Source organism: Pipra filicauda, unplaced genomic scaffold (assembly GCF_003945595.2).
Source record: "Pipra filicauda isolate LSUMZ 115617 unplaced genomic scaffold, ASM394559v2 scaffold28_size6257848_pilon, whole genome shotgun sequence".
Classification (NCBI taxonomy): domain Eukaryota; kingdom Metazoa; phylum Chordata; class Aves; order Passeriformes; family Pipridae; genus Pipra; species Pipra filicauda.
In genome coordinates, this window is record NW_024104409.1 from 1,394,205 (window position 1) to 1,513,119 (window position 118,915).

The window sequence follows — 118,915 nt, forward strand, 5'->3', positions numbered from 1 at the left end:
TCATGGGTTGGACTCAATGATCTCAGAGGTCTTTTTCAACCTAATTGAATCTGTGATTCTGAGGAGGGAAGTGGTGTCTCCCTCGACACTGTACTCGCTCTGACCATGTCTTCCTAAAGCAGACATGTCATCACAAGGCCTTGGGAGTTCTGCTCTCCCCTGCAGCATTCCCAAGCAGACAGCCGGTCTGTCTGCCGCGGGGACAAAAGCCCTTCCCCCGCCGGGCTCGCAGGACAGAAGCTGCCGCTTTCCAGGCTCCTGCTGCAGTGGGTGGATCCCTGGGAGGTGCCAAACCCCTTCCCTTCCTCTTCCCCTTCTCCCCCCGCCTTCGTGGTGAGGAGGTGCCTGAGCGTGGCAGCATCTTCCCTTGGCTCATTGGAGTGGGGAGGAGGGGCCGTCGCCGCCTGCGGGGAAGGAAGGTAAGCTGCGGCGGACGGCGGGGAGGGAAGGGGAGGGAAGGGGGTTGGCTCCCCCCCTTCGCTGTGTTTCGATTCTCCGTGCGGCCGTCGGTGGGGAGCGGGGCAGGGGGAGGGCGCTGCCTGTGCTGGGCCGGGGTGGTGCTGCGCTCCTCGGGGCTGCGTCTCCCAGGCACCGGGTTTGGAAATGGCCGATAACGGGGAAGGCGGGGGCTGTGTGTCTGTGCGTGTGTTCCACTTCTGACAGGAGTTACGTTTGTGTGGTTGGGGGTGCCTGATGCCCGCAGGTGCACAGGAGTGTGATGGTGGCGACACCTTAGACAAGCTGAGCTTGGTGACCATTTGTGGTTTTAAGGAAAAGAGAGAATACTTTGGAAACCAGGGACCGTTAGATTGAACCGTGTTTCCTTGTGGAGGTGAAATTTCTGATATCGGTGGATTCCTAATATCGCGCACAGTTAGTAAAAAGATTTTACTCCCAGTTATGAACATAGTAAGGTCTGTAGGAAGTCATGCTTGTGCAGCAGCAGAAACCATTTGGGCTGAACTGATGGTCCTTTCAGTACTGAAGGGAACTGACAAAAGATGGGGCAAGACTGTTAACAAGAGAATGTAGTGACAGCACAAGGGGGAATGGGCTCAAATTGAAAGAGAGTAGGTTTAGATTAGATATTAGGAAGAAATTCTTTACTGTAAGAGTGGCGAAGCACTGGAACAGGTCACCTAGAGAAGTTGTGGATGCCCCATCCCTGGAAGTGTTCAAGACCAGGCTGGATGGGGCTCTGATGGGGCAACCTGGTCTAGTGGAAGGTGTCCCTGCCCATGGCAGGGAGGTTAGAACTAGATGATCTTTAAGGTCCCTTCCAAGCCAAACCATTCTATGATTCTGTGATTCTGTGTTGGAGGATATGAATGCAAGCATGGGGTAAAGGAAATGTGGAGAATCAATCGCCCTGCTGAATGTGGGTAGGAGAGGTAATGCTGTCCAGATATGAGAAATAAATGTGTCAGAATGATGTGAGATGTGAATGATGTGATGGACCATAAAGTAGCAGGAAGAGATTGTGTGGATAAAAAAAGAGTCAAGCATATGTATCATTGCTTTGAGAAAATAAAATTATAAGAGCTTTTGATTATGTCTGCCATACACTGCAGGAGTTGGATTTGGATAAGAATATCACTTACTGGGAGATGCTATCAGAAATTATGTCACAGATGGATTTTTTTCTTAGATCATAGAATCACAGAGTGGTTTAGGTTCAAAGGGACCTTAAAGGTCATCTAGTTCCAACCCCCTGCCATGGATACCACTCACTAAACCAGGTTGCCCAGGGCCACATCAAGCCTGGCCTGGCACACTCCCAGGGATGGGGCACCCACAACTTTTCTTGGCAATCTGCTTGTGCCCTCACCACCCTCTGAGTAAAGAATTTCTTCCTAACATCTAGTCTAATTCTGTTGTCTTGTAGTTTAAAGCCATTCTGCCTTGTCCTGTCACTTTCTGCCTTTGTGAAAAGTTGCTCTCCCTCATTTTTTAAAAGGCCTCTTTAGGTACTGAGAGGGCACAGTGAGATCTCCCTGGAGCCCCATCTTTTCCAGGCTGAACAACCAATAGATGCAGATAACGGCATCATTTGGGCATATAGTGATCCAGTTGATCTTACATACAACTACTGTAAGCTTACCAAATGAGCACTGAATTGTTTTAGACTTGCTCTCAGTAAGCAGTGTGGAAAATTCCAGGAAGAGCTGGTTTATTAATTTGTGATCTTGTATCTTGGACATTTTTAAATAAATAGAAGTAAAATAGGTGACTAAACAGAGACAGGTTTGAAATTCTCAATTTCAGATAGGCAAACATAGAAAAATCAGAAGGATTAATTAGTGATGTTGTTTGTACAGGAATCCTGAGGGCCCTAGAAGAAGTAAAGAGGGTACAAAGCAAATTCTACCTTGTGCCGAAGGTAGAATCTATTTGGAATTTATATCCAAAAAAAGAGAAAAGATCTAATGAAAACAACTTCTGCCCATCTCAAAAAGGATTTTAGGAATAAAAAGTAGAAAAAGGATAGTTAAGTAAAATAAAAATTAAGAGATAAAGTGCAGTTCTACAGTGAGAATTGACATCAGTAATTCTCAGTTAGTTATAGACAATTGTTTTTTAAAGCTTCTTTAATCATGTAAGTAAAATAGATAGAAATAAGATAAAAGCAATAACAGAAGTAAGACCACTGAGTGATAAAGTTGAGATAAAATGACCTTGGCATCATGATGCATGTGATCTGTTGCAGTTTGGAGGAGACTACTCCAGTGGTAGAAATAATATTAGAAGCCTACACTTATACCACGAAGAATAACATTTTGTCTCTTAATTATTTTTAAGAGTTGGGAAACCTCTATGTATTATATCTGATACAATGCTCTTGCCACTTAAAGTTCAGCAGTTCCACTATCAGAAGACTGTTAAATACAGAAATGGACAGATACAGAGTCATTTACTGGTAGAGGAAGTGGGCTTCATATACACATTCTATTTATAGAATTTATGTACGGAGATTGTATCTCTTTTCTAACATACAGTATCTTTGTGTGCAGACAGCTATAACTATAAAAATATTTAAACTATCAGAATTCTTAGCTCTGGGTATGTAATACCTGTGATGTGTGTGTATTTGTGTGTGTATACATATATATGATTCATTTTTTTTAGATATGCACGTGTGTGTGTGTTTGATGTATATACCTCTATATATGTGTGTTTCAGGTGTATACCAACGTAAATTCTGACTTTGTGTAGGGGAACGATTTCGCCATCCTCCCACTCACCCAGGCATTGCATGCTGGGTTCATGGGAAGTGCTCTGGCAAGTGCCTAATGTTACAGAGATGCTACAGCCAGATTTGTGCTGGAGCTGTGCTAGACATCATCTTGAAAAAGATCTTGGTGACTCAATATGTAGCCTTCTTAGGTGTAGGCAGGAGACTGTCACGGACCACGGCTCCAATGTGCAGATTGTGCTAAACTGAAGTAAACAAGGAATGTAGGAAAGAAAGCCAGGTGTGGTTTAGTAATGTTTATGTTTTTTGTTGAGGTTTAGAATGTTTAAGAAGATATATTTTATAAATCAGAGCACTTAGTCTAAGGATAGAATGACCTTCTGTGGACATCTAAGGAGGGGCTTAAAAGTTAGAACTGTAGAAACTATCAACATTTCTTCTTTAACAGCTAGAACAGACTGTGAGGTCAAAGGACAGCTAGACCTGATGTATGGCTCAGCATTTGGCTGGTTCAGGTAACTGTAGGCTGCAAACAATTTAGGCTAGGTCAGATCTACTTAGAGACAGCATAACAAAATGTGTGCATTTACATGCTGTTTTTCTGCTAATGCAGTATAGTATCTATGATTGCATAGTAACAGAAGGGATCTTTCCAGGCATGCAGTTCCTATGGCATGGAACTGATATTCAGTCAGGCTTCCATGTGCAGGTACAATGGCACCTGACATCTGAAGTTTATATGTGGTTTATCCTGAACAACTGCATGACCTGTTAGTGTTTCTTAAGTTCCTAAAGCTTTAATAGTTTCCGCACTACAATTCTTTAACTTTGTTAAAAAAATAATAGCTGTTTCTTTCACATATTTACTGCATTATTTTGAATTGTTTTGTTCTGTTACATGGTCAATGTTTTTAATAAAATTCTTTTAAAATCAAGTCTTTGAAATAATTTTTTTCCTCTAAAGCCAGCTCCTTGAACTTTCATATTGGAAAGTCAAAATGAAGAATAAGTTTTCAATTCTACCAAATCAGTTGTATGGTAAATAACATTTTATGTAGCATTTCAAATAGGCAAGAACCAATGGTTGCATCAGTTGTATTTTATTATGTTTGGTGTATGTATAGATTGCAGGAACTGAAGTGTATTTATAGTTTGGCTAACAATTCAGCAAAGAGAAAGAACTTTTCAAGTTAGTTTTCTGAAAATCTTGGATCAGTTACATAAAAATTGCGGACAAATGTTTTTCATTAGTATCTCAGGTTATATTTCAGTTAAATTAGACTACATTAGGTTAGATTTAGACACAGGAATGACATCCTGTTGTCAAGAGACCGTCTGACAGAATGTTTGATTATTTAACAAGATTATTTTTTTCTTCTGTTGTAAAGATTTTCCTTCTTGTAGGTGATGATGACTTTTTTTAAGTTGCTTCCATTTTTGTTGCTGGCTGGTAAACAATCCACCATTCTACATCAATGATGGTGATAAACAATTCTAAAGTGGAAAAAGTAATTGGAATAGTAATGAGAAAAATAAAGAAACTTAATATGAGCACTTGTCTTACCATCATATAGGACTTTTAATAGTCCTAGGTGACTTTCTAAAAATCAAATTAGACAAATTGTCTTGCTAGCCCAAAATCCCAAGGTTAAATTTTTTGGAGGTGAGTGGAAGGTGTCCCCAGGAATCTATATAAGATTTTTCAAAGCCATTTTGTCACTTAGGGCAGAAATTTCACACCAGACCCTAACACTTATTTTTAAACCATTGGAAAGTTGAAAAATCATGCCCTCTGTTTTCTATCCTATTTCCTCACTTCTTTCAAAATGTTTTCCGCTGATGTATTTGCTCTTCGTTGCAGGCGTATGGAACCTCTGTCGAAGGATGTTGCTAAGTGTGGGTAACAGGACAGTGTTCCCACTGTCTTCCTTGCTTTTCATGTGCCCATGTTTCTTTCATGTGTTGCTTACATCTTATCCTTCACTGCTTGTATTCATGGCAACCAATTTTTGTTTGGGGGTGATGATGATACTGGAAAGAAGGGCTTTGCAAATAGGCTTCAATCATGTAGCTCCAATACAGCATACTGCACGTAGGTGAACCTCTGAAAACTTCAGTAGGGTCATGCTGGAGGTGCATCCCTGGAGCCGACAGGTGGAACTGGATGTCATGCCAAAAGAGAGGTGGTGTCTGACAACATGTTTCTGACTAAAGTTTTGCCTCTGGAGATTGAGACAATAAAGCTGTTTTATCTCAAATAATTTTAATTACATATTTCTCTAGCAGTTGCCTACCTTGCAAGGTCAAGGATGTCGGTCTCTTAGACTAAATATTCCTGGCTTTAAGAGTTTCTTGGATCTAGCTTCTAAACTGCACGTAGATTTTCTCGTGCAATTAGTAGGCAGACAGTGGAACTTGCATCCGGAGCCAAGAATTCACAGTCTGATGTCATGAAGCAAGAAGGGAAGAAGAGAAGATCATGCTTTAGTTGGAGTCAGCAGTTTTTCAAACAACCAGTTGCTGTTTGTCAAGGTCTGCAATTTCTTGGTTATGGAAAATGCTGCATCAGTGGAGGAATGAATGACAAGCTGAGTTCTGTCAATTTATTGTGAGCCCTAGGTGAAGTAGTGACATTTCACAGAATCAGAGAATCACAGAATATGCTGAGTTGGAAGGGACCCACAAGGATTATCAAGTCCAACCCTTAGCCCTGCCCAGCACCATCCCAAAGACTCACATTATGTACATGAAAAAGGAAGATAATTTTGAAAATATTCTTCCTAGAAAGGAATCTCACCCGTTCAATCAGAGCACATGTTGGCAATATTTCTGGTCTTATCTCTCCTGCAAAATTGCTTGGACAAGGTGGCATCATGTCATGACTACTTCAGTAGGAAACTGCTGAGAAATCAGGAACAGAGAAAGTTAGGTTCCTTTCCTAAAAGTCTCATCAAGTTGCATTTTTTTCTGTGACTTTTTCCTTTTCCTAGGCCTGTGGTTAGAGTTCTTGGGGTAGAAGCTGCAGGCAGACCTTTGATTTGGCAGATGAGACTCATAAATGCTGAAGTTAAGTGGGAGGAAATACTAAGTGGAGTTCTGAAAATTTTTGTTTGCTTGCCAAGTTCCTAGAGAGAGAATCTACAAGAATGTTTACATTCTAATGAGTCAGTGAACCAGTTTAAATATTTAGGGTTAAATGGTCTTAGACTGCTTATAGAGCTTGGCTGTTAGAATTAGTACTTTTATGTTCCTTAACTCAGTCTTATCTGGACTGCAGAAGCATGTGTGATTTACCCAAAGATCTGTTATGGTTGGACTGAAACGAGGGTCAGAACTATCAGATTCCAAGACCTAAACTCAGACTGCCAGAGTATGCTGTACAGATTCTTAATTTTTCTTGGATTCCAGATAAGAAAATTGTGAAATTTTAATATAAATATTTTTGTATCAAAATGCTGTGCACTTCCTCAAGAAGTGGATGTTTACAATAATGATGTTTTTTCCTTTAGATCTGCACTTTAGAATTTTTTTTGCGGGAATGCAGCTAGTGAAAATTATATAGAGTTTTAATACATGGGAAATATTTTTTGCTTGCCCTTTTACTTTCTAAACTAAGCATTGTAATTTTTTTTTTTTTTAGATGTAGGGGCTAGCTATTTTAAAGTAAGGCTTTTTAGCAATTCTGTGAATATTGTAAGATTTAGTAGATGAATGAACCCAATAACTTGTCTGAGATAGCTAGGATATGTTTTTCTTCTGTACCTGATTTACTCAAATATACAGGGGTTTTCTCTTCATTTTGATGAAAATACTGTTTTTTCCATGCTTCCCTCTGCCTATACAATGGTTATTTTTCTGGAGGGAGAATTCTTACAAGTAGGCAAATATGAATCATCACTAGTATTTTAAAGGTATACAGATAAGAATAATACTTAAACAGGAGTAATATTATTTTTTTTGTCTGTCTTTATTTTGGGGATCCCAGGGTGAATATGTACTCTTAAATCAATTACAGGTTTTTAGAAAGAACACCTTTGCTTATGCAGACATGTGGCAATCAGTACATACTTGTATTAGAATACATGAATTCGAATAAAAGAAACTGGTATAATTTGAGTCACCCTGCGTACTCCTATGGTGTTGCTCAGAAATATGGTGTCTGTGTTTGCAGAGCAAACTGAAAATGGAGTTGCAGGGTAATTTTCTCTTAGTTATAGAGAAGATAAAACATAACTTTTGAGTTGCAAGGACATGTAATTGATCTTTATTCTTGAGAAGTCAGGGCAGAACTGTCAACATCTTCGTGGGGACGGAAAAGTAGTGAACTGGAGCACCTTTTATTAAGTAACTGAGATGATTAGACCCTAATGTACCTTTCTTTATACTAACAAATAAACTGCTTTTAAAGTCAAACCATGCTTTTGTCTGAACAGATGCAATTGAAGGGAAATATTAGAAATGGCAAAATCACGGATATCAGTTATGTCTCAAATGGCCTGAGGAAGAAAATGTGGAATTCTACATTTATTTAAATTAGAAAATTAATGGTTAATAATTATTTCTTTGGGGGCTGAGCGTAGGCTAAGGATGGTCAAGAAGTGGGTACCATATCAGCATTGCTAGGCAGTGCTGTAAATTGATACTGCAAAATATTGGATAGCCTTGATAATCAGTTTTGCGGTAGGACTACTCACATACTTGAAATTAAATGTTTCAGAACTTCAGTTCAGTGGTACAGTCCTGCTCAGGCTGTGGTCATGCCAAAGGCCTTGATTAGATGAGTTGTTTCTAGTTTAAGTAGAGAAGATGTACACAAATTCTTGCGCAAGTAAGTTGTTGGAGAAAATAAGAAAATAACAAATTGCTTAACTGCAAGAGCTCAACAGGTTACTCTGTTTCCATGAAGTTGCAAAGCGTGGTAAATGGCTGTCTGTGTTTATTTAGGGCTCTGCTCAGTTGCACCTGTGTAACTGCCTGGTGCCATTTAATTCTTAGCTGCTGTTCCAGCTTGACGCAGATAGCTTATTGGTCATGTATCGTATCTGCCAGCACTGTTTGGTGCTGGGATCCCCAAGGTTATCTCAAAAAGCAATAGGTGTTAACCTGTAGGCAACTGTATCAGCCCTTTAGTTTCTCTAGTTGAAAGGGAATATAACTTAGCTTCAAGTTATTTCAGTTTGGTTGCGTGTCTGAGCCTTAAGCTCAAAGTCAACATGGACAAGAGAGTAGCTGGACTTTCACACGAGCTGAATTTATCATTTCATGTTCAAACTAAGTGTATGAAGTACACTGTGTGTATGTAGATTTGTGAGTTTTGTTAAAGAGTAAGCTTAACAGTGTGCATATTCAGTATAGCTGAGCTGCAGCAATTATTTGGGGTTTTATTCATTTTAAGTAGATAATTTTTTTTGTTTATTCAGTAAATTAAATTATATTTGTTAAATCATTAACATTTATAATACTTAAATCATATGAATTTCACGTATTTTATGCCCTTGGCTTAGGTCTTATGGCATGAAGTCTTACATAAGAAACATGTTGAGCAGTAAGTTAGGTCATTTTATGTAGCTGCATTTGATACTCCTTTTAGCATGGTATTCCTCTGAAAAGTAACTCAGTAAGTTGGTAGCTGGTTTATTGGATGTTATTTTGCCTGTAGTCAGAATTTTACAGACATGTAATTTTAAGTCATTATTTTCTGGCAATATTTTCTGAAGTAGAATGAATATGTTAAGAACTCTCAGTAAACCTGAACAGACCCAAATATTTTTCTAACATTGGTTTTCAGAACGTAACTGGAATAAAAGCATTTGAAGGCTTAGGCCAGAAATTAATACTCTGGCCAGTGTGCTTTTTCTTTACATAAAGAAATGTCTTGAAGAATTATGTCAGCAAGGTTCTCAATACTGCAATAAAAATACATTGGAGTATTGTGTTCATAAAACATCTTTCTTTCCAATCACAGAATGATTAGTTCTACTACTTGTTTTAGAAAACCCGTTTTGTCCAAGAATTAATATTTTATGAAAGAATACAGAAGTGCAGAGTCTGTCTAACTGGTAATTGTACAGTTGAATATAAGAGCAGAACTGAGTGAGCTTTGTATTACTTGTTTTCTCATTCCACAGAATCAAATAGCTCTGGCTTAATATTGAGCCAGTGTGTATAGTTTCATAATGTAGTTTTGCAGCAATATGATATGGTGATTTTAACCACAGTTCTCTCTCTGCAGGGGGACACAAGCAGAAATCCATATGGAGGATGAACCTCCTCCTCAAGGAGTCAGTGCCAAGGTCAGAGTGTGAATTTGTATTGAGACTTCTGTACTGCTCTGCTCAAAAGGGAGAAGCTTGGTTCCATTTAGCAGTAGCTTAGTAAATGCTAGTAGCTTTCAAGACAGACACAAAACAAAAGCTATAGGTAGAAGAAAGGATATTGGCAAAAGAAGTCTTGCTTAAGTGATCCACAAAATATTAGAAGAACAATATATTCACATGATTCAGGTCTGTGTCCTAAGATTCAGATCTAGCTCTGCCTTTCATGACTTCATGCAATATAATGAGGGAACTGATCACTTATGGGATATAAATATTGGCAGGCTGATAGTTCAAGCTGTTTTTCATTTTCTTGAAACAAAATATAATGGAGAAGTGTGTAAGGGGAGAAAGTATTGAAAGGTGAAAGAGTAACTCTTACTGAGTTGAATGTAACTAATAATTCCAGAGACATGATTTAGATTATGCATATTTTTTGTCTGATAAAGTTTTTGTTATTTCTTTTGTTAAAAAAATATCAGTATCATAAGTATGTCCTTGACTGCTTATTATAAGATTAGTTAGGGATTTTTCTTTCAGTGTATTATTTTAGTGTTAAGAAATGCTACAGTTTGGGGTTTTTCTTAACCTACTAATTATAAGGGTAGGACTTGAGTGCTTTCTAGAAGGAAGTTACAGAAAAAAACTTTTCTATTTAAAATGAATGGGTTCTGACCCACTGAGCATTTGGAATTTAGAGCCCACATTGTAAAGAAATCAATATGTTATTCTAGTAAAGGAATCTGTACAAATGAAGGACACCCTGACTGTCCTTCTGAACCTCAGGCTTCATCAGTCTTGAGCAAAAGTGGGATGCAGCTTTGGTGATGCAATTGGAAGAGTAGTCTGTGATGCTTTCAGTATCCATTATCATATTTTAAGAGGGCTGTAGAATTAATGCTAACCTCTTGACATAAAACAAATTATTCTGCAAACAGCAGATGAATGAAGACTGATTCCATATGGATTCTGGTCCTTCATCTCTGATAAGCCTACTATGCGTCATGGAGGACAGCATTTGCTCGGATTAGCTTGGACCTACTTGCTCGCTGACTTATTTAATAACATAATGTCTGTTTGTCCAGCTGACTGCTGCCAAATGGATTGTGTCAGCAGAATCTTACTTCCCTTTCACTTGCAAATTTGGCTGAAATTGGTCAGTTATTTGCTGTGAGGAGATGGAGAAAGAACTGGTGTGATCAAAACCACAACTTTTTTTTTTGTGAAGACGATCAGTCTTCCTTTCCTCTTCTCAGAAGTATATAATAAAGAAATGTGTCATTAGGTGATATTTGTTCTTTAAAATTAAAAATTTCCTTTTAATTCAGGATTAATTTAGGGTTTATATTTTGACTTTCAAATGTTATCTCTATTTCTGTGTATTTTTTCATAGTAAGTGATATTGTTATGACTGACATAATGTGCTTCAGACTCCAAATTAGAATTTATTCACATCTTTGTTTCAGTCAGAGGTAGAAAAAAATAAGTAGTGTAATAGATCATTTTATAAGCCTGCTTGAAATAAACTAATGGTGCAGTCCTCACTGTTATGTGGTAAAATACATCATACCTGTGATAGGTAAAATCTATTCTTGCTTATCTTCTGATTTGGCAAGTAAAGTTTTTTTCCCTCACATGGAGAGCCTGTTTCAATTTCAGTGAAGAAAATTTGATGCACACACCATGCAGAATTTGTTATTAAATGTTGATACTGCAGCATTTTTCTGCTTTATGCTATACCAAAGCAGTAGAAATGTTGCACGAGATTCAGACATTAGCTTGACTAGTTTTAATGTTGGGACAGATCTGTTACTCCTTTCCTTTAACTGTAGACTTATAATCTGTCCTTGGATAAGCTGGGAAATGTTCAATTGTCTTTTTTATTTTATTAAAAGTCTACTTACTTAAAATGTAAATATTCTTAGGAAGTTCCCAAAGACTCAATACTTGTTGAAACACAGAAGTAAATTTCAGAGGTAAAGGCAAAAACTTGAGAAACTTTTTCATTTCTCAAGTTTCCATTTTCAGTGCATAAAAACAAATGTGCATATTTTTCAAAGATAAGTATATTCTTGGGCAGACTTTTTTTCTGGTTTCTTCTTTTAACAGTAATTTTAGCCCCAGAGGAAAATACACCAATTTCAAGTTCTGAATATATACTTTATAGTTTATATTAGAATACTGTACATTGAGTTCTATAAGCTAGCAGTCATGTTGTATGAATATAATGAAACGATGACCTCTCCATTTAACTTCTTATATGGTACTTTTCTCTATGAATATAGATCCCTTCTTTCTACATCGTGATATATTTTGTTTATTTTAATGTCTTCCTTTCACATACTGTTCTAGAATTAAAATACTGATTTGTGGCTGAAAAAGGAGGTAGTGGTGTTTCTCTAATTTTTTGCTGTGCAAAAGCATCTATTTCCCTCTGTCTAGGTATTTGATAGCGTTTTTTATAATACCAGGTCTTGGAGGCAACATTATTGTCAGCCCTGAAGATGCTGGATGTTGGGAAATGGCCAATTTTTTCTCTCTGTTCCCAAGAGGAGCTCAAGTTAATTCGTCAAGCCTGTGTATTTGGCAGTGCTGGTAATGAAGTGTTGTATGCAACTGAAAATGATGAGGTAATTGTCCAAGAGTGTGTATGAACATGGCATGTTTAATCACTTATGTATCAAGTTATTCTGCAAGCCAGTACTATGATAGTATACCTAGAGAAAGTTTCATGCAAAATTGTCTGATTATTTTGTTTGCTACTAAAACATTTTGAGTTTAAATTAATGGTTTCCTATCACAATCAGAGGATAAGGAGAAGATGGAGTTTGACATTTCTTGCAAGTGCATAGTGACAGAATGAGACATAAACTGGCAGATGGGAAATTCTGATTCAGTACTAGAAAATAAAAATTACCATAAGAGGGGTTAAATCCTGGAGGGGTTGTGGAATTTTTTTTCTTGGAGATGTTCAAGAATTGACTGGACACGGCCTTGAGTCAACTGATCTGTTTAGGTCTTTGTTGAACATGGTGGGTGGACTAAGTGACCTTTGGAGGAGGCTCCATTCCAACCTAAATTATAAGTCTGTGATTCTTTTATAACAGGTTTTTGTGCTTGGCATGAACTGCAGTGGGTGTTTGGGAACAGGAGACATGCAGAGTACTATTGAGCCAAAGAGGTTAGATTCCCTATGTGGCAAAAAGATAGCCTGTCTGAGTTATGGAAGTGGCCCTCATGTTGTTCTTGCTACAGAAGGTAAAGTATTATCTGAATATTGCTTTTTCTGATAGTCCACTTTAATTCATTCAGCAGGTGTGAAAGTCTGTACTGGTAACATAGGGAGAGAATTGTGAAAGGTATTCTGAGCTGTTAAGTCCAACATATTTTCATTGGTGAATATGACATGTCAGCTAGCTTTGTTCGTAGCTTGTTATCTTCAAAAGTTTTTCAAGCTCTACTTTGATCTTGTAACTACTTGAGGATGGGGTTTCTTTCACTTTTCAGTTAAGTTTGGAACTTCCGATTGCTTTTGGAATGCATTAGTGGCAATATTATGCCCATATGTTCTTGTGCCAACACTGTTGTTTAGCTAAAATTCATCTTTTCTCTCCAGTACCTACTTTTGGATGTGCTTTTAAGACCTGTTATATTGCCTCCCAGCATTTTGTTTCCTGCATTGACACTCTATTATCCACATCGTGGTAGTGGCTCCTCTGTTCATAATTAAGTACATTTTTGTCAAAGACAAATTATTAATATTGTGTTCCCAGTGAGGTTCTGCTAGAGCCTGCCTGATGATATTCACATTTGTCTCTCTTTCTACATTAATAGAAGTGTTTTTGAGTAGTCTAGATTAGATGACTAAAAGTAGGTGAGGGGAATGATGCTGTTAATGTATTCTTTATATTCAATTATGTTTCACTATTTTCTCTAGTCCTCATGGCAGATCATTTTGCATCCTTTTTTATATATGTGTCTGTATTATTCTGAGCTCTGTTGCTAGCAGTTCTCACTGATACACTCATACTTCTTGCCCAGATGATGAAGTATTGCAAAAGAGCAGGTTCAGAACTGATCCCTGATCATTTTTACCCATAACTCCATTCACATGAATCACTTCTATTCAACATAGCCTTTTTTAACCTACATTTCAGAGAACCATTATGTGTTTCACAATTATTGTGTTAATTATTGTCGTTTCCAGTATGTTTCTGTGTGGCTGTTTCACTGAAATTTGTATTCACATGGTCAAACAAAGAAAATGTTGTTGACTTTTTACAGGATAAAGTGATTAGATTTAGCCAGTTATTATAGAGAAATACAGGACATGAATAGTATGTTTAAATAATAAGTAAATAATATAATTTTTATTAATAAATAGTAATAGGTTTTTCTTACAAGCATCCTCATGCATATTGTAAGCTTGCTATTTGAATTTTCCAAAGTGGGAAACAGTGCCAGGGCATAGACAAGAAACTTTGATTGTCAGTAACAAAGAAATTGAAATGGGAACTTTTATTTTCTGTATTGCACCATCCCTTTTCTTGTAGCAGTGTTTTCCTTTACTATGATTATGGTGATACTATCCTTTTGCATTTGTGTTTGACGCTGTGTGAAGGTAGCACTGATATGTCCATGGGCTGAAGAGCCCCAAAGGCCATATATATATTTATACACTTAAATATGTATATTGTTATTGACTTTGACTTTTCAGTTTGTAGTTTTACATTGTGTACTTACTGGAAAAATAGAGATTTTTAAACCAGCTCTTTGCATTTTTGTTGTAGAAGGAGAAGTGTATACATGGGGCCACAATGCTTATAGTCAGCTGGGCAATGGTACAACAAATCACGGTTTCGTTCCCTGTCAAGTCTCTACTAACTTGGTGAACAAGAAAGTTATTGAAGTTGCCTGTGGCTCTCATCATTCTATGGTGTTAACATCTGATGGAGAGGTGAGAATAGCGGGAGTAAATACCTATTTTCTCGTAATGAAACTCACATATTTGAGAAACAGGAAAACATTCTGCACCTAGAGCATTAAAGCTTGCTTTTTGCTGTCTTCACTGTGCTGATGCAACACAAATGTTTGATAAAAATTGATTTAAAGTGCACGGGGAATATTGGGTTTTGTGCCACATCTTCTTGTAATACCAAATTATGATTTCTTTTTAGAAGGAAGCCAGTTCCTTCCTATGTTGCATTCTACTGTAAATGCTTAATGGCATTAAAGCTGACATTAATGTAAATTACGTTCATATAAGGAATTCTACTTGCCAAAGTAAAAAGTTTCCTGTCATGTACTCTGAGGTGCTGTTTGTGCCAGTTAGATGGAGAGGTGAGAATAGTTCTGGAAAACCTAATCGTAATGAAACTCACATATTTGAGAAACAGGAAAACATTCTGCACCTAGAGCATTAAAGCTTGCTTTTTGCTGTCTTCACTGTGCTGATGCAACACAAATGTTTGATAAAAATTGATTTAAAGTGCACGGGGAATATTGGGTTTTGTGCCACATCTTCTTGTAATACCAAATTATGATTTCTTTGTAGAAGGAAGCCAGTTCCTTTTATGTTGCATTCTACTGTAAATGCTTAATGGCATTAAAGCTGACATTAATGTAAATTACGTTCATATAAGGAATTCTACTTGCCAAAGTAAAAAGTTTCCTGTCATGTACTCTGAGGTGCTGTTTGTGCCAGTTAGCCATTCTGCTTTGGGTTCTGGAAAACTAGAAATGGATTGTTCCAGCATTAATGCAGCTGTCATGTTGCCTCTTACCTTTGAGTGGAGGAACATAAAAGAATGGGATATATAAATATTTAGATTGGCGTATTTTTGTTAGAAACTATTGAATTGTAAAGCTAGGTATCTTCCTAGTAATTTCCTAGTACTAGAACACATCCACTTGACCTTAAAATACCGGTTTTTATGCATATCGCTTTTATCTCTCTTGAATATGTACTTTGAACTGTACATTATATAGCTGTCTTTTATGACAATTGTCTTGCAACAGGTATACACGTGGGGTTATAATAACTCAGGCCAGGTTGGATCTGGTTCAACAGCTAATCAACCAATTCCTCGAAGAGTTACTAGCTGCCTACAAAATAAAATAGTTGTTAATATAGCTTGTGGACAGATGTGTTCCATGGCTGTGGTGGAAAATGGAGAGGTAAGAAATTTGAAGTGAATTTTTGGGCTGAATTTTATTTTATGTTATAATTTGGCATGTAGATAACTTTGAACTTGGTAGTAATGAGCTACTTCTCAGAAAAGTATACCTTTCCAGACTCCCTCAAGTCTACCTGCTTGTACTTCTCCTAAAAATCTTTGTCATGAATTGTCCTGCACATTCCAACATACTTAAACACATCTTCCTATCCATGCTGATTGTGGTTTCTTCTTTAGAGAGGAGGTAGAGTGAAACAGGTAAAATTGTTCACTAACATTTGGTTTAAGGCTTTTCAGTTTCTGTACTTTCTCATAAAATTTAGAAGCTGTTATTTTATATCAACTATTGAAGTTGGCTTTGAGCTGTAGGAGATCAAGTATCAGATTTCAAGTTTAATTAAAAATACAGTTCTAAAGTAAAAATAGCATTGTGAAGGTCAGATTTTTATACATTCTGGGATTAAATCCTATTGAATATATATGTGTGTATACTTAGCATTTCATGCCAGCTGCATTTTCTTATATGCAAAAGTAACTAAGTTTATATCACTGATTTACTGATTTTTAGAGCCGATATTATATTCTAGTAAAAATTAAGGTGCTGATTAATACATTTATCCTACTGTTGTCTTTAGCATTTGTAGACAAATTATTGTCTATACTAGAATCTTAAGTATGGAGTGTGATAATAATTAGTGAATGGTATTTTACTTTTCAGTGCTCATATACACACACCTTATTTCAAGAGAAAACAAAGAAAATAAAAGTATATTGGGTATATTTGTTGTACTGCAGTACCCCTTGTGTCTCTGTCATACTTTTTTATTCTCCTTGCAAAGATACAAAGAGGCTGTAGAGTTATTGTTTTTTCAGTTCATGTGAGCTGAAGATTTTGGACAGTCTACATCCTCTCTAGCTCCATTTCTCCAAGCATTTCAGTTTAAAACTAAGTAGCTAGTGATTGTTTGCAGTAGAACATATGTCACTGAAATTATCAGAGCTCAGTATTTTCCCTTTTTTTTATGTTCAGGGTAAAGCTGCCTACTCAAACAGTTGTGCAAGCTTCCAGTTTATACTTGTTTTCATGTGTTTTCTTTTCTGTTAGAGGATTTTGGAATGAGAAATTAGGTCTGTGAAAAAGGGAAGTATTATGCTGAATTTGCTCTGTGCTAGCAGTCAGGCATATGAATCACTTGTTTTCTGTTCTTCTTATTAGAATATTGTAGTCTTACGTAATCTAACTCTTAAAGAGCAAAGTGAATGTGGAAGTTGAGAATTCTACGTGAGTTGGTATTTTAAAGAGAAATGGCATCCAAAATTTGCAGTGCAGAAAAACATGTATATGTGTATATATGTGTGCTTATATAGGTATGTATATGTGTGTATGTCTGTGTATCTACATGTAAAGTACAGATTCTGAAATGTGGGGAGAGAAATATTGAAGAAAATTATTGTTATTCAGACTCTGAAATAAGTTATATTGCTTTCAAAAGAAGGAGATAGTAGCAAACAGGTAAAAATCCCTGTCTCTCTTCTGAGGTCTATGTCTGGGGTTACAATGGGAATGGCCAGCTTGGACTGGGCAGCAGTGGCAACCAGCCAACACCGTGCCGAATCGCAGCTTTGCAAGGCATTCGTGTGCAGCGGGTACGTGTGTGATGCTCCATGGCAAACCCTTTATGAACCACTGAAAGTATCCTAAAGGCATATGCTACATTTTAAGTACATAGTCCTCTCTCTCTCTGTTTGAAGTGCCATTTATCAGAATAAAAAAACATGTATCCTAAGAGTCTTTCTAGGATATCCCATTCTTCTTTAACTCCTGCCTTCATTTCTGGAAAATTGCTGCAGTTTAGCATTTTGTTTGTCTTGCAGACTGAATTTCAGTTTTAGAAATGCAGTCCAGCCACAGTGACTAACTGGTGTTTGGAGTGAACAAATTGTCTCGAACTGCTTTTGGTCAATAGTTGGCATGATTTCATGGTTAGTCTTGGTCTTTGGAGGTTATTACACTGTACCAAATAGCTGGGCTGCCATCAGTGTAACTAGCAAACTGGTAACTTCTTTTAACTGATAAGAAATATTTAAAGTATCTACAGAATTGGTACTGAAAGTTTTTAATTGATTTAAGCAAAATAGAGGATACTGTTTGTTAGAAAACAGTGGTTTTGAAGATAGCGAAAATTTGCAAGTGTTTTGAACTTTGGATCATATTTATTGCTTTTGCTCAGGGAAATTAGGGATTTTTTAGATGCAAGTAATGTAATAAAGTGAGTATTATGTTCCCCTGTATTTATTCTCCTATTTAGAGAGTGAGTGCTCCAGTAAGTTTGGCTTAGATCCTATTTCCATCCACTTCATTTGCTTGATATTGATTAGTACCATGTTGAAGACCTCCAATCAGTAAATAAATCAAGGATTTACTTCATTTAAAGCACATCACATGCTCCATGTGTGTCAGTGGACTAAATGTACTTGCAGTATATATGCTTTGCAGATTATATAAAGATACCTGGGCTAGTTTTGAACAATGTAAATTGGTTCTTGATAGCCATCTAGCTTTACTAAGTTACATTAACTCAATCAGAGCAAGACTGTTGCTGCTAATGTTGCCACTGTGTATCTGTTTGTATGTGGGGCATGTGCTGCATATGTAGATTGTAAAGTGGATATTTGAGCAGCCTTATGTGAGGTACCTGAGAGGGCAGCTCAGCAGGACGGCGTGGGTTTCTACAAGAGGTTATGAGCTCACACAGTTGTGTGCTGCCATCAAGATGGAGAGTTTTATGTCCTCCCTCTCTTTCCTGGCTGATTGCTCTGGTTGCTTACCTTGTGTGGGCACCAGTGGTCCTCAGACCCTACTGTGAGAGGTTTTTTTCCAGTAATGTAAGTTCATAGGATCACAGAATGGTTTGGGCCATAAGGGACCTTAAAAGTCATCTAGTTCCAACCCCCCTGCTATGGACAGGTACACCTTCCACTGGACAGGTTGCTCAGGGCCCCATCCAACCTGGCCTTGAACACTTTTAGGGTTGGGGTATTATCTCAGCAGAGGGTCCAGTGAGCATTAGAGCGGGCACAGGGAGGGGGTAGTTTTGTGTGGCTGGAAGTCAGGGATGAGAGGACCAGACAGGGAGACCTCAGCTGTTTTTACAGTGGTAAGCTATTCACACTGGAGCAGTTGCCCATAAAGCAAGGTCAGTGCAAGACAGACAGTGTTTATTTTTCTGCATATTTTTTGTATTTGTCACATAGCTTTCCTTATTTCTCAATTTCCAGCTTTTTTTTTTTTCTTTTGCTCTGCTCTTGAGATTATCTATCAGGATGTCTCATTGGTGTATTTTTTCCTCAAAGTGACCTGATCTACTTTCCTTTCCTTTTAAATAAACTTATCTCTATTTGTAATTTTTACACTGGTATAGTATCGATAGCATTAACCTATAGCATAACATATATCTGTCTGTATTAACTTACTGTTACATAAAAATGAGATTTTTTTTTTCTCTTTATTATTCCTTGTAGGTTGCCTGTGGCCATGCACATACATTAGTGCTAACAGATGAAGGTCAGATATATGCCTGGGGATCCAATTCATATGGCCAGTTAGGTACTGGGAATAAAAGTAACCAGTCTTACCCTACAACAGTTGTTGTGGATAAGGACAGGTAATACTTATAGTCCTGCAGTCAGACATTAGTTGACATACTCTCAGAAGAGCTACAGAAAATTGTGGTATTTTTAATCTATTTTTGGAAGAAGTAGCCTGTAATTTTTTTGCAATGGTTCATCTGCTCAATGTGAACAGAATTTTCACTGAAAGTTCTTGAATCTGCCCCATAACCATCCTTGTGAAAGAAAAACTGGATATTCTGAGTCTGAATATGCTATTTTCTGCTCTGGCTCACACTGTACTTAATAGGCCCTAATTGCAGTTTCCCTTCAGTGGTGTAGTTTCATGGTTTGAAGTCAATGATAAAAGTTTTATTGTCTCTGAATGTAAATTGTGTTTTAATATGCTACTTTGAAAAGTGCGCAGAAAAAATGAAGAGTGGACATCTGCAATTGTTATGTGTTGTTACTGCTATTATATCTGGCTCATTATCCAGGAGAGAGAGAAAGGGAGGAGTGCTTAGATTTTTGCAAGCTAAATATTTTCCTTTAAGTCCTTGACAAGTAGCAGGGCAGTTATTTCTATTGCTGTTGTAAAACCTTGTATGTATATGGCCAGAAATCTTAGTCTGTTCTAGACTGAGGTCTTGATTTTGGCCTCCTGTTGTGAATAATAAGACAAGTGAGATGTCCCTCCTAACATTGTGTCTGTGTGCGTTATTGTAAGGAAGTGGCATCTCCACTCTGGTGATGAGACATGGCCTGATCTTGAACATTGCTATTTCTTTGTGTGTGTTTATGTTTTTGCTTAAAATGTAACTGATTTTTTTTTTCCAGACACTTTGTCAGCAATTAAAATGTTACAATAATTTAGTACAAGTTTTAGTGCTGTATGCTGCCTTTCTCTTTTGTTGGCCAGAATATGCATTCTTAGTGTCAGTGAGAATATTGCCTCACTAAAGCCTGCAAGATTTGTGCATGCAGCTTTAAACAAGTTGTTTCCCAGCCATTTTCCCCAGGCAGCTGGGAAAACAAGTAAACAAGCAATAGTTCAGACTGCAGAACAGTGGATTGTGTAATGTTGTCCACAGTGGGAGTTTTGAAGTCCTAAATCAACCTTAGGATTAGAGAGATAGCCCAGCTAAAAGACACTCAGAAACAGCTGGTAAGTGCTGTTTGGTTCTAATTTTTAATTTTCAAAATGAAAATCCATTAAACATAAGTAATAATAATTATATGAGTAACGACACTTCAGTATTAAAAATTAAAAATTAAAAGAAGTATATTTAAATTGTTAGTTTATAACTGTTGCCAATAAGCAAGGCAGAAAAAAAGGTTTTCATTAACTTTCAATTATAAGCCAAAATGCAAATTTTTTTATTTTTTTTCTTTAAATGCCTCCTCGTTTCCTTCTTAATCTTCTCCAAGTATTTGTTCTCTACAGCTTAATGCAGGCACTCACCTCACTGCCCAGCACCACTGAGGACATTCAGAGACCTGAAACTCATCGTAGCTTTGCCTGAGGGAGCCAAGGGGGTCAGCAGAGCATATCCTGCAGCAGATACACAGCTCTGCTGCAACAGTGTCTGCTCGCTCCCAAGTTGCTTTTCCACAGAGACACTGAGTGCACGCTATTTGAAGAAACATTAATAGCCCTTTTAATTTTGCTGTGTCTGATCAGAAAATGTTCTTGCTTACATGCATGCTTAAAAATACATTTTGCACCAGAGAAAGAGAGGAGAAAGTAGTGTATTTACTGCATTTTGTTCTTAAGAGAGTGACTTGCTCTAATTTCTTTGTTTGCTTGTAAATTCAGAGTTATAGAGATTGCAGCCTGCCACTCTGCTAACACATCAGCTGCCAAGACCCAGAGTGGCCAGGTGTACATGTGGGGCCAGTGCCGAGGGCAGTCCGTGACCTTCCCCCACCTCACTCACTTTGCCTGCACTGACGATGTGTTTGCTTGCTTTGCTACCCCTGCTGTTATGTGGCGTCTGCTGTCAGTAGGTGAGCTTAAATATTTTTTGTTCTGACATCTTCTAAATAAAATCATTAGTTCATAAAACAATTGCATGTAATTGAAGCCTAAACTTAGTTTCTTGCAAAAATTTATACTGGAAAGCATAATCATAATCACAGATTACATATGTGTAAATGGAATTGTAAAAAATTGCTTAAGCCTGATGGCAGAGCTAAATAACTGTCTGTTTTATTGATGTGGTTCATTTCTAAGGGGAAATGCCTTAGGTTTGAGGAGGGGTGGGTGTATAACCTCTATGTGTTACTGTCCAATGGTGTGGGTGGAGAAGCCGAGTTTGAATTTGGAGATTTGAGGAAGCCATGCAGAACTCTGAGGAATGCTGAAGCTTTCTTTGATGCCTGTAAGTAGACTACTAAGAGGTACTACTAATGGGACCCAAATTCCCATTTTCAGAATTAACCACAGGCACTTAGAGTCTCATCACAAGTAATCATGACCTGGGCTTCTGAAGAGACCAGTTGCTGGATCGCAGATATTTGATTAACATTAAGGTCTGTCTTGCTGGCCTTGACTAGAAAGAGTTAAGTATATACCACTGTCTAACAGAAAGCTCATTCTTCAGCTACAGTTCAATCTTGTAATGGTTGCTAATAAAGTTTTGCTGACCTAATCAAAGATTAGGTTGTCTATGGGTGTCATCTGGGAGCTTAAGCTAAAAGCTAGAATGCAGCAATTTTTTAATTTGTAATTTGAACTGTACTGAGTCCATCATGCTTCATCCCATTTCTGTAATGCCTTCATTATTGCTCTTGTGTTGCTGTATGGCACCTTGGGAGTAATTTTTTACTGTAGCAGCTGCCCATTTTTTGGGGAGTTTTTTTGACCTTGATGTCTTGGTCACTTTGAAAATAACACTAAAACACTGTAATAACATTCTGCCAAAGCATAAGGTGAAATCTTACAGGAGGAAAAGGTTACTTTACTTTTAAACAAAACTAGTTTCAGATGCACTTTTAAATTTGTGGCACACATTCTCATATGTGCCAAATGGTCTGTCCAGCATCCCGGCACTAAAATGTGTATTCAGGTGATCTGAGGGTTCCTTGTGATGACACAGGATAAAGGATGCTGGCTATCAGGCCCTTTTCATGTCTCCTGAATTCCTTTTAGTTAGTGACTCTTTGCTGGTTTTGGATGTGCCTTTTTGCATGCTCTGGGAGCTGAGAGTGACTAACCTCTTCATCCGGTCCCCCCTTGGCAAGTTGTCAGGACTGACTCACTGTTGTTTGTCATCTGATCTATGCGTGGTGAGAATCCTCAGGCAGCTGCATCCTAGGATCTTAAATTTGCTGAACTAGGTGCCATGGACATCTGCCATGCTTACAGCCCGTCTGTGTCTGTTTTATTCTGGTGCTTCCACACCCAGGCATTCCCATCCACCCCCTGTTTGTGGCAGTTCTAACATTTCTAATGCAGTTCTTAGCACTGACTGTTTTCTTGGCTTTGTGCCTTGTCAGTGTGAACGGCCTCTTCGTTTCCTTCCTCTGGCTCCCCCTTAGCTGCTGTAACAAATAAAAGCATCTGTTTTCCCTCTAAGAATTTCAAAGCTGAAAATCTTACTCAGTTTTCCTCTGCTGGCTGTAGAAGTCATCTGGAGATGTGTGTCGGTGGACATCCGGATTGCCACTTAACTTTGAAGGAGAGCTTCAGCTTTGCATTAGTGCTTAAAATGATTACTTGTTTGGATAGCAGAGGTCTGAATAAATAAACCACATGTTGTACAAAATAAGAACTAACAAAGCATTTTACAGTATCACTGTTTCAGAAGGATATTTTATTTTATCACTACACTGGATTTCTCTCCCCCACCTGCTCCAATCATTTTACCTGTAAGCCACCGCAGTTCGATAATATTGCCCTAATTGGGTATAGCTGAACATAAGTGACATCCTCTAAATTAAATGAAAAATGATTGTGCTAAACAAAGTGTAACCGTATCAAAGTGTGTGTGTGTATGTGCTAAGTTTTTTCTAGAGCTTGTGGAGAAGGTCTTTCCATTTCCAGCAGAATACTATTTTGATTTCTAGTTTGGTAGGTTAGAGGACCTAGCATTTATGTAATTTTCTGTAGAGAACAACTAATTACTGACTCACAAGATCTGTATAAACCCATAATATGTATTTATATGGTAAGAAGACAAAATGTTTTCAGGATTAAGAATGAGGTTTGGGGGATGGGTTGTTGATTTTTTTTTTCAGTAGTATTAAAGAGGATAGTTCTCTGATACTGCCAAATATGATGGAGATCTGGATCAGTTCAGGAGGTAAAAGTTTGTATGCAGACAGTGGATGATTTTTCAAAGCTGTCACATGCTGAGTGGGATATACATACAAATATACATAAGACACACAGGAGTATGCAGACGTTCACACAGAGTGCTTCTAGCACTATTAAATCTAGGGAAAACTACTCTTTTTGAATAGGCTTGGTTGGTCTAAATACCAACTTAGTGTTGGGATTTACTTTTAGGGATATTGTACTGGGCAGTTTCACTGCAATCCATGTGTTGTGTATGCAATAGATTTATTTTTGCTATAAGATAATGTCTCCTTGTGGGAGCATTTTAGAAAACTGTATTGTGATTATTTTATTGACCTTTTGGGTATTTTATAATAAGTAACAATTTTAATTTGGAATAATTTACTCAGTAATGGCTGATAACATTTTTCTATCAAATGCAGCAGTAAACTCCTGGGACTGTTAACTTTTTTTTCTGGCATTATATAGATGAGTTAGAGGAATGGAACTTACAGGTTTTTAAATAGAGATGTTTACTTGGATTAGGAAACTAGTAGGGACTGAAGAAAGCTGCCCTTTCTTTGCTTTTCTGGAACTCATAGAGAACACATCATCTGATGGGGTTTTTTACTAGCCTTAAGGAGATGTCATATTTATTAAAAGTGTTAATTGCTGACAGATACCCATGATGTTGTAATGGGAGATACGTGTAGTGATTACTACTTACTATTAAGTCCCCTTTTTATTCTAGAGCCTGATGACCACCTAACAGTAGCCCAGTCACTAAAAAAGGAATTTGACAACCCTGAAACTGCAGACCTGAAGTTTCTAGTGGATGGAAAATACATTCATGTTCATAAAGTTCTTCTCAAAATTAGGTAAGGCACAAACTGTATAAACTATATAAACCAAACTGTGTAGCGTAGTCCACTGTGCTGAGTAATTACTGCAAAAAATTCTTGACTTATTTTTACAAACTCTCTTTTCTCTCAGCCATGGGATTCACCTGCTATCCTTCACTGTTAGTCTTTTTTCCTCATTTCATCGCTCCTTTTGATTATCAAACATGCTGCTTTACTACTAGTTTTTTCATCACTTCTCTCCATCTGACATTTATCCTCTGTGCTACCTAAATAGCCTTGACCTTGATTTCCAATAACCTTTTTCTACTGAGGAAAAGGCTCACTTCCTTCTGCTGTCTTTTCAGGAGTTTGAATCAGTTTTTCCTCCTTTATATGCTTGGCTTCCTCCAGTGAAACGACTTGAGGGTTTTGTGTTTATACTTGCCTTTCTTTCCTTCCACAGGACCCTTCAGTTGTTTCAACAATTTCTGTAGGTGCTGTTCAGATTATCTTTTTTTTCCCCCTTTTTTATCAAATTTCTCATTCTGCTTTTTTCAAACAGTCTGACTTTTAAAATGGCTTCTCTTTTGGTTTTTCAGCTTTACAGTGAGACAACATACACAGATCTACAGAGTAATCATGTTGTTATAAACATGCAGAGATTAGTTTGCTACTGCTGAAACAGTTTCTGCTGGGATATTCTAGAGACACTGCTTTAGATCTCTTCTGCCTTGCTAATTACTTCTGCTTCATCCTCCTCATTGTTACAATATTTTTTTCTCTTTGCTATCTTCTTTCTCAAAGTGCTTGGCTATCTCATCCTGCTTATCACCAGTTTTACCTTCCTACTTTTGCTCCTGAGTCCTCTTAGTGATTTCTTGTATATTACTGCGTAAAATTAAAATTCCCTGTCAATTCTTGCCTGTCCTTTTTTTGGTCTTTTCTGCTCTCCTCTTACTACTCCAATTACCTGTATTACTATTTTCTTCCCTTTACTGGATTCACTGCTTGTACATTACATTCGTGCCTATAGTCCACCCTCTTTGTTTGGAATGCCATGTGTCCTCCATCAGGTACCTCGGCAAATCTCATGTATCCTCGAAATGTTCCTGAGGTTCTTTTTTGTGATAATCTGACTATATGTAACTTTCCCTTATTTCCTTTTTCTTGCTCTACTTTTCTCAGACTATATGGCATTCTGTGAAGGAAATGTGTCTAATTCTAAAATGAATTTAAATATATGGGATTATCAAAATAATATGGAGGAATAATAAAGCATCAGGCACAGTCTGTAAAATTAATATTTTCTTTAAGTCTCAGATGCAACTGGATCAGAGGATAATGTATTTAAAATGGTATTTTGCAATATTTGGCCTGTTCAGAGCATTGTCATGAATGCAGTGCTGGTAAAGTTCCTCTTCATTATCCAGTCATTTCTGTACTACTTTAGAGGAATTTTTTCCATCTTGTTCTATTCCTGTTCTTGAACTAGATCCAACTGTTGGTGGTTCTTGGCTTGCAGTGGAGGAGAAATGTCAGGGAATGTCCCACTCAGTGAGAGGCAGCCCAAGCCACAGAAACAGATACATTATGAGCATGTGGGTGGGATTCATCAGCTCTGCATTTAGCCAGCCAAAATTTGGTGTCTGGTCTGTCTCCACTGAGAGATAGTGAGAGGGAGACAGACACTCCAAAGGATGAGTCACTCCAAGATACTTTGCAGACCAGAGGATGTGTACTAACCAATTTTTATTTATTTACTTATTAATCTTTAAGGGAGCAATGTGCACCACCTTCTCTCTGACTTCCATGTGGTGCCATTGGAGCAACAGACTATTCCCAAGGCCTGTTCCACGCTGGATGGATAGCATGGTCACCACTACTTAACATGAGGCCCTGGGAAGCAAAACAGTGGGGTTTGGTCTGCCTCTCCCAATGCCAGAATGTGGTAAAAGACATGCCAGAAGCTAGATAATGACTTCTTATTTCTTTATGATTTTGACTTGAGGTTCCTTTTATTTTATTAGAAGTCCCAAAATACTAAGAAAATAATTTCTTTCAATAACCAGTAAAATCAAATGTGAAGAAGTTAAGTGATAAGTTAAATAATTATTGTTCATTTGTATTTAAGTGATACTGTATTTGTTGTAGTTTTGTCCCAGGGACACTAAAAGAAAACCATCCTACCTTTTATAGAAAAGTTTTAGTAAAAGAAGAGAAAATTCAGATGTGGGAGAGTTCTAAATTAGTGTAGTATAAAAAAGTCTGATTAAATTGTGGTTGTTATAGGAAAGGTTATCAGAGGTGGTGATGTTCATTTACCTCAACAAAAAATTTTGAAAACAATGCATGTATTAGGATGTTTTTTAAGGAACAGTAAGTTACAGTACATTGTAAATTACTGTGAACTGTATGTTGCAGATTACAGCTATCAAAGGTAGTGCTTTGTCCTTGTTTGTATCTGTCACAAAGTATTCAGACTTAGAAGAAAAAGGTGATGAAAGATCTGAGTGAGAGTGTCTCCAAATAATTTAATCCTTGAACATAATGTTTAATGCTAAATTGTGTATGGACTCTGGAATAAATGATATCTAAAATTGTTAATAATTTCCCTCTTCATTAGCTCATGTTGGAGAAATCGGGGTCAAATCTCAGAATTGTGTAAATTAATCTGTTATCTGTTATGAGCCAGGTAATAAAATTCATAGTTAATGTATAATGTGTTTAAGAAAATGGCATAAAAACACATGGGTCATCCTTGTAGATATTATAAGTAGAAATAGGGCCTACCATGAAATATTAATAACAGAATTAAAAATCTGAATTGTGTATATCAGGCTTATTAGCCTTATAAGGCTTAAAGAAATTAACATGTTCAAACCAAGAAATCATGTAGCTAGAGTTTATGCTTGTGTATTTTGTCTGTTATGACTGATTTTTTTACCAACTTCTTGCCTTTTTTTTGCCGACTTCTTTACCAACTTCTTTACTAACATCTTTCAAGCTTAACTCTTTACAGTATGCAATCTCTGATTGTGTTTTGTAGGTGTGAACATTTTCGCTCCACACTGAATAGTGATGATGAAATTATAGAAATGAGTGAATTTTCTTATCCTGTTTACCGAGCCTTCCTGGAGTACCTGTACACAGACAACATTAGGCTCCCTCCCGAAGATGCAATAGGTATTTGGCATAAATGGAAATAACTCTAGGTTACTGTTTCTGAAAAGTTCAAGCTCTGTATCCTTATAGGGTGAGGAAAGCAGGGCTTGTTAATTTTAATTTTATTAGCACTTAAATCTCGACTTTGGCACGTGCCAGGAAGAAGGGATGCAATAGCAGAAAACATGCCCAAGGAGAATGAGCAGTGGGGATGCAATAAGATCAGAGATGCAAAATATTCACTAAGGACTCATTGTTTCTCCTATTAAGAACTGGTTTTTTCCCTTAAAAAGGCACAAATTCCATCTTAAAACTCTTCTGTTTGAGTATCTGTGGTGATTTGATCATGAATGAAAAGGGAGCTGTTCCCCAGATGAATTTAAGAGGATGTAAGTCAGTAATTGATGCCTAGAATGAGATGCAATACAGTGAACAGGAAAACAAGAAAACAGAACACTTGCATAGTAATAAAATGGTTCCTTTTTTGATATGTCTATAGAGGACCTTAAAAAATGCATCTAGGGAAAAAAATATAACAGGTTTTTGATTATTTCAGTCTAAAATAATATGGTAATTGATTAACTTAATGAATTTTCCACAGGGCTACTAGATTTGGCAACACTGTATAGAGAAAACAGATTGAAAAAGCTTTGCCAGCAAACGATCAAACAAGGCATTTGTGAAGAGAATGCCATTGCTCTTCTTTCTGCTGCTGTCAAATACGAAGCTCAGGTAAGAATTTCTCTTCAGGCAAGCAGTTGTTTTCTGAGAAATGAAGCTGCTTAATATAAACATAGCTGCATTTCATTGATGAGTCATGATTACTGTAATTTCCCTTTCTGCCTTCCCAGATGTTTGTTTTCTCCTTTTTAAACTATAAAAAACCCAAAAAAGCCTCCCAAGAAAACAAAAAAACAGCAACAAAAAAACCAACCAACCAACCAGGTACTAGTGTTTTCTTTCTGGCCTCCTGACTTGCACCTGTGAGTCAGGGTTCTTAATCTGCTTCCTGGTATGTCAGGGCATGGCATGCAAATTTCTCACTGCCTTTGGATTTTGCACTGCCTTTCACTCCTCAAGTTCTACAGCTGATCGTTCTGTCTGCCAGTGTCTGGTACAGTCATTGTGGTACTGCCTTTTACAGGCACTGAGAGTATTTACCTGTAAAGTCCCTCCTTATTTAAACTTGTGCTTAAATAAAGTGCTTTTGCAGTACTGTTTACAGTGAATTGTGCTGACATACAACAAATTACCTATTGTTGTTACTCTCCCCATATCCTGTCATCTGGTCTGCCCTTGGCTCTGGAATGTGTCACTAGCACTCAACTTGTTATCAGTGCACTGCAAGCACTTTTTGTTGTAAACAAAAGCTTTCAAAGATGTATTCCTTTTCTCAACTTTTTAGTGCTATGCTGATTGTGGAAATAATGATGTGGTGGGTTTTATTATTCAAAAGGTCTGCTTATGTATTTTAGACTTAGGAGACATTGTTATGAATGAACGTGTTGTTTGAGAAGTCCTCATCTTTCTTTTAAGGGCTCATTCTGCTTTACAGGAATAAAATTGATATAGCCAAACAGAAGATTGGCTATTAGAAGAGTCAGAATATGTAGCTGGTTACAATGTTTTTATTTTAAAAAATACTTGGGTTTTTGCCTTTGCCTGGCTGTGAAATGTAGGATGAAGTTTTAAAAGAGGAGAGGCTAGAAGCATAACATGGTGGATCAATATACCTATACCTTCCAGGTATAGGAAACAAATAGAAAGAAGAAACTGAAACAAAAACTGAGTTAAGAATGTTCCAGTAGTCAGTGCTGTATGGTGACTAGAGGAGGTGAATTTGTGTAGGAGTTGCAAAGAGGAGGCCAGAAGTCAGTGAGTTCTGTAAATTGAAAGAGGGGATAACAACAGGTTAGGAGATAATAAGATTGTCAGTTGCATTTGTAACCAAGGTATCAGTAACAGAGAGCATGAGCAACTGAGGCAAAGAGTTGTACTTTCAGAGTACTGTGCTGGTACAAGCCCAGCATATCAGGGAAGACTGTACAGGAAGGCATGACCCAATGATGTGGTTCTCTTAACAGCAGACTTGTCATTAAAACTTTACCCTGGAGTTTCTCCTGTTATAAGCTTTTCAACAGTTTCAAACATCTTTGAAGCAGAAATATTTTCAGTTGTCCTGTATCAGCTGAAGTAGTTAAGGAGTAGTTAAAGACATATTTAGGTGTATTGTGAAGTAGTAAAACTAGCCTGGACAGAATTCTAGAGTTTATAACAGCTGAAACACAAGAAAAGGGATTGGCTAGATAACTAAATATATGTTATCCTCCTCTTCCTTCTATGGTTCAGTGTTTTACTCTTTCAAAACATGTAATATTTTACACGATTGTCAGATGATGAATTAGTTCCCCTGCTCTGGCTGCAGCATGGGCCAAACTCAGAAGTGCGTTGTTGCCCTCCTCCCTCCAGCCACAACTCAGAAAGGGCTGTGGTAGAACTGCTTTGGGGAAGTGCAGCAAAGATTCTCTTATCAAAGACATGGAATAGCCTCTACCTAAGGAATCATGGACAAAGCCAGGATTTTTTACTGTACTACATTAGTAATAGTAACTCCTGGTTTGAGAACCATGTGCAGTGTATCAAGACTTCAGTAGAAAACTGTCAAAAGAAGAATTATGAAAGAGGCCTAATATCTTAGAGGTTTGAAAATACAGAATTCAATTTTTTGTCAAAAATGTGAACACTGCAAGTGAAAGATTATAGCGCTGTGTCACATGCCTTTAACATAGCAAATTAAATGAAGACTGACTTAAAATTTAAGATGAATGAAAATACTTTGTTCTATCATCAGAAAATACAAAGAGTTGCTGCTACAAGTTATTTTAAAGCATATTTCTAATATACTCTGCAGCAAATTTTAATTATTCATTTTCTATACAACAGAATAAAGATACAGTATTTCTTGAAACTGCAAAAGTAGTGACCAGAATTTTTTATCATCTATGGTCCTCTTCATATCAGCACCAGAAAAGGCAGCTGCTGTTCATTTCAGTTAGCATAAAAGTTCACACACTGACTGTAAAGCAACTGAGGTTCTGGCAGTACCATTCAGGTCTGCTGGCATTGCCTTTGATCTTCTACATTTTTTGTTACCTCTGTGGTTTTTTGCTGCTTCTTCTGCTCTCATTCCTTTTCTTACTTTTCCAGTACTTGTTGGTGAGAGATCCAATTGACTTCCTGTGCATACTTGTTATACCTTATTTCTTGAAGGATATTTTGTGCTTCTGTTAAACCTTTAGTTACATCTTGACAGGGGAAATAGACTTGAAACATGGAATCTAAGGAAAAGGTTTCAAAGGGAAAATGCACAAGTATTCTGCTGAGTATCTTTGTACTATTAATCTCCAGGGGCTGCAATGTTAGTGTAGTTAACATAGAATCAAATTGGCATAGGTTAAAATACCTCTTTTTGCTGTAACCCTTGAGGAGTTCATAGCTTATGGATCATACTGCCAATTTAGATTTGCCTTGCTGCTGGCTCCAGCTCTGCTTCCTGCAGAAGGTAATTCATTTTGCTTCACAGCAAGTTGTTGCATAGGAACCAACTAAAGGAGGCTGATCCAGTGCATGGAGAGAAGGATTGCCACTGTCGTGAGGAGTTTGAGTGGGCAAAGTTCGCTGCATGAAATCATGGTTGTATGGCTTAATGGCTTGTACCTAACCTGTGCTGAACATCTGAGCATCCTGTTTCAGCCTGACCAGGACAAGCCAGAACCTTTTTTGCTGTCTAGGAATCCCAGTGGATGGGGGATACAATTCCTAGGTTTGCCACAAAAGACGTGTATCCTAATATCCAGTTTGTGTTCAGTGAGCATCATCAAATATTGCATCATATTTTGCTTTTATTTGCAGCAAGACTAGAATATCTGCTATTTTTTAAAGGACCACTACTGAATTCAGGGCAGGAAGGAAAAGAAAGGAGTTATTGATGGTCTAGTAGTTCTATGTGGGAAAAACTGATGGTTTCACTTACTGGTAACTTTTCTAATGACCTCAGTAAATGTGATGGAGTTCTTGATTTTATTTAGGTGGCTATTCTTGTTTTCTCAAAGGGGGTTTGTTGAATAATTTCTCTGAACAAATTTCATCCTATCATTTGTGATTTCATCAAACAGATTAGAAAAGGGGTTGGTATGAACAGTCTGGTATGTTCTCTGCTAATTAAATGACAGTTTTTGAAACAAATAATAATAATAATAATATTTTTTTATCAGTCATTCATATTACAAATTATCTCAATTTGTTCCTAGGACTTGGAAGAATTTTGCTTCAGATTTTGCATAAACCATTTAACTGTTGTTACACAAACTCAAGGCTTTGCAGAAATGGACCACGACCTCCTGAAAAACTTCATTAGCAAAGCAAGCAGAGTGGGAGCATTCCGAAATTGAGGTCTGACTACCACCAAGCTGAAGAGTGTGTTCTCTTCCCTCCTGGAAACACTTCTTTGGAGAACTTCTCCATGGTCAGAATGTGCAGTGGTTTGGAAAGAAAGTCTCAGTGTCCATCAGCTTAAGAAATGTGTAAAAGTCCACTAACATGCAGGTTTTGTAAAGATGGCTACAGCATAGATGTGTGGTAACTGTTCATTGCCAACAGCCATGAGATTTTAACCCAAAAATCTAATGCAGAAACTACTCTTTCCCACTCAAAGTCAAGCAAACGAATCTATCGTTATCTGCTCTGTCTGGTTTGATTTAATTATTTTTTTTTAAACAATGTGCATTTTGATTTTATGGGACAGTAACCTGTTTGCTGCTAAAACTTTCATAGTGTACTTTTAAAAGTAAGTTAATGTGTCATAGTGGGCTTCTTTTTGTCTGGTTTATCATCCAGTGAAGATCCAAACTTGTTTTTCTGAACATATGATAAAGTAATATAAATACTTTAGCATGAGAGGCTTTCTGACTGGCAGGAGGATATATCTCAGTTGCTGTTTATTTGGAGTTTATTTATGAGGAGCTTCAGCAGGATATTACAGCTTTGAGTTTCCAGCATTTATGTCCACTGTTTAGGCAGAATGAAAAGAATCTCCCTTTCCATTACACTGAACACAGTTCTTGGCACTCTAGTAGGCCAGGAAGGGGCCAGGAAGCATTCACTATATTTGTCTGGATGTGAATTCTCGTGCTATGAGTTTTACTACCAAGAAAATAATTTAGTTGCAAACCCAAACAAAATTTCAAGAAAAGGAGTTCTGCTTGAGGTTTATTTACACGTGTCTTGCTATCTGTCCTGAGATAGGCCTTCTTCAGAAAAACTGAGGAAAAGGTGGTTTTGAAGTGGTAACATGGGCCTTACAATCAAATCCTAAGAGTGAAACTCACAGTAGTTTCCACATGGCAATAAAGACACCTTGTCCAAATACATTGTTTCAAATTCTCCTTTGGTCAGTGCTGTGAGGTGACCATACCACTTAGCTAACAGGTCTGTTTAGGAGAGAGGAGTTGCCCTCTGGACATGCCTCTCTCCCATCACTGATGAGCAGTGGCTGAGGTAGAGTAGATGCTTATTTTCTAACTGACTGAAGTGAGTTAAGATGAAAACCCCACTCAGTGCTGCACAGAGGAAGGTTTGCCCCATTACAAAAGATGTGAAGCTTATGGAGCATTTTCTTTAATGTTCCAAGAGGTAACTCTGAATTAACCCTGAGCATTTATTTCTCTTAAAATTTTGACTGAGTGAAGTGACTTCAAGTGCCTTTTGCAGTATTTTACAAATGGAGAAGACAAGAAGCTGGATGACTAGGCTCAGTACACTAATACAGTCATGTGACCTTCCTGCAGATCACTGCTGTTCCACTGAATCCTTCAATGACTTTTTATAATCCTCAGATGTGGTTTCTAAGAAACTAATTCTCTTAAATGATCACATCCTCATTTCTAAAGTAGAAATAACTGTTCTTTACTGTATTGGAGGCTCATTTCTCAAACAATCCTGTTCTTTGAGGAGCAGTAGGAAAAGGAGCAGCACATACTCCAGAAGAAAAGATGAGAAGTAATGAGTATTGCCCCTCTTCACATCAGACCTTGTGGGTGTTGAGTTGGAAGGGTGAAGCATGCAGACAGCAGGATTTACTTATGAAGAGGGCGATGATCAAATATTTTTGAAAATGTTGTGGTAAATATTTACTTGTGTTTGAGACATTTGCCTCAGACTTTCACTAGAAATATATTGGATCACCTACAGCTAACAAGCAAATTCTGCCACCCCCTCTGTGACTAGTACAACTCCCTCCAGCAGGGTAAGTCCATACTTCAGCAGTTGTGTCTGTATTTTGTATTCAAACAGAAGTGCTCAAAACCTTTCCAGTACATCCTTTGCAGTTTCATCAAAACCACAACTTTGCTGGGGGAAGAGATCAGTTTTGCTAAGTTTGTGTTGAAAAGCACTTGATGCCAGTACACAAATAGAGGCTAATGCAGACAGTAAAACAGTATCATGGTAGGGCACAACTTTACTGCAAACCTTGTGTGCTATAGCCCAGCACTGATCATACCAAAGTATACACACAAGGGATCCTGTGTAAGCCAAGGCTGTATATCCCTGGTTAAGCCTGGGACAGCTGAAGTTTCCCCTTTTCAGTTCTGGGCATATGAACTGCCAGACTCACCTCCTAGCACTTCCTTAGCTGTAGCAGCACACAGAATGAGGGTGTACTACCACAGCCCAGCCTTCGGGCAGCAGCTTGTACCAGACCCTGTTCCATACAGATGGCATTATGATAAAACACAGCCAGTCTACTGGGAACTGGAACCAGCTGGGCAACCATGCCTCTGGTAATGGCCTTTCTGTGGTCACTCCAGCCTTCCTAAGACATGTACTATAAAAGGTCTCTGCAGATGTTTCTGTTGCTTTACTTAAAGAAACAAACCAAAACTGTAAATATGAAATTATGGGGTTTTTGACTCAACATCAAATAAAAAACATTCTCTGGCTCCCTGGAGATACTACTCCATGGAATGATAGTGCTGGAGAGGGATACCACCCTCCTGCATTGACTCAAGTTCATAACACAGTAGTTGAACACTTACGGCAATCAAAATGACATGCTACTTGAAACAAGGCATTTTTAGCTTAATATAAACAATAGTGCCATTTTTTCCAATTTATTTTCCTTCCTGCTCCTAATTTCCAAACGACTGTACACATTAAAGCCCAGATGCAATTTCAAAGTAATTGACAAAGTCTGTAATCTTGAGAAAAAGCATCTCTGGACTGAATGAGGGTGAAAGATTCAATGTGTCAGTGTTGCCGTTTATACATAACATCTGTATCATGTGACCTGAATGTGATAGTGTTACATCCCTAGAGACAGTTATTTATTTAATTTTTTAACTTTTGTTGCATGCACTTTCTTGGGCACTTAAAGCTCAATGTTTAAAAAAACATACTGGCTTAGGTGGTTAAATGTGGATGGAGGTATGTAAATATGTGCTTGAAACCTAACCATGGGACATTTCGGAAGAAAGTAAGGATGCATTTTACCATTGTGAGATAGTCTGCAACAAACTTGTGTTTGTGGATCTTGCTGGGTAAATTACGTAATACAATTAAGTATTGTTCTGTTTTAGGACGCCACAGACAAAAGGTATTTATTAAAGAGTGAAAATATGGTCAAGCATAAACTGTGTCTGGGATTTAAATAAAGAGCAGTGTTCCACTTAGCAGAAAGGGAGTCAAATGGAATTTGAAAGAATAAGAAATTACAGAGGGAGGGTCATTTAAAGGGTCTCCTAAGTTACTGAAGCTACAAGCCAGCACTGCATTGTCATATAGTAGTAGCCAGCTGTAGAGTTTTGTTACAATGCCTGATAACTATGTAAACTGCTGTTTTTATGTGATCTGAACAATTTCCATGGGCTTTCCTTGTAAAACAAAGCATTTACTTACCCCATAGAGGCAGGACTCATTGTCCAAAGGAGAGCAATGGAGATGGTGAAGGGCCTTGAGGGGAAGCTGTATGAGGAGCGGCTGAGGCCACTTGGTCTGTTCAGCCTGGAGGAGACTGAGGGGAGACCTCATTGCAGTTACAACTTCCTCATGAGAGGAAGAGGAGGGGCAGGCACTGATCTCTTCTCTGTGGTGACCAGTGACAGAACCTGAGGGAATGGTCTGAAGTTGTGTCAGGGGAGGTTTAGGTTGGATATTAGAAAAACATTCCTCACCCAGAGGGTGGCTGGGCACTGGAACAGGCTCCCCAGGGAAGTGGTCACAGCACCAAGCCTGACAGAGTTCAAGAAGCATTTGGACAATACTCCTGGGCCCATGGTGTGACTCTTGGAGATGGTCCAGTGCAGGGCCAGGAGTTGGACTCGATCCTTTGGGTCCCTTCCAACTCAGCATATTCTGTGATTCTGTAATGATGTAGAAAGTTTACAGCCTGAATCTAAATATATGGTTTGAATTTTTGTTTCTTTATAAACTTACCTGGTTTAATAGATCATTAATAAAAATGCCATAATATTTAAAAGAGTATGAGTGGGATTTTTTCTATTCTTTTCAGTAGAAATGAAGAAAGTTTGATGCTTGTAGACTAAGTTGACTACGTAGTTAATTAAACCAGATAAGATTTCACAGAGGTACCTTAAAGGCTATTTGTGTTCTTCAGGAAATCATTATCACGAGATAACACATTTGTAAACTGGATAATTTATGCAAGTGTATTCCACCTTCCAAAGAAATTAATGCCCTAGTGACTTAATGATTAATAAAATGGTCCTCAGAACACTAATCATTGTTTCTTAAGCAAATGCACATTATGACTAGCTTGTTACAATTTAAAATATTTCAGCTGGTACTTTGTACTGGTATCACACCACCATCACCTTCTCCAGCCACTCCTGTACTTGAAAATGTGCAGTTTTACACATTCCCATGGCTATTCCTGCACCTGTGAGGAACTTGCTCTTTACTACAGCCTTTCTGGACTAGCACTGCCTAAGCACAAAATTCTTCACTTGCAAGTCAAATGCAGTGAGGAAAAAATAAGTTCCTGTGACACATAAGAAAAAACAGCATTCATTTGGAAACAGTGGACAACAGGAAGAGATGAAGGTATAGAACAGCAAATGAAGAGGCTGGGAATCAGCTCATCAGTCTTCAGATGACTACACAGCCAAGCCAATAGATTAAACTCCTTTAAGCATCAATGGACAGAAACAAGCCTTTCCAAGATTCAATTCACCTGATCTCATCTTACATGTAAGTTTTAGGCAGGGACATATTTTCTCCAGAAATTTATGTTTCTCCACAGCGATTATCATTCAACCAGTGGTGCAACACTTACCGTTAGGCACCTAAAATGCCCATCACATTTTTTGTCCAACTCTTCTGCTGTGAATCCTAATTTTCTTTTTTCCTAGAACACAGTTGCAATATTCCAAGCCATTTTTAGTACAAGGTCTTGCTCTGAGAAAAGTGCTGTCAAATGGTAAGATTTCCATATATCTGATAAAAAGCCATTAGTTTCAACATATGCTTATTTGCATACATATCTGTTTAAAAAAAGACTGAAAATGCTTTTTTTTGAGAGGGCAGGAACTGGCAAGCTAGCCAGTGCACTTTGTGCCCTAAGCATTGTCCTGAACTCTGATGCTATAAACAGCCCTGCAGGCTCAGCAGTGTCATGAGTCACAAGCACCTCTGGACTCTAAAAAGGCAGGGACAGGGAGCCTGCGAGGCTGATGTGCCCACAGCCAGACACCAAAGCCACGGTGGTTGACACTGGAGCTTGGTACCCTGGCTATTTCCAGCAGTTTTGAGAACAAAGGAATTGCTTATGAAAAGCAGGGTGGTGAAATCATAGAATATGCTGAGTGGGAAGGGACCCATTATGATCATTGAGTCCAACTCCAGGAACTGCATAGGACACCCCAAGAGTCACACCATGTGCCAGAAAGTGTTATCCAAATGCTTCTTGGACTCTGGCAGGCTTGGTGCCATGACCAATTCCCTGGGGAGCCTGTTCCAGTGCCCAGCCGCTTTCTGGGTGAAGAATCTTTTCCTGCTATCCAACCTAAACCCTCCTCAACTCATGATGGGAACGCTTCTAGATGCAGACATCAACCTCCTGAAGGACCACGCAAGGGCCATGACAATGACCCAGATGCTACAGGCCTGCATCTGCCAGCATTACCAACAGTGACCCTGCTACAAGGTCTGGTGAGACTATTTCCAGAACATCCCATGGAAGCCTCTGAAGGTAACCACAAGCCCAAACATGCAACTCTTTGGACCTCTGCACCCAAACATAATCACTGGAGATGGAGTGACCTCTGCTTGTCTCAGCTGCAGAGTCATGGTGGGATACAGGAGGACATCATCACCATATGAAGTCACCTTCCCATCTAGTAAAAGAAAACTACTGACTATAAATCTTTTAAAAGCTATTTTATTTATCTTGAAAGGAGAGAAACTGATTAGTTGTATAAAATATTATCATACTTTTCATGTAAAGCCTTCAGTCTGTTTGAACAAAAAAATACATTGTCACAGTAAAGAAATAATGAATCTGTTTAGGTACTGGACTCTGTATTCTTCCCCTCACCAAAGGAAGAACCCTGACTACTGTAACAGAGCTTAAGTCAGTGTACCCCAATGCTAAGATACATTCTTTCTGTAAAACTCTGCAAAAAGTGAGAAAATAAACATAAGGTACTCTTAAAACTTCTGTACATTTTTCAGGAAGAACGCTGAAGCTGTACTGAGTCTAAAAAACCCCTCGATATTATTTTAAAATTCATTTACACATCAGTGTGCTGCTCGTAGAATTTTTAGTAGCTCTAGGATTAGCTTCGAATAGATCTTTAAAAAAATCCTACTGTAAGTACTCTAAGGTCAGCTAAACAACCTGTAAATAAGCTACTTGGAGAAGATGTTGGTTTAGAACGTTTGTGTCATGAACACCATGCTTTTCTACTGTAACTGTTTAATTTAAGTAGCTGCAAAAGCTAAATTCCATAAAAATCGGTCATTTTAAAGCAAGACATTTGCTTATATTTAAATCTACTGGAAGTAAAAAATGTGCTTTTGTTATGTGTATTTTACAAAGCTTAGTCATTGAAAGAAAAATTCCAGTATCTGAATCAGAAACTTACAAATACAAAAGATGACAAAAAGTTGAGTTGAGTTTTTTTTTTTTTTTTTGCTAATTGCAACCATTCACAAATTGCCCAATTAACTGCCTTTTCATTAAAATAGGGCAGATTGATTTTCCCAACATGGGTTCACCACATTCAGCTTTTGTGCAGGCTGCAGTAAGGCCAACAGGAGATGTCCTGTGCTTTTAGAGTTCAGGCTACTCTCACCTGGAACCCAAATGAAGTCACTCAGCCTTCAGCTGCTTTTCAAGCTGTTTTGCTTGGCTACAGTTAGGTAAAAATTTGAGAAAAATCAAGAAAATTCTACATTATTAGAATTTTGAATTCTTATGTGTACCAGGTGAGGTTTAGGTTTGTTTGTTTGTTTTTTCTTTTGAGATTTTCCAAGATAAGAAAGTGCACATCAATTACTCTGCATATGGGAAGAGGCTTCAGCTTCTGGGAAGATTCTCTGTAGGATTCTGGGATGAATCTCTGTGGGAATCATATTTTGTGAACTTCAAACTGATGGAGAGTCTAACTGCCCTCTGAAATTACACTGGAAAACTGCAAAATGCCAAGGACTGGTTTCAGTACTGCGTAATGATTTCACTTTGAACTCAGGCTGTACTTCTGAGGCGAGGCCCACACTCCGCAAGGCCTACGACTGCTGTCCAGTTTAAGTTAACGGGAACTTGATGCGCTAGTTACGTACAGAGACAGAAATCTTTGCAGTATCTGGCCCCTCATTTTAAAAATTTGCAAGTAATGAAAATCTAAAAATCAAATCTAAGAAACAAAATTAGTGCACTTCATATCATACGAGCTAACATTTCATCTTTAGGCAGAAAGAATTCAATCCAAGGAGACTGAATTGGCTTATATCAGTAACTCTGCAACAGGAAATTCAGAAACCTTGCAACTCTGTTTTTAAAACCCTCAAAAATATATATAAATTAAATTCAGTGGCTTATATTGTATATATGCTACATCATAAGGTAAAGGTATCATGAAAAACATTTAACAATTTAAGAAGTACAAATGCTTTCAAACTAGCAGTTTGGAATAAAAAGCAACTAAAAATGCAACTCTATTAATGAAGGCTGTAAGACAAAAACAATCTAAGAGGGCCAGCAGTGCAGTCCCTGGTCCTGAGAAGAATCTCACTTTTCTTCGTTGGCTAAGGTATCATTTCCATCATTCAGCTTCTGCTTTTGCATTCTTGTTCGAGTAGATGCTAGAAAAAAAACCCAAAACCAAAAAGAATGAAATGAAATAATTTTCTTCATAATTACTTTGGACTGATTATTGTAAAAATTTGTAATGACAGATGGAATAGAAGTACACTAATCTGAATTCTAAATAAACCAAATCCCTCATTATAAAATAAGCACCTAATTCTGCATTGCTTTGGCAATTCTTGCTAAATCTTACACATCTTAGAAAATTTCTTCCACCTGTTTACTCAAGTTCTCATTGTTTCTGTACCCTCACTGTGTCCATTTGCATCCTTGAGGTGGGCAGATGGTCTGTATCACACAGGGAATCTTGCTTTGTTGCCAGGCAGATGCTGTGGGCTGAGCAGTGCCCACATCCCAAAGCCAGCTGGCCAGGAAATGCCTTTTCCCCTCAGTGACACACACTAACACCACTGGACATGAGACAGAACTCTCCTTAACCTCTGACACAAGTAAACACTGAAATATTTCCCCTACCTTAAAATAAAGGAGAGGTGCCCAGATTCACACTCATACCTATCTTGATGAGCAAGGTAAGAGTTTTTAATGGGCAAATCCTGCTCAGCTGCAGAGCTCAGATTCCACTAGACAGTGAGAATGCCTGGCCAGACCAAGTGTGCTCCTTCTCGGGAGCAGAAAATACATGTGGGGATGGGGTTGATTTGCTTTCCCTGAGCTAGATCTGAGTTTCATTTGAAAAAACAGAAAACTGATCCCATAAAATCTGAAAGAAATGCTAATCCACAGTAGAAGAAAAAGCAGTCGGACATTTTAGTATAAAAGACAGCAAAGCAACAAACAAAACTACATGAAGCATTTTCCTGTGTACGTAAATTTCCATTTTGTAATCTGCATTTTTAAAAAACCCAAGCAAGTTACCCAAATGACATCAGTGTTGAACAACATTTTCATCTGAGTGGGCCCAAACTGTTCTATCCAAGGCACTCACTGCTGTGCAGTTTATGAGGAAAATAATACTTACTCATTTCTGCAAGCTTTTGTTGGAACTTGGACTCCTGGGGTAGGTGTTTGCTGCAGACAGAAACCACGATTAAGTCAATAAAAATACCTCTTTATCCTTGTAACCTAAACTTTAAATTAAGGTTAGTTCATTTCAGTGTTATTGCCTTCTCTTACACACGCTGAATAAATCCTTCACTTCTGACATCAAAGCGTCTAATTGAGAAGCATGATGCTACCATCTCATTTAATACAGTTCCTGAAGTTCATAAATTAACACAAGTCAGGATATCGGGAAGGAGTTAGGATGGAAGGCCCCAAGAACTAAATATATGTAAGATTACTGAAAAGCCAAGGACAGTCTCACCTTCCATCTGCCTCGTCTTGCCCCTCTATATCAAAGCGCAGCCTCTTCAGTGGCTTCGGAGCAGCACTTACTTCTGCGCTGCGCTTCAGCTGGCCGTCACTGTTGCACAACATCTGGTTTATTTTTTGAAACTTTTCAGAAGTCTGAAGTGACAAGAAAATGAGAGAAATAATTGTCAATGAATCCTGAAATGATTCCAACTTTCCAGATTATCCACTAAAAAAATTAGGAGTTCTAAAGCTCTGTGGAGTTTTAAGAACCCTGGCTTCTGCCACAGCAACTTAAAATAAACTGCAACACATTTTAAAAGTGTATCTGGATACTTGGAAGGAGTTAAAAGAACTTTCCTGTAATTACTACATTTAATTAGACACACTCACTGGCCAGTTCCAGAGATGTGAGCAGGTTGTCTCATTCCTCCAAAAGTTACACGCATTTAAGACCAGACATTAAACATGTTAAAACTCACCCCAAACGATTCTCCAATTGACACCAAAATTCTGCCAAATGAAGAAGAGAAGATTAAGCTACATTTAACAATCACAGAAGCATCCACTAATTTGCAGAGCTTAGCACGAAGCATTAACACGGTTCCTTCTCTCTCTGCATTAACAGTGCAAACTCATACTGTGCTTAACTGCAGTGAGATATTTTTCTCTGGGCCAGTGAATGCTGAATCACCAGATCAACTGTATCACACAGACAGAAATGAAACTGTGGCTTAAAAGAACCAGAGAACCCCGTAGTCTGTCCCTTATCACCAGGAAGACCCTTCTGTGCTGGGTACCCAGACAATCATTCTTTCATCTTTACCTTTAAGTGTTTGCTAATCAAAACCATGCAGGACTTCAACCTGAAATACACAGTAACATTTAAACTTTGGTACACAGTGGGCCAGATGCACTGGGACTCACTTGATCCTAGTTTGAAAAGCCACTGGAAAACTGGCACATTTGCTGTCATCCTCACCCACTAAGAACTACTGACCAACACTTTGAAATGTTCTGTTCAGCCAACTAAATAAACATTTTGTTCCAAAAAAGTATTTTCCCTTTGAACAAGCTTACAAAGCTCATCTGTTTTTCAGGAGTGTGATCCAGAGTCAAAGCCAACAACATTTAAGCAACTAGGTCAGGAAATTCCTCTCTGGGGGCGTAAAAAAAAAAGGGAAAAAACAATCAACAAAAACCTCCTTGAGCACAACAGAAAAGCACTCAAAAATGAATAAAGGTTTCAAATAGGGGACACAAACTTTTAACCAGAAAAGATATAACAGCCACAGACTACTGAGAAAACAGACTGCAGTTTTCTGATTTGCTTCCACTAAAATTCCCCGAGTACCTTTAATTTAGTCAAAGAAATGCTTGTCAACAACCTACCTTGACCTTGGAGTCATCTTTGTGGGTGACTGAAATCCATCAGAGAATTTGTATGGGCTCTTCAAAGGTGAGATGTAGATGTTATTGCCAGCAGGGACACGCCGAGGAGAGTTGGAAAACTGGTAAGGGCTGCGAGGAATGTGTGGGATGGGTGACAGAGTAGGAGGCTATAAGAGAAATAAAATAATCATAAGATTTTATTGTCCATATATTTCTAGTCCATTGAATAATGAACAGAGTTAATAGCTTACCCTGTTGGAAGCATACTGCAAAATGTTTGTTTTCAGCTTCTGCATAAACACTAAGTTGTAAAAGACTATAATGGAGTCATATTGTTCTTCCCGGATAAGAACACGTTTAAAAGTCTACATAGGGTGAGAAAATCATACACAAGTTAAAAAAAAAAAGGAATGAAAATTTTACATTTGACAAACTTATAAAACCATTCATAAAGTCTGTGTTAGATAATAGCTAGGATGGCATGTGGACTGTGTGCAAGCCATTGTACCTACTATTCAGAACTGTTCTAAACTGTTAGGGTTTTTTTCCAAACATGTATGAACACCAGTAGAAGCATCTACTTCATTAGCTGGCACAGTCCCTTAGTGCGAACACAGTTCTAACATTTTCCAAATTTAAGCTCCTTTTGCTTTCACGCACACATGTGTCAAAACGTCTAGACTACTGTGCATGCTGTGGAAGGCTAAAAAAACTCATTACTGACCTGATGTGGATAAAATAGTTCTATAGGCTTGGAGACAAAGTCTGGAGTTTAGCCAAGATCCACAAATACACTATGAGAAACTCTGCTACTCAAAGGATGCCTACAGTTCCTTTAACTGGTGAGGATTTTTCTATTGATTTAATTATTGTGTTGTGCAAAAATTTCAGTACATGAAAGCTCCTATGAAGAAAGAAACTTCTTAATGTTAGAATTAAGCCTGCAACTTTAATTCATTCTCAGTTGTTTGATATATAAGCATACATCTCTATTTCATATCAAACCGTATTTCTATTGAAAGCTTCTGTAGAAAGTTATCTGCTTCTCTTCCCTTAATGCTCCATGGGAAGTTAGATAACTCCTAAAGGAACTTGTGTTATTTTTGAAAATCCTATTAGCTCTACACATAAATCTTTCATCTAGTCTCCAAATAAAATCATAAACCATTATTTAGTATCTTTAAAAAAATGGAATGAAGTTTAATTTATGCAATAAATCTCTAAAAAATCTTTAAAAAAGATATTTAGTATTAGAGTCCATTTTCTCCTCCACAAAATGGAGATGCAGTGAAGCAGAAGTTTCTTTTGTATGTTCAAGTGTAGTTTGTTTTATTTTGATTTCAGAGAGAAAGAATTAGTTTATAACATTTTTATGGAGGAGTAACTTTTAAGAACTTCCATACCTCTTGATTTGTGTTGCAAAGCTCCTTGTATGCAGAAACTATTATTTTAAATCGAAGATCTATATTCTTTACTTTGCATATGCCATACATGGAACACATCATGATCTATTAAAGAAACAAGACAAGACAACTGAAAATGCAGAAAATGAAATCAGCTTCGTCATTTCAAGTTAAGAAATAAGCTTCCTGTTACTGTTAGTGTTCTGTAAACTAGCCTGCAATTCAACTTCATAAGAACTCCCAGAACGTAAGTCAACTACTGTTACCTCTATTTCTGTATGACAATCAACTAACTAGAGCTGATAGTATCTTCTAAAACTCATTTCACACATCGTAATTTTAGAGTAGAATAACAAAACATTTATCAGCCACCCATGTGGTCTTCCCAAAGAAAATCATTACTTTTTTATGCAAATTATTAGAAATTGTGGTGTGTCTTCATTATTTTGAAAATAGATGAAAATGGTATTTGACAATGCCATAGTGAGTAACTGCCAGTGCTTAAAAAACTGAGATGAGAGACTTCAGTCTAAACTAAGTTCTCCTCTCAGTGATCAACAGAAAAATAAAAACTCAAGAGTACAATTTCTGATGGCTAAAGAATGTCTAAGAAACATTTTGTTCAGGAGAGTTTTTTAAGCTTTTCGAAACTTTTTTGTTCATGTTACCTGGTCCAAGTGCCTGTCTCTCATTAGCTCATACTCATTTTGCAGTGTGTACTGGAAGAGGGTCCAGATCAAGGGTTCCAGGTCAGGATGTTCGGAGAGAAGCTGAAGGAACAGCGTATGTAGCCGACGATAAGCCAGAAGATACACTTTAGAAACAGAGAGGACAAATAAACTGGAATTGTAATAACAGGGGCATACAAAAGAAGAATGCAATGGAGGATCGACAGCAATTGAATGTTTGCTGTCTCCAACTACAAAAACTATGAGACATCAAATGAAGGTAGTAAAAGCCAGTTTTAAAATAAATGGAAAAGATTCTTCATACAAGAGACAGCGGACATATGGAAGGCCACACCAAACAATGCTGCACATGCATGTCTATGTCAATTCAAAAAGAGCCTGAACAAGCATTTGGAACATGAATCTGCTGAGAGTTACTAATCCGACACAATGCAAAAGGTTCAGAAAAAGACCCGAGCTGGACAAAGTCAAAGCTTGGGAAAGCATTCAGGGGAAGCACCGTCCATGCTTGCCCAGTTCTTTAGCTTCCCAGGATACCTATTTACGGTCACTGCTGGGAAAAGAAGAACCCTCCATCTGAGCCCATACAGACATTCTTACAGTCAGTAGGTAAGTTTTCAGTTCAAACTCCCAGCGTGCAGAGCGCACCCATTAACCTGCTGGCAGCATTTTACAGTTTCCTCTAGAGGGTCTGCACACTGTTCACTACAGATTCTACAATAATCTTTTAAGAAATCTTGAGCACCAAAATGGATAAATAACATGAGATAACTGCAAATGTCAGCACATACAGAAGTAACAAACCTTTTTTGTAGAACAGAGAGAGGGAGGTAGATTTTTGTGGTTTCTGTGTTTGCGGAGTCGCACCAGATTGAGCATCTGGAGTGGAATTAGCACTTGGAGGAGGTCCAGATGCTTTCTTCTTAGGAGATCTTACAGGAGAAAGGTAGCTGGAGATTCAACATATATTAAGCACTTAATATTACAGGATAAAAGAACAATTTTATACGAATAATACTTGCAGGAACTCTTCCTTAAGAAATTAATTGCTATTGCAACCTGTTATCCTCAATACCTGATAGAGGGACTTATTTATTCCTAGGCAAACGAGATAACAGTTTGCAGTTACAGGTTTGATGGATCTTAGAAAAACAGATTTCAGCATTTGATTTAAATTTATACGAGTAATTAACATCTGCAAATACGACAGTTTAACAAAACCTAAGTACCAAGCCTAACAAGTAGGAAAACAGAATAGAGGTGAATTTTAAGAGTGATGTTAACTTCACATTTTCCTAGACTTCAGGCATGCATGTCACTTACAGGTCTGCAGCAGTGTGATTATGTTGCGAAGGTGTACTGGGAGTAGAAGTGGTCTCAGGCTGATCAGTTTGGCCTTCTCGTTCTTTTGACTGCTTGATAAGATCAAACAGAGGCGACCCCTAGAAAAATTACAGGAAGATTACATTGTACTAAGAATAGACAACCACTTTAAATGGATTTTGTTCCCTCTTCTCCAAAAAAATCCACCAAAATATGATCCTCAATAGAAGATTAAAGTGTTGAAGTACTTCAGAACACTCATATTTTGCCAGATGACTTTTAACTATTAAATACACCAAGCACATTTTTTCTTGTTTCATCAGCAGTCCATTAGATATAGGCTAACTGCAGATTTGAGACACAGTTGTATTCTAGAATCCCTTACTACTTCCTATTAAATAGCCATTCCTGAAAAGAAGACCAAACAATACAAGAAAGTACATAAAATGTCGCATTTCAAAAATAACAAAAAAACCCCAACACAAAAAAAAACCAAACCAACCAACCAAACAGAAAACAATCAAAGGAAATCGCAACCCATTGGTGACTGAAAGTTATTGCTGTACCTGCTGTCAATCTATTTCTGCTACAACATCTACCCAATATTTTGCATATGATAATATACAAACCATGGTCATAACTCATTTAACTGCACTGGAGACTTTAGTCTCTGCTGTATCATGTTGCAGAGCCACCTCTGGCAAGAGTTTAAGTGATTCTGGATTCATTAAGTCTCTGCCCTCATGGTCAAAAACAAAAAACATTTTGACTTGAGGTTAATTATCAATACTTTAGGCAAGGCAGTTGGAATACATTGGAAACTAAGAGCTTGAAGTAGAAAGTGACGCAGAGAGAATGTAAGAGGAATGGAAAGGTTCTGGGTAAAGCAACATCAGCACTTCTGCTGACGTTAGTAATAAACAGCAGTCTTGCAGAAACAAAATCTCAGGCTGCTTGTGTGTCATGCACAGAGTAGAATTATGCTGAGACAAGAAGACTGCATGGGAAAATATTTTGGGACCGGATTTATAATTAATTTTGAAAACACAGGGTTGCTGGCTTCTAGGTTGTTTTGTTTTCTTCAAACAGAAGACTCATCCTTGAGCACAATGTTGCCTCTCAAAAGTGCAGTATCAGAACTCCTGAAGCAACAGAGGAACATTTGATTAGCAAATATCTGCCTTCTTGCGGGGGAAGCAGTGTCCATAGTACCAACTGAGGACGAAGTGGGCAAAACCAAACATTCAGCATTTTCCTGAAATGATCTCCCCAAAAGACAGTAGTAAAATCAGTCAGCTCATTGCTTTGTACACAACACATCATGAGATGGTCTATGTATGGTCTGTTTGAACCTACAAATGCACATTATTAATACTAAAATGTGATGGCACAGATGATAAATCTGTAGCTACAAACAAGAGCACAGCACGCATCTAAAGTATGCAGCACCACCTGGCTAAGGCAGTAAGACATGGCCTAGTAAAACGAGACTAGATTTTTGAGAATTAAAACTAGCATTAAGACATTCCTCATTTAGACTTATTTCTAAAAAAACACTTTTCTTCTGAAGTGCATCAAATAAAAATTTAGAGGAACAAGATGAGAGTGATGAGATTTACAATTTTTCACACTGTGCAATTTTTAAATTACGATTTTGGCAATACTGGAGGTGTTTCATCCATAACATAAAAAATATCAGTTGCTGATTCATAACCACATAGTTATTTCTGTACCGTTTCTCCACCAGTTCAGCTCTTGGGCTGGTTTGCATAATTTTCCCCTGCATTTAGTAGTGCACACACTCCTCACTTGTTTCTCTCAGCATTGCACTTGCTGCAAGCACAGACACATTACCTTCTCCATTTCTCATTCTTCTGGTCTCTTCCTCTTTATTATTCCCACCATTCACTATGCTCCGAAGAATCCAAGCTTCTTTCCCAGAGCAATCATTAAATTATTGATGAGATATCTTGACTAAGAGTGAACCCTGCTTCATTCATTTCATATTTTAGCTATTTATGACTGGGAAAGTATTGTTTTTAATGAAACATCAGTAGGAGGAAAAAGGGTTGATAAAGGGGAATGAGAGGTCTAGGAATAGAAGCAAAAATTATTATTTTTGAGTTAGCACTTGAGACCAGCAGTTCCAGGTCCTTTCTCACCCCTGGTATAATTTTCACTATTCCAAGTGTGATTTCATTAGATAAAGTGAGGAGGCACAGCAGCTTGCTACCAATGGAAGAGATCTGCTTATTTTTTCATAATTTCCACTCCTCCTCTTCTACCTGCCAGCCTTGACAATCAGTTGACCTCAATGTAAGTGGAGCTGATGCACTAAGCCAGCAGAAAATTAACAGAGAAAGCAAACCCAGATTTAGGTCCACTTCGCAGAGAATCACAAGCAGAGCCAGAATAATCAGTAAGAACAGACAAGGCAGCAAAGCACAAAAGAGCAGAGAACAAAGTACAAGATTTCCTGCATTTACTGACAACAACCTGTTCCATAAACTGATCGGCAAGTGAAATTTATCTGACAGGAATATAGAAAACCTACTGCTGCTTTCCATCAGTTAGATGAGCCACAGTCAGCAAAGGGATAACATCTACTTATAGAGACCCAATAGCAAGATGCAGTGAGTCCAATATTTTTTGGCTCCCACAAATACTAATTGACATTGTAGTTAAAAACATGGCAAGATAAACAGGATGTTGCAACCCAGCCGGCCCCAGCAGCACAGAGGTGCCAGCATCAGTAATGGAAGGATGTGAGACAGCCTGATTCAACACATGCCCTTGGGCAAACCACAGTTGTGTCACCTACACCGACTGCACAGCCTTTGTTAGCCCTTTGGCTGCATGAGCAGGAAGAGGGCATTTAGTTTTCAGACCTGGTGAAATTTCTGTTTCGTTTCCACCTTCCTCTCACACTTTAGATGCAGCCCTCTGTGTTCTTTCCCAGGGGAGCCCTACCACTCTCGATGGTACCTTTCCAAATGCATGGTCAGGTAGTTGGATGAATAGGAGCTACACTGATAAGACTGGTGCCTCACAAAAAAAGTGTGTGCCATAATGTAGAATTACGTAGAGACAAGTTTTCTCAAATGCAACTACCCCCCATCCTGAGAAACTGATGGGTTTAATTACAGCCTTGTCTCCTTTCTTTATGAGTAAATACTCATGGAAAATAATTCTGTTTAGTGAATTCAAAGCACACTGTGCAGCCTGCAGGGAGTTTTCAAGCTCACCAGGGCAAACTTCAGCTTTAGTTCCACTATTTGATATTCAACACTCAAATGAACAAAGTATAACATCATTAACCAGGCAATTACCAGTCCTCTAAGTAATAGTCACAAAGAACTTTAACCCCCAGGTCCAGCTTAATCGAACAGGAATGTTTATTGGGAACTTGTTTCTAAAGTGATGTTATTCATGCTATCTTGTACAAATTTTATATTGCTTTTTATAGTAGCTTTTAAGCAGCACTTGAGGTGAATAGGTCACTTCCAATGCGTTCCTTTCACATGAAAGCAGATTTGCAGTTTTTACTTTAATTTAATGCTCAGTAAGTGATTAATGTTACTAGATGCAGCCACAGAATAAATTTCACTAATTAAGCAAAATGCTGCTTTTCATTTGAGACTTCCCTGTGATGGCTACAGAAACCCCCTTTTATTAGTGTAAAAAAAGGAGAAAGCAATGAAGCCTTAAAATTTCTCAGGGTCAAAAGGTCACTGGTATCAGAATGAAGAATAAGACTGAAATTTGACTCACTCTCCTCTCACACTACCCAGGGCTAACTAAATCCCCAACGCTGTATCTGTGAATTAAGTGGGGTTTTGTTAAGTGAAGCTTTGTAGGATGCTTCCCTGCAGCAACACCTCCATCACAGGCATCTGCAGTGATTTTTCCCCATCTGAAAGCTCCTTTCATGGACAAAACAGGCAGAATTTCTTGTTGGCTAATCTTTATTTGGCTACAGTGAAACTACAGGACACACAGGTGCTTCCCAGCTTCCCAATCTTTGTATTGGCTCTATCTCAACAACATGTTTAACTAGACTTTGGTTTCCATGAAAAGATTAAACAAAAGACCTACATCCTTAAATATGGGGAAGAGCTACCCTAGGGTTTGGGTGTACTCCACTGACCATAGAGAAAGACCCCGAGCAGCTTTAAGCAGTGCTATTAGCACTCACAGATTTTTAAAAATTGCTTTTGTCTTTGTTTTCTACAAGTTTTATATTTTTATTCTTTATAATAATTTCCTAATACATTTCCAGTTTCTAGTTATCTGTTCACAATAAATTTTAATGCAGTGTTTAGCACTTAACTATGCATATATCTTAATGCCAAGGTCCCTTGGGTGTTTTTTTATTTATTTTTGGGGGGATTTATTTTGGTTTTCAAATTATTGAATCAGTCAATACAATACATAACGTTAAACAATTTTCTTCCTCATAATGTACTAAAAGATGGCTGTGATTTACAGGGCAAAACAAAGCCAGTTTAGAACTGACAGCTTTGGAATGGAAGTGCAAGGACTGGATCAGCACAAGCTATTGCCAACCCTCTTCCTCACGAGAGAATTGCATGCCCAGAAAGTTGACTTTTGCTTGCAACTTTTGAAAGTTGCCTTTTCAGAAGTTTCACATGATAATTAGTTATCAGAATTCTGAAATAATTTAGGCCTGCCAAAGCAAAGTACACCTCACAGTCTAAGCTGAAACAGTACTGACCATGAAAAAACCAGTAATATTAAGGATCGTGTCCTAATTTCACACATATAAGTTGTGTTACATAAATTATGTTCCCATTGGGGCTTCTACTTACAAAATTTATAAAGAAAAACATTAAAAATTACAGTGTTAATGATTTAATTCATATAAGAATACAGACAGATCTGCTTTTAACTCCTTACAGCATGTGCATGTTTAATACAAGTCCTTACTCATATCCAGCATTTAAGATGAAGTAATAGGGTTATTAAGCTTTGTGAGGATCTTCTTTTATCTAGTGATAAAGAAGTTAAATCTCTCCAGTCAGAGAAGGAAAGCCAGGCCGCCACAGTCTGGGTATGAATCTTAAAGTTTTGTTGCTTTAAATGATGCTGCAAATCCACTCTCCTCAGAGTTTTGTGATAACCTACTCTTCCTCAAAAGTCTCTGGAGAGACCTGGTAAATCTTGTTGGAAATAAAACATTATTTCAGAAAACAAATACCATAGTTTTCAACCCCTCCACTCCCAAAATTACTCTTTACCAAATGAAGACTGATTAGCCAATTCTTTATGTTTTACAGGGTCTCTTAACAAAGGTCCATGGGATGACCTCATTGCACAAGAGTGATAAAAGAGCATCATTAAAGTATCCTTCCTAGCAAAGGAGAAGAATGTCTGTGAAAACAGTTTTTAAATTTTAAATATAAAGATGATAGACCTTCTCTGTTAACATAGTGACTGATACTATTGGTTATGTTCAAAACTATTACACAGACCAGTGATAACACTCAGCAAACAGGGAAATTTCTGACAGAGTTATTGCTTTATAGCTCTGTGTCCTAGTTAGGACAACTGAGACCAGTTCATCAGGGTATGGGTGTAACCCAAAACTGTGTATTCTATAGCCTTCCATGCCATTTCCCAGAAACTGTTATCAATGAACCATTTACACCATCTGCCCATAGAGCCTGACTCCTCAGGCTACAAACTAGGTGTTAAGAGGCCTGTGAGATAGGAGGATGCTCCTGTCCTCACACCCTTTGTGGAACTCCCCGCCCTGAGGGAAGTGCTGAGCATTCCTGCCTGAACTGCAGGATATATAATCTTGGAGTCTTGGAACATTTTGAACCACTCTGTGGGATCCAGAGAAGGACTGCGGCTCATCGCTCTCAAACAGACTTGGATCACCACCCTATACTGGACTCCAATCACCACTTTGACCAGACTGCAACAGCTCTCCCCCCAGCATCTCACTGCAATCACCACTTTTGACTAGACTGCAACAGCTCTCCCACCAGCAGGTTCTTCCCCTCTCCCTTTACTTTGGACTCAAGCGGGGCCCAAGGAACACCACGTTGTTCATGCCCCAGGGTACTGGGTTATACATTTGGGTTTTGTGGGTTAAGACCAATTGTTTGTTTGTATGATTGTACTTACTGTATTATTTTAGTAAATTGTTATTCTGACTTATAATCTCTCCTTTGAGTTGAGTTCATTTCCCCTGCTGGTTAACTCTTAAACCAGCACACTCTGCAACCAATTACCAGTTGAAGGGAGAAATGAACCCTGGTCATCAGGAATGCTCCTGTTTGCCAAGCCTGTGAGATTAACTTTTTAAAAATCGGTTTGAAAGGTGTTTTGAAAGACAGTCTACAAGCAGAACTACAAATTTATAGAACTGGGGTTTTTTAACTATGCAGGATGACCCTGAGCAGGCTGCAGTCAGGTCTTGCACCACTTCCTTCAAGAGGTTTTTCTGCTCAACTCACACAACTGCACATGCAGGTACACAAATCAAAACAGAATACAATAACCCTTGCCATGTATTTTTTTGCTGAGCATTATCCAAGAAAATATCATTTTAGGCTTATCTACCACACATTTTCTCCCCAAAGCAATTGCTGTGAGCACCTTCCAGATGAATCTGTGGTCTGTACTGGCAGTGCAGCTGCAGAAACAATCTCTATCTGAAGTAATTAGCAACTGTATTACCTATCCCCCCAGAGCAACCAGGCTTCAATATGACTCATTCTTGGTCAAATACTTTTCAAGATTTTTAGGCAAAAGCCAAAGGTCTCAAAGACAACTGAATGGATACCAGTTTCCCCCCACTTTCTGGATAGAAATTGTGTACACTAAACTAAAATGCACCTGATCTGAACCATGTGACTTGCAAATGACAATATATCAGTCAGTAACAACACATTCTGCCAAAGATCTTGAGGTTGAGAACTATAGCAACAACTTTAAACTGTGAAAACACTACAGAGTATAAATATCTTCAACACAGGAAATAGAGAAGAGTTGCTTTAAGGGACCATTATGTTAACTGACATCACAAAGTATTAGATCATTTCTATAGTTATTTTTATATATGAAAAATTATTACACTCAGGAGCAAAACAGCACTCAAGCACTTATTTTCTTCAGAGGAACTTTTGGGTCACAAAATGCCTATCTCAGTAAAGAGAATTTATTTAGGTAATTACTATTGTAACAATCAAACAAGCTGTTACAATACCACATCACGTTTTACATCAGTTTCATTTCTAACTGACTTACACAGACCCAGTTCCCAGAACAATTAAGACAGGTTCTGGGAAATATTTCTGCAAGTACAAGTGGAAACATGACAATGAGGTGTCTCCGAGACTTTTGTTTAAAGCCAGTAATTCAGTTTCAAGTCTTGTGTTCTTTCCAGTTTCTCATTAACTGTACAAATTTAGGTACAAAGCGCCCCAAACAATTCTTTTACAACCTAAATGTGGTAAGTGTTCTAGGAAACTTCGTAGACAGCAGTTTTTGAAAGAGCAGGACAGTACCTTTTACCAACATAATCAAGGAGTCAACGAATTAGGAATTGAACAGAAAAGGATATAATAGATAATCTGCAGCAGATTGGAATAAGCTACATGCACAGAAAGACCTATTCTCTAGAAAAAGTAATATTAGCTAGGGGAAGGTATATGTCCTGAAATGATTAAGAGCAGACTACTCTATGATTATTTAAAAGCAAAAATAACCATAAATATCTTGCAACATGCTTCATATAATCTAAAATAGAAAAATAGCACAAAGAAATTGGAGTTGCAAAACCAACATGCCATGTTTTATACCAAAGCATGGCAACACAAGCGTGAAAACCATTTTATGTGATGGATTTATCAACCACTTCTAGAAAACATTACAATGTGAAGAAAATTACACAAAACAAAGAAGAAGGAAAAAACTGAAGTTGTAACAAAAATCAGAGTCATAACATTTTGGGCACATCCTTTGAGAAGGGTTTTGGTCTTAATTTGAGCCAGTACTTCCATGACTACCATTATGGAATATCTCAAGCTCAGTTAGTCTCAGTTAGTATTAGCTCAAGGCAGACAAGACCTGGCAGTCATCCTGCTGCGCTTGGCTTTCAAAGCAGAAGCATATGCAGACCTTCTGAGTGCACAGTTGGCAGAATTTAAGATGCCTCCATTTAAACATTTCTGCCTTACAAGCAGTTATTTAACAATCAGTCAAAATGCAGTATAATAGAGGTAAGGAAGCTGCACTGGAAATCAAATTAACAAGAGAAGGTTAAAAAAAGTCTTGGGCTATTATTTAGAGTTCATTAAAAAAACATTCTTTCCAATGGAAAAGAAATAGTGGAATTCTGACAGTGTGAAACAGAATAGTAAAAAAAAACACTCAAAACACCCCAAACTTTCCAACAACTTGTCTGAACAGACCTGAAACAAAAACTTGGAAAGCACTGACACCTATATTTTTTGATGTTATGCCTATTTCATACTTACTTTTTAGTAATTTTATACATCTAGTATTTCAACAATTACAAAGTATTTTCCCTACTGTTTTCTCTCAAAGTGTTACAACTAATTCTGAGGCAGATCATAGAATGAGTTAGGATGAAAGGGATCTTAAAGATCATCTAGTTGGACCCCCTGCCAGAGGCAGCGATACCTTCCACTAGACCAGGTTGCTCAAAGTCCTATCCAACCTGGCCTTGAACATTTCCAGGTATGGGACACTCACAGCTTCTCTGGACAACCTGTGCCAGTGTCCTACCAGTCTCACAGTGAAGAATTTCTTCCTAATATCTAATCTAAACCTGTCCTCTGTTTAAGGCCATTCCCTCTTGTCCTCTCACTGCATGCCCTCGTAAAAAAGCGTAAAAGATATTAACAGTGCTTTCTACTAAAAAAGAAAAAAAGAAAGAAAAAATGCCCTTCTCCACTTCCCACCACTCCTCTCAAAGGCAGTTTCACCAATCTACAGCATTAGTTGGCTTCCACAAGTACAAACTATAAATTTGTATAACCATATGAGAAACAATTAAAGAATTAGTAAGTCAGCATTAACTTTGCATAGATCTGAAGCAGAACAAAAAATGTAATTAATATTATCAAACATGAAGAGTATCCCTTAGTAAATGATGGGAGTCAGAAGATACTTATACCAGAACATGTGGTGTGTCCACAGAGTTATTCTAGGATACTTTAAATAGACTAAAGAAAACTTAAAAGAATGCAATATATCTGCTTTAATTTTTTTCTAACACCAAAAATGTAGCTGAACTAGCAAAGAAGGGCAAAAACAATAATAAGGGGCAAAAAACTCTAAACAATTTATTTGTGTGTGTGTATGTGGTAAACTTGGACGACAGTAACATCTGCAAGAAGCTTGAGCTCATGTTTCCACTAATAAGACCACTACTATTTTTCAGAACATAATGTAAGATGTGATATTCAGTGCCTTTTCTCATGGTCACATATGAGAATCTTTTTTGAAGATTGATCAGTGATGGCTAGCTCAGGCTTTGGAAAAACAACACTGAAAGGTGTAACCCTTCCCTCTTAGATATTTAGAGCAGAATCATGCAGGAAATTATAGAATAGAATGGTTAAGGTTGGAAAGGATCACAGTGGGGCACCTGGTCCAACCTCCCTGCTCAAGCAGGGTGTTTAAAATTCAGCGCGTTTCCATTTGGATGACTTCACAGTGATGCCTTAAGGTCCATTAAGTTTTTTGATTTTTCTAATTTTTATAAGTTTTATAAGTAGTTATATAGCAGAAGTAGATTTAGAAGCAGTAGCATTTCATTCCTTTACCCTTAGCACAGAAACTCTCCAACCCTATTACCCCATTCTACGCTCCCCATATCAATTCTACCCCTGAATTCCAGTAGAAATGTTTAGTCTCTCTTTAAGACAGGCCTATTCTGCTTAGAGAACACTTGTACCTTGGCCTAAACCGCAGAGTACAGTCAAACTCTGGGTAACTGTGTGACCCCTGTACCCCGAAGAATATGAAGACTGATGAAGAGAGGGTCTCAGAGACCCCAGCCCCAATTCCCAAGGGGTGTGACTGAGGGTGGTCCAGGGCAAAAGCCAGAGGGAGGATAAAACCTCGGATTGGACAAGCAGTATTAGAAATTGTAACATCTGTACAGAGGGACTTGCATGTGTGTCTTGTAACCTTATGCCTGGGCACAAATTAAAACCCTTCCCTTATCTCACCTTCAAAACTAAATTGTCTTGGAGTTTTTTTCTCCCTGAATTTTCTTTTAGGCATCACAGGGATCTAGGAAGGCAACAATAATCATCTTCAAGTTTTAAAATCAAGAGCTATAAAAAGACAAAGATCATGTTTGGGTTTGTTTTCTGAAACACCACATACCAGATCCCCCACTTGACATCTGAATAGCACTGACGCAAAAACTTCTCTCCCTTTAGGAAGCCCTTGTGCTACACGTCTGTGCAGTGAGGGACCCATGCTCAGCATCCCATCTGCAGTCCTTTGCCCACCCATTCTGCAACCTGAAGGTAAAACTTGGTTTGGAGGCTATAAACACAAGCCACGCTGGCCAAGAAACACACACCCTGTGTGCTTTAGCAACTGGGGACTAAAAAGCAAAAGCTTGCCCAGCTGAAGCACAGGCATGTGGATCTTGGGCCTTCATAAAGAGGAAGACAAGTCTTCTTTTAAAATGACAAAATTTCAAAAGTAACATATCCTAAAAAAATGTCAAAGTTTTGAGAACGCTTTTGATGCCTTTTTTTTTTGGTGCTCAGATACTCCTGTGTGTAGGGAAATCAAGAAATTTGCATGGCCTCTGCTCTCTCCTTCCTCTGTGCAACACTTGCTCCTTGACCATTTATCTTTTGGTTGTACTTCCATTGGCATATAATTAAAAACTGCAACATGTAAAAAAAGAACATATGAGACTGTCCCTGAAGTAATAACTCAGTGACATTAGGGAATATATGAAGAGCGCCTATCAAAAAAGCAGTAAAACAGACTTAGCTGACAAGGTCCATTCAAGTACTAAATGATCAAAACCTATGTTTCTCCTGATCTCATTAAATTACAAATACACTGCTGGAAAACACAAATCAGAAAGGTGAAATACTTCAGTAGCAATGTGCTTTTCTATTAAAGTTTTGCATTTTTATGATGAGAAACTCTCAAGTCACTTGTAAACAAAGCAAACCCCAAGTTCAATTTTTCTGGGAAAATCGTCACGCTCTATCCTATTTTGAGAAAATTCAAGTCTTTTGATTCTAGTTTTTCTTCCTGAAATTTAAGGAAAACTTATTTAGGTTATAGACATTTTTCTTTTACTTCAGTTGGCCTTTTTGGAAGAAATTTCATTGAAACATATTCCCACAGAAACCCTACATTTTGTCAGCATGTTTTCCAACAAAAGAATTTCAAACTCTTTCTGCTAGTACTGCCAATCTGGTTGTGGTATCTCTTATGGAAATTTCAAAACACAAACTCGCTGATCAGTGTTTTAAAAAGCCTCATGCTCATTTTAAAACTTGATCACTACACGAACTGTCATTGTGCATGATTTAATTGAAATACCTGATCTCTGTTTTACTGAAGTTACATACGACCACATTAAATTGTTACTGTTTATTTCCTATGGTTTAAGCAAATGCAGGAAGGTTGGGATGGCTTGGAAGCCACAGAATTTTAAACTACCAGGTTTACAGAAACCCCCCAAAATGTTTCCCTTTAGCTCTCCAATTCCAAACTGTGTGTAAAGGTCACACCTTACATAGACAATGATGCAATTTGAAGTTAGTTGAATTTTGAAGCTTCTCCTATCTGCTCTAGAAAACACAAACCTGAACAGCAGCTCATCTATTTCTGCAAAACCTTTCACATACTTTCTACTTGATATTTCCTGCCATCAGCATACAGAGCAATACTGAAGCTTAGCCTACTTGAACTGTATGGACATGGAGTTAAACCTACCTCTTGCAGGCATGAGGACTTCAGCTACACCTACATCCGGAGCCCAGCTATGGCTAAAGTAACTCAAACTGCATTCTGATTGACTGGTCTGGGCAGGAATAACAGTGCAGATGCACTGCATGGTCAGGTAGATTAAATAAACAGTTTCCAATCCCAGTTACAGCTCTCCAAAACCTGTCTTCCTCCCATCATTTTCAATAAGCTGAAAATAATTTTTAAGAAAGGATGGGGTACAGGAATAGAGAGTTCACTTAAAATTGACTTTTTTTTTATCATCTCTACTATAGAGGGAAGCTCCAAAATGATTATCTCAAAAGAAGCAAAACTCCTATGAGATTAAAAAGTCACAGCTCTCATAGATTTATGTTGCATTTTAATAAGGAAGATCTGCCTGCCTCAGAAAATATAAAGAATAAAAAGAAGACTTGAAAACACAAGCTGATCTTGAAACTACACCACATTGCTTCTAGTAAGAAAACAAACCATTTTCATACTGACTTAGGTATATATATTAAGTTGTTCTGTGTACCTATACACTTTTGACACCTCAGAGAAAGATAGACAAAGAACATGCAAATACCTGTCAAATTTAAAGGAGTTACTTTAATTTGCAAGCACTTTTACTCTGCTGTCTTCACTTTCACTGTAAAGAAAATGCACATTTCTGCTATTAGTTAGTTCGTGTGGGATCTGTTACGGGTAGCTCCACTGACTTCACCACAAATGTACTGATATCAAACAAAACCCAAAGTGTGCCCACAAGCACAGCCAAACAGCAGCCAGAAGCCTTACATATAAACATATGTTTGTATGCCGCTGTTTAAAAAAAGATCATACAAGGCACCTCAGCTAAGATACAACAATCCCGTAGTTCTGCTATGTAGACTTCTCTATTTTGCTTTTTAACTTAAGTATCTTACAAGTGCCTCATTAATCATTCAGCAGGCATTTTCTGTAGCTACTCTAAAGCACATAAACCAATTACTAAGCCACAGCAAAAACAAAACAGGTTTTACCATTCACTTCCAATGAAGTAAGAGGCTGCTAATTAATACATTTCTGAGGTCAGACCCACAAATGACTATTTCAACCTGAATCTATCTCCCTGACTCTCTATTTTGTCTATTTTAACTGCAGGTGAAATGAGGTATCTGTAGCATATTTGTGTGTGATTTTCCAACTCTCTAGACTGGTTGGCAGTCTTTAGACCATAGCATGACAAGAAAAATGGAAACCAATACCAGCAGTGAAGCCAGTTGGCCCAAAGCACCCTGAAGTCAGTAAGAAAACTAACAGCATCTTCAATTCACTGGATATTTGCCTTACAAAGCTGACATCCTTTATCACCTCTATTAATCTTAAATAGGAAAGCATGACTATGCATACTGTGTCTGTATTACCACTCATTTTTATCCTCCTTTGTGGAAAAATCAATTAGGTGTATATTGCTCTCTTTTATTACATTATAAATACCACTATTTCAAACTACTTATATGAAAATAAATTACAGGGTAGTAGACCAGAAGCATAGATCTCACTCTTGAGCTTAGATGAGCCTTTTAAACCTCACACAGCCAAACACTAAGTTAATGTCTGGCCAAGGGTCAAAACAATACAGATTTTAAAGCCTCAAAGTTGAACTTTGCTACAACACTTCCAGCACCGTTTCCCTGTGGCTTAAATCAGTCAAAGTGCACTGGCGCTTCTCTAAGTTAGACATCTGCACTTTCTGCTTCATCCCTTGCTTCACCGTTAGCACAGCTATGACTTCAAATTATGTATATTTTAGGATTAGTTTTAAACCAAACAGTTTTTCTCATTCATGTATATGCATATATACACACAGCACAAGGGAAGAAGCACAGAGGCTTAAACGGACAGCGGTAGGATTACTTCAAGCAACAGCCCACATTCAAACTGTTTAAGTCAACCATAAAAACTGTATCAGAACCCAATGGATTACAAAAGTACAGAGAAATTTAAGGTAATATTTGTAAGCAGAAGTAGGACCTTTGTGATCTTTCCACAACAATCGGTACCTGATCCACTCACTCTTATCCCTTGCCCCCTCATTGAAGATTTTCTTTTTTTCTTTCAGAGACGATGTAAGTGATAACTACTGAAACTTAAAGCTAATGACTTTCAATACTACTGCTTCTACCTCAGATTTTAAAGACTTGCATAGCCAAAAATTAACCTTTTCCAGCTATAGCACTGAACCACTAAACCACCATAGATAACAGCTGAGAAAGTTCAACAAAACCCAGAGACTTGAGTAAGGAGTGTGCAGGACAGTGTATGCTGCTCAACACTACCTGGATCTTCCTCTACCACCATCACTGGAAGTATCCTGTAGGAGCCAAATACTATTGCATGGATATCTCACCGGGAACTGCAGCATAAAGCTTCTGGTTTTCATGTAGTACCTCCTTCTGAGGCTAAATATATTATCACAGAATCATGAAATGGTTTGGGTTGGAAGGGATCTTAAAGATCATCTAGTTCTAACCCCCTCACCAGAGGCAGGGACACCTTTGACTAGACCAGGTAGCTCAAAGCCCCATCCCACCCAGGGCTTGAATATTTTCAGAGATGGAGTATCTTGTTTCAGAGGATTCATTCTCTTACCGCAAAAGATGAGAATCCCTCATAACAAAGACACTTGCTCAGGGCATGGGATGTGGGTTCCAGCCTCCCCTCTCCTGCCAGGGTCAAACCAATGTCTCCCAGAGAGACACCTTGCCGCTTCCAGGAAGATTATTAACACAGATTCAAGTAAAAATGGATCATTTATGACAAATGTTTTGCATTTGAAAACATCACTCAATTCCTCCAAGATTGCAGCAGACAATTTTAAATTATCACATGAGAAGCAAGTCCTTTGTCCATTGTCAATTGACATTTCCTTTCTTACCTTCTAGGTATTAGCTGATGGCCACACCGAAAACGCAACTGCTAAATGTGATCAACAATGTAATAAAATAGTTCATAAAGTCCTGAATTGGTTTCATAAAATTACAGGATATGGGCTGGAAGAAAAGAGCAGCTATAGGGGAAAGTGAGCTGAAGTATTTCTAAATGCTGTTTACCAGTACTAATGATATGCTACGTAATCATTTAAGTGATCTTATCATGCAGAATTTAAAAAGGTTATTTGCTGACTTACAGATTTAGAAAGTAATAGTTCTTCACATTAATCAAACCTAAGTTCTGCTTCTTGGCAGCAGTTCTCCCCTGACAAGCATTTTCATGTCAGTATTTATCTAAACTAATTAGTTTACCAGCTTGAACAATTCTTTTGAAACATTTTTCCCCCCTTAACTTCTTACATTCTGCTTTTTTGAAGGAAACCAAATTAATACCATAGATTTTTTTGTTTTTTAAACAATATTAACTCATAAATCTTATTGAATGACTATGGCAAATTCTTTCAATGGCTTCATAATGTTATCCTTTATAAGAAAGAGAATAGGAGTGTGACTGTGGGCTTTGTGCTGCCTCTGGCAAGTAGAGGTCAAAATCCTCTGTACAAATTCAGAGGCCTCCACGTGGCCAAAACTGAAAGAGGTTGCACGCATTGGATGCAGTGGTTGCAAGTAATTTGTCATGAAAGTAAAATATACCCTCAAGAACTATGTGAAGTAACACCAGTAATCCTGACATTGAATCAGACTACCTTAATCATAGCCAGAGAATACATGTTGGGCAAAAACTTAGGTTAAAAATCTGAAAAATAACAAGTAATTGCCTTAGAACTACACAAATTGCAAATGTCTTTCTTACGAGATCTGTTATCACGACCATTTCACCCTGTATCTTTTGGAACAGTTTCCTAAATAATTAATGAGGCTTATTCCTTCCTATCATTCCTAGTATTTGCTTAATATAGCAACTGATTTTTAAATTTATTTTTTCTTAAGAGAGTCACGTTTTATACTTGAAAGGTATTTTGAGTAAAAATTTGTGGTCATCCACAGATTAAAGCTCAAAAAGATTTCTTGTTATCTAGCCTCTACTAGCCCCTACTGTAAGATCAACTAGACTTATTTATATGTCACAATCACCTGATGTCTAACATACATTTCTAAGGCATGATGCCATGTTGCCTTTTCTCCAGGTAATACACTGCAGTGTACATAAAGAAGTTATGCACTATAAAGTGTAACTCTGAACATCACCTCAGGATGTGTCTGGATACTTGTTATAAATTCTCCAGGTCACTGTCCCTAACAAATCTCTGTACAATGTCTACTACACATACTGTAGGACCTCTATGCTATACGGCAGCAGAACCATTTCCAATCATCTCTCAAGAGTTTCTTATCTTGCCAAGTGGGCTTATTAAGATGCAATGGAAATGATGATTTTGTTCATCCTGCAAAGCAAATTTTCCCTTAAAATGAGACCACAAAAAGGGTCAGAGGTTTAAATCAACAGCTCCTAACACACACATGCACAGCACACACTGTTCATAGCTACAGAAAATGAAGAATTTAAAGCTGAGGTGCAGGGGTGAGTAAGCAGGTGTGCCATTTCTTAGATGTTCTTGCTGCATGTATTAGAGGCAGGTGGGGGCCACCCTTTTCAATATATCAGATAACAAATCAACACGTTGACAATATCTTATGCAATTATTGTTTCCTCTGGATATCTTTATAACTGCATTCTCAGAAAAATTTGCTTTGCACATCAAAATATTTGAGAATGTAAGCAAAAACTGCTCCTGGGACTTTCCATGAGTTACACAAAAAATGTAAATCCAGAACCTTCATTCAAGAATTTATCAGTCGTGTCACTGCCACTTTGTCAGTGGCCTAAAGTGCCGCTGTAACTGGTCCTGTGTATTTACAGTGCAAACAACCAATCTGCATATTCCATGACAACGTTTACATAATTCTAGGTAACCCTAACGTGTTCATTAGCATTAACTGGACCTTTGAGCTTCTTGTAAAAAAGCTTCTTTTGCTATTAGACATAGCATTTTTCTATTAGTGCTATCATGGATACTATTTTCGAAATTGCGGTATTATACTTTAAAAAATTAATCCCCTATTTTCAATCTGTCTCAACTCTTGTGGGTAACAAACCAAATAATGCCAAGAGCAAGCTCTAAAATGTAAGCAAAGGGTACCTATATTTTCTGAAATACTCTAAAAATATCTTCAGAACTTCTATGACAAACTCCAGCACACAGTTCTGCACTTTTCTCCATCACTGTGCATGGAAAGCTTTTTCCAAAACTCTTCTCCAACAAACTTTTACACAAAATCAAAAGAAAACAAGAAAAAAAATGTCAAATTAATAGTAATTTTAAAGGTTCTCTTATTTTCTCATTCTCTTAAGTTGTTCCTCCATAAGTTTGAGTAATTAGAAAGCCTCTAGCAGACCTGTGAATATTCTGAAAGATACTATTATGTTAAGGGATACTGCAATGACTAACACAGTCCCAACAGCAACACTTTAGGTTTGTATTTCAAAGGAGAAGGTTTTACACCAGAAGCAGCAGAATATTCTTATTTGTCTCTTAGTTGCCTAAAAATTATTAATCAACACGTTGGTTTTCCTTTCTGCCTGTATCAGTTTTTACATATTATTCCTTAAGTCAAAACATGTTCTCTCTAGTCCACTTCTCTTTATACTACTAGGTACATCATGGACAGTATAGGAAACAGCCAGGAAGGGACTTCATTTAACTAACTGAAGTGGTTCAAAGAAACTGCTTGCGTACACACAGATATACAATAAATACTGTGAAGAAGTGTTTCAGAACTAGAATTTGACTAAAAGTGGCATTTCTTAGAGTATGATTGTCATATTCACATATTTTTAAGAACAAAGAACCAAAGCAAACTATTGTTCTCAGGTTCAAAATACCTTTCCTGTATGTATGTTTGGGTTTTAAAATCCCTCCATCAACTCAAGAGTAGAGAGGAAAAGAAAGGACTCTAGCAAACTGAAAACTCATACAAAAGGAGAGAAATTGTTTCCTTTTTCTACAAGCAGGAGAGGAGCAGTTGTATTATCTCCTATAAAGGAAATTGCAACAATTCTGAAGAGAAAAAAGAGCATTTCCAACAGGCAAGAATGAAGAACTCTAGAGTTTTATTCTGAGCTTCATTTTCCCTTTTTAAGCAATTACACAACCTAATAGACTACAGCCCAAATACTTTCACTTCTCTTGCCTTTTTTTTTTTAATACTTGGAAGATTTTTTGGTTGCTGTGTATTAGGAAGTAAAAGAAGAACTAATTGAGAAAACTGGCTCTAGAAGGTCAAACTTTCAGTGGAAAAAATGTTTACGGTTTTCTTTCAATTTTTACTTGTAATTTGAACGTCTCTTAATTGATCCTTTTGCTTGGCTGGAAGCTAATCTAAAAAGACAAAATTTTAATCTTTCTACATTTTCACCACATTCACTACCTTAACATCCTATTTAATAAAGGGTTCTCCATCCAAGGACTTCAAACTATATTTAGCAATTACCCAGTGTGGAAGTGAATGAACTCTTATAGGGAGGGAAGTTAGAGCACAAAGTCACAGAAAACTTTGCCAGGATTGGAACAGAAAATTTGTAGCACAGCCAGAAAGAGACTTCCTGGTTCCCAGCTCTACTTCTCAATCGTAACAATTTTTTTTCTGTACATACACATGTTCAAAGAGGAACTCCAGTAAATAGACAAGAAATGCCTAAACCCATAAAAATGACTAGATAAATAACAACTTAGAGCAAAGAAAATACTGTCCTGCCACAGTTTGTCTTCACTGCAACAGATAGCACAAGTTCTTCTGCATAAGCTTGCTTAAGCAAAGTATGAACAAATGCCTGCAACATGACACAGATGTGTCTCTGAAAGCAGTAACATTAGTTACTGAATAATGGAGTTACATAGAGCATTTTGTGCATCATTTAACAGTGCATACTCTGGCCTTGGAAACACTGTAGAAATTTATTACAACACTATTAATGTTGCAGTTGGTCTTATTCCTCTAAAGAGCTTTTAGTAGTAGCATCAGCACAGACTAAATACAGTACATAAGACAAGTTCAAAATTTCTTTCACCTTTGACTACAACTTCTGTTTCAGAAGCACCCACCAGAACTGAAGGTGAGGAACATACCACCAGAGGAACACCCAACACTGGTCAGCACAACTCCAAAGGCTTGGAAAACCTTCCAATATTTGGAAGCCTTCCAATATTTTATTTCAGTGAAATATTTCTTTACCATTCAAATTAGACTTCTGAATTTAAGGGATCCTGCCCCCATGTCATAAATGAAAGCAAGTATTCAACTATGTGGCATCCAGTGGTACCAGGAAGGAGCAGTGTCCTACAGCCACTCTACTAGCACACTGCTAGGGTTATAAGTGCTTTTCCTTCCGACCCCCTGTTCAATGCTGGAATAAGTTTGCCACACAAATCCAAGATCACTTAAGGGTGTAAATAGTCCTAGATACCTCAACTCAGATATCTAAACTCATATAAGCAGACTTAAGTGGTAACTGGTTGAAGCAGTGCATGAAATCTTTTGCTGCTGAAGTTAGAGATGATTTCAAGAATCTCATCAGCTCTTGCCTTTAAGGAGTCCATGCTCACTCTGTCTTTGGTGCCTCTTCAAGAGCCAGAGGAAGCCTGTTAATGGAAATGCAGGCTTTGCTCATCTAGCACTAGCAACAAATGACAGGTCCTAACTCATTCCTGCCTGACGCAGAAAGGTAGAGAGACTTACATATGCGTTTCCCTGCAGCAAAAGCATTGTTTCCTTCGGAGAAAAAACCCCCCTCAGCATACAGGGTCCTCCCTGCAGCTGCTTCCTCCTGCCTACCTCCCTCCCCATCCCAAAGGAAAATTGCTTTTGGTGAAGGAGCATAAGCAAGGTCATTACCATGTCAATTCTTTCTCCATAATAACTGATAAACTTCTTTAAAAATTTTTAAAGCACTGGGGTCTACTAAACTGTTTTCTGAACCTGTCAGCACAAAGCTCAACATCTTAGAACAAGATCCAGCGAACAGGGAGTGTGCAATGAAGTTTTGCCCCTGCTCATGCTGGAGCCTGGCCAGAAGGGAGGCTACTCCTGACTCCCAGCAGCTGCCAGAGCACTAGTACAGGCTTTTCAGCTTGGAGAAGCTCACACAAATTTAAACACTTCTTGGTAACAATCAGCTACATCTAAATTAAGAAAAAGGATACACAATTTGCCTTTGCCATTCACACTTTTACACTAAAATAACTCAGCCTGCACGCTCAGTCATAACCCTTCCTTGCTGAAACATGAAAGCAATGAAAAACCGGTCAACTTGGGGTTTTCAAATTTTCATCCAAAGGTGGAGAAATCCTGCATCTGAATGGTATTTCTGGACATATACAAATATGACTTAGCTCTTCAATTAATACCAAGTGCATGTACTGTACTACACCAAAAGGGTACAGGGGCCATAGAGTCACAAAGACAACAAAAGTATACACACGATACTCTAAAATAGAGATATGAGTAGTATCCACATATGTAACAGGAGCAACAACACAGGCCATAGCAAGGCAGGGGGTCCAATGGATGAAGCAAAGGCTGAGGATGCCCCTTCACAACTGCTTTAAAGCACATTTACCATGGTAAAATGGACAGTGCCTCTGATCAGATGTCCCACCCTACCTCTGTGCACCCACACCTTCGCCCAAATGCCAAAATCAAGTACTGATCGATGAGAGACATACTCATTTCCACTAGTTTCTCTCTCTAGACGTGAATTATTGCTTGAGGCTTTGACATGTGACATCAAATTTCTGTACTTCATGGATTTTCATTCCAGTAACTGAGCCTGCCCCGCATTGTTTTGCTGTATAAAGGAAGTAAAACTGAGATCAGAGCTCCCACAGCCTGATGCAGAACTTTTGCAAGAAAACCCCTCTCTCACCATGCAAGGTTGCCAGGAACTGAAACAAAATTTAATGTGCTTTTTTGAGTAAAGTCAGGTAAGACAAACTTTATGCTAAGGTACAAGTTAAATTGGACACATGAGAGACTCTGCCAAGCTCACATTTTCATTTCTGGCTGACTTAGAAGTGCAAAATGCACTATGCTTTATGATTAAGCATGAATTTCAAAAATAGTCAAGAAGGTTTCTTGTGGTTATAGCCTATTGAACTTAAACTGCTTGATTTCAACTCAAAATCAAGGTGAAAATGTTTAACAAAAAACTATAAAGCAAACTTGAAATAAAATAAGAACCACTTTTTCATGTTTCTGAATTTTGTCTGACATGGCTTACATCAAGAAATCGTGCCAAAATCCTGTGAAGCGCTATTATTTACTCTTCTTCACAGCACACTATAAAGGTTCTGCCCAGAGCCTTGCTTAGGTACAACTGATTAAAATCTACTTCAAAAGAACCATGCCACCCAGCCAGATATGAAGAGATTTGTTATTCTAAGACTTAGAAATAGACTGGTTTTGATGCCAGAAGTGAGTCTATCCAAGCTACTGTTAAATAAATGAGTCTGTCTAAACTGAGATTTACCTCATATCTGCCCCAAAGGCAATAAGAGATGGGTTTTTTTTATATTTACTTAACAATATAATTAGTTATAACATGTTTTTGTTTCATTAATCAGTGACTAATGGGACTGTTTTGTGCATATGCGATAACAGGCCCCTTTAAATCACCAGAAACAATTGCACAGTACACTACGCATTTTGCTGTATTAATTCTGTGCTTACATATTGAAGAAAATGCTTTCCGCATCACAATATTTCAAAAAAACCCTGAAGTGTATTTTTTTTTTTAAAGACCCACCTTTCTGGCTAGCAATAAAGCTTGGGGTGTGCTTTCTAACATGGAACAAGTTAAAAATTTCTCCTCCCACTGAAACACATCTCAGTCCTGGGAATATCCAAGAGCAATCCTCTCTCAGTTATTATTTGGTAAAATTATTTAATTATCTAACAATGTTACTTTGTCCCTCCTGAGCTTAGTATTGAGGGAATTTAGATAGAACCACTCAGCTGATTCCTGGTGATTAATGTGTTCTCTATTACAAGGAAAGATATCTAACAAAAATCATAATGCTAATTCAATCCTGTATAAAATCCCACAATTACTATTATCTCCAAAGAAAAACAGGAACTTTAAGGCATGAGGGTTATTCAGGCACTGCAAAGTCTTCTCATGACTAAAGAAAAAGATTTTTCAGGCCCTGGCAACATTGACAAAGGACTTTTCAGGAAGCATGGAAAGAGTTAAGAGGCAGCTGGAGCACTCTGCTGGTGACCATTTGCACGCCTGCAAGCTACAGTCTGCAAGGTACAGCAGAGACGTTATCAGATTAGGGGAAGGCAAACAAACCAAACTGAAACCATTCTTCAGCGCCCAGCCTCTTCTTCCTGTGATGTCATGCTACAAATTGCCTGAGCGCTCTGCTCTCCTCTCCAGAAGGAGCTGGGCTGCAGGAGGGCTGCCGAGGGCTGTGGGCTGCAGGAACAAACACGCTCTGGAATTCGGTTTCTGCCCTGGCAAGCAGCTCCCTTCTGCTTCTGCTTCCTGCCCCATGGGGCCAGCCAGCAAGCTGAAAAACTTGTTGTACAGAAAGAAGGCTGAGGGAGAAATGCAAGTGCCCACATTGTGGCGTCCAGGAAATCGTTTCGCAAGGCACATACTCCCAGTACATTCGGATGGACAAGGCTTTGCCGTCACGATCTGCAGCCGGGAGTAAGGCAGAAAGCCCTACAATGGCTTCATTGAATCGAGGTGGGAAATGGAACTAAGCAAGCTTTGAGGTGATCTCATCTGCCACAGATGATGCCTTTTCTGACTTTTGTCGACTGGCTATGTGATTACAAATAGCACTCGGAAGAAAAGAGTGACCTTCTGGTGATTTCTGCTGGAGATGTACTCCCCTGCCACAGAGCTCGCCTTTCTTCCCTGAAGCTTCACAGCACAACAAATTTGCCAAAATACACTGTTCAAAATACATCTGATCTGCGAGTTCTTCTGGAATTTCAAAAAAGTTGCAATAAAAATACCAGAGAAACCTCCAAATCACAGGAATTTTAAACGTACCATTATAATGGTAAGCTCTAATTGTTCCACTGAGGACTCCTTTAAATATACTTTGTATGGGTGTATCTTTAGCATGGTGTTTGTTCTCGGCCTCATAGCAAACTGTGTGGCTATCTACATTTTCACTTGTACCTTAAAAGTGCGAAATGAAACTACAACTTACATGCTTAATTTAGCCATATCGGATCTGCTTTTCGTGTTTACATTACCCTTCAGGATTTATTACTTTGTAACCAGAAACTGGCCATTTGGAGACATTCTTTGCAAGATTTCTGTCACCCTCTTTTATACAAATATGTATGGGAGCATTTTATTTCTGACGTGCATAAGTGTAGATCGCTTTTTAGCTATCGTACACCCCTTCCGATCTAAGACTCTTCGAACCAAGAGGAATGCAAAAATTGTCTGTGTTGCAGTGTGGATAATTGTGTTAGCAGGCAGCACACCAGCAAGCTTTTTCCAGTCTACAAACTGCCATAACAATACTGCACAAAGGACATGCTTTGAGAACTTTTCGGAGGACACGTGGAAAACCTACCTATCTCGGATTGTCATCTTCATTGAAACAGTTGGGTTTTTTATTCCACTCATCTTGAATGTTACCTGCTCCACTATGGTCCTACGGACTTTGAATAAGCCGCTTACATTAAGCCGGAATAAATTAAGCAAGAAAAAGGTACTCAAAATGATTGTTGTCCATTTGGTGATATTCTGCTTCTGCTTTGTGCCTTATAACATTACCTTAATACTTTACTCCCTTATGAGAACACAGACCTGGATTAATTGCTCAGTGGTAACTGCAGTCAGGACTATGTACCCCATCACTCTGTGCATCGCCGTTTCAAACTGCTGTTTTGACCCTATAGTCTACTACTTCACATCAGATACAATCCAAAATTCGATAAAAAAGAACCGGTCCACAAGAACACGTGACGTCAGATTCTCTGAAAGGCCAGTTTCAGAAAACTTCATTCAACACAGCCTTCAGACCATAAAAATGAAAATATTTGACAGTGATTCTACAATATAAACTATATTAAAAGACTACTGGGACTAAACTGGAATTAGAAGCCCGCACATTTCTTCAGCTGTGGACATATGTTCCGATATGTAAATGTTATGCTTCCTTCACATCTGAAAAGTTTATTACAAGGCTGTAAAAGTGTTAAGCATAATAGCACACGGGAAAAGTATTTTAAGAATTTACGTCAAAGGTCTGTTCTGACAGATTGTATGTTAGGAATGAACTTTTAGGTTTGGATTAGGTTAACCAAAGTCCAAAGACTGTTTGTCAAGTCAAACACAAATAAAAAAATAGGTTGGTTTTCTTTCCTGAAGTTAAAACAATTGCTCATTTTTAATAATGCTATCAGTTTCCAAGTTACTGAGGATGGGGGTGAAGCTGCCTACTTTACGCTACAGGATCCAGTCACTCAGGAAAATTGCCCCATATTGTCATATCACTTCATAAGCTACTGTGCCTGCTCCAAGGTTTCCTCTTTTCTCTCTCTCTCCCTCTTACTCCTTCCCCTCCTTCTTTTTCCCTCCACCTTCCTTCTTAGGGAACACTGTGTTCATAGGAGCCTTCGATCCATGGGTTATAAGAACTTTGTTTCTCCTAGGTTTATCTTATTAAAATATATGCTATCTCCACAAGTCTGGCCCCCATGAAGTAATTAAGTCTTCTGGTAGTTTAGAGCATTCGGAAATTACTTAGACAGACTGGTTTTTCTTCTCACCTCTGTCTCAGATGCCTCTGTAATTAAAACAAAGTAATTTCTGATGACTGAAGTTAGTGCTTCAGGTACAGTAACACTGTATTAAACTCTTTTGTGAGAAGTTCTCCAACTCAACATGACTTTTGAGGAAAATAACATCCTCCAAATAAGTTAATTCAATCCAAAGTAGTAGTTTCTTAGAAAAAGATGACTTTTGCCAACTAGAAATGAACATGTGCATCAACTCAAATATTTCTTCCAGAAAACTATTCAGTGTCCCCTAAAGAAATTCAAGACACTCTGATTTTGAGTGCAACTTCCTCTCAATTTTCATGTCCTAGAAATAATTTTAACATAAGCATTTAAAATTTCAAATGCTATTTTCTTTCAAACTTCAAAAAGTAATAAAAATCAGTACTTGGGGCTACGTGCTGGCAAAATTAACCAAGACATTTTGAGAGGTCAACGCTATGTAAAAGGAGGAATCTACATATATTAATGTTACAAACAAGAATACATAGACAAAAGTGCTTTAAAACATCCTGCTTTATACGTTTCCCAGCTCTAGAACACTGTGTACATTTTCCTCAAAATTAATTTAACATCACTGTAAAATAAAAAAATTTTAAAAGGTAAAAGTAATTGTTGTTTTTTCCTCCTCAAAAACAATGGAGTCAAGAATAAGAACTGAGTTTACATGAATTGGCACTTCAGATTTAGGACAGTCAGTTGCAACACAGATACAGCACTGAGGCATTTTTACTTCAGGGCTGTATACAGAAGCACGAATCAATGTTGGAGAAAAGGCATATTGAGCTGTCAGAGTATATCATATGTTATCTGGCTGAGTTTACTTCCCTTTGCAAAGCTTTTGTTAATTCTTACAACTCAACAGTACATTGCCTCCTACGACTGGGTGACTGAGTTACTGAAAGACTGCCAGAAAGTAATGTTGATTGAATTTTAAATTTAAGAGCATTTTCAATCTTTATCCATACAACTTATAAAAGGAAAAGTCAAATAGTATGAGCTTAAGCTACAAACATATCACAGATATAAACATCTGCATAATATCTGAAAATAAGCAATTATCTTTGTTGGGAATCCTAAACTCTTCTAAGATTCATATCCGACTTCAGAAAAACACACAAAAGTCCCAGCATAGAGAAGAAATTCTGGACATTTTCCATATGCCACTGACAAATCCAAAGTTCAAAACCAGATATGCATCTCTAACATCTCAGTGAATCCCTCTCTAAAGAGCCTGTTTAATACTAGACTCCCTTTTAAAGACTGTGAGACAAAAGCCTTTAAATTACATACTGGGCTATGTTTCTAGGCTACTACTCTCACGGAGCTTGTCAAAGTTGTTACTCAGTTTGAGTGACAACTTGTTCAGCAACATCTCTGCACTACAGCAGTGAGCACCCCGGAGCCTCACCCTGGTAAAGAGAAGCTACTCAGTCTGAGATTACACAACTGCAGGGGGGGGGGGAAATAAAGAAAAAAAAATCACTGACTTACAAGCAGAACAAGCAGATAAAGTCACATGCATGAGTACTCCCCTTTAAACCAGACTTCCTTGGTGTATTAGCTTGAGTAGGCTGGAGAAGAGCAGACAGGAGGTCTTTCTGCTTTGCACTTACTCTCCAGGGCAGAAGCTTCTGCTTTTTGCAACAGCACAGTGCCACACAATACAATAGCTTTCCAACCAGCTAATAGCTTGATATCCCAAAACTATTTGAGGAAACTTTGTATTTTTTATTATTAAACTTACTTCACTCTTCCACAGGGGTGTGTGTGGGAGAACCAAATACCCTAACAAAAAAACAACACAGTCAAAAAACCATCATCTGTAATTTTGAGAATCAGGTCATTACTTGAAAAATTCCTGATCTGACTGATTTAGAAGAGGAGTGAATCTGTACCTCCCACAACAAGCTGATATAAAGCCAAGGTACCAGCTATTCAGGACTGGATGAGATTTTCTCCACCTTTTCTGGTTCTGCAACAAGATTATCCTGGAGAGTTGTGGATGGAGCAATGTTTTCACTGGTACATTCCTGAACAGATGCACTCCCTCCCTGTGCTCCTGCCTTTGATACCAACTCTCATGTCTCTCTGGTAAGGTCTTACGCTAAAATTTAAATTTAAAACCTAGATGAGGAGTTATGATCCTAATTCATGCCAAGAGCTCTCAAATAAAAAAGGCTTATATTGTCAGAGCTCCTGAGGATCTGAATGTGTTGCAACCAGTACTTCCTAAAAGTGAATTATTTTTACTCATATGCCTACACAGGGGGCATTAGGAGTTCAGTTCTAGAATCAAAACTTAAAAAAACTGTTCTTTGCAGTCTGGTTTCTTCATCTACAGAGTGCAAAAAATGCACACTTACTATAAAACTAAAAGTAAAGGAAATTTAGTTGATTTCAAGCATGTTTTTGATCTAAATCAAGGCAGGCAGACATTGATAACTAGATAATTAACCAGCAGTTTCAAAAGACAAGGAAAAAGAAACAAACTTATGATAAACACCTCAGATTCATCTCAACATATCATTGCTTCAAAAATCAAAAGATGTCCTCCCATTTTATACTTTCTATATTCAGCTTGAAATTTTAACTTCTGGTTTTTTCAGGAACAGAATACAAGTCAATTTTTTTTTCCCCCTTAGTATACATGTCTCGGATATTTAAAGAAATAACAATACCAAGTCAAACACATTTTCATACTTTTCATCCAAAAGTGTGTAAAAAAACCCACGGAAGATACTGTAGACAGATAAGGAATTCTTAACTGGAATCAACCTCCAAGTTTTCATTTCTTAAGGAGGTAACCTCAGACATAGAAATGCAAAGATTGAGAAAGACCTTTTGAGACCAGGTAGAAGATAAGAATGGCTATACTGGGTCAGATCCCAAACATTCAGCTAATCTACAGTCTTGCCTCCAACAGCAGCCAAGGTTGGATGCCTGGGGAAGAAGATAACAGTAGGAGAGGCACACAAGACTTTCTCAAGTGTGTCCCGGTCATATCTCAGGACTTTTGGGATCGGATGTATTTGTGTGTTCAGCAACATTAAAAATTTCTCTTCTGTGAGCTTCTCCTGTCTTCCTTCAAACGTGTGTAAAGTTTTTAACATTCACAGCAGTAAAAAGTTCACATTGCATATGTGTGGAGGGGGAATAAAACTAAGAAATGCAAACATCGTTTTGTTTCAAATCCACTAGTTTCATTACTGCCCCCTCACTTCTTTTGAAAGAGCCAGAGAGTACTAGATTGTCATTCAGTCTTTCCATATCACTCTTGATTAGTTGGTCTTCCACCATCTCTTGCAAATGAGAGAGTCATTTTCACTTGTAATTTCAAGCATCATCATCACCAAAGATGAAACTTTTAGAAATACACAAAGAATTCAGCTAAAATTACAGAGAACCCCGTGAGGTTCACTTTGAGACTGGTAATTTGAAAATCCCACGCAAGCACATTATCCTCTAGCCTTATTTATTCTTTCAAGTTATTTTCTAGGAGTTTTATCAATGAAGAGCAATTTGTTCATACTTTTCCAGCAGTAAATGTAATATTATAAGGTTCTTGCACCTAGGTAGACCTGTAAATCCTGACAGGTTCCCTTTTTTGCCAGACTAGGATAATTAAGACTTCTGGGTTTCTGGCATTTGAGCGTCACTGACAAAATGAAAGAGGATATGTTTCAAAAGCTAAGGCAAAATGTAAATCAGAATTATTCTAAATCTAGAAGATATAAATGTCTGGGCTGCATCGGTTATCCAATTACCAGAATGTTGAAAACATTGTATAAACACAACTGCCACTGCATTAGTACATTTACAGAATGCATTTAAGATGAATGCAAATTCAGAAAGCCAAGCTTGCACAGTCTAATACTTCTGCAAGAAGTTGGATGGAGAAGTTTGTTCTACTTGTCTAATTCTGTTTTCACACTGAAGCCTTTTGCATTTATTGCCTCCCCCCCATCCAGTTCCTGTTATACAGCTGTTTATAAAGTAAGCCCAGTTTTTCCCGTAAGAAAACTGAACTTACCACAAAATTAAACCAAACAAAATTAACCCTTCACACATCTTCTGGACTTTTATAAAACCTACCATTTTGTTGGAAAACTAAAAATTCCAGAGCTGAGAATTTAGATTTTAAATAACTCTTTTTTTCTATTTAAGAAACAGTCTCCCACTCTAGTTCTAGCAAAACTAAAAGCTGTCCTGCACTAAGACAGAAAAGTTCTCTACAGTTTAAACTTGAGAATCAAGTCACAAGCAATGACAAAGGAAGGCCTTCAGCAAGAAGTTCTTATCCTTTTACGATGAGATAAAAAGAATATTTTTCCACATACACAGCTTTAAGATTTGCCCTAACTCTACCTTTTTTAATCAGTGAGTTCCTGCCATAAAGAACAAAATTCTTAATTAACAATGCTAGCAACAGGAGGCACTCAAAATTAACGCCATTATCTTGGGAATAATATTAAGTCTATTTTAAATGAAAACAACTGTGGCTATGTTAAGTCCTCTGCTTTTCAGATGAATTCTGCAAATACTGCTGCTTTATAAAAGGAAGTCAGTTTGACAGATCAGTTGCAAGTTTTCACTCTTCTGTAAAATCATGCAACATAATAAGATCTAATAATTTTTTGAAGTTTGTCCTGGCAAGCACTTTCTAAAAGCAATTGTTTAAGTAATAAAAAATGAAGACATTCCTGGTCACCTAAGGAGTGATACTGGATTACAAAAAATTTACCATTCATCAGCAGCATCAAGAATTACACTTTACTAAAGTTGAAACCATCTATAAAAAAATCTTTGATGCTCTTATAAAGTAATGAAAAAAGTACCCAAGACATTGCAGATATTTCTTAATGGAGACATTTGTTAAGTATACAGCAAAGCATGGGAAAAAATGAGAATACAGATGGTGAAGCAAGTACCAAAATATCTGCCTTTTCAGCCCTAAGAAAAAACATGTTTCATTAATGAAATCAAATCTGAAAACTGCTGGTCTACTTGTTTGCTTGAATTATTTCACACTTCTTACGTGTGAAACAAAGTTTACCACATATACTGCACGCTCACGTTGTATTTCACATGCTCCCATGGGTGGTAAAATCAGCACCTTCTGCTATCCAGATAAGATCTGTGAGCTCCTCTGAGCTGCTGGAGGGTGCAACAGACACAGATGGAGCATGCCAAGCACAGGCTCTGGTCTGGGTAGGCTAACTCCCGAAAGGAAAGGACAGGGTGCTGACAGGCCGAGTGCTTACCCAAGCCCAGTTTAGACTAGGCAGAGTCTGTGTGAACCTCGAGTCTCTGCTCAGGGGTTCAGGAGAACACCTGGTACACAGGTCCCAAGATTAGTGGCTCCATACTCAGCTGTACCATGGGCACTTATCAGCCTGTGTCTGACCAATTCTGACATGCAATTCCAACACAAATGAAAAGCTTCAACAAAACCCAGAGGGATTACCTTTCCAGAGGATGGTGAACACTATGCCTACTTAACAGCTGTGAATAGGGGGATCCACATCCCTGACAAGGACTTTTTATTACAGGAAAGTTACCGTAAGACACATACTCAAGTGATACAAATATGTAACTGAAATACTATGTATTCATATCATATAAAAGCAGGTACAAAAGAACTTTTTCAGCCTACAAAAAACCACTTCAAAACAAACCCCACGCATTTATGCATGCAATAACTTAAAGAAAGTGCAGCAAGCAGAGAGACAAAACCTCCCTTCCAATATCATATAATTTGACAGTTTGAATTTGACATGATACTGTTATCCCCTTAAGAGCTTGAAAATTGAGCATATAGCTGGGAAAAAAAACAAACCTTCACATTAGAATGTGTGTTTGGCACCTACTTTGCTTCTTAACAGAAGCTAACTTTATCTTCTGTAGAAAGGTTAGCAAGGAAATGGCCCAAATGACACAGCAATAAGGATAGAAAGAGCAATAAAAACTTATGACAGTTATCAGAACTGTGGCTCAGATAAAACAAGCAAGACCCAAAAAACCACCAAAAACCCAAACAAAACAAAGCTTCATTCTATTCATTTCACCAGTTTTGTTGCACTACAGAGATTTATAAAAGTACAAAGTTGGAGAGCATAATCCCACACAAGGAAGAAGCAGTAGGGATACGACCTCAGAATTTAACCCAAGCATGGTTTACTTTTGTATTTAAGAAGACAGATACATCAAATTTGCCGCAATTCAACAAGATTTTACAAAACAAAAGGACTGCAAATATATGTCTCTGAATTCTATCATATTCTTCCCTCATGGGCAACCTTTAAATGTTCCTACAAAGCATTTACAATGCAGATATTACAATGTTGCAAGATGAAAAGCTGAAGTTTAAACTACCTAGAAACATAGTAGGACTAAAATGAAAGTCCTACCACCATGGTATGACCACTAAAACATTGGACAATATAAAAAAATACCAACTTGTATTCCAAGTATTCCCAGAAAGCTATTTCACTATTTCCTGTTAAAATGTTACTTATAATCAGGGCAACCTTAAGGAAAAAAAAACCTATCATATTAACACAGAGTTATTTCTCTGACTAACTCTGTACTTGGGACTGGTGTAGAGACAGGCAAGATACCTTTATACTGCACCAAGAGAGTTGGCAGCTCCACTGAGTACAGCCTATCAACCCCAGTTCCCTGTTACAGCTGTAAATCTATAACCAGAGAGATCCTAACACAGACTCTGCTTCTGTACTTACACTGGTAACTATACACGACCTCTGTGTGAACAGAAAACACAACAGTGACTATAGGCAAGATATATAGCATAAGTAGCCACCTAAAGCAAAACTGGGCATAATTACACAACTGCCTTGCTTATGTCCCCTTCATGTTGAAAGGAAGGGGAAAATGCAGTTGTGATGACTAGAATTAAGCATGTGACTCACTTCTACTAACCTTAACAGACAAACATTATAGATCTAGTTTAGGTTTGTCATTGAGACAGATGCTCTTTACAGTTAGGGAAAGTGAATAGTCCCATTGTAGAATATCTGTTTAAAATAAATAGAATGAATTGCTTTCTGGAAGTGCAGCTCTGTCTAAAGCATAGAGGGAGACTAAATATCTAAGCTACTGAAGTAGGACTCATATTCCCCTAATAAGAGAAACTCTAAAGCAGTAGATGAAGCAGAGAGAAACTTAAGTTCCTAATCAAAAAAGGCATCTAAATTTCACAGAATGAAATCTCCACATAGTTGCTGTCTCTTAGGTAATCTTTTTGGTCATGTTTGTACTTGAGTTAAAAAAGCATCTTAAGGGTTGGGCTGACTTGGTATACCTGCAACAGATAAACCCACTAACACTGTGCTAATGTAACCCATCTCTTACAGTCCTAGTGAGTGTTGTGTACACTATGTGAGTGTCTACTGAGAAGCAAACACACTGTCAACAGAGACAAAAGCAGGAAACACAGGACCTCGGCTTTAAGTGTTCTGGTTTCTCTTCCACTAGCCTAGAGGATTTGCTTGGACGGTAACACCCAAGCATGAATAACAGCTTGAGTCATCTTGATGATAAACAGGAGTGGCAGGGAAGATTTTCAAAGTGATGGTACAGACAGTGAAATCTAAAGTTCCCTGTTCTTCCTGATTTTTCAATTTGCCTTCAGCTGTTCAGGCAGATAAAAGTTTCAAGCCTCAAAAGCACAGCACGATTTCTATAAAAGGAAACTCTTCAGGAGTACTAGAAAGGCATGAGAGAAACACTCTTACACATTTTAAGTATTTATTAAAGTGTGTATACATATATATATGCTCAAAATAAAAAAGCATATAAACATAAATATATATATATTTATATTACACTACATGGTATATTCACAAATACCCAAAAACCAATCATCTTACAGACTTTCTAAGAATGTGCCCTATATGATGAAGGCAAAATCATAGAAGGTTTTCCAGCCACAGCTGCGATAACTGAGATGTCATAACCTTAAAAACATTTTTAAAAGCACATGCAGCAGAACTAGTATGATCCTTTAGCACTATCACGCCGAGCAGCAGTGGTGGTAGTGACCTCCCTCTCATCCCACATGCTTCTGAAACACATTCATGATGCAAGCAGAAATATATTTAGTATGTATGTACAGACAGAAAACCTCAAATATGTTCTCAGTTCCTTTTTGCATGTTGAAGCTGCACTCTCCTAATGTAACTTTGTTGAAAGGAGCACAGTGAGCACATGAAAAGCCATCATTTGGTGGCCCTTAGCATGTTTCATCTCTTGCAAAAAAACCCCTAGAAAATATTATATATTATCATCCATTGCAACTTCCAAGTTGAGACAGGATACTAGGTGCCCAAAATTCAGAAGACCACTGGAACTGAGTCATGTCTGCAAGAGCAATCTGTTGTCTGCAATTCCTGAGGTGCCTGTCTTTACACCAGTGAAGCTCCCTAAGTAGTTTGCACCCTGACAGTGAGCGTGCTTGCAAATGTTGTCATTCTGGATATGCCGAGCACTGTTTTTGTGCTTAAGGCTGTCCCTCATTCACAAATTGGATATTCCTATATCTGAGGAAAGGCAAAATTTAGTAGGTATGAAAGGAACAGACTAGCTTTTCCAAGAGAAGACAGCTGCTATGCAGAAACATGTACGAGTCCTGGAGCCTAGAGGAAAGACAGTGCAGGAACACATGACTCATTTGCCAGCACTGCAGTCACTCATGTGGTTGAACCCATGGCTGCATCTGTGGTTGGCAACACGAGCCACAGCATGTCCTAAGGCCTCAAGGGCAAGTGGCAAAGCACAGCTTGCACCCACATGCACCGCCACTAAACATTCACCATTGCTAATCCATACCAGCAGCTGAAAATAGTCCCTGAGCTGCATTATGCCCCAAATCTTGCCTAGGCATTGTCCAGAGGAGAGCTGACAAATGCCAAAACAGGCCAGGGAACACAATACCAATGAAACATCACTGATGACATGGTAATCACTGATGTGGGGCAATATTCAAGCCCAAACTATTGTCTCTTTAAAGTCGGTTGCACAGACTCAGCCCCAAACACCTAGTCCTGGCCACATGACCTTACTTGGCTGTCTATCAACAAGATTTTAGACTCATTCTTTTAATACAACAGTAAACAGCTTATTCAGTAACCTAATGTATAAAATGTTGACAGTATGACCATTCCTATTTCTTCCTGTTTTAAAAAGAATTACATAAAATGTTGAAATCAAAGAGGTCTTCAAACTGCATGCAGACACCTATCTCTAGAAGAGCTGTAGGACTTCAGACAAACCCTACAGAAATCTGAGAAGCATACACACCACAAGAAAATGTACTAACTCCCTTTCCTAGATGCTCAATTCCTCCTTACAAGTAGCACAGAAACATAACTTGAAATTGTACACTGCAGCCAGCGAAATAGGCACTAAGTACTCAGGTACAGCGAGCTCCACAATAACTGTGTCTTGTACAACCAAACACTAGGAAGCTGCCTGTACTATACCAAAGTACCAAGGAGTACTTGCTGACCTGTAATTGCTCATAGCTTTACCTGACCTGGATTTAACATTTGTTACACAAATCTTAAACATACCTATTTAATATTTTTCTCCTTACTGCATGATCAAAGTCAGTCTGCCGTTATTTCAGCTCAGTGAGTTTGTCATATAAATGTAATAATGTATTCTTTAGGAATACACAGTTTTCATCAGGATGGCATTTCTGCCGCAATGAGCTGCATCATTTAAAACCAACAGAAGTCTTGTGGGATGAGATATAAACATTAACTACATAGTTAGTTGACAAATACTTATTGCAAACACTGAGTTATGTTAAATCAAATATACGTGATAAAACAGTACTGCAGATTTCATGGCAAATGTTGGACTGACAGTAGAAATCACAGAAAAGAAGTAGCTAATAAAGGAGAAGCATCATGGAGCACAGGTTAGGCAATGCTACGTGGAAAAAGTTATAAATAAAGCAAAGCACACTTGTCTACTGCTGATCATATTTTAACCATTAAGAGAAGTAACTTCAGAGAGCCATTTTCATCTTGCATCAGTCAGTAAAACGCCAAAACACATTACAACTCTAAATCGCAACATATGTCAATACTGATGTTCGTTCTTCCTTTTAAAAATACAAACACTAATTAGGACAGCAAGTGTTAAAGACCAATACAGCCAAAGAAGGCTACAGTATGAACAGCTGCAGTGCAATGCACTGACTTAGTTCAACATCTGTTTGTTACTCACACAAAAACAAACATCAAAAGATAGCAGACTAAATCAAGCTGCAAATGAAATCCCTTTTGCCTGCCACAGTGGACCTTCGTGCTCTGTTCTGGGCTGTTGTGGGCTTGCAGAAGGTGGTGCAGCTGACCTCATCCCTGTTAACAGCAAAAGCTACCACATAATCTTCTAAAACTGCAATCCTATGAGGAATACCCCTTGACTCCTAGCACTCATGTAGATGAGTTAACAAGTTAACATTCTGCCATCTGTAGAGCCTAACAAAAAAAGTGTGGAGTGCTTCTTTCTCTAATCCCCCTTACTGGGTTGGCATAAATTACCTTATCTTTAGACAAGGCTGCAGTTTGCCTGCAACTCCAGTGCAGAAGAACAAGACCCTTTCACTACCCCAGTACTGGGCAGCTGAACCCTGACAGAGCAGAAGGGCTTTCCATATCTTGTGTTGGGCCCACCAAAAGCTGGCTTGCAGAGAAAGTATTCTGTAGCATGGCCCAAATTATTTTAAGTATGCCAAGCGTGATGATTTAGAACATGTGCATGCTCCACACTCTCCACTTACTGAACATGTGAAAGGGCATTTGCAGGAAGAACATTCTCTAAGCAGCAGCATGAAAAATTTAACACCCTGCTTGTTCCTCCCCATTCAGAGCTTGTGAGCAGAATGGAAGCAGAGAGGAAGGGAAATACAACTAGATTGCTTTGCAGATACAGATAACAAAAATCACAGGTGTTTACTTTCTTGAAGGACACAGCAAAAACCCAAAAAAACCCCAAACCCAAACTTAAGTCACACTGAAACAAATGCATTTCAGATATTATAGACATTTCACTCAAAATAGACTGAAAAATTATAGACTTTGTGTTTGATTTGCTTGCACCGAAAAACAGCTCTTCCTTGTTTATTCCCAACACAGTGTAGCAAACAGCAACACTTTAGTCAAAGATGTGACACAGCAGTTGACAGGGCTTTCTCTAAGGGAAATTCAGATATTCTGGAATTTGTTCACACAATCTTGAGATATTCAAAACAATTACTTTTTTGGCTGGCCAAAAGAGAATTTGACAGAATGATGGAAAAGGCTGAGCATGAGCTTCCAGGCTGGCAGGTAACGATGCCGAAAAACTTGGTATGAAGAACTGCTCAGAGACCTTGTATCTTTAAGCAGCAAAGGCATTTATTTGCAGCATTGGGAGCGAGGCAGGTTGTCCTGCACAAACTCGCTCAAAGGCACCACACAAAATCAAGGTTTTTATGCAGTCTTACATATATGATTACTTGCATATTCATATGATTGCAACACCTACTATACATATTAATGATAGGCGGAGTCTAGGCAGAGCTTAAGGCAGTGCTTCTCTTGGCACTGAATTTCAGGGGTACATCTGGCCTTCAGCCTCAAGTTGGGGGTCTTTTTCTCATCTTTCCCATTCTGACCTTCTTACCTTTCCATTGTTCTTGCCCTAACTACTGAAGCTTGCAGAAAGTCTTGGCTCCAAGCCTTTTTCTTCTATTCAAATGTCTACCTTATCCTAATTTATTATCCCTAGGTTCATTGTATAGCATTCTTCTAGGTTTAGGTCCAGTGAACAGAACAGAAGGGCTCTTTGGTAGCACAGGCAGAGCAGGTGTTGGGGGGGGGCTTTTAACTCTTTTAGGGCTGGCTCTTGTTTCAGTAATGAGCTATCCCTTTCACGGGAAACAGATTTCAATTATGGCAGGGTTTAAATCATATTTATAGAAATATGATAAAAATGAGCAAAGGCTATCATCATCTTTGAGTCTAAAGTAACTTCAGTTCCCTATATTTAAAGTTATGAAATCAAAATAACTAGCACAAATGTTCTACAGTAAAGAAATAATACTGTACAGTATATTTCTATTTTGCAACTAAAAGTTATGCAGCATTATCAACATATTCTTAACTGATCTCCACATAATCTGTCTTTGGAAGCATCAAAAACTCACTGGTAAATATCTGAGTGGGTAAATGGGGCTTCTCCTTTTCAATAAAAGGTTCAATAAAAATTTAAGGAAAAGGAAGTACTTTTCACATGATTTAGTCAATATGTATTTGCCCCGTTTTAAAATCAAGAATTATTGAGAAGAACCTTCAGCAGTTTTTCACCCTTTATTTTGTCTGGCCACGCTTTTTTCTTTTTTTTTTTTAGTTAAAAGAAAGGATGACCTAGAAAAGTTTTATTTCCTTCCTAAAGCACAGACGGCCAAGTCAGCTAGCTATGCAAAAGCAATAAACATATTCATAATGACTAGCTAAGGAGTAATATATTATCTTCAGATACCAGTAAGAAATCTCACATTCATTTGATACAGCTTTCAAAGTCAGCTAAAGGTCAGATGCACTTAAGACTTTTCTTCAGGGAAATTATGCAAGGCATTTTTCCTCACAAAAGCTCTGTGACAAGTAAAACTACAATAAATTCAAGCTATTCTGTATTAAAATGCTCAGTCCTTTTAAATCTCTATTGAAGTCCTGCTTCCTAAAGCAGTCAGGAGAATGAGGAAAGACTGGATAAAACCAGACCTGACTCTCCAAAAAACAGACAAGCCTTGTAATGAAATGCACTACCTGGGGGGGGGGGCAAGAACAAAACAAAAACACATGGTAAATAAGTAGGGTTATTTACCCTACTTATCAGAGCTGCATTATGCAAATATTTGTAAATAAATATTTTTCAATAGTTTCTATTCTTATTTACCAAGCTAGATTTTTTTTTTGCATAAGCTTTACTCATTCCATGCTTTTCATTTTAACACTTAAAAAAATACATTCTCTAACCATACAAGCAAACTTGAACCTTCTTGACGATTCCATCTTCCTCGGACTATCATTGTTTAAAATTAACCCAAAGCAATCAGTTACAGTGAGACATTCTTTATAAGTAAGAAGGCATGTGACTTTTCTCTCCTCCTTTATCAAATGTTTGGAGGTTAAGAGGTATTTACTGGTATGAACTACACTTCTCTAACTGCCTACCCATTCTTGAGGGAATTGCTAATTAAGCAGACACTTGTAAACCTTGTACACCACTAGATGGAAACAATATCCAGGTAAAGAACTGCAGAAGAATACAGTAAACCATTCCTTTTTTCACTAGTTGAGCCTTTCTGGGACACCTCAACAGCCTCATAAGTCAACCACAGCAGCATTCTCTCCTGTTTCTAATAGGTTAAGTGTTTCCAGACAAAACCAGTCAATATTTAGATGAGAGGAAGGGGTGGATTTTCTGCCCTAGAGGACTCATGGCTCTCCGTTTCTATGTGGGGCCTCAGTTCCTTTGCTGCAGGGACCCAGAGACTCAGTAAGACATTTTAGCACAGATAACATTTCACTACTACTCCTCTCCTGAGCCACCACTAAACACTCTGCTGTTCACAATTCACAGCCCTTCCCTCATGGGTAGCCAAAGGAGGCAGTGGAGGACAGCACTGAACCTTGGGGTGCCTGTCCTGGCTGCCACAGCTGGCTTCAGCTTTTGAGGAAAACCTACTGTGCCCTCTAGTGCCAAGCCCCCAACAATAGGAGACATTGTCCTGAGCTTGGGGAGACCCAGGTGAGACATGACATGTAGGTCAGTGAAGCAGTAGGGCCCTTGGATGCATGTCTTGCACATTCCTTTTTATTCCCTCCACTAGGCTCCACTCCACATATTTTGCTAGCACTAGGTGATCATTATAGGTCCCTTCCAACTGAACTATTCCATGCTACTAACACTCAAATCAGCTCTATAAGCCACCCCCACCCCAAAACAGTACCAAACATACACCTCTAGAAGCTCAGGAAGAGAGATCCAATACATTAAAGCAAAGCACTGCAAGTTTCTTAAAATACTGTCTGCCTCTTAAAATACTGCCTCCTTCTCCATTTCTGTAGGTTGTGATAAAAAGAATTCAAGGGCTTTCAGGTCATCTTATTCAAAAAAGAGCGAAACCACTAAGAAATTTCCACAGCAATGCAGAGGCAATGTGCATTTCCCAAGACATCAAACATACAAAAATGTTAAAAGGGAAAAATTTACACTCTGGTACAGCAGCTGTAGCACTGCACTAGAAATCCTGGGGTGCATACAGTGTTGTGGTGATGAGCGTGGAGCTGGAGACACAAGTCTTGGCTCCCCCAGTGAAAAGGTCACTTTTACAACAGGGCATATTCAAAGAGCCACGTGTGGCCACTGACTTTGTCAGCAAGGAAAATCGAGTAGCAAGGGCTGGTAGGCAAAAGGTGGTCCACTAGATTCACTCTGAATCAAGTCAATTAGTTCCATACTACCCTGAGGTCAGCATGCTTCTCCTGGGCTAGATGGGGCTCTCACTGCTCAGGCCAACAACACTCCTTGAATCCGGGAGTATAACCCCACTGCCTGGTAAAGTATCACCCATACTAGAAAACTGTTAACTTTACACTCTCAAGTCATACACAAACCAAACACAGATTACCCTGAAAACTCACTTCATGATTAAACTATTCCATTAGCTATGGCATACCATATTTTTAAACTTTCCAGAACTAGAAGATATGAGATGGGCTCTTAAATGGTTGCATTATGTCTCTCTGATCAAAATTACCAGTCTCTATAGTCTCATGTTTTGTGGCATAAATAGCATATTTCTAGTTTATAAGTAACAAATAATAAAAAGAACAATATTTGATTTACTGAAATCCAGCCAAAAAAACCCAACCTTCCAGCACTTTACTGTAACGGTATCCAAAAATACCAAAGTGACTGAAGCACAAAGGACAGTGCAAAACAATATTTTAAGTACTATTAACAAACACATCAGACGCCCAGAACTAAGGCCCTTTTGCCAAGTAGGAATAGCAACTGGGTAAAAATTAACTTTCAAATAAAAGCATAGAATTTATTGCCTTGACTTTGGTACAAAAACACTGTTTAAGGTTATTTGGCCTTATAATCCATGTCAGACTAGTAAGATGATGTTGGCTTACAATCACATAAATCAGCAGAGTTATGTTGACTCCTTCCTCTGATATACTCCTTTTTTCCCAAAACCTGAAGACATGGCAAAACTGATCCTGTTTTCCTCTTGTAATTTATTTTTCTAGAAATAAATCTCAACAAGACCACAACCTTAATTTTATAGAGTTGAGTGTGATTTCTTTTTTCAAGGTATGCATATTATACAAGGGCAAATACTACTTTAAAGTATTACTTACAGATTGCCAAGCAAGAGACTCCATAATTCGATGTTCACAGCGTTCTAGATGCTTTATCATTTCCCGTGTTAGGCTTGGCTCTGCTCTAATAAAGCTTTCGATCACCTTGTAGAAGTCAAAAGCTTTTAAATCAAATACATTAAGAATCCATGGGAAAGACAAGTCTGTTTCAGCACTGGTACCATCACTTTGTGAAGCATTTCCTGAAGGGAAAATGGACTAAAATTATCACGAGTATTAAATTCTTTCACTTTTAATGTTTTTTCCTTTTTTGCATTTATTGAATCATTGCTAGTTCAGACATTTCTGTGAGTTGGTTTTTTGTTTCTTTTTGCTATTTACTCTATTTTATATATTAGAACAGATGGCAATAATTATCAATAAATAACAATGCTATTTAGGACCTTAGATTTAACTTACTGCCATATGTAGCCATGACAACCTCAACAGCACACGCCAGCAGAGATGTGTGGAAGATGTTATCATTCAGAAGTGTGCTAAAGAGAAAGGAAGTTATTAGTACTTGTCCTAAGGCTAAAATAGCACACTTCAATAACAAGTTAGGGGCAAGTACCTGAAATTCTGCACTGAGAGGCGCTCTTCCTCCTGAAATATATAAACCAGGCCAAACTGGTGAATATTCTTAGTATTTCTAAATGCACTGAGTACTAAGCTACCAGCGTTAAACTTACCGACTTCAGCATAGACTCCATTACTCTGTAATAGAGACGTACTCCAAGCTTGTATCTCTGTTAGAAGAAGAAAATCAAGAGTATTACAAGAAGTTTTAACGGACTACAACAGGCAGATTCTTGTGTTTTAACAGTGCAGAACATGTCCAGTTTTTGACAGAGCCACTATAAAGAAGGGATGCCCCAGTTCCATTTGCCAATAAGACTGCAGATGCTTCAAAGTACTAAGGCGTGTGATTACCCCAACCACGTGAAAACTTAACCAAGTGTAATAACATAAACTGTGTCCATGTTGATTCACTGCTAACAGGATAAAAAGCAGGGTTGACAGACAGGAAGGAGACTGTCAAATACAAACTTGGTTGGATTTATTTTCCAAAATCCTTGTTGAAAGCACAGCTGCCCTACTGATTTTATAAGGAAGTGAGTCACCTTTTGCTGTTTTAGGCCAAGTTACCTTAACGAATGCCAACAGATGTTTCACTAAATGTATTTTGCCCAGCAATTTTCCCATTCTTCAATAAAGGATTTCCAACATATTTCCACCTGGTTCATATTGCTCCTTATATATTTAGAGGAATTTAAATATCTTTACAGTGCTTCAGAAAAAAATACTCATCAATTTGAAAAGAATACTGTTACTTTTTATCATTAGTGATCTGCGTTGAATGAGGACAGCCATTAATGCAGGTCTCACATTAGCTGGTACTAACAGTGTTCAAATGAGTAACCCTCAATGCAAATGCTACTTACCTGTGAGCCAATTTCAGCCCATCCCTGTCCAACTGCTTCAGCAAATTTCTTTTTGAAGATGTGGTCAAGACTTTCTACTCTTTTCAGGATACCATCGTGAGGGTTCACTGTGCAATTCTAATAAAGTACATGCAGCAGAGTAGGGAAGGAAAGGTAAAGGAAAGACATTTTACTTCAAAGTAATTTTAATGATTTAATCCTGCTTTACTTTGTAATACCTCTCAATCAGCTTGCCAGCATAAATAAAAGTGGAGTATTTGAAAGAAAAGAGTACATCATCTTCTCTCCTTTTTAAACCCACTTCTTCTTCCATGCAGTATGGACATAAATTAATTTTAATATTTAGTGCAGTAACAAAAATAAAAAAGCACTTATAAGGTTCCAGTACACATCAGTTAGAAGTGCTTTCTAAAACAAGTAACTACATGTAAATCATTCCAATTAAAGTGTACTTCTTCAAAAACTGGTTGTTATTAAAGGAGCTTCCAAAATACGTGCATAAGATCTACAGGTGTATATTTTAGTTGAGTGGTAATTCCAAGAATCTTTCACAAAGCTTCCTTGTAGTAACTTACATTAAAATATGTGATGAGAGTATCTGATGGTTTATCAGGTGCTGAGTTTAAAATCATAATCAGTTGCTGAATGTTATTCATTGCCGCTCTGGAAAAATACAATAAAATGCATACTAAACATTAGGGTTGGCATGACGGTTTGCAGAAACTGAACAGCAATTCTACCAAAAAAAAAAAATTATTTTAGTTCTCACTCCAGTTATCAAACAACCTGCTAGGGAAAACTGTTGCACTGTGTTAACTATTGTGAATTCTAATAATGTTTTTAATCCAATAATTTAATTGTTTACTTATGGATTGCAATAATTTTAATAACCAAAAGAATTAGTGTACGCATTTCTCTCTTAACACCTAAGAAACAGTTTGATTCTTCTATGGTATTGTTACTTTCTGAACTTTTCATTCTGGTTTTTGGTGGAGTTGTGTGTTTGCCTGTTTTAAATTTCTGTCATTTAACCTCAATTTGGCTCACATCACCAGACAAATAAATGTAAAAGGAAGAAAAATGTGTTCAAACATTATTATTGTAGCGGTGCAAAGATGTAATTTTCCTTAATCTATTTTCAGAAGGTTTTGGTAAAATTACTTCTGTCAGAAATCTACTAATGATAAGGAAAAACATAAGGACAGTGGAAAAAAATAAAAACACACAACTGATTCTCATTATGCTTTGAACTAGTACTTACACTGATTTTTTTTATGTTACTTTCTATATAAATGACCTGATACAAATCCACTGATAAAAACTACTAGATTCTCTCCAGTTTTAGGGGGCTTTAAAGCAGATCTTAAGTGTCTAAGTTCAGAAATATGACACCATAAGAAGAATCAAATTAATAAGTATGGTGCTTTCAGGATATCCTATGGGGGTTCTGTTTAATCAGGGAGAGTTAATGATACACCTTCCACTTTATGCTGGTGATCTAATATTTGCTGCCATCTACTGACACTTCTGTGGTTTTATGAAAAACAGTTACTACAGCCCAAAATCAGTGCTGGTGAATAGGCCTTCATGTGAATTGCCTTAAATGGCAACAGTTATGGAAAACTCGGAGCAAAGCCCAAGTGTGGATGGGGAGAATCTAAATATCTCACTAGTCCTTCTCTCAGATCAAAGTCAGTTTAGCATATTTCAAATTCTTAACAATGCAGAAACTTCATACTCTGGACTTTCTTCGTGTCAAGAACTTCCTTTCATGTCAAGAACTTTAATGATGCATCTTTCACAGTATTAGAGGGCTTTAATTCTACTGTAATTGAAAAGTGTCAATGTCTATCTATAATTGTCAAAAATGGGATTTGTTGCTGTCAATGACCATCTTATTAGTCATAGGTGGTCTAGTTCCTGACATCACACATTCGGTCTGGGAACCAAAAGGCAAACTGATTCCTTTGTGGCTAAAAACCATCACTGGCAGTTAAAGATTTGAAGCATAAAACTAAAAGGGACCACAAGGCAATCAAATAAAGCCTTTCGCAGTTTGAGGCAATTAGAAGTTCTTCTATATACTGATAAATAGTTATCTCAGCTCATGTCTCCTTTTATTATTTTTATGAAGGAGCTTTTCAGAACTTTGCTGCTCTTTTGGCTAGAAAACAGTTTCTGCAAATGGCATCAAGCAGATTTATAGTGGATGCACAAGCCCTGAGCCTAATTTATTCTTTTCCAAGCAATTTCCACTGCAGAAGTATTATTAATAAAAACAAAAATTATTTTACTTATTTGAAAAAACTGAAATAATAATAAAGGGTACAGTATTTTAACTTCTCTATAGCATGTTAAAATGAAAGGAATTTATACATCAAGCGCAGAACAAAAATTCACTGTTTGATTTCCTTAAACCTGACACCTTAAGAATGACTACCTGTGAGGACACTTCTCTGCCTACATAGCACATGGCATTGCCACCACACATCTGATTGGTTCTTGAGTGTTCGGGAATTTCTAAGCACAATCAGGCAAAAACACACTGATTTTGTCAAAAAATTATGTGGCACGAGGGAAAAATTGTACATGCAAATCTCCTTTCCTTTGGTTAACTGAATTCAAGTTTGCAGTTTTTCTGCATTTGATTACAGATCAAACAATCTCCAATTAATACTACATTTCTAACACATCTGTCCATTTTCCCAATTGAACGAAGTATGTTGGCACTCTGAAATGTTCATCTTCCCAATACAGGAAAAATATCAAAAGTAAGTACTCTGAAATGCTAAATCTTCCCATATAGAAAAAAATAATACTAAAAAGCCAAAGATTACAGAAGAAATGTGTGTGCATAAACAGTTTGGTATCACAAAAGGAAGCCAGAAAATAGAGAGCTAGGGTAAAACACCTTAAAAGAAAAACTCATACCGAACAGGAGTCTGTGGAAGTATAGGACTAATTTCCTCCTCTGGACTGTTTTTCAGTGGTGTCCTCTCCAACTGTGAGCTACAGAAATGGAAAACAAACTTATGCAGAACTAATGTAATCCAAAACCCAATGTTTTCTATAACAAGTTATTGATCCAAAGAGGCAACTGTGGAACATATTTTTAGAAGATCTAGATGTCCAACCACTCCAGTTGTTTAAGCAATGTAATTTAAATTCCCAAGTATATCTGTATATATGCTTTAAGCAGGATGTTAGCCTAGATGACCTCCAAAGTTTTCCTCTTTTTCCTTTTCTAGAATTCTATTTACAAACAGCTTAATTTATACATAGAGATGATATTACTTCCTTTTTAATTCAATTTTAAATGAGTGTATTTTCCTAGTATATATTCAGGCTCACACAGTGAGCTCACATCGAATTATGGAAATGTTGAACTGTTAGGAATCACTGGAATTTAGCTGTATAACTAAAAAAGAAATCAAACAGAATCATAGAATACTTCTGGTTGGAAGGGTCATCTAGTTCAACCTCCTGCAATGAGCAGGGACATCTTCAACTAAATCAGGTTACTTAACCTCACCTTGAATGTTTCCAGGGTTGGGCATCCACTACCTCTCTATGCAACCTGTGCCAGTGTTTCACTACCCTCATAATAAAACACTTTTTCCTTCTATCTAGTCTAAACCTACCCCCTTTCAGTTTAAAACTATCACCTCTTGTCCTATTACAACTATTAGGCTCTGCTAAAAGAAGTCTGTCCCCACCTTTATTGTAAGTCCCCTTCAGGTACTGGAATTCTGCTCTAAGGTCTCCCTGGAGCCTCCTTTTCCCTAGGCAGCAAAACCCCAACTCTCTCAGCCATCCTCCATAAGGAGAGGTGCTCCAGCCCTCTGATCATTTTCATGGCCCTCCTCTGAGCTCACCCCAACAGCTCCAGGGAGTGTGCCTGGGCGCACACTGTTTATTCTGCTAAATCATCTGTCCCATGCAAACTACCATTTCCCAATTTGTGGATACAGGTCAGAAGTCAGAAAGGGCTCAAGGTCACTCCCAGTAGGTAGTTTCCAAATGCCACCATCCATTTCCAGGAAGGAGAATGTGGACAGTGAGGTCCCAGGCCATTTCACGCCAGTTGGCTCCAGAGCCATAACATTGCCTCTGGTACATCTAACCAACAAGCATGACATGGCTTCTGACTCCTCCTTACAATTCCTCAGCTCTCCCTGGATGACAGGGCCTTGCATACAGTAAGAGTTAGAGCAGAGTTTCTAAATCATTTTATGGTAGAGTCACAGGCAGATGTTTTTTAATTATTTAAGTGATAATGTAAAGCAAGGTTGGTTATGCCAGAAATACCTTAGTTGAATGACAAATGTAGAAGGTCAACAGGACACAGAGATCTCCGTTTATAACACAAGGGGGCAGAAAGCAACACAAGTTCAAATTTTCTATTATAAAGTGAAAGCAGTAAAAAGAAATATTACCATGCTACGACATCAGGCTGTAGAGTTTCATCGTGATTCAGAAATAATCTTGCATCTATATCTTTGTTTTTGAGATAGAGCTCGTCATACTGTTTCAAGATAACTTCAACCTCAAAAAAAATTGGAAAAACCCCAAATTTATTTTATAGGAACAAGTTTGACAATTTATTGAAAAATATGTTAGTCTTACCTCATAAATACAACACTGAAATGCTAAGAGAATGCCCTTGTAGCTCACAAAGTTAGTTCTTATACAACAATTGAAACACACCCAGAGGAAAATGATTGTTTATAAGAGAAAACAATCCAAGATCTTTTGGAAGAAACGTAGGTCTTGACAGGGTAGAAGACCTAAAAATAGCTATAATGGGAAACAGATCTGCAAACCTTTCCTTCCAGAAAAGAGGGGTGTCTCCAGGAGCAGGAAATATGAAACGCTTGTTCTTAGAACAGCTGTTGGACAATCAGTTTGGTCCATCTCTGATGGTTTGGAGATGGAGGCCAATGCTCAAACTCAAACATTCTTGTTCTAAGATATTCCCCATTTCATACTAATATATTTGTAGTGGTGTAGTTCTTAAGAGATGTGCCTATTTCTGCAAAAATACAGACATTTCAAATCCACTTTTTTGTTCTTTAAATAACTGTTAAAAGTTCCTTAGTTGATTAGATCCCAGAGTGATATGACTTCATGTTGCTAGGAAAAGTTGGTTGGATTTTTTGGATGGTGTGATTTTTTTGGGGTTTTTTTTTGTGGTTTTGTTTGTTTATTTTTAATTATTATTATTTTTATTTTTTAATTGATTAGCATTAACTTGAAGTCTGCATTTTTTCTTTAATCTAGGCCTCCACTTCAAATCTGCTGCTGTGCTCCTGTGGAAGTAGGCAGCCACCTCAATTATCTGTTCCCTGAGCCCTTAAACATATTAAATGATGCTGTGCTCTGGCAAATTCCTGTTAGAAAAACAGGCAACAGTGCATATGAACCAAATTAGTCCCCTCTCAGCCCCAAGAGAGAGAGAAAGCTGCAAGTATCTCCTACACAGCTTTGCTCCTCACCCTCTCCTTTTACCTTCACCAATTGGGTTTGTTCCAAACCGATATCACAGTTAAAATTTTGAGATGAGGACCACTAAAAAAGATTATATTTCAATTTTCATTATCACTATCTTTTGTATTTAAAAAGTTAACTTTATTTTTATTATTTTCCTAATGGTTTATGCATTCTTTTTATCTAAAATATTTCAGTATTTCATAAACTTCTAGAAAAAACAGCAGCTCTTCGACAAAATGGCTGTACTGGGATAACTGGGAAGAAACCTTCAGTCAAAAATAAGAGTTCTGCATGAATCTATTCAACAGTGCATAAAGCCTGACCAACAAACACTAAAGACAAAATACTAAAGACAAATGAAATACCAACATTAAGCCTCAAAGGCTTTTCTTGCTTTGGAAGTAATATTAAAATTTATCAAAAGTTCAGTGTTTTTGTTATGAAAATGAAAGTGAATTTAAATGTGCCACATTACTAGCTATTGTACAGATGATGTCAGCTATGGGGATGGTTAACTGGATTACGCATATGAACCAAATATCTCTGAAATACAGCTGCAACCTTCTGCTTTGCCACTCAAGGTGCTCAAGTTTCAGGAGCAAGGATAATGTGACTGGATTTTCCTTCAAATGCATTGTTTTATAAAATTTTCACCAGCAGAGCCTTAATACTTTTGACACTATGCTTAAATTGAGCACCCTTGGATGAAAATCCTCTGATTTGAGAACAAGCTGTTTAATGACCTTTGCCTGGAAGTTCATACGGGGTTTCCCAGCTATATATACACACACAAATTAAAAAGTCTAAACAGGCTACTGATACCCTGAAATTAATTTAGGAAGAGATTAAGATCTTCAGTGGGTCTTGTACTTCGTTCCCCACCGAACACACTATGAAACTGAACAGAAGATACACCTTGCTGAACCCTGCAGACTTAGCAGTCTGATAAGCTTCAGAGTTGCTTGTTTTCAGGTTACCACATCTATTGGTGACACACACCTAGACCTACTCTTTCAAGAACGATGAAAGGAAAACACATTGCAAGAAGTTACCTATTACGGTGCACTCTTGGATGCAATTGTATAGAGGTAATCTGCATCCAGGCTACAGCTCGGCAAGATGAAAATAATTCTGCATGGACACAGCAGGCCAAACTCTGCCAAGTTGTGAAACCGAGCCTAACCTTTTAGATATCTTTCCAACATCACTACAGTAACATGTCTCATTTATATTTAAATTTAGGTATGTAATTTAAGACTGTTTGCATTTACAGAGTGACTTCAGAAACCTAATATTGTAATAGTTGTGTTTTAGATAACAGCCTTACCGAGATCATGGATATACAATGCTTATGTCATGTTTTGCTTTGAGCAAAAGCACTGGTTTAGCCTCAGGAGATTCATTTCATGGCTAGGCTTCGCGAACGAAGATTTGGGAAGGCTCTATCCACATTTGCTACAGGCACGCTGGTGGCTAATGAGGCCAATACGTGACAGACAAATCCGATTGCAAAAGGCACAGCAGAAAGACTCCTTAGATGGTGTATTCTGCAATACACGGTTCTTTCTGCGTTGCCTTTTCTCCTCGAGGGAGATCCTGCGTGTGTTCTCAAAGGAGACAGCTGTGTTATAGATGGTGTGTCTCCAGGCCTCCCGATTTGAGGCCAGAATAGACCAGTTATGGTGATCAATATGGCCAAGGCTGAGATGTTGTTTCAGGGAGTCCTTGTATCTTTTCTTCGGGGCTCCTCTCATGCGGCAGCCAGTGGCAAGTTCACCGTAAAGCATATTAAATTCAAATATAACAGCTAAACATACTTCATGAATACTGGAATCCCTGCTAAGCCACATTCCTAAAAAACAACGCATTTTGCTAGATGATTTTAGAATAACCTATTAGAACTTCATCAACGTGTAAAGGGAATCTTAAGCAATCTGGCATAAGTAAAGAACTGTTGTTGGTATTGGGTTTGTGTGGCCAGGTTCTGGTAGCAGGGGCGCTACAGGGATGGCTTCTGTGAGAAGCTGTCAGAAGTTTCCCCCATGTCCAGCAGAGCCAACACCAGATGGTTCCAGGACGAATCCACCACCGAGCCAATTAGGAATGGAGAGAACATCTCTCTGATATCATATTTAAGAAGGAAAAAAAGTTATTGGGCAGATGTAATTGCAGCCAGAGAAGAGAAGAGTGATAATGTGTGAGAGGAACAATTTTGCAGACATCAAGGTCAGTGGAGAAGGAGGTGGAGGAGGTGCTCCAGACACCGGAGCAGAGGTTCCCCTGCAGCCTGTGGTACAGACCATGGCGAAGCAGCTGTGCCCCTGCAGCCCATGAAGGACCATGGAGATGCAGGGATCCACCTGCAGCCTGTGGTGGAGACCCACACCGGAGCAGGTAGACGCCTGAAAGAGGGCTATGAAACCATGGGCAGTCCATGCTAGAGCAGGCAGAGACCTGCAGATCCATGGAGAGAGGAGCCTACACTGGAGCAGGTTTCCTGGTAGGAATTTTGTTGGTAATAAATTCAACGAATATCCCCAAGTTCAGTCTGTTTTGTTTGTGATAGTATTCAGTGAGTGATCTCTCCCTCATCCTTTTCTAAACTCATCAACCTTTTGTTATATTTTCTCTCCTCTGTCCAGTTGAGGAGAGGAATGACAGAGGAGCTTCGGTGGACATCCGGCATCCAGCCAGGGTCAAACCACCACACTGTCTTAAATTCCTCCACTTACCTCTGGTAGTCCATTTGAAGCTACAATACCAGCAGAATTCAAGAAAGGAATAAAGCTTGTGAGATACACATTTTTGACCTAATAAAAAGAAAAAATGTAATATTAGCAATGTACAGAGTCAGCCATGCACACACTGCTTTCGCACCTTGAAATCAAGAAACTGAGACATTTCTGTAATGTACTGTGTTTCGTTTTCAATAAAGCAAGAATGAAACTCCTTATATATCCAAAACACAGTGATATATAAGCATGTAGCAAATACTCCACTGCTTGAGCTTTCAGTGACTAAACTGGGAAAGAACTGCACTCTTCCTAGCCCTCTCATATTTCTACTTCCATCATCCATCTGGGTATTCAAAAATCAGTCCTTTGACAGGAACAGATTTATCAGCCAAGGAAAAAGGGAATGGGGTTTTTTAAGATCCCCCCCAGAAGCAATGTGCTTGTTGCATACATTTTCTCCTCATGGGATGCAGCTCTGAAACCCCATCAGAGCAGCCCTCATTTACATGTTACACGCCATGATGAGCCTATAACTACATATTGCATTCTTCACAGTTTCCGTGGCAAAGTTATCATCCATACCAAAAAGCTTGTTTTGGGGTTTTTTGTTTGCTTTTTTTTTTAAGCTACTTACTAGAGAAAGTATTGAATGGTAGAATACTTTCACTATTGAACTAGAGAGAATAGTTAAGCTGGCATGAGTATTGACATTTAAAACAAGACTATTTAAATAAATACATATTTCAGGTGGGGTTTAGCAGCAAGACCTATGAGACATTAAAATGCAGGCATTACCTCATCTAAATTACAATCATGCTCTTTACAAAGGATTTCAATAATCTTTGTATCGGTATCAAGTTGCTTTGCTGTACGTGTACTCCTGTTCTGACCTCTTCTTGGAGTTCGAGCTGAACCATTAACAGTCACCGCAGTCATAGCAGACTCTGGAAAGATATTCAGAACCATCACAAGGTTAGAGTCATCTTAAGAAAAAAGATATTTAAATTATTAAACCAAAAATTACATTTTCAGGTTTTCCTCTTAAAAATGTCTTCTTTTTTATCTGTTCAGCTGTGTAAGAAACCTTAATTACAGAAAACCTATACAAAAATAAAGTTAATTTTTAAATTCCTGTATCTGTATTTGACATTTTGTTTTTAAACAGCTATTCTACACAGAATGTAACAGCACTTCTTGTAAGTAGTTTTGAATGAGCACGTGTTTTGCAAAACTGGGAAAGCCTTATTTTTTCACAGATGAGTAACTGTTTTTTCTATTTTTACAGAAGTGTAAAGCAGGAAGCTGAAAGATGAACTTCACTCTACATGTCTGAAGGTTAATAAATCAATGCAGGACTTAAGTGCTGGTGGGAACCTGGAATATGGCCCTGCAGGAAATTTCTCCTTTCCCCAAATACCCCCAAACAAACAAGTTCATCTTGAAGAAGATATCAAAAAAACATAATACATTGAGTTAAAAATACTTCATTTTATTAAGCTCAAAGTGGATGGCTTCAATACTGTCACCTTGAAATACGTGAATTATATTAATAATGTACATTACTATAATTAAATATTGCTGGTTTAAACCTGGCACACTAATCAGCATGCTGTTCTCATCTGTAACTTCATTTATATTTGACAACTTTTCTCAGAAACTCTGACAAACTACACTGCTGGGGTGGTTGCATCTTAATCCCCTCAGCCTCAGTCAGCTCATAAAGCTTGACATCATTCAGCACAGGAAGCTTCTTGGTCACGACGATTTGAACAATACATTGTGTTATTTGCTAAAAGAATGAAGAGCTGTTTGATAGTTACAATATCATACACAGCTTCACATCAGAAATCTAATGCTACGTACTTAAGACAGGGATACTCATATCTGAAATTTAGTCTCAAGTGGCAGCATTTTTTTTCAGGATATGATGCACAGAACCAAACTGTTTCTAACAATGAGCTCCTAAATCAGTGTGAATACAGAGCTCAAAAACAGGTAATTTCAATTCAGTGTTTTTTGAAAAATCTCTGCTTAATAATATCTGAAATAAGCAGTCTGTCCTATTAGAAAGGACAAATTTAAATTCAAAACAGTACTGAAGGAGGGCAGTGATTTGCTTGTCCCAAGCCTGCTCTTTCCCACCCTTTACACTGGCATTACAATAAAAGCAAGGTTATTTGTTCTCATCTGCAACAAATGATTACTAGGTCAGATAAATACCCACCAAAACATGGAATTTAAAGAATATAGCAGTGACTATATCATCTATTCTATGACATTATAACCCAAGCGGATGTTTAGTTGTGAAACAAAGAAATTAGGCTAAAAATACTAAGGTCACATCCCAACTCAGCAGAGGATTAACTCATTATCAATTACCTAGCTTGTTGAAGAAAATAGTTAACTGAAATATAATTCTACTTTTGAAAGTTGCCATAAATGTTTACTTTCTCTGCCTTTTTAGTGAGGTTTCTCAAGTTTTAGGTATAAAAACTGAATGCACAAAAACTTACTGCTGAAGTTTTTATAGTTTCTATAGTGAAAACCCATTATATTTTTAGTCAAAATAGTGACACTCACTAATAACAAAGGGGTTGTAATAAAAGCAAACCTATCTACATGTTATCTCTACTGTTTTGAGCTTCTATCCACCACATATTTGTTTTAAATGTCTGTATAGTCCAGTATCTTGTACATTTCTGCTGTCCTCATACTGTTATACATCAATGAACTAAGAGAGCAATAGCATCATCATTTCCTTTTGTAACTCAAAATAAACCTAAATAATAGTTCTCAGTTATAATCTAACCAGAACCTGAATTCTTTTACCAAATTAAAAGTGCTGTTTTAACAAGTCCCTAAACAATTTGCATGGGCAAAGGACACAGTAAATGGAAGGCAGGGAAAAAAAATTAAGTACCTTGCCACATTCAGATAATTGAATTCAAGTTCGCTATCATCTAAATTGAACTAAAGCATAAAAAATCCATTTTAATAAGCTTAAAAAGTTTTATTATGTTAATTAGCAATGTTAGCATGACTAATAGAACTTTAATCAATTTAATTTCTACTTTAGTGCACAAAAAACTAAACTCCTTACTGTATGGTTCCTTGAGCATAGCAGGTGGTGACAGTTTGATAAAATAATCTAAGACACACAGCAGCAACTGGAAGGAAATCACCAGGTCATCCTCCACTTGCAACACTTTACCTGCAAATATTTAAAAGGGTGAAGAAAAACTTTGTGAAATGTTTGACTTAATTTTAGAGGTAATTCTGAAAAACAAAGGTTTTGAAGTTCATATAATAAAACACTACCATTAGAATTCATAAAGCATCACATAGGATGCCAGTGTTCTTTAAAGGCTATCGATTTTACAAGTCATGGCTCTAGAGAGGTTTGTTGCTTTAGAGATAGCAACATACAGAAACATATACACAAACTTATTGTGCACAAAACTCCTGCCCTCAGTACTCCCTCCTGATTTCTTTTTCATTTTATTGTAGTGTTGTAATGCTGTAGGTACTTACATGTACCTCTTATTTCTGTGTAGTTCCTCCTCCCTTTCTTTTTTGTGCTCTTATGCAAGCTTTGTGGAAGCTGTTAAATATTCAGAAAGCAGGAGCTGCTATTATACAGCAGAGACATTCAAAACATGCTAAGACACTGTATGCTCAGCCAGTCAAATACATATGAAATTACTTAAGTCACACAAACATTAGCATGAAGAGCACTTTTAAAGCATTATTCCACATTACTCCGTATGCCAGAGAAGATCTCCAAGAGAGCACGCATTGCCACGAAAAATTTGGAAAGCCAATAACGACTCAAAACAGCTACAGATCCCTATTTGTGCTCCAATTTTTGTATTTATTTTTGTATTTATTTATTTATTTTGTATTTATTTTCTATCAGAACTAGCAAGCATCACCCAGGCTCTCCTGCAACTATATGCTGATAAATTTTAGTTTTCTTTGTTCTCAAGAAAAGGCAGGCTAGAAAAACTTTTTTGCGTTTTGCTTTATGCTAATGTTTGGAGAATTCTAGTGAAAAAGCTCCATGAAACTCAGCTGATCCAAGACCGATTTTGATATCAGAGATGTGTACACTCTGCTGGGAACATACACCTTGAGTAAGCAACAATTAAGATATATGAGTCATTCCCTTTTGCAGGAGTAGTACAATGAGACAGGACTTCACAGACTACTGCAATTGTTTTATCACTCCACTTTAACTTACGCCTTTTCAAGAAAGACTCATAGTATTCAAAGGATGTGATTTCAGGGACTTATTATGATATCTTATTATTAAATTTATTTTTATGTATATTATATATAAATATATATGTTATAAACATATATCATTATAATTTATATTTATTTAATATATAATTAGATATATAAAATATAAAAAATCTGCCAGTCTTTTCAGTTAATCATCCATTATTAAAATACTGGCAGTTTATAAAGCACCTCAGAATAGAGTCAACCAACCTTTAAAGTAAAAGGAAAAAAAAATCTTAGAAATCTTAAATACACATATTTCTATACAGAATGTAATACCAGTGACAACAATAACCAAATTGCATTAAAAAAAAAGTACTTACAAAAGCCAGGCAATCAAAACATTCTGAGCTTGTATGATGTATATTTGTAATAAGGATGCTAGTCTCATACTGGACATGTAAAAGAAACTCACTTCAACAATATTCATCCAAATAACTGTCTTTCAATCGAAACTCACCTTTTGCCAGCAAAAAAGTAATCCAGTAATTTTTTAGGACTAATACAGAACTGAGTTCAGCAGATATCCTGTAGAGAGACAAAAATACTTTGCATAGACAGCTCTGTAATAATCTAAACTATAATTTCTGAAAACATGCTTCAGTTTATGGAATTATTTAAGACAACAGGCAACATTTCCCATGTAGTTAAGTTTAGTAAAAATCTCATTCTGTTTCCTATGTAATTATGACCACACATCTGAAAAAATTAAGTCTGTAGAGCCATTCAAGAATCATGAAATATCAGTATCATCCTTGGAAAAGACAGTAAACGTAGGCAATTCACTTAACTGTTACAAGCTGTTTTCTCTTGTGTCTTTGACTAATGTCCTATTCTCCAGTCACAGCATGAACTCAAGCTCATTTTGGAGTTGCTAAGACATCTTTTAGTACACTTATTTCTTGCTGTGATTAGGAAGTTCACTCTCCAAATGTTTATTTCTACCATGTAAAGACATATGCCATTGGATAGCGATCCTTCATGAAGGATATATATAATAAATATAGCTATATAATTTTGGAGTCTCTCATCATCTCATTAAAATTTGAAGTCCCCACTAAGGCTAAACACATGACATACTACAACTTAAGTCAGTCTTGAAGGGTTAAAAGATAAAATGCTGTCATGTTTTATATCTTTACAAACACAATTTAGGAAAATCAAAAACTTACTCAGTACTAGGTTGTTCCAGATAAATAAGGCCACAAGTCCTATAAAATAAAAATAAATTCACGTTTTTGAACACTTTTCTGAAAGTGAACTCTGCAGTATCTTTGACTTCAATGTATTAAAAAGTACACCAGTTCACAAAACATTCTTCTAACTTAAAAAAAAAAAAAATATGCTGGCTATCAGAGAACAGATTAACAACAGATAAACTACAGGTCTGCCATAGCTGAAATTATGTTGTCGCTTGCATACTTAGGTCAAAGCTTAAACAGCAGAATAATTTTACCTTGCTATAACAAAATCTGTTCTTTTCTTCCAGAAAGACAAGATTTGTACATACATTGTTACTCAGTGTTTCATACAACACAGCAAAGTGTGCTACAGCTGCATAGAACATTATAAAAGGGCATTTTAAAATCTTTAGTGTTTCTGCAGTGTCACTGCAAGTCTTGTGGTATAAGGCTGCTTCCCAATTATTCTAGGTACATGATTTCAAGAAATAAATTTGGTTTATTCAAAAACAAATGAGGCAAACAAAAATTAAGACAAATCCTGCTTGAAAAAATTGTTATTGCAATACAAGGTTCAAAAAAGTAAGCAAAGTTAGAGGAGGGACAAAAAACCAGAACATGCCTGTGTATATCTGCAATGACACTTATAGCCCAGAAAAGACTTGCAATTAATAAAAACAAATTATTTACAACTTTCACAGAATTTCACAGTTTTAAGGCAACTATAAACTGTACAGAAGTATTGCCATATACATATTGCCCAGAATAACAGTAAGTGTGATTGGTTGGACTTCGAAAAGACAAATAAAGCTTATATCACATTTATGCCTTCATTCTATAAACTACCAAGAGGTCACCTACTACCCCTTTCAAGGGTCATTTAAGGGATATTTTGTGATTTTGGAGGAAAACTGTCAAATAAAAAAAATATTAGATAGTAAACCAATCCTCTTATACATCTGTAAAAAACTCAAAGTGAGTAGCAATCACTTGTCATGCTACTCTTACTACTGTTTGTGCTGCAACAAGTGGATTGTTTAACAAAGCATTGTAATAGTTATGGAGTAAAACATAAGATGTGTTTATTCAATGCATGTTAACAGTTCCATTTCACTGTTCTGTAAATATTAGTACGCAGAGTTTAAGTGGACTCCTGTAATACACAGTTTGAAAAATTCAAATCCTTAATTGTTGACAGGTATAAAGAAATCATAATTTCAAAATGAAAAAATGTACTCTACCTTTCAAACTTGTGGTATAGTGCAACTAATACATCATATTTCTTTTTCAGCCTTGATACAGTGCTATCAACTTTAGTGCTTACAGTATCCATGTTAACATCCACCTCTTTCAGAAACTGAAAAAACGTGCATACACTGAAAAAAAGGAAAAAATGACAGCTTATCACAACTCTGAGAATGAGTATCCTGAAATAGCTCTTAAAAAAAAATAAAACACAAGCCCACCAAAACTCATTGCCTCACTTCACTAGACTCCAGCATACTTTTACTACTACTACTACTATTCTTATTCTCGGTGACAGAGAACTTTGCCTTGGGAAACACTACTTGTTTACTTCAAGCCCCACCTTTACATTTTCCAGATATAGGAATACTGTTCAACCAGCTAACAGAAGTATGTCACAGTATGGGCACCACTACAGAAGGAAAATTTTCTTGGCTAGCACAGATACCATCTTTGGAAGTCAGAATTTGCTAACTAGACACATCTTTTTCTTATTCTGCCAGTAAAACCACAAGTATCCAACAAACATATCTCAACTCTTCTGTTCTACTTTAGAAATGCTCTTACTACTCCAAGAACATGAACCTTGGTTCCATCCATTCTAAATAAAGACCTTGGAGTGAAAACTGAGATGAATGCATTGAACTATATGGAATTTCAAGTCTTGCAACAGGTATTGGGGCAAGGACATTCCCACCCTTTGGAAATGCTATTACACAGGGGACCAAAGTTCTCCCTGCTCATCCATGTAATATGATGGGTCATCAAGGGAGCACTTTGTTGCTATGTTCATAAGCAAAATGAGCAGATTGCTAAAAATCAAAGAGGAGGAAGCTATCAAATATATTCAACTATTTCAACTGTATCAAATACATTTTGATCCTTTATCAGAATATAGTATTCTGAGAGACTTTTTGATCTTTGTCAGATTAAAGAAACAATATAAAACCAGACAGAAGCTCATTTAAGAACTCTTTTACCATGGAATAAAAAAATCTTTTCAACATATCTGTGTGGCTCTAAAGGATAAGATGACTGGTAGAAATCTCTGCCAGTTGACCCTATAGCTGACAAAAAGCCCAGGGTTAACAAGACTGATGAATCTAACACAAGGTATGCCTATTGCTGTTGCCACCTAAATTTACTTTAAAAGCAGATATTGTCCTACAATTTTAGTTTCTCACTCATGAACTTAGTCAATATAAAATATAACAGTAACCTTCCCCTTTAAAAGGTGTGTACAAAAGTACAAAATTTAGACTGGCATTAAAATGTTTTAAAAAGAGCAGCATGCTTGGAAACCATCTGAAGAGTAACTTTTTTTTCCACTGTTTGATTTAGCCTAAGCCTAACATTGGGAAAAAGGTTTTATAGAAAATCTTGATACAGGGGAAGAAAGGGACATGTCTTAAGTGCAATTTACACCAATTAAAACTGCTGAATACCTTAGGTTGAGCAAGAACAAGAATTAGTCATACAATGAGTCATACAATCAAAGCTAACCACAGCTGAATCAAACAAGTATCACTGCTCCCTCAAACTAAAATATGATAGCAAGACTTCCAGTTTACCAAAACATTCAGAATTCTTATAAATAACCTTCACTGTAAAATCAACTAGCCTGATATGCACAAAGATTCGCAATGCTTTAAAAATATTTTCTTTACAAAAATGTTGATGAGTTAATTTTGAAATCTAAATTTACATACTTAAATTCACTTACCTCATGCTTATACTTTTCAGAAGCTCAGTGAAAGTGAATGTCACTTCATCCAGATCAATTGCTACAATAAAGATACACACTCCCCATGTTTCCTTTTTCTTTTTGCTACAAGCCTTTTAGAAAAGAGAGGAAACCATTTTCATTATTCAATAAAAATGGGTAATATATGGAAAGCATTAATTTGTCCAAACATTATCAGAAATGGTTAAACAAAACATCCTCAAACATTTGACTATGATAGCTAGTTATCTGATAATGGAAAATGATTACAAGTTTTACAATATACATGAAAGACCAAACACTTCAACGCTTATTCCTACAGCACAAGATCAATTTAACTCATACAATTCACCAAAGCTCCGAAATACAACCTTTGGTTCCATGGAACATTTACACAAAGCAGAAGCCATGATCGTCTTTTTTTAAAGTTACCATATTTGACCTTAATAAGACATCGAAGGTTAAGGAATCAGAAGCCAAGTCATAGAATAGTAAATAAAATCTTTACAATGACAGGCAAGAAACACTCATAACTGGGTACAGCTGTGTCTCAACCACTTATTCCTGCTGAGCCGCAAATCCATCTCTCCGTTCAGTAAAGCACGGTAGCAACAAACAGTTACAGGCATTTTCCTACCATACATCTACAGTTAAGGTCTTCTGCTACTTAGAAGGTGCAAGTTATAACCAATCATCTTTCCTCAAAAGAAGCCAATACACAATGACAGACATGCCACCCACATGGAGGAGAACTCTTGATGGTTCAACAAGCCACTCACTATTTTGCCAGTGTCAAAACTCCAGGGGAGCCAATCGTATGACACAAATTCACAGCTTGTTTACAGTTAAAGCCAGATGATTCATCCCAGATGGACTTGAATGTGTGGGAATGAACTCAAGACAAATTCACAGCCACATTAATTTCTGAGCGTTTTCTTCTTGACCAATCTGACTCAAGATCTTTGCTGTAGCATCACTACAGAAAACGGGCGCGGCACCACTCAACATCTGCCTTTGGCTGTCATTCAGTTTCAGTAAGATGACTTGCAGTGACCTTAATTCAATTCATCACAAAGCAAAGCCTACCTACCAACTGCTAGCCCAAAGCTTATTTAACACCTACTAGTCTACATAGATTTTTCTTTTTTTTTTCTTTTATTATCTTTTATTTAGGACTCTAAGGACCCAACACTGTAATTTCAGAAAATGTAGGTCAGTTCAGCTGAATCAATATACAACTCTTACAAACTCTTTCAAAATATTCATTTCTCATTCTGGACTTACTATTATTTGATCTTTAGTTTAAATCTAGTGAAAACAAACTAGATGAGTCACAGGTTTAAAATGCTCATGCAACTGAACTCCTGTGAAATGGGATTCTTGCCTCTCTTCTTTTCAGATGTAGTTGCAAGATGTTAAAGGCACTAACAGAAATAACTTCTGTTCTCCGGCGTTAAACTAGTAACAAGGAGGAGATGGTCACAGGAAGTCTCAGTTCTAGTACACAGTTAGAGATGTTTTACTATTCTGCCAACACTGGTAACAATTTTGATGATAGCCTACAAAAGTGATCCAGGAATAGAAACTTCAAACGATGCTGAGTGTAAAAAGTCAAGAGAAACGTACATAAGAAATATGCAAACACAGAAGGGTACTTGAATCGAATGGGATATAGAATGTCTACCTGTCAAGCACCTGATTTTTGAAGAAAACGATGTGGAACTTGGCTTACTAAAATCTCAGCTAATATGTCCCAATCAATGTAGAGACCTAGCTTGACGGTACAAGAAACATTCACAGGTAGTTGTTCGATAGTCCAGAGGAGGCCACGAAGATGATCAGAGGGCTGGAGCACCTCTCCTATGAACACAGGCTTAGAGAATTCGGGCTGTTCAGTCTGGAGAAGAGAAGGCTCTGGGGAGACCTTACAGAAGCCTTCCAGGGGCTACAAGAGAGCTGGAGAGGGTCTTTTTACAAGGGCATGTAGTGATAGTACAAGGGGGAATGGCTTCAAACTGAAAAAGGGAAGGTTTAGATTAGATATTAGGAAGAAGTTCTTTACTGTGAGGGTGATGAGACACTGGCACAGCTTGCCCAGGGAAGCTGTAGATGCCCAATCCTGGAAGTGTTCCAGGCCAGGTTGGGTGGGGCTTTGAGCAACCTGGTCTAGTGGAAGGTGTCCATGTCCTTGCCCCTGCCCATGGCATGAGGGTTGAAACAAGATGACCTTTAAAGGTCCCTTCAATCCCAAACCATTTTATGATTCTGTATGTTTATGATTACAGTGGGTGGAAGATGACTGGGGAAAAGACTCAAGAAGCACTTACAATAGAAAACTGATCAGAATTAAAATCTGCAGGAAAAATATTCCAGGAAAAAAAATTTCTGAAAGTGAATATTATACCCATTGTCTACAGATAAGAAGTTCTGTGTAAAGATGGTTTTTCAGCCATACCACTTTTAAATTTTTATTGAATATTGTCTGGGATGTAAGATTAATCTAAACTGTTGAAAACCGAGTAAATTAAAATGTAATACTATCTAAAAGTAATGGAGGTCAATGGAAAGTATTGAACTGAGGAAATTAGTTCAACTGATACGGTAAGTTCCCATTACACTTTTGCATGTAGCAAGACTGGAAGACATCCATCTTTACCCAGGATGGGTAGAAGATGAGTAAAAAAAGAAACAGTGTGCCAGACACCTGAGCTTTTAAAGTGCAAGGGCACAACACATACAAGCAATGCATCTGTTGCTAAGATACTGAATATCATCAACAAGAGGCCATGGTGATGATTTATGTTTGCTTTGGGACTTTCAGTAGCTCTTCGTTTTTTGTTTAACAACAGAGGATCCTAAAATATCTGCAATTTTGCTCATCCATCCAACACTTCAGTGGATTCAGGTTCAGTTTAGCTGCAGTTCTATAAATAAGAGACAAAAGGTCTAAACAGAAAATACTTTATTATCTCACATGTTTCATGCTTTTGCCAAAACCAAGAAGCCTCTGCATCTTTTAACATGAGGATGAGATGGCTTGCTAATTACAATGTTCTCTTTTTAATAAGAAACCACAACCAAAAGGAACTGATTTAATTTAAATGCAAAATTTTATGAATTGGGGACATCTGATCTGCTGATCAATAACTCTTTGGTCTATATAGAGCAATCTTGTTATATTTAAGAATTCATTTTTTCATTCCTTGGCTTAAGCTACAGTTCACCTTTTAAGTTTTCTTCACTAAAAACAGTTCAACTCTTGTTGAATCAAGTGCTCTGCAGTATCTGCATACCAGTGTAAATCACCAGTTGGAGAGAATTTCAGAATGTAAGATTAGTAATTAGAAACAAGGAAAGATGACTGAAACATCTTTAGATGCTAGAAACTTTCTGGGGAAAAAAAAAGGCAGCAAAAATACATTAATGACCACAGGCTTGAATTATAACACAGAAGCAAATTAGTACAGTACTTGGAGAAAAAAATTCATGGACAAAGAAAGTTAAACTAGGAAGGACTAACTATGCAGACCGCAGATCTTTCACCATGAGAATTTTTTAACAGCAGGTCAGACAAACACTTGATAAAAATGGCTCAGGAATTCATGAGTCTGAACAGCTGAGCAGTAGCAGAACAGTGACCCACATTTCCAAAACAGAGTTACAAACAGCAAACAAAAAAATGGAGCTCCTACCCATGCAGTATATATTAGAGCAAACTGGGCTGATGAGGTTGAAGCACACCAGACCCTATGTCTCAAGGTCCTTGGCAGACTCCAATTTCTATCAATTTCCTAAACCACTTCAATTTTCTTTGCAGAAGTTTGGTTCCAATTTAGTCAGCATGTCATCTGTTCCTCACACTGGTTCTTTGCAATATATTCAGCAACAATTCACTCAAGGCTTTTTTTCTGCTTATATCACCCAGTATTCTACTTTAGATTCTCATTTTATTGTTCTCTACCAAAATATACAGTATCAGAACATAACAAACGCCCTGAGCTTTTTCATAGCAGTATTAGTCTGGCTTCCTGGACCTCTTCTAGTATTTCTTACACCAACAATCACATGCTGCTCACCAAAGTACATTAGTAATTCCACTAAATCTATCCACTCCATCTAGAATTTACGGGCATTATTGGTTCAGAATATGAATTTCAGGAGAGTTACAAAAAATTAAAATACAAGAGAAGCAAGTATCAGAGCCAACTTTTAAGCCAACAACTGCCAGTGTGCAAGAGTTTTGAAATTAAGACAGTAAAAACTACAATCAAGCTACTTAGGTAAATCCACACTGCAGTTTAAAACCAAGCTACTTAGGTAGCTTGGTTTAGTAAAGAAGAGAAATGATAGAGACAACAGAAGTATTTGTATGACACTAATGTAAAAGCTCTTACTTAGATAAACACTTCCATGTGTACAATAAACTTGTGTGGGAGTTCACCAGATATAAAAAGAATTTAAAAAGAAAACACCTTTCTGATCACACGTCAGATACCTTCACTCCACACACCAAGAGTGCTGATTCAGTACGATATCTCTGGAATCAGCATTTGGGATTTTGTCTAAGAGATTTTGAGTTACAATTTTATTGTAAGAGTGTCATTAAACTTTGGATGTCACAGAGGAAACCTTTAATGCTCTCCCTCTACAAAGGAAAACACCACCATATTTAACAGGCAGCTGTAGTGACTTGAACAATCCCCCTCTGCAGATCTAGTTTTTACAATTACAAGTCAGCCACATTTTCCAGAAAGATTGTTACCATCTCTCTCATCACCCTTCTCCTCCTTCACACCTCTCACAGGAGTTCAGTCTGTTTCAAGGACCCAAGGCCCAGTTGCAAGAGAGTGCAGCTGTGTATCCTTGACTCACACACTGCGGAAACAGATAAGTTGACAGGAGTGCAAGGAAAGCTACAGTGCACAGCTGTGCAAGATAAGAAAGCTGAAATTTCAAAGAGAAGTAGCATCACTAGTAGCTCAAATATTCAAAAGAAAAAATATCAGTGTGGAAAGGTGTGACATCCTGAAGGGAAAAAAAGCAGTGTGTCAGCCAGTTTTGGTGGTGCCAGTGGCTCCAGTGGGCATTGGCATTCATTCCAGGGAGCAGCAGATACCAAACTTTCTCCTTCCTGACTGATGCCTCCTGGTCAGCAAAGTGTCTCACCAAAGTGCAGGTACATTTAGGCTGATACATCACTACAGTATAGCAATCTTTTGTGCACCTGCCAAAAATAATGGTTTTATACTTTTAAGATGCATGTACCTGGTTGAAGAGTCTCTGCACATGGTTACATGTACCCTAAGTGACTCCAAAAGGACAGCATTAGAAAATGTTTTCACTTTAAGTCACTAAATATTCACTGAGCAAGGATACAGCAGATGTTCAGACTATGTCCACACCCACATTTGCACTCCAAATCTCTGCCAGTTACCACAGTACCTAAGGTCTGGGCCGTGCTGCTTCCTAGTTAGCACTGCAAGTCCCCTCCACACCCTCAGAGGCTTGGCAGGCACAGTTCTGAGATCAACCATAAAGAACAAGGCCAGGGAAGGTAATGTTTCAGGTCTTTGTGCGTTGTAAATGGCTTGAGTGCGGGATCATTAAGTGCTACCTCTGTTTCCATCAGTGGCCTGATGATTTAAGCTTCTTCAAGTAAAACCAACTACAACGTTAAACAGAAGTGTTCTGGTAGGTATTTGTCTCAACTAGTGGCCTGCCATTTCCCCTTTTGCTTAAGAACAGAAAGTTGCTACACAAGCAGCTTCTGTTCCAGTGCAGAACTGATTAGTACTGACCCCTACTGATTAAAACATGCAGCTGGTGCTTGCAGGACAACAGTCCCTCCAACATATCACCTCCACCAGAGGAGGGAAAGGAGTAGGCATTTAAATACAGCCTCCTCCCGAATCCCTGCATCTTGAACTAGTGTCACCCTGAGAAGCCAGGCTCACCACGATAACAGCTTGACCTGAAAAGTGCAGCAACAATTAGCCAGGCTGTTACTTTGTTTGATTTCACTGTCAAGTGAAGTCTGTTCTCAGCTAGAAGTAGCAGCTCCAGTGCCTTCCAGGTCCCCACAGAGGCACACACTTGTGAGCTTATTCATTTCAACACTTTGCTGATACATCTGAAAGTTTGAGGAAAAGGACTTGGATTGAAACACAATATAATGTAGATTTTTTTTTTTCCTATACATTGAAAGGCCCTTAGCAATTGGTCTTATGACAACAAATATTAGCTATAAATCATAATGAAGGTCTGGTCCTTGTCCTGTTATGAATAGGTAAAGGAAGTCATCTTCAGGTGCTGAAGGGTTTTGAGTATCCTGTATCTTATCTGGCTAGCTCTAGGTAAAACAAATTAGTGAAAATCGGTGCAAACAAAACTTGGCCTGTAAGTGAAATTTGTAGGATTATGCTGAAATCTGTCTTGCTTTTTTCCCCTCAAGAGAACTGACTACTCCTGTTTTCATTCATATACGGGAGCTAGACTATGCATTTTGGGAAATGCTTCCTGTGAACACCTATGGCCAGAAAAGTGCCTGTTACTGAAAGAGCTGTACAGTCTCTCTCCCGTGCTGTTACTAAACTTGGTTGCAAAACTCAAAAGCAATAAGAGTTGGTAAACCCACACTGCAGTTTAAAAGCTACAGACAACCAGGTAGTAGTAGTGACAAACTACTTTACATTCAGGATGGCAGAGCACTGGAACAGGTTGCCCAGGGAGATTGTGGAGTCTCCCTATCTGGCAATGTTCAAAACGTACCTGGACATGTTCCTGTGTAACCTGCACTGGGTGACCCTGCAGGGGCATTGGATTAGATGATCTCCAGAGGTCCCTTCCAACCATAACTATAGTGTGGTAGCCCTGGCAGGTCAGCTCAAGTTGCAGAAGAGTAAGCAGAAGTGCAACATATATATAAATGCAAGTCCACACAGCAAGTTATACCACAGTTAGGTATTACAAACCTAAGACGTGTTTGTATAACAAGCTTCTGACATGATTTAATTGTATTACAGCTGTTCTCTGGGTCAGCTTCTTGACACAGCAGTGATACTGAGAAGTAAAAGCAAAAAATCACAAAAAGGCCTAACATTTTATTAATTTCTTTACACATGCCCAGCTACTAATTTCGAATGGAAATACCTCAATGGTAGGTACATACAGGTTATCATTACGCAGTAGGAAAAAAAAAGAGTTTAACATTCCTTTCTTCACACTAGTCTTCTCCAGATCCTTTCTGCAGCCTCATAAAGGAGGCAGCAGGAAAGATACAGAGAAACAACAAGATGAGCTGTATAAAGCTGACCAAGACATATTTGAAATAACTTACACTTTGAATATTTAGTTGATCACGTGGTGTTTTTTCCTACTGTGATTTATTAGTCATCTGAAAGAATTCTTTAGCCCATACCTTTATTGCAAAACATTAACAAGAAAGGGGAATCTGTGGAAGCCAGTTTATATAGACACGAATATGGCAATACCCAACTTTGTTTTTTTCCAAGTGAAGTTAGACTGAAGTCACACTGCACAAGCTTTGGTTGTGAGACACTTGGGCCCCGGTGCAGCAAAGTAATGGCTCAATATCATCTGAACCGGGGCACAGGACAGACACTACCACAGAGCAATGCCATGAGCAGCAGGTACTTACCAGAGCTCCATCCACTGCGGATAGGCTCTCATACGTCTTCCACGCTTTCTCCCTCACGCTCTCCGGCACTTTCAGGGCATCACAGAGCACGACGAAGTCAGCCTCTCCGATCTCGAGCCTAGGAAAAGCATCAGACATCGCCAGCGGGGACTCGGTGCGGCGGACCGGCCGCACACCGGAGCGACGAGGGACCTCACACCACCCGCTGCCGGAGCCGCCCCGGGGTGACACCGCCCCACCCGGCGGCACAGCCCGGGAGAGGGCACAGCCCGGACCCCCGGGTGCCGAGAGCCCCGGGGCGGCCCACCCGCCCCCCCAGCCGTCCCGCCGCAGCGGCTCCCGGCCCGGGCGGCGCTTACCGGGGAGCGGCGGGCGGCGCGGAGCCTCCGTCGGGGCTGGTGCGCTGGCTCCTGGCGGCGCCTGCCCTGCGCGAGGGCTTGGGCGGCATCGCGGCTCCGGGCACCGCCACTGAAGGGGCCGCGTCTCCCGCTCCCGGCCCCCGCCGCCGCCCGAACTTCTGCGCCGTCACTTCCGGGCCGCGCCCCCGCCCCGCCCCCGGGACAGCGGGAAATGCGTGAGGGATAAGGGAGGCTTGGCCGGCCCGCCAGTGCCAGTCCCTCACACAACGACCACCGGGGCTGCCGGCGCTGGAGATTCGTTCGTGCCCCTCAGTCACCCCAGGGACGGCAGCCCAGCTGTGCCTGATACGTCTGGTACTCAACAAGCTGACGGGGCAGTCGATACATCTTTTCCGTGACATGGGAAGAACCACAGACCTGTATATAAAAATAACTAACTATACAGGTGCAGAGCAGGGCAGGAATTGCAGATTCATTATAAGCGTTGGTTCAATAAGGCCAAGTGCCCTGTTCTGCACTTTGGCCACGACAACCCCATGCAGCGCTACAGGCTGGGGGCAGAGTGGCTGGAGAGCTGCCCAGGAAAAGGACCTGTGGGTGCTGATCGACAGCTGCTGAATATGAGCCAGCAGTGTGCCCAGGAGTCCAGTGGCATTCTGACCTGTATCAGCAATAGTGTGGCCATCAGGACCAGGGAAGTGATTGTCCCCCTGTACTCAGCACTGGTGGGGTTACACTTTGAGTGCTGTGTCCAGTTCTGGGGCCCTCACTACGAGGAAGTCCAGAGAAGGGCAACGGATTTGGTGAAGGATCTGGAGCACAAGTCCTATGAAGAGTGTCTAAGGGAGCTGGGATTGTTTAGCCTGGAGAAGAGGAGGGTCAGGGGTGACTGTATCGCTCACTACAACTACCTGAAAGGAGGTCGTAGCCAGGTGTGGGTCAGCATCTTCTCCCAAGCAACTAGCAACAGAAGAAGAGGTCCTCAAGTTGTGCCAGGAGAGATTCAGGTTGGACATCAGGAAGAATTTCTTCACAGAAAGGGTTAAACATTGGGATGGGCTGCCCAGAGACGTAGTGGAGTCACCATCCCTGGAGGCATTTAAGGAAAAACTGGACGTGGCACAAGTGCCATGGTCTCGTAGACAAGGTGGTGATTAGTAAGAGGTTGCGCTCTGTGGTCTTAGAGGTCTTTTCCAACCTAAATCATTCTCTGATCTCTCAATCTAACATTCATCCAAGTCCTCACTGAAATGTTACTATAGCACTGTGCATTAAAATTGCGCTTAACATAAGACATTCAGTCTATGGGCATCCCCTGGATTTTAAGCCAATGAGATTCAAATCCCCAGTGCCCTGATTCACAGATCTTAAAAATCGACTTTGTTGTCTGCAGTTGCATACCCATGTTTAGATGGCAGATCACTGTTGTAAACAAGCACGTTTATTTTCAGATTTGTATAATGACAACTTCTTAGACAAAGGAAAAATATTTGTACATAGAGATTCTTACTACATGCACATATTTATCTGTTGCCTGTAAAGCAACTAGTTTTAGTGAGATTGCTGTCAAAACTCTGGATTTAAAAAAAACAAAACTGAACAAAACCCAAGATGAGTGTTACTATGGTATACAGTTGAAATTCACTAGAATTTTTAAGATTCATACATTTTGTTAATTTTTTCAGGTTTTTCCTTTATATTCATTAACTTAAAACAGGAGAACAGACTGGTTGTCTGCTATATAATTAGAATTAAACCAATTACAGAAAAAATGGGATTTCTGGAGCAAATCAATGTACATAAATTCGAAACTAAATTTTTGAGTTGTAGACTGCCTTGGGATTTAGACATTCTGTATTATGATCCTAGTACAACTGTGGCAATACATTTTTCCTGCTTCTAAGCATATTTAAATACTTCTTGTAATCAGATGATATCAGATGCTTTGGAAGGTTCGGAGTCTAGGACTGCCTGTCATCTACAATTGAATCACAGACAATTAGACAGATTTACCAGCTTGGAAAAGTAAGCTAAACCACAGGTGAGTCCATAGCCTTCTCCTCACAACTGGCTTTAAGAGGACGAAAGAATTTTAAGGGAGAGCAAAGCATCTCAGAAAACTTGGTCATAGCCAGTGGAGACCATCCCAGCTGTCAGCAAAAAGGAAATACACCCTCCTGGGTCACTTCCCTCACAGCTGCTTTAACATGCTGTTAGAGCCAGGCCCTGGATCATCCAAATGATAGGCAAAAAATTTGTCTCTTGGCCCTCTGTGTCTTGCTCTTTTCAAGGAGTTCACAAACCAGCCTCAGTGTGAATACTAATTTTCTAAAATTGTTAGTATGCCAAGCACCTTCTCAAGTCAAATTTTATGCACTTTTTCATCAAGCAAGGCTCTTAGGGCTCCCCTCCATGAGCAGGTATAACCAAAATATAATCTCAGAATACTTAAAGTTACAACTAGAGGGAGAAGAAGGGAGGCAGCAGATGAATCGAGCAACAATAACCTTAAACTGTCCATCCTGGAGTCTCAGATGTAGAAACTACATCAGAACTGCAGTAAGAAGAAACAAAATGTATGTATATACTTCCAAAGAAAGGCATTTGCTTGTGTAAAAACATATGTAAAGTTCTGCACTTTTCCCCCGCCTTGTTAGAGGCACTGATTTGAATGTTTTAATCCTGTATTTTAAAACTTCTTCTTTTAAATGGAACCTTTAGACTTTTCAATAAAATGACAAAGGAAAGAAGAAAATCAGCTCTGAGTGGGAAAAAGAAAAAAACAGGAAACACTGCAAGGTCAAATAAAGTATTAATGATCATTTTCTCATTTGACTTGACAATATCTAAATGTTTATTCTAAACATCTCGCTACAACTGCCTTTAAAGTATAGGTCAGAGGCAGCTGGAAGTCTGTGAAACATCGCCCTGTCAGGCAGTCCTGACACATTGTTTCCAGCTGCTACAAAACCTTAGGTAATTTTATTATCTTAGTTTTTTCATTTAAAACTGTTGCTATTAGTTTCATGGTAATTGCCGGTGGGAATAGAAGCCATGATTTCACTGCAAATGAAACCAAGCCTAGAAGCTTGCTACTCCTTTAGTTTTCATAAAAATGAAATATTTGTGAGAAGAAAACTTGATTTAAGTACACCTCATGGTCTACCAAGACTAGCTGCTTACTCCTACATTATCACGGACCTCCATCACTTAAGTTGTTACAATTACAGTAAAATCAGTTCTTCTGGATATTAGTGCAACTACTAAATATTTGCAGAATTTTTTCTTGAATAAAGCTCATAGGCTATAAAATTCATGGATTATAGATGTCTGCTTGAATCACACCATTTCCCTGTCTGTAACAGGCAGAATTAACCAGGGAGGGGACATAGCCTCTCCAGGTCAGCCTTTTCAGAGCAGCAGCCTCTAGCCCCCTGCCATTAGTGTCACCTGGAGACCAGCTGTCCCTCTCAAAGCCCCAGCACAAGTGCTAACAGGAGCGACAGACGTGCTCCAGCTCCCTGCAGGCCAACTTTGCTCCACCTGCTGCCCTGTAGGCCCCAGGCCTTAAGAACAACTTCCCTGGGGCAGCACCTGGTGCAACAGACAGACCTACGTGCTGGTCTTGCTTCAGGAGTGCCTCAGGGACACTCTCAGGCCATGGTTTGAACAGGCCTTTTCCACTCCCCAGCATCACCTTTCTTGGTAATGCTGCCTTGAGATTACAGTGGCATCAGCTCTGCCCTGGAAGCTGGAAATGGTTTACTGGTGTAAGCCTAGACACATTCTGCCCTGGAGGATGCAGGGCATCCTGCGTCCTCTCTGCAGGGCAGTTCATTCTGGTTGGTACTGCCAACTGGTAATGAAATAAAGGTCAGCAAACAAACCACAACCTTCTTATTGCTTGCGATTATACTGTCACAATGACCCCATTATGATCCCTCCCCTTCCGTCCTGCTCAGTTCCAGGTTCTGCTTCCTCTCAAGATGCTCCGGCAAGGGAACACCCTGTCCTGCTGCTGGTGGTCTCCCCAGTGAGGATGTTTCCCATGCCACCACTTCCAAGATTTCCTAAGCCCACAAGAAGCAGAATGCACTCTGCTGGAAGTAGGTTTCAGGAATCAAATTAATCTTAACCAACAACCTGAAACCCAGTTGAAAATTAGCAACCGTAGCCTGTAGTGAACAGACACAGGCATTTCTCTGAACTAAACCAACCCATGATCTTGGTTTTTCCAAGTGTGCCCAAGCTAATAACATTCTTTACTAAGCCATGGCAGTGAAACACCCTAATTAGGTGAAAACATTTGTGTATAGCATTCCAGAAAAACTCATAGTATGACAACAATACTATAGGCTCTATGTTGCTTCCTCCATAGCAGTAAAATATCCTCCTACAACTAGAACATGCAATGTCAGTGAGAATGCAGCTCCAATCTCTCTAAACCACAAGCTTCTGCTAACACTGACATGTCAGACTTCCATCCTCCCACCCAACCAGTACGAACAGAAGTAGGTGCACACCTTGCCAGACGTCAGCTGGCATAGCTGAATTCTTGCATTTTCTGTCTTGCAGGCCTTAAGTATTTTTTTCATGCCAAAACTTGCCCCATGCATCTTTACTAAAGCTGCAAGGCTTCAGCTAGAGGAGGGAGGACTCGGAGCTTTCATCACGGTCTGCAAGCCCAGATCATACACATCGACTGGTCACAACAGCCCTACACAGGCAAAGACCAGCTGAATTTCATGAGGGTGTTTGGGACCCGGGAGAGACCAACACACCGCCCTCCAACAAATAAACACGGACGCATAGGTTAGTGATTTTGCTACATCAGTGACAAAGTGTGTCTCAGCATTAGGATTAATTTTCTTTCTTATAAGGAGTTTTAAAAATATTTGCAAAGATAATTGTCCAATGAAGTAATTTTTATACTAACCCTTTTCTGGAATTCATTGGGCTAGAAACATGGTTTTCTTCAGAACAGCACAGCTATGTTTGTTTATTAGACTCTTAACTATTATTATACTTGTATTTATTATATTTATTTATTTAAAAATAAAAAAAGCCCAAGCATCTCCTAGTTCTTTCCATGGATTCATGTCCCATGCTTCATGGACTTTGTCTATGAGGGCAGAAGTTCCAGCACGAGCTTTCGCTGCACTCTGGGTGTTTTAGGTCATCTTCCCATACAAACTGCCTGGCATTTAATATGGCATTAGTACATGCTGGGAGCTTTCCCTCAGTACACACAAGTTTCTCCCTCCTTCCCCATGCTTATTTTCCCACCACTGACCAAAGTAAATTTCCTTCCACCATCCAACAGGCTCAAAAGCTATAAGGGACACAGGCATGTGGCATGATCTTAGAAACCGCCTGTCTGTAAGAACAAATCTACTTTCCCCCTGCTCCACCACCCTTTCATTAGTGTCATTTGCTGGTGACACACCACAGATCACCACGTTTGGCTGTTGAGTTTTATTTTGAAAACAAGCTAAAGACAACGCAAAGTTTGCTTAAAAATTAACAAGTTTCATGCTTAACTTATGGAAAATAGGAGCAGTACACTCATGAAAAGGTAGTAAACATCCTTAAAAGTGCTTCAGTGTGAATCTTGTGTCATACAGGGCTCCAAAGAATGCACCAATAACCTTGTCCTGACATAGACTTGACCTCTGTTGCAAGCACACAACTGCAACATCCTGAATGTCTGCACCTAAAGTTTTCCCAGCAGGTTTCCCAGCTTGCTTGCATCTATACTTAAGTGCAGCTATATAAATATAATTTATACGTGAGCATATAACCTATATGTACGTGAGGCTTTATTTGATGCTCATGACTTCCATGCACCATCAAGAATGGATTAAAAAAGTCTGGCTTTTGGAAAACAGCAGTTATACTTTTCATTTTACATATAATGCACTTACACTGTAAATCAAGCCACACGCAGATGAAGAAAGAAAAGTATTGTGTATTTAGGAAGCTTCCTTTAAAACAAATTATTTTATCTCAAACCAAACATTCACAATAGCAGGAAGCTGGATGATAGCATGTTTATAATTGTATAATAGCTCCAAAAACAGTAAAGCATCCTCCCACTATATTAAGAAAAGATCCTTTAAAAGATGAAAAATAAGATTAGTACAAAGCCTCTTAACTGAATTAACCTAAGACAAATGATTTGGTCACCTATGGTGCATATTATTTAAAAATAGGTTTAAACTATTTTTTTTTTTGCAAATCCTCTATTCAACAGTCCTACTTTCCTGATGAATTTGGTCAGAAGACAAATCAGTTCCCATATCATGGAAGCTCATAAGTGGATTTGGGGGAGATTTTCCAGCCTTGTTTTTGAGTGTTACTCCCTTTTTTCATGTCCTGTATTTTCACAACCACCTTCAAAACAGCAGGTACTATGCTATATCTTATTCTGCACTCTCCCCTACAAACGTTGCTGTTACAAAGATCCCAATCATATTTTAAAAAAACCAAC

At 38.2% G+C, this 118,915-nt stretch overlaps 3 protein-coding genes across 4 annotated transcripts; 2 read left to right on the top strand and 1 right to left on the bottom strand.

The window, feature by feature from the left end:
- The first annotated feature begins 344 nt into the window (after window positions 1-344).
- Window positions 345-35,331, top strand: RCBTB2 (RCC1 and BTB domain containing protein 2). Of its 2 annotated transcripts, XM_027721373.2 has the most exons (13): window positions 345-419; window positions 9,426-9,486; window positions 11,979-12,137; window positions 12,615-12,765; window positions 14,298-14,464; window positions 15,526-15,684; window positions 17,223-17,330; window positions 19,206-19,348; window positions 21,109-21,299; window positions 24,323-24,449; window positions 27,460-27,596; window positions 28,177-28,307; window positions 31,886-35,331. In XM_027721373.2, the coding sequence occupies exons 2-13, from the start codon at window positions 9,448-9,450 to the stop codon at window positions 32,024-32,026; spliced, it is 1,653 nt and encodes a 550-aa protein (XP_027577174.1). In that variant the 5' UTR covers window positions 345-419; window positions 9,426-9,447; the 3' UTR covers window positions 32,027-35,331. The 2 variants fall into 2 exon arrangements, with proteins under 2 accessions (XP_027577174.1, XP_027577176.1); XM_027721375.2 differs by lacking the exons at window positions 345-419; window positions 9,426-9,486; window positions 11,979-12,137; ... (2 more) ...; window positions 15,526-15,684; window positions 19,206-19,348 and having other exon boundaries at window positions 17,227-17,330.
- A 2,679-nt stretch (window positions 35,332-38,010) lies between these two features.
- On the bottom strand, window positions 38,011-112,567 carry RB1 (RB transcriptional corepressor 1). Its single transcript, XM_027721351.2, has 27 exons — window positions 112,426-112,567; window positions 112,067-112,184; window positions 104,410-104,522; window positions 102,683-102,817; window positions 101,433-101,471; window positions 100,721-100,788; window positions 99,077-99,187; window positions 96,772-96,920; window positions 95,974-96,051; window positions 92,188-92,297; window positions 90,683-90,760; window positions 88,327-88,414; window positions 87,752-87,868; window positions 86,999-87,055; window positions 86,881-86,912; window positions 86,727-86,803; window positions 86,307-86,509; window positions 46,076-46,194; window positions 45,557-45,702; window positions 44,732-44,877; window positions 44,064-44,168; window positions 42,912-43,025; window positions 42,661-42,827; window positions 41,751-41,781; window positions 41,282-41,424; window positions 40,937-40,986; window positions 38,011-39,953 (listed from the first exon to the last, which is right to left on the bottom strand). The coding sequence occupies exons 1-27, from the start codon at window positions 112,512-112,514 to the stop codon at window positions 39,880-39,882; spliced, it is 2,757 nt and encodes a 918-aa protein (XP_027577152.1). The 5' UTR covers window positions 112,515-112,567; the 3' UTR covers window positions 38,011-39,879.
- LPAR6 (lysophosphatidic acid receptor 6) lies at window positions 68,442-71,465 on the top strand. Its single transcript, XM_027721352.2, has one exon. It carries the CDS (start codon window positions 69,117-69,119, stop codon window positions 70,137-70,139), a length of 1,023 nt encoding a protein of 340 aa, XP_027577153.1. The 5' UTR covers window positions 68,442-69,116; the 3' UTR covers window positions 70,140-71,465.
- Window positions 112,568-118,915: the final 6,348 nt, after the last annotated feature.

Excerpts from the sequence above, each read along its gene's own strand:
- RCBTB2 (XM_027721373.2), top strand. The coding sequence starts at position 9,448 with ATGGAGGATGAACCTCCTCCTCAAGGAGTCAGTGCCAAG. Across the intron at positions 12,138-12,614 it reads ATGCAACTGAAAATGATGAG|GTTTTTGTGCTTGGCATGAA; the intron begins GTAATTGTCCAA and ends CTTTTATAACAG. Across the intron at positions 17,331-19,205 it reads AAGGCATTCGTGTGCAGCGG|GTTGCCTGTGGCCATGCACA; the intron begins GTACGTGTGTGA and ends TATTCCTTGTAG.
- LPAR6 (XM_027721352.2), top strand. The coding sequence starts at position 69,117 with ATGGTAAGCTCTAATTGTTCCACTGAGGACTCCTTTAAATATACTTTG.
- RB1 (XM_027721351.2), bottom strand. The coding sequence starts at position 112,514 with ATGCCGCCCAAGCCCTCGCGCAGGGCAGGCGCCGCCAGGAGCCAGCGC. Across the intron at positions 96,052-96,771 it reads ATGATTGTAATTTAGATGAG|GTCAAAAATGTGTATCTCAC; the intron begins GTAATGCCTGCA and ends TCTTTTTATTAG. Across the intron at positions 41,425-41,750 it reads CAATTGGAGAATCGTTTGGG|ACTTCTGAAAAGTTTCAAAA; the intron begins GTGAGTTTTAAC and ends TTGTCACTTCAG.